The sequence below is a fragment of the Stegostoma tigrinum genome, chromosome 15 (genome assembly GCF_030684315.1).
Source record: "Stegostoma tigrinum isolate sSteTig4 chromosome 15, sSteTig4.hap1, whole genome shotgun sequence".
NCBI lineage: Eukaryota > Metazoa > Chordata > Chondrichthyes > Orectolobiformes > Stegostomatidae > Stegostoma > Stegostoma tigrinum.
Window position 1 is genome coordinate 44,714,807 of NC_081368.1, and position 133,538 is coordinate 44,848,344.

Here is a 133,538-nt window from a genome sequence, read left to right on the forward strand (position 1 = left end):
GTCATATCAGAGATAATGGGAACTGCAGATGCTGGAGAATTCCAAGATAATAAAATGTGAGCCTGGATGAACACAGCAGGCCAAGCAGCATCTCAGGAGCACAAAAGCTGACGTTTCGGGCCTAGACCCTTCATCAGAGAGGGGGATGGGGAGAGGGAACTGGAATAAATAGGGAGAGAGGGGGAGGCGGACCGAAGATGGAGAGTAAAGAAGATAGGTGGAGAGAGTGTAGGTGGGGAGGTAGGGAGGGGATAGGTCAGTCCAGGGAAGACGGACAGGTCAAGGAGGTGGGATGAGGTTAGTAGGTAGCTGGGGGTGCGGCTTGGGGTGGGAGGAAGGGATGGGTGAGAGGAAGAACCGGTTAGGGAGGCAGAGACAGGTTGGACTGGTTTTGGGATGCAGTGGGTGGGGGCGAAGAGCTGGGCTGGTTGTGTGGTGCAGTGGGGGGAGGGGACGAACTGGGCTGGTTTAGGGATGCAGTAGGGGAAGGGGAGATTTTGAAACTGGTGAAGTCCATATTGATACCATATGGCTGCAGGGTTCCCAGGCGGAATATGAGTTGCTGTTCCTGCAACCTTCGGGTGGCATCATTGTGACACTGCAGGAGGCCCATGATGGACATGTCATCAAGAGAATGGGAGGGGGAGTGGAAATGGTTTGCGACTGGGAGGTGCAGTTGTTTGTTGCGAACTGAGCGGAGGTGTTCTGCAAAGCGGTCTCCAAGCCTCCGCTTGGTTTCCCCAATGTAGAGGAAGCCGCACCGGGTACAGTGGATGCAGTATACCACATTGGCAGATGTGCAGGTGAACCTCTGCTTAATGTGGAATGTCATCTTGGGGCCTGGGATGGGGGTGAGGGAGGAGGTGTGGGGACAAGTGTAGCATTTCCTGCGGTTGCAGGGAAAGGTGCCGGGTGTGGTGGGGTTGGAGGGCAGTGTGGAGCGAACAAGGGAGTCACGGAGAGAGTGGTCTCTCCGGAAAGCAGACAGGGGCGGGGATGGAAAAATGTCTTGGGTGGTGGGGTCGGATTGTAAATGGCGGAAGTGTCGGAGGATAATGCGTTGTATCCGAAGGTTGGTAGGGTGGTGTGTGAGAACGAGGGGGATCCTCTTAGGGCGGTTGTGGCGGGGGCGGGGTGTGAGGGATGTGTCGCGGGAAATGCGGGAGACGCGGTCAAGGGCGTTCTCGATCACTGTGGGGGGAAAGTTGCGGTCCTTAAAGAACTTGGACATCTGGGATGTGCGGGAGTGGAATGTCTTATCGTGGGAGCAGATGCGGCGGAGGCGGAAGAATTGGGAATAGGGGATGGAATTTTTGCAGGAGGTTGGGTGGGAGGAGGTGTATTCTAGGTAGCTGTGGGAGTCGGTGGGCTTGAAATGGACATCAGTTACAAGCTGGTTGCCTGAGATGGAGACTGAGAGGTCCAGGAAGGTGAGGGATGTGCTGGAGATAGCCCAGGTGAACTGAAGGTTGGGGTGGAAGGTGTTGGTGAAGTGGATGAACTGTTCGAGCTCCTCTGGGGAGCAAGAGGCGGCGCCGATACAGTCATCAATGTACCGGAGGAAGAGGTGGGGTTTGGGGCCTGTGTAGGTGCGGAAGAGGGACTGTTCCACATAACCTACAAAGAGGCAGGCACCAGCCCAGTTCGTCCCCTCCCCCCACTGCACCACACAACCAGCCCAGCTCTTCCCCCCAACCCACTGCATCCCAAAACCAGTCCAACCTGTCTCTGCCTCCCTAACCGGTTCTACCTCTCACCCATCCCTTCCTCCCACCCCAAGCCGCACCCCCAGCTACCTACTAACCTCATCCCACCTCCTTGACCTGTCCGTCTTCCCTGTACTGACCTATCCCCTCCCTACCTCCCCACCTACACTCTCTCCACCTATCTTCTTTACTCTCCATCTTCGGTCCGCCTCCCCCTCTCTCCCTATTTATTCCAGTTCCCTCTCCCCATCCCCCTCTCTGATGAAGGGTCTAGGCCCGAAACGTCAGCTTTTGTGCTCCTGAGATGCTGCTTGGCCTGCTGTGTTCATCCAGCCTCACATTTTATTACCTGTTTATGTATTAGTTCTAAACTATCCTTATCACCCTCTTGGTTTTGATTAACTTTAGTTAATAAAACTTGTACGTCATAACGTGGGAAAATATGACTGATGCCTGGAACCTTCTTGTATGCACATTTTAATCAATGTAAAGTAACTGGCACTCATTCAATGACAGCCGTCACAGCACTTCTCTTAACATGACATTTCATTCATACCGCTGCTCTTCCACATTTTAGCTAAATCTGTTGCCCTGCATTGTGTTTCATGTCTTTTTCTAAGACCCAATTAGGTGAATTTGTCCCTTTATTGCAAATGTTAGTTCTCTGCACAATTTTGATTTGTCCAACAAAATAGCAAGTGTGCTTTAGGGTTACCATGAGCTATTAAGACAATAACTATATAAATACAACTTCTAACTGGCATTCTTTCTTACTAGCTCACTTTCGGGTGTTCATAGCCACAATTGCATTTACTGAGCTGATCCATGACTTTGGTGACTTTCTTTGCCTTGTACTGCCATCTGTTGTCCATTGTCTGGAACTGACACAACGCTCAGACTGAAACTACCGGACACACTCAGTGGGTCTGGCAGAATCCGTGGAAAGAGAAACAAATGAATGGCTTGAGTCTGATATGACTCTTCTGCACATATTGGACACGAGATATTAACCTTTCATCTGCCTCCACAGACGCTTCCAGACCAACTGTGTTTCTCCATCGCGTTGTTTCTTTTAAATTTCAGATCTCATGTATTGCAGTACATTGCTTTAACTTGAGTGTTCAGATGACTTATTTGTTCTACAGATAACATAAGTAAAGCATTACTAAAAGTATCAATGTTTTCAAGAGATCGTCAGAACATCTGTACAAAAAATGTTTTTTGTATGTATTTTAACTTCATTAATAACAGAAAATCTTAGTAATAAATGGAACTTTTGATACAGGAAGGAAAACTTTGCAGATGGAATAAAGATATTTGAATAATCCTAACATTAATCGGTATATTTAGAACTAAAAATGGAGCAGCAAAATGCAACTGCATCTCTTTTCACATCTGTCTCATTTATCATCTATATGTTGTTCATCATCCAAAAACACAGACTTCACATGCACATTGACAACACCCAGCTCGAGCTCACCACTACCTATGCTGAGCCCTTCACGACCTCAAAATTGTCAGATAGCTTGCCTACATAGGCAAGCAAAGATTTCATCCAATTAAACATTGAAGAGATTGAGTCTTGTCATTATTCCCCACCAATACATGGACAGTGCTCAACATGCTTCAGAATCTCTCTGTTAAGGTCGGAATTTTGGAGCATAAGACCAGGAGTCAGTCACCAACCTGTTAGGTCTGCTCCACCATTGTTGATCATAGCTGATCATCTACTTGAGTGCTGGGAAGAAGTTCCTCCTCATTTCTCTTTTATTCTAAGCATGTGCCCTCTGGTTCTAGACACCCCTTCCTCCCAACCCCACTACCACCAAACACCCCGACCAACCACCAGAAATATCCTTCTGTCCATCCCTTACAACATTTTGTAAGTTTCTGTCAGATCACTTCTGATTTATATAAATTCCAGAGAACATGTGCACAGTCTCCTCAATCTTTCCCTATAGCACAAACCAACAATCCCAGAAATCAGCCTGGTGACTCTTCACTACACTCAGACTGTGGTAAGCAGATCTTTTCTTCAGCAGAACTGTACGCAGTACATGAGGTGCTGTCTCAGCAGTGGTCCAGACATTTGAAGCAGAACTTTGCTTCTGTCGTCAAATTCATCCCATCTGCACAAGCTGTAAGATAAAGGCATGCATACCATTAGCCTTCATAAGTGCTTGATGCATCTTTGTTTCATTCATTCATGGGCTGTTGGCATTGCTGACTAGGCCAAAACTTATCCTTAATTTCCCTAGAGAATGTGGTGGTAAGCTACTTTCTTGAACCACAACAACCCATCTGATCTAGATAGGCCCATGAGTGCTGTTATGGAGGGGATTCCAATATTTTCACCCAGCAACAGTTACAGGAGTTACAGTGATCTTATTACAAGTCTGGCTGGTGTGTAGCTTGGCAGGAAACTTGGAGGTGGCAATGATCCTCAGACATCTGCTACTCTTGTCCTTTTAGATGGTGGAGCTCACATGTTTAGCTGTGCTGTTTGAAGACTCAGTGAATAACTGAAATGCATCTGTAGGTGGTACACACTGCTGCAAATCTGTGAAGAAGTGAAGGTGGAAAATGGTGAATAGAGCATCAAACAGGCAGAATGCTTTGACCTGGATAGTGTTTAACTTCTTGAATGTTATTGGAGCTCATCCATTCAGGCAATTGAAGTGTATTCCATACTCTTGACTCGCGTTTTGTAGATGATAAATGAGCACTGGGGAAGGTGAGTTACTTTCTGCACACTTCTTAGCCCTTGTCAAACTTTTGCAGCCAGAGTATTCCTTTGGCTCATCCAAATTAGCTTCTGATCAATGGTTAACCCCAAGATGAGCACTGCTACCTCACTGTACCAGGGACCCGCATACAAATCCAGCCTTGGGCTACTGCCTGTGTGGAGTTTGCACATTCTCCCCGTGTCTGCGTGGGTTTCCTCCGGGTGCTCTGGTTTCCTCCCACAATCCAAAGCTGTGCAGGTTAGGTGGATTGGCCATGCTAAATTACACTACAGTGTCAAGGGATACTCAGTTAGGTGGGTTAGCCAAGGCAAATGTAGGGTAATGAGGATAGATTAGGTGGCAGGGTCTGGATGGGGATGCTTCTTGGAGGGTCCATGTAGACCCAATAGGCCAAATGGCTTCTTTCTGCACTGTACAGATTCTATGAATATCATGTGGAGTGAATCGAGTTAGTTGAAGACTGCTGTGATGTTGGGGATCTCAGGAAGAAGATGAATTATCCATTCAGCATTTCTTGCTGAAGATAGATGGAGGCTAGTTTTTTAAGTGAGTTATGAACAAGACACTAAAGCCACTTTGGGCACGGAGGGGGGATTTTTGGCAGGCTAGATGCAGAATAATGTACAAGCTTCACTTCACCAATATCCCAAGACAAGTCAAGTCTCTTGTACACAGAATTGAGAGATCGAGAGTGATTAGCAAATCTGTTACAGAATGGTTAATGGACACTGCAGACTTCCGCAAGCTGTAGATCATGTATATTAATGGCGGTCAGTTTAGTTTGACTCAGGGGTGACTGTGGTTCAGGCATTTTCTATTTAGATTGCAGATGATCTTTGATGAGGTGAGATTGTAAGTAATACACAGACTATCATACAGCCTTGCTTCATGCCAGTTTGGAATTTGGAAGAATTCATTTCATATAAATGCGCAGGGAATAGATGGATATGGGCCATATGTCTGTCTAAATGCCCCTTAAATGTTGCTATCACATCTGCTTCTACTCCTTCCCTGGCAGTGCATTCCAGGCACCTACTACCCTCTGTGCAAAAAAAAACTAGTGTCACAAGTGTATCCATCTTACCAACTCACCATAGATTCCATCTGACCTAATCTTCTGGATCTGCCTACAGTGAGAGACTTTGTCAAATATTTTAGTAAAGTTCATGTAGGCAACATCTACTGCCCTGTCCTCAGCAATCATCTGTTTCACTTCCTCAAAATACTGAATCAAATTTGTGAGACAAGACCTCCTCCGTACCAAGCCAAGCTGACTGTCCTTAATAAGTCCATTCTTTTCTATATGCAAAGAAATCTTGCCCCTAAGAATCTCCTCCGATAATTTCCCTACCACTGATATAAGGCTCACCACCCTATAATTTCCTGGATTATCCGTCTTGTCTTCCTTAAACAAAGGAGCAACATTGGCTATTCTCCAGTCTTTTGGGACCCAGCCACAGAATAAAAAGGATACAAAGATTTCCATCAAGGTCCTAGCAATCTCTTCCCTTGACTCCCTCAATATCCTGGTATAATTTGCATCAGTCCCTGGAGACTTAGCTACCTTACTGTTTTTTCAAGATACCAACACGTCCTCCTTCTTAAAATTGACATGCCACAGAATATCGACATACCCTTCTCTAATCTTACCATCATCCATGTCCTTCTCCTTGGTGAATATCAGTGCAAAATTCTCACCTCATGTGCTTCCTCTGGCTGCATGCATAATTTCCCTCCTTTGTCCTTGAATGGACCTACCCATTCCCTGGCTACATTCTTGCACCTAATATACATATAAAATGCTTTGGGATTCTCCTTAATTCTATTGGCCAATAATGTTTCATGGCCCCTTTTAGCCTTACTAATTCCTTGCTTAATTTCTTTCCTGCTTCTTTTATGTTCTTCATGGGCCTTGTTTGTTTCTAATTTCCTAAATCTTGCACATGCTTCCTTTTCTTTCTAACTAAACTTTCAACATCTCTTGTCATCTGGGATTCCTGAATCTTGTTATCCTTATCTTTCATCTTCACAGGAACATGCTAGTCCTGAACTCTGACCAACTGCTTTTAAAAGACTCCCACATGTAGGGAGACGTAGATTTGTCCTCAAATGGCCAACCCCAATTTAACTTCTCTAGTCCCTGCCTAATATTGTTGTAATTGGTCTCCCCCAGTTTAGCGTTATTGCGTCAAGATCAGTCTTATCCTTATACACAACTACCTTAAAGCTTTCAGAATTACGAGTGTTGTTCCCAGAAATCTCTCTCACAGCAACTTCAATCACCTGGCCAGGATCATTCCCCAATATAAGGCCTAGCATGGTCCCTTCCCTTGTTGGACTGCCTATATGCTGTTTCAAGCATCCTTCCTGGATGCACCTAACACATTCTGCCCCATCTAAGGCCCTCGAACTAAGGGAATCCCGGACAATTTAACTTCCCAGTAAAAATCATCCAATTTTTGTCTTCAACAATGTTATCTTCTTTACATTTTTCAACGGTTTGCTTACATATCAATTCCTCTACCTCTATTAGGAGGCCTACAGTATAATCCCATCATGGGGACTGCACCTTTCTTACTCCTGAGTTCTACCCATATGGCCTCGCTGAGTGACCCCTCCTAGATGTCCTCTTTCAGAACAGCGATGGCATACTTCTTAATAAACAATGCAGCTCTACAACCTCTTTATACATTCCTCTCTATCACACTTGAAATATCTAATCACTGGAGCATTCAGCTGCTGGTCCCACCCTTCTCTCAACCAAGATTCTGTAAGGTTACAACATCATAGTTCCAAGCATTAATCCAGGCTCTTAGCTCATCTGCCTTACCTGTTATACTCCTTGCATTGAAATTAATACACATCAAGCTGCTTGTCCTGCCATGCTCATTAACCTGGCATTGCCTGCTCTTCCTATCATCTGACTTGACTTGATCTTCGCCTTCTCTGCAATCACACCACATGCTGACCTACCACTCTCATTCCAACACCCCTGCCACACTAGTTAAACCCTCCCAAGTGGCATTTGCAAACACCCTGCAAGGATATTGGTGTCCCTCCAGTTTTGGTGGAACCCATCTTTCTTGTACATGTCCTCCCTGGAACCCATCTTTCTTGTACATGTCCTCCCTGTAACCCATCTTTCTTGTACATATCCTCCCTGCTCTAGAAGAAATCCCTCTTACACCAGCTCTATACCCATGCATTCAACTGTATTATCATCCTATTTCTGGCCTTACTAGCGCGAGGCACAGGGAGTAATCCCAAGATTACAATGTTAAAGTACTGCTTTTAACTTTCTACCTAACTCACTAAATTCCCATTGTAGCACCTCATCTCTCTTCCTGCCTATGTCAATAGTACCAGTATGGACCACAACCTCTGGCTTCTCACCCTCTACTTTAAGAGTGTCCTGTGCCCACTCAGAGATATTCTTGACCCTGGCACCAGGGAGGCATCATACAATCCTCCAGTAGGAAGGAAAAAAATCGATCTCTTATTTGGCCCCTGCCTTTTTAAACAGTTGTGGCTGCTCCTGTTCTTCTTCCTTTACTGCTCAGCCTGCTGGTAGGAAGAACTCTCAATGCTTACCAAAGCCTGCACTTTCACCTCAACTGCAGCATTTCAAGCTCATAAAATGGCTGCCCCCACCAGAGCCTGCCTCCCTGTAATCGAAAATGGTTACATCATCATAGTTTGATTTCCAGAACTTTTACTGAATTCGAATTCCACAATCTGTCATAGTGTGATACAGGCTTAGCTCCTGAAAACATTACTTGGGTCTCTGGGTTACTTGTCTAGCAGCTTTACTATTAGACTATTACTTCCCCTGCTTGCCAGCTTTTATCAAGGTTCCCGGAGTTTAATTGAGTCAGGTTGATCCTGCTCAGGGAGAGAAAGTTAGGCATTCCATAGCAGGCAGCTTTAAAATTTGATGCTTCAATTTGGAGTGTCTTAAACGTGTTGAGTGATGTGATACTACTTTACTGCATGTAGCATGATATTCCAAATATGTAAATAGTATACACTACCACCAGAGCAAGTGATGCAAGACAGCAAGTAGTGCAGTGTAGTTCCCCTGAAAACATGAGTATTTGAAGCTCTCTTGTAATCCTGTATATAGAGTAATAGAGTTATACAGGGCCGAAAAGGCCCTTCGGCCCATCAAGTGTGCACCAATAATAACTACCACTAAAGGTGCGTTAATCCCAATTTCCTGCATTTGTCTCATATCCCTGAATGTTATGATATTTCAAGTACTTGTCCAAATATTTTATTAAGGTTATAAGATTTCCAGCCTCGATAACCTTCTCAGGCAGTGCATTCCACGTTACAATTCCCTCTCAGTAAAAAAGTTGTTTTCTCAAGTCTCCTTTGAATTTCTTGCCTTTTACCCTAAATTCATGCTGCCCCAAGGGGAACAGCTGCCCCCTACTTACCCTGTCCATATACCTCACCATCTTATAGACCTCAATCATCCCCACTCAGTCTTCTCTGATCTAAAGAAAACAATCCAAGTCTATCTAGTCTTTCCTTATAGTTCAACTATGCCATCCCAGGCAACATCCTGGTGAATCTCCACTGTACCCTCTCCAGCCTTATCACATCCCTCCTGTAGTGAGGCAACCAGAACTGTGCACTGTACTCCAGCTGTGGCTTGACCAATGCTCTCTACAATTCCAACATTACCACCTTGCTCTTATACTCTATGCCACAACTGATCAAAGCAAGTGTCCCATATGTCCCCTTAACTATCTTATTCACATGATAGCCCAACTTCAGAGATCTGTGAATAATACCCCATGATCTCTTAGTTCATCTGAGCTATCCAGTGTCCTGCCTTTTGTTATATACTCCCTCATCTTCTTTCTTCTTCCAAAGTGCATCACTTTGCACTTATCAGAGTTAAATACTGTCTGCCACTCCTCTTCCTATCTAATCAAATTATATCTTCCTGTAACCTACAACCATCTTCTTCATTATTAACCGTCCTACTAATCTTGGAGTCGTCTGCAAACTTGCTTAATTTCCCAGTATATTTTCCTCCAGGTCATTTATGTATATAACAAACAATAAGGATCCTTGTGGTACACCACTGGACATCAGCCTCTAGTGACTCAAACAATCTTCTACCATTACCTTTTGTGTCCTATTACTAAGCCAGTTTCTGATATATCTCACCAGGTTTCCCTCAAGTCCATGTGCTTTAACCTGCTCAATCAGTCTCCCATGTGTAGCTCATCAAAAGCTTTGTTAAAATCCATATAAACTATTTTAACTGAATTTCCCTCAACCACACACTTGATCATGTTTTTGAAAAATTCTAACAAATTTCTTTGGCATGACCACCCACCAACAAAGCCATGCTGATCATCCCTGATTAACCTATGCTTTTTCAAGTGGATATTAATTCATCCCATCAGTATTTCTTCTAATAGTTTCCCTACCATTAACATAAGACTCACTGGCCTGTACTTTCCTTGTTCATCTCTACCACCTTTCTTGAAAAGTGGAATTACATTAGCTACCATCCAGTCCTTTGAAACTCCCGCTGTGGCCAGAGAGGATTTAAAACCCCTGCAATTTCCTGCCTTGCCTTCCGCAGCAGCCTGCGATACAATTCATCCAGGCCAAGTGGTGTGTTTTTTTTTAAAGTCTGTCTGAGCCTTCAATAACCCCCCATTTCCTGTGTTAAACTATACAAGTTCCTCACAGTTCCTTTTTCTTCATTCATGGGATGCAGATGTTGCTGGCTAGGCAGCATTTATTGCCCACCCCTAATTGCCCAGAGTGCAGTTAAGAATCAACCATATTGCTGTGGGTCTGGAATCACATGTAGGCCAGGCCAGGTAAGGATGGCAGTTTGCTTTCCTAAAGGACATTTGTGAACCAGATGGGTTATTCCGACAATCGACAATGGATTCCTGGTCATCATTAGGTTGTTAATTCCAGATATTTATTGAATTCAAATTTTACCATCTACCATGGTGGGATTTGAACTCAGATCCCCAGAACATTATCTGGGTCTCTGGATTAACAGCCCGGTGATAACATCACTAGGCTATCGCCTCCTTATGTTCCTGAATTCTGTAGCTATGTTCTCCTCTTCCAGAGTGAAGACTGAAGAATATTCATTTAACATCCTTGAAACATCCTGCGGCTTCAGATAAATTGGCCTCTTGGTCCCTATTGGACCCTACTCTTTCCCTGGTTAACCTCTTCCCTTTAATGTATGTACCTTCAGGTTCTCCCTAATTCTATCTGCAAGTCCTTTTTCATGCCCGCCATTGCTCCTTGGATTGATTTCTTAAATTGCCTCTTGCATTTTCTACTGTCCTCTAGGGTCGCAGTTGAATTGCTCCCTTTAGATTTGCTAAGAGCCTTTCTCTTCCTCATACAGTCCTATGTTGTCCTAGACATCTCAGGTTCCCTGAATCTACTGCTCCAATATTTCCCTCTAAGGGGTATATGGTGAACACGTACTCTACCAGCTCCTTTTCGAGTGCCCCTCAGTGTTCCACCATAGACTTAGACAGAAAACAGCTGTCCCCAACCAACATTCACCAGATCCTGCTTTATTTTAATAAAATCTACCTTCCCCAATCCAAAGACATCTTTTGCAGGCCTTCTTTCTCCTTGTCCATAACAAATTTGAACCATACCATTTTGCGGCCACAATTGCTAAATTGCGAAACTGAAACATCAAACATTTGTTCAATATAGCTCCCCAGACCCAGATCCAACACTGCACCATTCCTTGCTGGGCCTTCCACATATTGCTGCAAAATGACTCCCTTGGATATATTTCAAGAAATCTGCTCCCTCTTAATCCTCAACACAATGACTATTCCAATTTACTTTGGAAAAGTTGAAACTCCGACTATAATACACAATTATTACTCTTACACACCTCTATTAACAGTCTAAACATTTGCTCCTCTACTTCCCACTGACTCAATACTCCCAGTAATGTGACTGCCCCTTAACATTCCTATGTCCTACCAACAAACCTCATTTGAAGACTTCTCCAAGATATCATCTCTCCTTATTGCAGTAATTAACTCAAAAAAACATAGAAACATAGAACATAGAACAGTTACAGCACAGTACAAGCCCTTCGGCCCATGATGTTGTGCCAATCTATTATCCTGCTAAGATCAAACTAACCTGCATACTCTACATTTTACTATCCTCCATGTGCCTATCCAAGAGTCGCTTAAAAGTCTCTAAAGCATTCCACACGCCCACCACTCTCTGTGTGAAGAATCTACCTCTGCCATCTCCCCTATATCTTCTTGCAATCACCTTAAAATTATGCCCCCTCAAAATAGTCATTTCCACCCTGGGAAAAAGTCTCTGGCTATCCATTCTATCTATGCCACTCATCATCCTGTAAACCTTTATCAAGTCACCTCTCATCCATTGCTCCAATGAAAATGCCCTGGCTCCCTCAACATTTCCTCATAAGGCCTGCCCTCCAGTCCAGGCAGCATCCTAGTAAATTTCCTCTGCACTCTCTCTAAATCGTCCACATCCTTCCTATAATGAGGCAACCAGAACTGAACACAATATTCCAAGTGTGGTCGAACGAGGATTTTATAGAATTGCAGTATAACTTCACGGCTCTTACTCAACTCCCCTGCCAATGAAAGCCACCAGACCATACGCCTTCTTTACAGCCCTATCAACTTGGGTAGCAACTTAGAGGGATCTATAAATGTGAACCCCAAGATCCCCCTGTTCCTCCACACTGCCAAGAATCCTGCTATTATCCCTGTATTCTGCATTCAAATTTGACCTTCCAAAAAATCCACTTCACACTTTCTGTGTTGAATTCTATCTGCCACTTCATTGCCCAATTCTGCATCCTGTTAATGTCCTGTTGCAACCTAAAACAGCCCTCAACACTGTTCACAACTCCACCAACCTTTGTGTCATCAGCAAGCTTACTAACCCACCCTTCCATTTCCTTATCCAAGTCATTTATAAAGATCACAAACAGCAGAGGTCCCAGAACAGATCCCTATGGAACACCACTAGTTACTGAGCTCCAGGCTGAATATTTTCCATCTTCTACTACCCTCTGTCTTCTACTGGACAGCCAGTTGTGTATCCAGGCAGCCAAATTTCCCTGAATTCCATGCCATGTACTTTCTGAATGAGCTCACCTTATGGAGCCTTATAAAATGCCTTGCTAAAATCCACATACACCACATCCACTGCTTTGCCTTCATCAATGTGTTTTATCACATCCTCAAAGAATTCAGTAAGACTTGTGAGGCATCACCTGCCCCTCACAAAGCCATGCTGACCATTTCTATTCAAACTGTGCTTTTCCAAATAATCATAAATACAATCTCTCAGAATCCTCTCCAGTAATTTGCCCACCACAGAAATAAGACTGACCAGTCTGTAATTCCCAGGATTATCCTCAATTAATAGTGCAATTCCACCACACCTTTAACACTCTCCTCTGTCTTGTATAAAGATCCTATACTCTGGAGTGTTGAGTTGTCAGTTCAGCCCTTCCTTTAACCATTTTTCTACAACGGCAACAATATCATGCTTCCATGTTTCTACTTATGATATTAACTCATCAATCTTATCTATTACACTCCTAGCGTTAAAGCAAAAACCATCCATCCTTACCTTACTCTCTTGACACTCACATAACTGTATGAAAAACACAGTATTTTATTTATTTAGCTGGTTGTAATTCAGCCAAATGATCAAGAAATGCTATTATTGGCTCTAATCTACCAGGCGCGGAGAGATTTCAGTATTTGTTACCTTTTCTACTCAGGACCTATGCCGTGTTCTATTGCAAATTCAAAGTGGCAAGGTGGTAAAACTATCACTAGCTTCTCTGGCACTAACCAAACTTCTGTTCACATTCAGCAAATTTGAATTTCATGCATTGTTCTACTAGTCTGCAATTTTTATATTCCATTTTAACCAGAGAGCTTAAAAACCGTCCAAAATATGTTTTTGGTGAGGAAGGTCAGGCCAATGAAGGTAAAGGTTGGGTCAAAGGGAAATGGGTGATGGGCCTGGCGAGTTTGGCGGCAGGGTTGGGTGTAGTTGGGGTTCCAGTCAGGGTTGATGGAGGTGAGTTAGAGGTCAGGGAATTGATTTCTTTTTGGGGGTAGGTAGCAGTTTAGTGGAGAGCTTGGGGTTTCAGTTTAATAACTATCCAGGAGTTAGAGCAGCAATTTCAATCCCCCAACTTGCCCTGCGTGACTACTAAGTTCAAGTCAAAACCGTCTGAAGTTTCCACCTTTAAAGGGCTTTTCCACAGCATTCAAGTGCAAGTGAATCGGCCATTGAGAGTTTCAATTTCCCAAGCAATTGAGCTGTGACATGGTTTCTGCATGATCCTGATGCACGATTCCAGTTTACCCTGCTTCAATGACAATTTGGCTATCTGAATATCTAAGCTTTGGTTTCCATGCAAACATATTACACAGGCAATGGTTCAGTGATTCGATGGCAAGGTAGTTTCACTTCCAGAAAATGTTTTTATTGTATTAGTAATTTTCAAAGTCAATCACAAGTGTGATGTGGAGGTGCTAGTGTTGGATGGGATGGACAAAGTCAAAAATTACATGACACTGGGTTATAGTCCAACAGGTTCATTTGAAGACACAAGCTTTTGGAGTCTCACATCTTCTTAAGGTGTCAGCAAGACTCCGAAAGCTTGTGTCTTCAAATAATCACAAGTCTGTTAATGCTCTTTTGCTCATGTTGTGTCATTGATTACTGCCAAACTAGCCACCTTTGGAGACTGGGGCTCTATACCTGAGCACCAGTGATAGCATCTGTAGATGTTACTCTCAGATGCCTTCACACCTGAATATGTAACAGCAGCCCCTTGCATAAATATATAAAATGAAATCATTCAACAGTTATCGAATACCTCTCATCTATGGTGACCAATAAGGGCTAAATGCCATAACGACATTTCATCATTGAAAAAAACACTAAAACTTGATTTATGCTGTAAGTAGTAACTTGGTAGTTAGCCATAGTTAGTGAACGACCATAACAATCTTTCTGCATGAGAGGGAGGCAACTGTTTATATAGTTTGAAGGACATCGAACTGTGTCTTGTGAGCAAAGTACTAAATTCTCCACTGTTATTCTGTCCCACCCTCTAGCCATTTGGCCAACTTCGCCAAGTGACCATCAAACATAATTGAAAGAATTATTGCTAGTTTTAAATGCAATGCAGGTTTCACACAATCACATTACTGTTCTCTTGATCCAAAATATATGATCTTAACCAAGAACAGATGAAATTATGATGCCTCAGGTGCAGACCTAGGCCTCACTTAAATTGAGAGTCTGAGACTTGGATACAGGCACAAAATGGCTTCTCGATGCAAGTTAGCACAACAAAGTGGCTTCACGGCTACAAACTGTTTATTAATTCTGCTAGAGCTACATAAATCACTAAACCTCAGACCACTGCAAAGAAAGATGGTTGACAATGTGCCTTTCAGAATACAGCAGTAACTCGATAAGATAGAGAAGTACTAACCGCTCTGACTGACCTTCAAGTGCAGGTGCAGCAGTTCTCTGTAGCGGGATAAAAAATGATCTAAGTGTAGTGACATATGTTGTTTACCAGTTAATATCATTGGCATTAGTAACTGTCAATGAAGCATTATTATATATTGATTGGTAATTGTTTGAATGTACTGTACGATCACGCCTTGTACCCTGCTTTAAGAAAAGTATAAAAATGTCTTTGTATTAAGCTGTGTATGCAGCTCCTCTGAAGAATACAGAAGTGGTTAACTTCTGTGCTTCCGGATGATCCGTACCCGGCCGTATTGAGAAATAAAGAGTTAAGCCTCAAACGGCCAGACCAATTGCGAGTGTTCATTGGCCGATTGCAGAACCGAGATGCCCCACTGGGGTCGAGATTTTCAAAATGAGTTATAGGTTTCCATTTTAACCATCAAGCTAGATTTCTCCCCTCTCCCTAACACATCCCAAAACCAGCCCAGCTCGTCCCCGCCTCCCTAATCTGTTCTTCTCTCACCTATCCCCTCCTCACACCTCAAGCCGCACCCCCATTTCCTACCTACCAACCTCATCCCGCACCCCCCGCGACCTGTCCGTCCTCCCTGGACTAACCTATCTCCTCCCTACCTCCCCAACTACACTCACCTTTACTGGCTCCATCCCTGTCTCTTTAACTTGTCCGACTCCTCTCCACCTATCTTCTCTTCTAACCATCTTCGATCCGCCTCCCCCTCTCTCCCTATTTATTTCAGAACCCTCTTCCCCTTCCCCCATTTCTGAAGAAGGGTCGAGGCCCGAAACATCAGCTCTCCTGCTCCTATGATGCTGCTTGGCCTGCTGTGTTCATCCAGCTGCACACCTTGTTATCTCAGATTCTCCAGCATCTGCAGTTCTTATTCTCTCTGATATCAAGGAAGTTACACTGCATGTCAGCCATCACTCACTGAATGGTGGAGCAGGTTTGAGAGCTGAATGGTTCACTGCTTTGTCAATATGTCTAGAATCTAGTCATCTTGTGATTATATATTCTACAGACGTTGAAAGTCAATGGTACAACCTAGAAATGCAAAACTACCAGAAATGCCACTCAATCTGTTACCAATAACATAAGAAACCATAATAAAGTCTATCTGAGTTACATTAAAACTACTTCAGAATACATAAACGTCTTGCCATAAAATATTATTGGGAAACCAATAGTAATCCAGCCTGCAAAGCATTGAACAATGGTCAATAGTTCTCATCGTCCATGACATAAAATACACCTAAATATCATTACAACAATGTTTGTCCTTCCTCTTTGTTGTTATTTTCTTAATTTTTTAACTATTCTTAAGGAAACAATTGACCAATGTTTTACTGTACCTATCCATAAATTGACCCAATTAGATTAGGAAGTTCTTAAATTCTCGATGTTATGTGCAAAGTGCAACAGTTGAGAATTACAACTGAAATCAATATATTATTAACTGGAACTTCTGCTTTTAATGCCATTTCATAACACTTTCTACTTGTGTACATTGAACTCGATAAGGAGTAAGGTCATTTGGTAGATGTATGAATTTACATATGCATAAAAGTTGTTTAGTTTAGCTTAGTTATCAAGAAGATGGTGTTTTTGGAACTGTACCCACAATTAGGAAGAAAGATGTGCATAGGTTTTGGTAAATATTAAAATATGAAACATTAATCACCAGATACATAAAATTACCTTCATCTTCTTGTTACCTGTTAGTCTGAGAAACTGAATAACTCTCATGTTGATTCATCCTATCTATCCGCTCGTTGTAAACAACCGCATGTTGACCTGAGGTAGTTTGGATGGAGGACTGCCATTCAATGTATCTAAATTCATTCATTCAGAAATATCCTAAAGTCCCTTGTTTTTATTTCTTGAGTTTCTTAAATGGATCCAGGGTTTTTGCTACCTTGAAGTCTATTTCACACAATGATCATTTCCTGTGTGAAGAAGTATTTTCTGATATCAGTTCAAACTGCGCCCCATGTTGAGTGCAATAGTGTCGCCTATAAAATTCTGTCATATAAACTGGAACTGTAGATTTGTCTTTTCACATTTGTCTTTCCAGACACTTCATTTTCACATTTGGTTCCCCAACAGTAATTCTCAGATGTCTCTGCCACAGCTGAAAAACATGTTTGATTTTCTGTTTAATCAAAGATGTGCAGAACAGAGAAGGGCACAATAATTCAGAACTTTTGAGCAAACTACTCTGAAACAAAACTCTATTCAACTCATCAACATAATTTTTGCTGTCAATGATAGCACTCAAAGATATTGTAGTGCTGCTTAGGCATCTTAGGCACTGAATAAGCTCATTGAAGTCAAATCACGAAAGGCCTCAAAGACATCCAGAAGCTTTCAAATAAGGTATCAAAAGTTCTCAAAGCTGTTAAAATGAAGCTCTCAAAAGCATTGATAAAAGTCTCAAAGGCATGAGATGATATTGAAACAATCTGCAACATGCCAATGTAAACAGTGTTAATACAGCACGGCAAAGAAATTAACAGCAAGTAAGATCTGGGAATATCAATCTTTTCATTTACAATCATAGAATCCCAAAAGTATACAAACAGGCCCTTCAGCCTAACAAGTCTACACCAACCCTCAGGCATCCCATCCAGACCCATCCCCCTTTAACCCACTTAATCTAAACATCCCTGAACACTATGGGAATTTTGTGTGACCAATCCACCTAGCCTGCACATCTTTGGACTGTGGGAGGAAACCGGGATTACCCAGAGGAAACGCATGCAGACGCAGGGAGGATGGGCAAACTCCACATAGACAGCTGCCAAAGGGTGGAATCAACCCAGTTCCTGGCACTGTGAGATAGCAGTGCTAACCACGGTGCCACCCATCAGCAATCTTTCCATTTTACATGGAATAAAACTTATAAACGCATAAAATCTTAAAAACTATAAAACTCACAACCATAAAATGTAATAAACTACAACAGCAATGAAATCTATAAAATGTGATGAGATCAATAAAACTGACAACTGAAAAAACAATGAAGGACATAAAAATGACAAGAACCATAAAAGCAATCTGAACTCAGACCTCCACAGTTTGTAATTAGCTGCTTGCCCATCATTCTTGACCTGAGCCATCCTGGATCTTGAACAACCATCTTGCATTTGAGCAGCATTGTTGACGCATTCATTATTGGCACTGTATCGATTTTGTTGCACAGTCTCATGAACTCTGTAAAGATACTGTGCATTTTTTTTTGGTCAACTCACCTCCTCAGCTTCCTCCTGCTGTTGTGCCAACTTGATCTGTTTCTGCTGCTATGCTGCCTTGCATCCTCCTACACCACCACAACCCCAAACCACTTGCTTGCCATCTCAACTACCACTTGCACCATCTTGACCTGTGTCAATTATTTCACCAACTTGACTTCCTCCTGATCCACTGCCACTTCAACCTCCTGCTCCTCTGTCAACTCAGTCTCCTGTACCTCACCTTGTTCTTCTATTATTCCTCCTCTACCTCAAGCTCCTCTGCCTCTGCTACCTACTCCTCTACCACTGTGATCCCCTTCACTTTCTTCATTGCCACAAGTTCCTCCTTGGCTGCTGCAAACTCTTCCTTAATCCTGACCTCCATCTCCCCTTCTCTCCCATGACCACCTGCACCCTATGACCTCTGCCTCCTTGGACATACCTCTTTGCCAGCTAGTGACTCTATTGCTGTAACTGCCTCTCCCAAGCCAGGATGACCATCCCAAGGAATAACATAGGGAATGCATTATTGGAGTAGTGGGTGGGGGAGTGGGAGGTGTGTTTAGATAATTTGGCTGAATTTTCCTAAAATCGTCTGTGTCAATTTTGTAAACTTTGAGGAAGGGTTTCCCTCCATGACTTGTGAGGAGTTATCTCACTACCACTCACTATGCTGAGAATCTCCAGGCTTCCCACTGCTGGCACCATATTTAAAGCTGGGCATCAGCTCAAACACTTCCAATTAGGAACAGGAGATGTACTGAGAAGGAAAAACTTCTGCAGCCACATAGGTAGTGCATTGAAAATAGAATATCATATTTGTAAATATATTGGCCCTTTAAATAAGCTGCAGCTACAAGGATGAAGCTCCAGGGCTATCCATCCTTAGCACCATTAATCTTTCATTAATGCACTTTCAGGGCATGACATCTTGAGCATTATATATTAGAGAAATTCAAACAGTTAAAAACATCAACTTTTATTAAACAACAGAAGAGTGAAGAAAGTATTAACAAAAAAAGCTGCATTTGCTTCTGAAACTAAAAGGGTCATTTTTGCCTTTTGAGCAACAACAAGTTTATGCTTAATGAATGATACCTCACTCAACTCAGATCTATTGGAAGTAGTTGTTAATTAAGTTGCATGTGGCTTGTCGTGCCTGATGCTGAATTGCTCTATCACTGTGACATTCTTCCTGCACAATGTTCTGATCTTCCTCCGCAGAGAACTGTTGCTTATCTCCCAGCTCTTCAGCCTCCATCACATTCACTCTTTGCTTGTTCCAGTTGTGCACAAAACAGAATACTAGGGTTATACAGCACACTCTGTCCTGGGTGTACTGCAAGACCCCAGGTCGATCCAAGTAATAAAATCCCAAGTTCAGGAGGCTAATCATCTGCTGTTTGATGGACCTGGTTGGAGATTGAGCTCCATCGTATCTCCACTTGACCTCAGTGGGGTATTGCATAACATAGTCATCAAGGAGTAGCCTTTGTCTGCCAACTATCTTTAATGGAGCTTTCATGGTTAACAGTTTCTAAAATAACTTGGATGAAGTAACTACAGGTAAGGTTGCTCAATTTGTCAATGATTCTTGATAAACATCGGGTTGAAAAGTTATCACAGATAGGAAGGAATGAGGAGTAATATTGAATTGTGGAGCAAAATTTGAGGGCTGTGACACAGAAATGAAAACTGCAGAACACTGCAGGTATAGTTTCAGAAAGTTGGATATAATTGTAGTAGGACTTTCTTATACTTCTACACCAATCTCCTTGTAATAAAACTCAATATACCAGTTGAGTTTCTAATTACTTGCCATACCTGCATACTAGATATCATTTATATCATTTGGAATTTCAAAATTTCTTTTGTTATAGGACACTTTGGAACACCAAGTTTAAAATTGATGAATATAACTATAGATATTGCTTATCTGTTATATTTACAGACTTACTGTATTTACTAAGGTTCATTTGCAGCAATAAATGCTGTCAAGTCTAGAATACAACCTCTGATATTTTATTTTAGCTGGCCTGCCATCAGGCATGTGCCATCAAAGCATTAGATAGGGTGGACAGTGAGAGTCTTTTTCCAAAGATGATGACCTCAGCTTGTACAAGGGGGCATAGATACAAATTGAGGAGTGATAGATTTAAGACAGATGTCAGAGGCAGGTTCTTTACTCAGAGTGGCAAGGGCGTGGAAAGCCCTGCCTGCCAATGTAGTTAACTCAGCCACATTAGGGACATTTAAACAGTCCTTGGACAAGCATATGGATGATGATGGGACAGTGTAGGGGGATGGGCTTAGGTTAGTTCACAGGTCGGGGCAACATCAAGGGCCGAAGGGTCTGTTCTGCGCTGTATTGTTCTATGTCCTATGTTCTATGTCTCAGCCCTATTTGCGTGAGAGAGAATCCCTATTTAAATAAGGCAAGGTCTAGAGACTGACTGACACCTTGGTCATTTCCTTGTAAGTGTCACCATTTTCCTCCTGTTAATGTTCTGTTTGTGTCAAAGTATGTGGCCATTAAACCTAGTGGGTGAGTAGTGGCAACAGGATGTATAGCGCGTTATCAACCCTGAACTTCGGAAGCTCAGGGTTAGCAATATTGTAACCTCGTTAAAATTCCACACCAATGTTTTATCCAGTGGTTAGATCACGTCCCTAGTTAGGGAAGTTAGACTTGCTTATCATACATGCGATTATGATAACATGAGATTTTACTCTGATAATGCTGTTTAACCATGCGTTAGAAAAAGTGTAAACTTGCAACTTTCCAAAAATACCTAGGCACATCATGAGATTGCAAGCTACTGCCTTCAGTTACCTGTCAAAATAGTTGTAGATGTGTGCATAGCCATTGCCATTTATTTGACTTTGCATCTATGTTATGCATTTACAATCTATTATTCTAATTACATATTTCAATGACTTTCTTATCAGCCATGACAACCATAACTGCATGTATGATAAGCAAGCCTGGCTTCCCTAATTAGGGATATAACCTAACCATTGGATAAGACATCGGTCTGGAATTTTAATAAGGATACAATATTGCTAACCCTGTGTTTCTTGAGTTTAAGGTTAATGCCCACCACACACTCCTCTTACCACTACTCACTCACTAGGTTTAATGGTCACACACTTTGGCACAAACAGATTATTAACAGGAGGAAAATGATGATACTTGCAAGGAGATGACCCAGGTGTCAGTAAGTCTCTAAACCTTGCCTCTTTAAATGGGAATTTTCTCATGCAAATAGGGTTGAGACATGCCTGATAGCAGGCCAGTCAAAAGTAAAAAGCAGAGGGGTATTCTAGCCTCAGCAGCAGTTACTGCTACAGATGAACCTTGGCAAGTACCATAAATCGGTATATTTGACAGATAAGATCATTTATATTTATACTGAGCAGTTATAAACTTGGTGTACCAAGTGTACTTTGTTCCATTCAATATCACGACAATAGGCTAGTATAATAAGTCACTGCCATTGTTTAGAAGACAAGAGTGTTGCAGATTGGCGCAGTCTAGAGTCCAGGATCGCCTGCTGAGGAATACACTGAAGCTTGGGGCAGCTGCCGAAAATGCTGACTGCTGAATGATGAAAGGTGACAGTTTATGAACCTCCTGGAACAGAATACCAATGGATTTGAACCAGTATAAAACCCTTGGAGTGACATATGTCAGAACATGTTTTTTTGCAATATAAGCATAAGAGAAATATGCATTGTAAACGGAGTGAAACAGTGGAGAGCAGTGTAGTGTTTTCATGAAAGCAATCTGCGAATTGACACATTTGAATTATACTGCAATGTACTGCTACAAAGGTAATGAATAAAGTACGTTTGTAAAAAATCAAAGTTGTAGATTTAATTATTTAATCTTCACAGAACACGCAAAATGCAAGCTAATGGTTAATAGAAAAGGACATTGTTTTGGGCGTTTTTTTTCTGAAAAAGGATCTCAACCCGAAACGTCAAACTTTCCTGCTCCTCTGATGCTGCTTGGCCTGCTGTGTTCATCCAGCTTCACTCCGTGTTATCTCAGATTCTCCAGCATCGGCAGTTCCTACTGTCTCTCGTTTTGGGCGTATTGTTTGAGATTTCTTTGACACTACGTCTGCATGAAGCAGAGAGAGTGAGAAATAAAAATGATGTCATTTAGAGTCCAGCATGATCATTCATTGCTGACTGCAAGGTAAATCATAAAGTTATATAATATTTCGCTGCTGACCATCTGAAGAACAATAGTTGATAATCACAGAGTGCCTTGGCTTAACGTGTAATTTTCAGGTGGGTCTACAAACGGGAAAGCAGCAAGCCGCCTAACAGGTGAGGGGCTGCCTGGATATGCAAATTTGGGAGTTCTCAAAAATACTGGGAGCTGCTGGTATCCCTGCTTGACACACTCTGGATTGGCAACTCCCTTATCTCCAAGTAACTCCCTCCTTCCCAGTACTAATCATTCCTGGAAATTCATTGAGACTGAAAAAGCCACTTTGATTTTTGGTATGTCCAGCAAAATTTAACGTGAAAATGTTAACCAGCCTTTACGTCAGCAAATCCCAGCACTTTTGTCTGTAGATTTCAAACATTGAAAAAACCCCAGATTACGTTATGATTTCAGATTATGCTGCCAAATTTAAGATGCAATCAATCCAAGGACCAGTAACTTTTTTTGTTAAAGTGTGAGATCCAGCAGACTTACTAAGCTAAGAGAATAAGACCACGAGATTCTATGATTTTAAACCAAAAACAATAAGTTTTATTATCCAATGTTAGATCAGTACTATAAATTATGATATATGCACAACTTAGTTCTAACACTCAGAATTGAAATGTGATAAATTGGGTTATCAGACTATGTTCAAACATCACAGTGAACATCAAATAGCAAATGTGTTCAAGACAGTTCTCACCGATTGTTTAGCAATTATCCCCCAGAAGTAAATTGTTTAGGGGGTCATCAAATCTCACTAAACTTTACAATGGATTACAATTCTTCACTTTTGCTGATCTGGGCTTGAAACTCCATCTCAGCATGCCTCAGCAACAGTTCCCATTCTTGTCGATCACCTTCTGTCGTTGGTTTATGCCCCGCTAGACTCTGGAAAAAACACTCCAGTAGGTACAAATCCAGCTTTCCACTGACAGCTCGAATCACATAGACAGAGCAATACCTGACTTTTTTAAACTGAGCTCTAATCTTGCTTGGTTGCATAAAACACACATTGTTTGTTAGCTTTTTAACCCCATTCTCAACTGTATAAAATAGCACACAATTTCTTCTGAGCTACCACAGTTCCAGGATCTACCAGAAACCTAACTCCAACACATAGCTCAAAACAAAAACAGGAGTTTGCTGGAAAAGCTCAGCAGGTCTGGCAGCATCTGTGAAAAGAAATCTGAATTAACATTTTGCGTCGAGTGGCCCTGCCTCATAAAATTTTCTGTGACCTGCTGAGGTTTTCCATCAATTTTTTTTTATTTCTGACTTACAGCATCCACACTTCTTTCAGTTTTGATCCAATGTTTGGTTGTTTACAAATCCCTTGAACCCCTTCCTCAGTTCTCATAGTACTGAGGTATTCAACAGTTCTTGTGACTTCCCGTTTAGTCCCCTACATAAAACTCGCACAGCTCGGTTGCCTTCCCAGCAGTATAGCTAAAAACAACAGTTTACTAACATGGAGTCTACTACTCTCTATTTTTCATTCTTTCTCTCTCACACATGCATATTCACTGATTTCCAATCTCACTGTCATGTTTGAAGTCATCTTCAGCCACCTTTGAACTGTTGTTTGTGACCAATTGAAAACTTTGTAAATTTGCCCCAATTTTGTGGAAGATTTCTATATGACTAACTTTTCAGCATGCCCTAAATGTTACATTCTATCAGAAGGCTGGCTTCTGCAAGATAAAGAAGACTTACAAGAAGATACTGCAGGAAGTTCCCATAACATGCAGAGCACCTTGCAGAGAGTGATAATGGCAACACTGTGTAACTTCAACCAGCCACCAAAATCAATCGCATCTCTAGCTTCTTAACGTTAATTGAGTAACATTAGTCCAACTTTAGTTGTTTCATTTCCCTCACAGGACTAAGAAGCACAGATAATAATCGGAAGTGAGTTTAGGATGGGAGCAATGTAAATCTCCGAGCAGTCTCACACAGCTGGAAGCAGATGAGAAAAAACAGTCTGGTTTTGTGTCGAAAGGATGATAATAACAATTTATTGCAAAAGGTTATCCCTTAATCTGGAAATCATACCCAGCACTTTCCATACTCACTGAACTCGCAAAGCCCTGATTTCCCATTGTAATCTATCCCAAGGACTTCAACCTCATGTTAATGCCAATAAATTATTTATGCATTTAATGTATGTGGATAGAACTAAAATAAGACTTGATACTGACCCTGATTTGTGAAGATAAGGGAAGTTCTAACCCCTAATAATTGACAGGTTGAAAAAGGTGGAGGTATGGTAAATATTGTTGTTTCAATTCTACCAAGCCCATACATGTGTTTACCAGGTTGGATGTTGGTGGGAAAGCTACTCATCTATTTTTTTTTTATTTAATCTAGTTTTCTAGTCAACTTGTTCAGAGATGTTTTTGCACACCTTTGGCGCAGATGGGACTTGAAGCTGTGCCTCCATTTTCAGGGGTAGGGACATTACCACTGTACTACAAGAGGGCCCCCACAACTTACCCCTTTTTTTCCTTTAACTTATGTTCTTAATCAACCTGTTCATAGTTGTTTTTCCACACCTCTGGGGCAGAAGGGACTTGAACTCAATCCTCCCAGTCGAGCAGTAGAGACACTACCCCTAAATGAAGAGGATTACCTAACTGGATGCTGGTGGGTACTTACAAATTCAATTAAAATCCCTGAGATGCATTAAGGAATAACTTGTCTCCTAATATTGCTTGAGCACAACAGTGAAACTCCACAGAGTCCAGTGTCTGTCACCAAGTCACCCTTTAATTACACACGAACAGTCCTCATTCAGAGTCAGGTAGTAGAGTATCAATATCTCTGACTCAACCTTTCTATTTGCAGGCTAGGGTTCCCAACAGAAGGAGAGGCAGGTTTCAGCAGCAATTCAGATGGTTATTTAAACCTTTCATTGAATAAAAGTTCACTCACTGCTGTTGCTGTCTCAGTTCTGTATAGGTCAGTAGTAGGTTTCTATCTTGTTACAGCATTTTTCCACAGTAGGATTTTTTAAACTGACAAGCTCAGTATAGGATGTGTATTGAATGTATTTGATTGCACCTCAGAAAGGAAGTCTATCACCATTCATGGCAGTGATGGCACCTGGAGGAATCAGCACTTTCATAGCTGAGAGGTTTAAAGGAGGAGGAGGGCAAAGGGGCCCATCACTTAAATGAAAAGAACGTAAATAAGAAGGTTGAAGGTGGAGAACCATCACCATTTTAGCCTTTTCTTCTACAATGAGTGAGAAAGGCATAGGTATGAGCAAGTGAATCTGAGTATTCACCCAATCAATGCATTGTCAGGATACCAGGCATTGGCCTGTGTGATACAGATGTGTGGTCACATACCAACTGCATGCTGAGAAATTAAAATCATTTTTAATTGTGACCCAACTCAGAATTAACATGCAGTTCCCTCAATGTAATATGCATGCAATTGATACAATTCTTCATTACAGAGAGAATAGCAATCCCTGAGAAGCAAAATTTTCAATCCATGTCCTTCTCCCTGGCCAGAAACAATTAAATGTATTCACCTCCTTTGGAATACAGAATCTCAGTGGTTTCCTGTACACAACAGTTATTGGAAAACAGGGAGACTTTCCACACAGCTCCAAGTTGAAAGAGACCAATGATTCAGATCTTAAGGCTACTATGGTAGAGTTGGAGAGCTGGGAGATTAAGCTGAAACTATATAAAACAGCTAAAGGAAAGTGTGCCGTTCTGGAATCCACATTATAGGAGGGATGTGACTGCACTGGAGACAGTGCAGAGGAGATTTACCAGGACGTTGCCTGGGCTGGAAAGTTTTAGTCATGAGCAGAGATGTCATATATTGCTGTTGGCCTTGGAACAAAGCAGACTGAGACAGAATATGATTGAGATGTATAAAATAAAGGGGCATAGACTGGTAAATGAGAAGAAATGTCCCTATCATGGAACGATCAAAGGACAAGGAACATAGATTGAAGGGAAGGAGCAGGAAGTTTAGACAGGATACAAGGAAAAGCGCTTTTACCCAGATGGGGGTGATGGGAATCTGGAACTCGTTGCCTGTAAGGGTGGTAGAGGCAGAAACCCTGATAACATAAGTATTCATATGTGCATCGGTGATGCCAAACTTTACAAGGCTATTGGAAAAGTTAGGGGGTTGTTACTGACCAGTGCAGCATGATGGGCTAAGGGGCCCTTTTCTGTTCTGTAGCTGTCTATAATTCTATCACTGTCTAACTCTATGACCATCATCACAACATTCAGCAATTCTGTCCTTACCCTAATGTAAGGTACAGTTGTGAGTGCAGAAGGAAGCAGATTTCATCAAAGTTGTCTTTACTGAAGGTTTGACGTTCCACTTACTGTTTCTTGCTGAGATTTGTGTAGGTCAGTCATTCCCTGAACAGTCTTGGTGGATTTGACCTTCTGCTGAGAACCCTTTTCTTGGTCTTCTTTCTTGCAGTATTTTGTCTAGATGTGTATTGCCGTTGCTTATTCTCCCTGCCAGACTGTTTTGCAAGAAAACACATCATTCATCCCTGGGAGGAAATGGTCTGCGTGTCATCTTTGAGGTTAGACCAAAGTCCTTTGGCATGCAATGCACCTATTTGCTACAGCCATTACTATTGTAAACAGCTCCAGGAGCCGTCGAACACTTTGCAGGAGGAACCTGTGGAATCCAACTGAACATCGCTGTAAGTGATGGTCTCTTAAAAAATGCTGGGGTAACTGTGGGTGAGATGTGGGAGCAGTTGTGTAGAGCATTTAAACTGGCAGCGTTAAAAACCAAAAGAACTGTGGATGCTGTAAATCAGGAACAAAAACAAAGTTGCTGCAAAAGCTCAGCAGGTCTGGCAGCATCTGTGGAGGAGAAAACAGAGTTAATGTTTTAGGTGACCCTTCCTCAGAACTGATGGGGGCTGGGAAAACGTCAGTTTTGTATGCAGAAAATAGGGGGAGAGAGAGAGGGGGAGTAAGAGAGAGAGGGTGGGGTAAGGAGTAAACGATAGGATGGAGCCCGAAGAGAGAGAAAGACAGTTGGACAGACAAAGGAGTTGCTAATGATCAGGCTGGGAGGGTGAGTAGTTGTTAACGGGGACTGTTAGTGACTAACAACAGGGTGTGTGTAGTGGCAGGCTATGTGGTAACAAGGCCTGGTGTGTGGGGTGGGGGGCTGGGACGTGGGAGAGTTTAGGCCCAAAAATTATTGAACTCAATACTGAGTCCGGAGCGCTGTGGGGTCCCCAACTGGACAATGAAGTGTTGTTCCTCCAGCATGCATTGGGCTTCACTTGAATACCGCAGCAAGCCAGAAACAGGGATAACACAGTGTAGAGCTGGATGAACACAATAGTCCAAGGAGCATCATAGGAGCCGGAGGGCTGACGTTTCGAGCCTAGACCCTTCTCCAGAAATGGGGGAGGGGAAGGGGGTTCTGAAATAAATAGGGAGAGAGGGGGAGGCGGATAGAAGATGGGTAGAGGAGATGATTGGTGGAGAAGAGACAGATAGGTCAAAGAGGCTGGGATGGAGCGAGTAAAGGTGAGTGTATGTCGGGAGGTAGGCAGGAGATAGGTCAGTCCAGGGAGGACGGACAGGTCGGGGGGTGCGGAATGAGGTTAGTAGGTGGGAGATGGGGGTGTGGCTTGAGGGGGGAGGGGGGATAGGTGAGAGGAAGAACAGGTTAGGGAGGCGGGGACAAGCAGAGCTGGTTTTGAGATGCGGTAGGGGGAGCGCAGGTTTTGAAGCTTGTGAAATCCACATTGAAAGCATTGGGCTGTAGGGTTCCCAAGCAGAATATGAGTTGCTGTTCCTGCAACCTTCGGGTAGCATCATTGTGGCATTGCAGGAGGCCCAGGATGGACATGTCGTCTACAGAATGGGAGAGGGAGTATTCTGCTTATTCCGCTAACGTAACTACTAATCTCATCCCGTGCCCCCTGACCTGTCCGTCCTCCCTAGACTGACCTATCTCCTCCCTACCTCCCCACCTACACTCACCTTTACTGGCTCCAACCCTGCCTCTTTGATTAGTCTGTCTCCTCTCCATCTATGTTCTCCTCTATCCATCTTCTATTGCCTCCCCCTCTCACTCTATTTATTTCAGAACCCCCTTCCCCTCCGCCATTTCTGAAGAAGGGTCAAGGCCTGAATCGTCAGCTCTCCTGCTCCTATGATGCTGCTTGGCCTGCTGTGTTCATCCAGCTCTACACCTTGTTATCTCAGATTCTGCAGCATCTGCAGTTCCTACTATCCCAGAGACAGGGATGTTGGCCAGGGAGCAAGGTGGTGCATTGAAGTGGCAGGCAACAGGTAGTTCAGGGTCTTTTTTGTAAGCAGCACGTAGATGTTCTCCGAAGTAGTCGCCAAGTCTACACTTCATTTCCCCAATGTCGAGGAGGCTACATTGTGAGCAGCAAATGCAGTAGACTAGATTCTGGGAAGTGCTGCTTCACCTGGAGGTTATGCTTGTGTCCTTGGATACTGAGGAGGGAGGAGGTAAATGGGCAGGTGTTTCACCTTCGCCGGTTACAGGCCAAGGTGCCACAGGGCTGTGGGAACGTGTTGGGGGTGAGGGAAGTGTGGACCAGTGCGTCCCAGAGGGAACAGTCCCTGCGGAAGGCGGACAAGGGAGGAGGGGGGAATATGTGACTTGAGGTGGCATCTTGTTGGAGGTGGCAGAAACAGATCTGATGATCTTCTGGATGTGGATGCGGGTGGGATGGTAAGTGAGGATAAGGGGAAACTTAAGGGGAATTAAAAATTAACTGTAAGAACTAACATGGCCAAACTTTCATTTTGAACTGTGGCATCTTGCATTATTAAAATCTGAATCTTCATTTTTTTTTGGAATCTTTGTAATGATGGATTTAACTTGTTGCTATTGCATTCCTCATTCAAATGATCTGATGCACTGTACTATATCCTTTCTGCCTCTTGTTCATTTTTAGGCCTGGCATTATGCAGTATTCCTCGCTATATATAGCAAGTAACTTTCACATTACAAAACAGGGAATTGGCTGAGCAGACAGAAACCATACATCAGATGTCACTGTTTAATCCTTACAGAACCTCCCAGCCCCCTTCTCCATGCTCCATAAACGTTTCATTGCTCCATACGTAACTTTTCTAGCACCCTCCCTGCAATCTAAAAATAGGAGCAAGAGTGGGCAATGCTTGACATTTAAAATGATCAGGGCTGATTTTCTTCTACAATTTCACCTTTCCACGTAATTTCCAAATCTCTTCGTTTCCTCTATTTGCCAACATTCTGTCATTTCTATCTTAAATATATGCAACAACTAAATATTCACAGTTCTGTGGAGTACAGAATACCAAAGAAACAAACTGTTTTGCTTAAAACAATTAACTACCAGACTTAATATTTTAAATATTGTAAGGTGAGTACAAAAGTTTAATTTTCAACCCTCTGTTTCAAGCTTAACCTTTAAAAGTTTCTTGTTTGTATCTTATTCTTTTGTCTTGTATTTAATTGAAATATAATTAGCCAGCTTTTTTGAAATTTTACTTTTAGTTCACCTTAAGTTATACATGGACAATGAAGGCATGCAATGTTGTTCTTTTCTGTTTTCTCACATGCTAACTGTAATGATTAGAGGGGGAGAAGCATGTGACAGAGGTGATCAACCTAGTAAATCATTTATTGTTACTCTATGGAAATGAATTCAGATTACAAAGAGTCACACTGGACTCAAAACATTTATTCTGTTTCTTCCTTCACATATGCTGCCAGATCTGTTTCTCCAGAACATTTGAATTTTAGTTCAGATTTCCTGAGTCCGCAGTATTTTACTTTTATTTCACAATGTAAGAGACGAATCATTACATACACAATAACTTCAGATTCTGTACTTTATATCATTTATTACGTGGAAGCATTTTCACAATGAATACATTTTTCAATAGAATACTATATTCCGGGATTTTTTTTCGCAGCTGCCCTGCACAGTGAGTGACATTTGCCCTATACATGGCAGAGAAGGGGACATTGACACCTCCCATTGTGAACAGGGGCATGGAGGTCCGGGGTGGATGAGGGGACACAGAAGAGGGCCCTTCTCCATCGTTTTCTACCAGGACGGGCCATGTTGCCAGACCATGTCATCCTGGGCCAGGTTACCATCCAGGTCAGGGTGGTTTCAACTGTCTGGAAGAATGCATAGCATTGTAGGAAGGAAGTCAATTACCTTTTCCACTTTGCCAAGTTAACAGCCACCATCTTCTCTCTCCTATTTCACACTCGTGCTATCTCTGCCAATGCAAACATTTCTGACTGACAGTCATGCCCTACCAATCTCTCTATTGCATTCAACATCTTCCCTCACTTGTTCTCACCCACCCGGTACCACTAACCCCGCTTGCCTTCTCTCATGCCTACTCAATCATTGAAATAATTCATCACGTTTGCATGTGGACACGTATTACGAGCTGTGCCAGTCACTTTTGTCTCATTGTATACATCTCTTTCATTCCAGGTGGAAAACAGCTCATTAGAAATTTTAAAAAAAGGGAGATAAAAATGCCAATAACTATAGACCAGTTAGCTTAACATCTCTTATTTGGAAAATGTTAGCATTTATTATAAATTTAGCATAAACGTTAAATGATGCTAGCTTCATGAAGGGGAAATCATGCCTAATTTATTAGAATTCTTTGAGGAATTAGCAAACAGGATCGATAAAGGCAAATAAATACCAAAAGAACTACGGATGCTGTAAATCAGGAACAAAAACAAAGTTGCTGGAAAAACACAGCAGGTTTGGCAGCATCTGTGAAGAAAACAAAATCAGAGTTAACGTTTCAGATCCTGTGACCTTTTCTCAGAGGAAGAGTCTCCAGAGCTGAAACGTTAACTCTGATTTTTTTTCGATAAAGGGGAAGCTGTGGATGTAATGTACTTGTATTTTCAGAAGGTGTTTGACAAAGTACCACACATTTGGCTACTTGATGAGATTACAGCCTTGGTGTTGGAGGTAACATATTAGCATAGATAGAGGGTTGGCCAACTGATAGAAGACAGAGAGTTAGGATAAGGGAGGGTCATTTTCAGAATGGCAACCTATAACTCATCGTGTATCACGGGGATCAATGGTGGGACTGCAGTTATTTACAATTAATGTTAATCATTTGGATAAAGAAAGTGAATATTCTATTGTCATGTTTGTGGATGACGTAAAAATAAGTTGGAAGTGATGAGGATTACACAGTTTACAGAGAGATACTGACAGGTTAAGTAAGTGGGGAAAACACTGGCATGTTGAATATGATGTATTGAAATGTGAGGTTATTCACTTTGGTATGAAGAATATAGGAACTGAATATTATTTAAGTGGAGAAAGACTGCAGAAAGCTACAGAACAGAAGGAATTGGGACACCTTGTCCATGAAACATTAAGAAAAACTGAAATCTAAGTTCAGTGTGTAATAGGGAAGGCAAATGGAATGTTGGCCTTTATGTCAAAGTGAATGGAGTATAAGCGTGGGAAGGTTTTGCTAAAACTGTATAAAACCATAGTTTGACCATTGTTGAAATACTAGGAGCAGTTTTAGGCTATTTATCAAAGGAAAGATGCATTGGTATTGCAGGCAGGCCAGGGAATGTTCACTAACTAGGCACTTACCACGTATGGAGGGATTGTCTTACGAGAAGAGATCGAGTAGATTGGACCTGTACTCATTGGAGTTTAGAAGAATGAGGCACAACCTTATTGAAACTTACAGGACTCTTTGAAGGCTTGACAGGGCAGTTGTAGAAATAAAATTGTTTCCCTAGTGGGAAAGTCTAGGACCAAAGGGTGTAATCTCATAGTGCAGTTATGTATTACCAGATCAGCTCTGATTCTCTTTAAATGGCAGAGATATTGAGGGCAACCAGGTAAGTGCTAGGAGAACACATGAGTAGCCCAAATTTGAAGCCTGTTCCATTCCATGAGCTGGGTGTCTTTCCCTCTGAACAAAGTCCTTGCAGCAGCATTTCAATGTTTATGGCTGATCCACCCGAAGTGCAGTTTTAAATGCAGAATTGTAAATAAATTGAAGAGATGTCATGAGATTTCTGAGGGGTTTCTGGCAGGTGACAGATCCCAAAATTCGTACATGGACATGTAAGTGTGGTAGGTGACCTAAAGCATGCCCTGCGATATTATTGCCGGGTGTCCAAGTTGTTGGCCCAGAGGAGCAAACAGCGAGCTGATGTCGCCAAGAATTTGGTCAGACTTTGATGTCAGGAATAGTACACATCTAATTTCCCCACGATAGGTAGTACAATAGGAAACTTTGTATTAACAAAGCAAGATTTGCAGTTAAAGAGGCCAACAACAAGCACATATTTCTGTTAATATCATGCCATTGCTTGGCAAGAATCTTGGCTTCAAAGTCCAGAAAATGCAGTGAGTTGCTCCTGACATCAGGGATCTTGGAATTCTGAGAGGTGTTTCGCAATAGCCCAGGTTGTCAGGCCGTATAAGATTCTTCCCATTGTCTTTACTCAGTCTGCTTCCAATATTCCAATAATTGTTGTAATCTGTTTTAATGGAATAATCTTGTACAAAGATTACACTTTTTCTATATCTTCTAACTTTAGATAGGTTGCTTTTATCTTCTTCAGGTTCTCTTACATGCTATGTTTCTTTATTTATCACTCTGTTATGTTCCTGCCAGCTTCCCCTTCCCTAACCTCATACTGAAATACAGCCCACAGGAGATAAAGTAATTTAATACTTTAAAACCCAGGAATTTTGTCTTGAAAACATGTCTGTGTAAATCTTCTGTAATTGATCTTATTCGTTGCATCATTTTAATGCCCAAGTGAGCAATCTCCCCCTTCATCCCTCTCTGACCTATATGAATATTAGTGCTACCAAAAATTATGACAAAATAATATAGGCAGGAAATTATGCTAACCTATTAACTGGTATTTTTAAAATGTGAACAGAGGAAAATAAATTCACAAGAATTGCATCTTTGTCAACCATCAATCTGTTCTGTATAATTTGAATGAAGCCATTCCTTTCTCAGATATTTTTACCTGGACACCTGGTACAATGGAAACATGGCCAGGACTATTCACTAGTAAAATACTTTTAAGACAATTTTTGTGTAATATTAACTCTACTTTCCTGGCACTGCCTTGACTGTGTACTTGTGAAAATAAGACACTTTATTTGTAGATGACATTTAATCAAATATAGTCAACTTAGATCACATGATTGGTAAAAGGATGCTGTCATGACAACCAAAAATTTACACTTATGAAACACTTTTAACACAAGAAGCAGATGGGCATCTGGAAGGTGCAGTGTTGTTGTAATACTTGTGACACTGATGTGATGCTTAGATGCAAGGTTGTTGCAATGTGCCACAAATGAACATTTTGAGTTGGATGCGGCAGAATGCAGACTTCCCACGTTCACTGATCTGCTTGTCTTTTTTTTATTTAACCTACTTTTCTAATCAACCTGTTAAGAAATGTTATTACACTCTGGAGCAGGTAGGAATTGAACCCAGACAACCCGGCCCCGCCATTTATTGCCCCAGATAAGTGAAATAAGAATTTTTGTAAAAAAAACATTCACAGAATGTGGATATCATTGGCTGGGCCAGCACCTATTACTCAACCCTTGCTGGGCTTGAGAAGATGAGTCTGAGCTGTGTATTGAACTCCTGCAGTCCTTTTGCTGAATACAGACTTCCATTGCCTTTTCGGAGGGAATTCCAGGATTCTGACCAAATGACAGTGAAGGAATGGTGATATATTTCCAAGTCAGGATGATGAGTAGCTTGAAGTGGAACTTGCAGGTGGTGGTGTTCCCATAGATCTGCTACGCCTGTCCTTCTAGATGGAAGTGGTTGTGTGTTTGGGAGGTGCTGTCTAAGGATCTTTGGCAAATTTCTACAGTGCGTTCACACTGCTGATAATGAGAATTTGTTGTAAAGCAATGGGTATTTGTGGATGTGTTGGCAACCAAATGGGTTGCTTTGTCCTCAATGGTGTCAAGCTTCATGAGCGTTATTGGAATTTCACCCATCCAGTTGAGTGGGGAATATTCTGTCATTTAAAGCTTTAGCAAAGATTTGTAGCTCGGATTGTGTGTGAGGTTGTTGACTTGCTTGCCGAGCCAGCTTGTTCTCATTCAGACGTTTCATCACTATGCTAGGTAACATCAACAGTGAGGCCTCCAATGAAGCAATGTTGTTCTACTCCGCTTGGGATTTATGTTGTCCATTCTGAAATAGTGAGTAGTGCCATTTCTAGTTTTGTTCTATATGGGTTTGTATATGGGGTACAATTCTATATATTTGTTGATTGCCTCACTGGTTGAGAACCATGCCTTTAGGAATTTCCGTGCGTTTCTATGTTTGGCTTGGGCTATTATGGTTATTTTGTCCCAGTCAAACTGATGGCCTTCATTGGCCGGGTGTGCTGATAAAGGAAAGTTTGTTGTGCTGTTTTGCTGCTAGCTGATGTTCATGTATTCTGATGGCTAGTTTCCTTCCTGTCTGTCCAATGTAATGTTTGTAGCAGTCATTGCATGGTATTTTCTAAACTACATTGGTTCTGCAGCAAGCATCAGCTCGCAGCAAAACGACACAACAAACTTTCCTTAATATCACTACACTGGGACAATGAAGGTCATCAGTTTAACTGGCACAACATAACCAGAGCAGACCAACCCACACATAGACACTCATGGAAGTTCCTAGAGGCATGGTTCACAACTGTAATGCAATCAACAAACATATAGAATTGGACCCCACAAACAAACCCAGACAGAAATAAAACAGAAATGACACTATTCGCCAAAACAGACTGGACAGTACAAATTCCAAGCAGAGTAGAACAATATTGCTTTGTCAGAAGCCTCACTGATGATGTTATCTAGCATGGTGACAAAACATCTCAACAAAAACAGCTCAGCGAACAAGTCAACAACTTCAATGTTCCATCATATTCTTCACTTGTGCCTTATGTAGGTTTGAGGGAAGGAGGTTAACATAAGAGAATTGTTGGCTTTAGCAATCAGCATATTCTAACTGATCACCAGAGCAGCTTCAATGGCCTCATCAAGGTCACGAAGATAAGATTAGAATTATAGAATCCCAACAGTATTGAAGCAGACTATTCAGCCCATTGAGCCCACACTGACTCTCCACAGCGCAACCCACCAAGACCCACCCTCCTCACCTATCCTTGTAAACCTGCATTTCTCATAGCTAATGCACCTACCTTGCACATGCCTGGACACCATGGGCAAGGTGAATGGCCAACACTCCTGACCTACGCGTCTTTGGACTGTGGGAGGAATCCAGAGCACCAGGAGGAAACCCACATAGGCACAGGTAGAATATGCAAACTCCACACAGACAGTCACCTGAAGGTGGAATCGAACCTGGGTCTCTGGCCATGTGAGGCAGCAGTGCTGACCACTCAGCCACCATGCCACCCCAATAGGCAATTGGATCTTGGAACTTTTTTTATTATTTACTAGGGGATTCAAAAACAGTAATCATATTGAAACTCGAATGGGAATAGTTAAATTCTTTGAGTTGGAAAGGGTCATTGACTAGCACTCATATGACACAAATATCACTTGCCACTTAACAGATAATCCTGGATGTTGTCCAGATCTTGTTGAGAATTGGAGTAGACCACATCAATATATGAGGGTTTGCAAATGGTACTGATTATTGCGCAATCATGAACAAACATTTCTATTTTTGACCATATGATGGAGGGAAGGTCATTGTTGAGACAGCTGAGATTGTTGGGTCTTGGATATTACTTTGAAGATTTCCCGCAGCACTGTCTTGGAACTAAATTAATGAATCCTTTAGCCACATCTTCTTCCCTCGTGCTCAGTATGACTCCAGTCAGAGGATTGCCTCCATCGATTTCCATTGACAGCAGTTTTGCCTGGGCTCATTGACGCACCACCTGACCAAACACAGCCTTGATGTCAGGACCACCAAATCTCTTAGCTCCTCAAATTCACTTCAACAACCCATGTTTAGATTAAGGCTGTAACAAGATTAAGATTCCAGTGGCATAGACCAAACTGAGCAGCTTCCGGTCAGTAAGTTTCACTTGATTGCTACGATCTACTGGAGATTGATGGGGATGGTTACTAGTCGGATTGGATTGTTGAAGATTTTTTTTCTGGGCAGGATGATTCTAGGCAATTTTCCACATAATCGACTATGTGCCAGAGCTATACTTGTATTGGAACAGGTTGACCAGGGATGTAGCTGACTCTGGAACACATCTTCAGTCTTACTCCTGGGTTGCAGGGCCCATAGCCTTTGCAGTATACAGTAGCTTCAGCCATTTCTGGATTTCTTCTGGAGCGAATTGAAATGCCTGAAGATTGGCATATGTATTGCTGGGCACTTCAAGAAAAGTTTGAGTTGGATTATCCAGTTAGTGGTCCTGGCTGAAGATTGTGTGAAATCCTTCAGCCTTGTCATTTGCAACGATGCATTGTGCATCGCCATGACTAAAGATGGGAATATTTGTGAAGTCACACACCCACTTGTTTGTTGTCGAATTGTTGACTACCATTTACAGTTGGATGTCGCAGAACTAGAAAAGCTGCAGAAAAAAAGCAATTAGAGTCAAGATTTTCAAAGCTTATGGAGGAAAATATAGCAAAAATTTTCTGTGGATAGGGGCAGGGCCACAGGACCAGACTTAGGGGCCTCTCCTTAGCTTCTAATGGTGGGTTAATCAAATTCCACAGCACAAAAAGATATCAAAAGGATTTCATGTTTGTCCTGTCTCTTTGAAAAGGTTATCCAACTAGGAACAGAGGACATCATTTAATAATCAATGATCATCCATTTGAAACTGAGATTATGAGGATATTTTTCATATCGGGGCAAGAGCTTGTGGAATTCTCTTCCACAAAGAGTGGTGGAGGTGTGGATATTGAATATATTTACAGCAAGGTAGATTGGCTCCTTCGTTGGTCATGAATCGGTGATGATCAGGAGTAGAAAGAAATGTGAAGCTGAAATCGCCATCAGATTAGCCTTAAGGAAAGTAAACACGTGGCTAAGGGATTGGTGTGGGAAAGAGGGATTCCATTTCATGGGGCATTGGCATCAGTTTTGGAACCGGGGGGATCTGTACCATTGGGACAGTCTCCACCTGAACCAATCTGGAACCAGTGTTCTAGCGAAAAGGATAAATAGGGTGGTCAGTAGGACTTTAAACTCCTGAGTCGGGGGGAAGGGAAAGTGAAAGAGACAGGGAGTATGGAGTTAAATGGAAAGATAAGCAACAGGATAGCATGTGTACAGGTGGATTTAAACTCGAGGCAGACTAGGAATACAGCAAAAAGGAAGGATAGCTTAAGACATCTTGAGATTTCCAACCTCTCTAATAATGATAAGAAAGTTAGCATTAAGGCACTTTATCTAAATGCTCATTGTATTCGCAACAAAGTAGATGAATTAACAGCACAAATCCTCTTGGATGATTATGATGTGGTAGGCATCACAGAGAGTTAGTTGCAGGAAGTTCAGGACTGGCAGTTAAACCTCCAAGGATTTACAACATATTGAAAAGATAGGGAGGTGGGCAGAGGGGGTGAGGTTGGCTTGTCAGTTAAGAATAAAATTAAATCTACGGCACTGAATGACACAGGGTCAGAGGATGTGGAGTCTGTGTGGGTGGAGTTGAGGAACGACAACAGCAAAAAAACTGTAATGGGAGTATGTACAGACCTCCTACCAGTGATCAGGACCAGGGGCACAAGATGCACCGAGAAATAGATAGGGCATGTCAGAAAGGCAAGGTCACAGTGATCATGGGGGACTTCAATATGCAGGTGAATTGGGTGAATAATGTTGCCGGTGGATCCAATGAAAGGGAATTCGTGGAATGTTTGCAGGATGGCATTTTGGAACAGCTTGTGATGGAGCCCACAAGGGAACAGGCTATTCTGGACTCAGTGCTATGTAATGAGCCAGACTTTATAAAAGACCTTAAAGTAAGGGAACATTTAGGAGGCAGCGATCATAATATGGTAGAGTTCAGTCTACAGTTTGAAAGAGAGAAGGCAAAATCAGATGTAATGGTGTTACAGTTAAATTAAGGTAATTACAGGGGCATGAGAGAGGAATTGACGAAAATCGACTGGAAGCAGAGCCTAGTGGGGAAGACAGTAGAGCAACAATGGCAGGAGTTTCTGGGTGTAATTGAGGACACAGTACAGACATTCATCCCAAAGAAAAGAAAGATTATCCGGGGTGGGATTAGACACCCATGGATGACAAAGGAAGTCAGGAAATATAATCAAAGAAAAAGAGACAGCCTATAAAGAGACCAAGAGCACTGGGAAATCAGAAGATTGGGAAGGCTACAAAAACAAACAGAGGATAACAAAGATAGAAATAAGGAAGGAGAGGATCAAATATGAAGGTAGGCTAGCTAGTAATATTAGTAATATTAGAAATGACAGTAAAAGCTTCTTTCAATACATAAGAAACAAACGAGAGGCAAAATGGTAGGTTTAACATATGATGAATGGCTAAGGATCCTGGGATTGTACTCATTAGAGTTTAGAAGGTTGAGGGGAGATCTAATAGAAACTTACAAGATAATGTATGGCTTAGAAGGGGTGGACGCTGGGAAGTTGTTTCCATTAGGCGGGGAGACTAGGACCCATGGGCACAGCCTTAAAATTAGAGGGGGTAAATTTAAAACTGAAATGAGACGACATTTCTTCAGCCAGAGAGTGGTGGGCTTGATTCATTGCCACGGAGTGCAGTGGAGGCCAGGACGTTGGATGCCTTCAAGGCAGGGATCGACAAATGCTTGATCTCACAAGGAATCAAGGGCTATGGGGAGAGTGCAGGGAAGTGGAATTAAAATGCCGAGCCATGATTTAAATGGCGGAGTGGACTTGATGGGCCGAATGGCCTTACTTCCACTCCTATGTCTTATGGTCTTATGGTCTTAATCTTGTTAAATGGGGAGCAGGTTGTGGAGCCAATTGGTCTTCGACCACACCTAATTTGTATATTTGCATGTTCATGTGAACTTCCATTCTACTGCATTTTCGCCATGACTGCAATGTTTTCCAAACAATTTTTTAATGATATTTATTCTTTATTTAATGAGCTTTTCTTTGCAAGCCACTTTAGGTTGGAATGTACAGTACTGCACATATATGTTACAGTATTACGTAGAAATATACACAGTTTTCTCCAGGTGAGAAATATTTGAACGGTCTTAACTCTGACTTTGGCATTAATCCATCTGGGAGCTATGATTCACTTAAAGCTACTTCATTTAGAATTGTGATTTTCAAGACGTAACTACAACTTTAATTGGGGATTAACTGTACATAGTGGAGAATTTATCTACAATGGTTAGTATTATGAAATGTGGACCCAGATGTATTTGTTTCCCATGTGACAACAATATATGCATATGAGTTTGATAAAGGTTATTAACATGTTGCTGATTGTATATTTTCTCAGTTGGCTATGCTGAACACACAGCAACACATAGCAAACTCACACGTAGACCATGAGACTTACCTGTACTCTCATCTGGACATGGCTGTTCACGCTAGAAGGTAAATAAAATTATTTTGTTTTAAAGCTTAATGTTAACATTTTTTAATCTCGACAATACTTCTCGACTTTGATTTTTTTCTTGCTATTTCAGTTTGCTTAAGTTACTAAGAATTAGGATTAGAAAATAATCAGTTAGGCTATTCTGTTAGTTTCACAATTTCCTGAATACTCTGAACTGAAGCTAACTATGCTGAACATTGTCATTCTTTAAAATTAAAAGCGCCGCAAAATTTCCTGTGACGTTTTTTTGGAGGTCTCTCATTGAAGAAAAAGAACAGGGAACAACACTTCAGGAAGTTTTTTCACTTTAATGAAACTTTTAAACTGTCTGTCAATACAGCTAGGATTTTTTTCACTCACTCATGGGATATGGGCATCACTGGCTGGCCAGCATTTATTTCCTGTTGCTAGCTGCCCTTGAACTGAATGACTTGCTAGGCCATTTCAGAGGGCAATTGTGGTTCAACCACATTGGTGTGGAGCAAAAACAGAAGTTGCTGGAAAAGCTCAGCAGGTCTGGCAGCATCTGTGAAGAAAAAAAATCACAGTCAACGTTTTGGTTCCGGTGACCCTTCCTCAGAGGGGTGTGGATTGTTGTGGATTTGGAGTCACATGTAGGCCCAGACTAGGTGAGGATGGCAAATTTCCTTCCCTGAGGCAATTAGTGTGCCAGATGACAATTGACAATGGTTAGTAGATTCTGAATTCAAGGTTGTTTTCTTTTTAATATTCAATTCAAATTCAATCCCATGGTGGGATTTGAACCTGGGCCCCCACAACATTGGCTGTGATTCTCAATTAATAGTTTAGCAATAATACCAAAAGGAGTTGCCTCCCCTTTCGTTTCAGTATGATTCAATATTGCGCATGTTTGTTATTCCACATAAATTTTAAATTTAAATGAAGGAGGCCAAGTGACCTGCTCTGAAGCCTCACTGATTACACACTGTGTGATTTAGTTGTCAGATACCACAAAGCAGCCCTTCACCACTTGATATCCAATTACCAGCTCACTTATGATCTAACTTTACTAATTAGTCTTCAATGCAGAACCTTATCAGAGAATTTACCAAAGTCCAAGGAAACAATGTCTCCTGCTGTGCCCTTATCAATCGTTGTGGTTACTTTCATCAAAAACTCAATCAAGTTTGCAAAATATGATTTCCCTCGCACAATATCATGCTGACTATTCCTAATCAGCCCTTGCATCTCCAAATGATTGAGAGAAAAGTTTAGAAGTTAACATTATTTTTGAAATTAAAAAAATTACCTGGCTTGTTATAATGAGTTATATGAACTGGACTTTTGCAACAATAGAGAACTTCAGGGAAGAATTGTGCCTTGTTAGAGCCAGTAATTAACCATGCAACTAAATACAGGCCTTTGATCCTCAATAGCTGAAGCTTCACAGTATATTGCCTGCTGATGTCCAATGGCTATAGCCAGAACTGTGGTCAACACCTGAACACCATGGTTACAAGACCAGCACAGATTTACAAGAAACCATTCACCTCTAACGGCTTAAAACATTTCCATCATGTGTATGGTTCTTATCAAGAATGTAATGAATGTAAAACCTATATTTAAAGAGCTTAAAACCACTCAAGATATGTTCCATTGTCGGTGAAAAATCCCTTTACTGTTCACAAAGCAGTACTGCAAATGAACAAGATTACTTCAACAGATCTTCTCTGTCTGATGACCTTTCTTATAAAGGGACTACAGCAGGAAGATCATGGAACATCTCCAATTTCAGGCACTCCTCCAATCCACGCACCATTTGGACTGGCACATGTGTTTTGCTAACAATGATAATCACCAACTGATTAGTGGCTGGTTCAAGGAAAGCCCCACTAACATACTCCGAGGATTGGCATGTCATAATAGGGAAAAAATGTTACACGTTGCACAAGGAGAAAATTGAACCTATCTACCTATATTTAGATTAGATTAGATTACCTACAGTGTGGAAACAGGCCCTTTTGGCCCAACAAGTCCACATTGCCCCTCGAAGCATCCCACCCAGACCCACCTCCCTATAACCCACACACCCCGAACACTACGGGCAATTTAGCATGGCTGATCCACCTAGCCAGCGCATATTTGCACTGTGGGAGGAAACCGGAGCAAACTCACGCAGACATGGGGAGAATGTGCAACTCCACAGAGAGAGTCACCTGAAGCTGGAATCAAACCCAGGTCCTAGCGCTGTGAGGCTGCAGTGCTAACCACTGAGCCACCGTGCCACCCTGAATCATATTCAACTTATAATTGCATGACCCACTATTTAAAACACTTAGCCACTCCAGATGTTTTCTCTTTTAAATCTCAACCTGTTTAGCATTTGCATTACCAAAAGTTTAGACTGACATTTTAACAAACAGGAAATTAGTTTTCTTGCTAGCAGTACTTCCTATTTTTATGCTTTATCATCATCTCATGGTCGCAATTTTCAACTCAGTTATTTTAAATCAGTTTGCCTCTTGATTCCTTGGGACAATAACTGATAATTCATTGCTCAACAGCGACTTTTACTATTCTAGGATTGCTCCAGCTGGCAAGCTGTCAGCCTTTAATATCGAATAAACGTGATGCAGGTCGTGTGAAAGATTGTGGATGTGTCCCTCCAGTAAGTAGTAATGATAATTGATACTTAGGGTAAAAAAAGTGGACATAGGAGCTTCTTAGCAATGAAATTTGAGGTGGGAGAGAGGGAAAAACTGATATGATATGAAAGTCTAACTCTAAAAAACTGAGACGCAATGATTCTTTTGCTTAGGCAGTAGGAAATATTAGCCAGGGTCTATCAGCAGTTATGTGAGGTTGGAAAAATATTAATGAAATCTATGGAATAAACCAACATGATGGACTAAGCTGCCTTTCCTAGTTCCATACTTCCCATGTTCTTTGGTCACTAAACACTGAAAAATATTGATTGAGATAATTTAATTATGAGCTAACATATCTTTAATGTTGAATGCAAATGCTTTGAAGTGAATATTCCAAAATGTCATAGAAGAATTCTTCCAGAAAAATTCCTGAGGAGTTTTCTGTTTCTGAGTCTTATTGACTTGCAGTAATGATAATGGCATCTCAGGGGAATATCCTGCTTTATTATAATGACCAAAGACGTGTAAGGGGCAAGATCATGAAATGATAACGGTATCTAGTAAGACAAACATGTTCCATAAATTTAAATGGAAACAATTTTTAAAATCCCTGGTATAAACTGAAGACATTTGAATGTAACACTTATGCATCAATGTCCACAAGATGAGAAATCTGTGGCCTCAGGTCCTGGTGACATCAATTATTCATTATTCATATTGGTAACACCAAAAGAAGTATGAAATATTTAGCAAATTATGTTTAAGCTGGAAGAATTGTGTAAATGTGAGGGAAAAATGAAAAAAAAACAAACAAAATGAAAAGAATGTTTTAATTATTGAGTTATAACTTCCCTTTAACTCTTTCACCTTAAAGCTATCCTGGAAACATACATCAAGTATTTTGCCTTCTGACTGTTTCTATGTAAGGTGATGCCTGTAGTAGCTGCTATTGTTATGTGTGCAACGCAAACCCAAAGGGTAAATCGTGAGTAGAACAGGTGAAGAAATTATCTTCAATGTCAAAATTAGAAATAATACATTAAATAGCATGTAAGATATGTAAAAGCTAATTCAATCTTCCATACTGAGGTCTATCAGGAACCTTGTCAAAAGCCTTACTAAAATCAATGTGAACATTGCCCACTGCTATGCCATCATCTTTGTCACCTCCTAGAGAATTCAAAGCCATACTGACTGTCCCTAATTAGGCCACACTTTTTCAAATGTGTGTAAATCCTAAGGCTTCTTTCCAAACAACATTAGCTACTCACCAGTCCTCTGAGACTCTCTAGCTAGCAAGGATACAAAGATCTTGTTCAAGGCCTCAGCAATCTCCTCTTGCAATCTCCTCAATAACCTGGGGTAGATAGCATTGGGCCCTGGGTATTTATCTACCTTAATGCTCTTCAAGAGATCCAATGCCTCTTCTTTCTTGATCTCAAAATGCCCTGGCATATTAGCATGCCCCACACATACCTCACTATCCTCCAATATCCTATCCCTGGGTGAATACCAATGCAAAGTGCTCATTTAGGATCTCATCCACATTCTCTGCCTCCAAGCATAAGTTCCTTCCATTAACTTTGAGTGGTTGTACCTTCTCCCTACTTATCTTCTTACTTTTAATGTTTGTAAAGAATGCCTTGGGAGTGTTTTTAACCCTACTTGCCAAGATCATTTCATGGCCCATTCTTCTTCTCCTAATTCCCTATTTGACTACTTTCCTGCTTTCCTTATATTCCTCATTGGCCTTGTCCAATTTTAGCTTCCTAAATCTTACAAATGCTTCTTTTTCCCTTTTGACTAAATTTACAACCTCCCTAATTATCCAAGAGTCCTTTACCTTGCCATTCTTATCCTTCCTCCTTACTAGAACATGCTGGTCTTGAACGCCCCCCCAGTAGGTCTTTAAACAGTTCCCACATGTCAAATGTGGACTTGCCTGATAATAGCTCCTCCCAATTAATACTCCCTAGGTCCTGTCTAATACTGATTTAATTTGCAGTCCCCCAATTTATTACCTTCCTGCAAGGTCCTGACTTTTCCTTGCTCATAACTATCTTAAACGGAAGCAGTTGCGATCACTGTTACAAAAATACTCTCCCAATGAAAGGTCAGTCACCTGACCAGGCTCATTTGCCAATATGAGGACTAGTATGGCCCCTCCTCTAGTTAGACTATCCACATACTGTTTCAAGAAACTCTCTCGGATGCACTTAACAAATTCCACCCCATCTAAGCCTCTTGCTCTAAGCAGCCCCAGTCAATACCCGGAAAGTTAAAGCCACCCACAATGACAACTTTGTTTTTATTGCACCTTTCTGTAATCTGCCTGCATGTTTGTCCTCAATCTCACAGTGGCTGTTGGGAGGCCTATAGTTTAATCCAATCAGAGTGATTGCACCCAACTTATTTTTGAGCTTTACCCATATTACCTAGTGGATAAGCCTTCCAGCATATCCTTTCTGAGTGCAGATGTAACATTCTCCCCAATTAGTAATGCAACACCTAAACATCTTTTACCTTCCTCTCTATTTCAGCTCCAACAAGAAAACCTCTCTCAATTAAGTCTCTGTTATGGCCACAACATGATAGTCTCATGTACTGATCCAGACTCTAAGCTCATCTGCTTTACCTTCAATACTCCTGGCATTGAAACAAACATAGTTCAGTACATTGGTACCATCGTGTTCATTTACCTGCTTCTACCTGTCCATTCTTCTTGATTTACTGGACCTAACATCTACCTTCCCCTCAATCCCTCCATTTGCTGACCTGCTGCTTTGGTTCCCAGCCCCCTGCCACTTTCATTTAAATCCTCCCAAGCAGCACTGGCGAGCCTCCATGCAAGGATTTTGGTTTCCCTCCAGTTTAGGTGCAACCCGTCCCTCTTGTATAGATCACCTCTGCTCCAGAAGAGGTCCCAATGATCCAAGAATCTGAAACCCTGCCCTCTGCACCAGCTCCTCAGCCACGCATTTCCTCTTTTTTTTGGTGTCACAGGCACAACCAACATTTGTTGCCCAGAATAATTTCCTTTTAACTGATTGGTTTGTTAGGCATTGTAGTTAAGAGTCAACTACATTTAAATTGTTATTGTGAATTCATATGTAGGCAAGGCCAGCAGGTAAGGATGGTAGAAAGGGTATCAATGAACCAGTTAGGTTTTCATACCAAGTGATTATAATTATCATGGTCATCTTCATATTCTAGATTAATTAATTGAATTCCACCAGTTTTCCTACTGAGCCCATATTTCCAACATATCAGCCTGGGCCTCTGGATTGCTATCACCATGTCACTATCTCCCAGTTATGCTCCAACTCACTTCTTGTGTTGAATCACCCAATCCTTTGCATATATTTGTATCATGAGGCAAATATAGTTAGCAGATTGCCTCAAGTTTGGCATTATGGGCAACGCCGGAGCCCTGTGGAGTTCCCAAGGAACAATTAAATGGAGCAATCATACTATCAGAGAAGTGTAAGATTCAAGAACAGGAAAATACTTACAGACTAAAATTTGTGACAGGTTTTGGTGTAAAATTTAAATTTAGTCCTTCAGTTATATCTAGCACTAATTCTGTTCTTGACTCTTTCATAATAATGAAGATTATTGATACGGACTATTAGATTTACTATATATTTTTGTATTTAGTGTCTGCCTCCCACAGTCACGAACACGTCACAGCGCCTAAATGCCCTCCGATCATTGATGGAGTCACTCAATGTCAGTGTCTACGTGATTCCTGCCACAGACCCCCATTTGGTGAGTATATGCACACTATTTAATTATAAATGATTCAGATGAATGGCATGTATGACTGAACACACTTACTGTCCCTCTAGCAGTATAATACCTGCACAAATTTCAGTTTCATACCTTCTATATTGCATACTGGCATCAGATATTAGAAACCAGTGTCTACCAAGCAAAAAGGAATTTTAAATAATGAAATAAATATTTTCAAATAATGCATTAAATTGAGTCTTCATCTGCTCTCTGGTGGAGGTAAAGATGCCATGACAACATTTTTAAAAACAGCAAAGCATCTGCGCTCTGTACATGACAAACGACAACACCTTCCAGTTGCGAACCATTTTAACTTTCACTCCCTGGGTGACATGTCTATCCTGGGCCACCTCCAGTGTTGCAATGACACCACCCACAAACTGGAGGAGCAGCACCTCATATTCCAACTCAGGAGCCTACAGCCCAATGGCCTAAACATGGATTTCACCAGTTTTAAAATCCCCCTCCACCCCCCGGCCTCATCCTAAATTCTCCCTCTCATACGTCTCATCCCTGCCTCCTTGACCTGGCACAATCTGTCCATATTTTCTCCCACCTAGTCGCTCCTCGCACCTCACTGACTAATCCCCACCACTCCGCACCTGCACTCACCTATCATCATCCCACCCACCTTCCGAAGCCCCGCCCCTCCTCTCTATTTATTTCTGAGCTCCCTACCCCCTCTCCATTTCTGAAGAAGGGTCCCAACCCAAAATGTCAACCTTCCACTCCTCTGATGCTGCCTGGCCTGCTGCGTTCCTCCAGCTCCACACTGTGTCATCTCCAATTTGTTGGTTGTTAACTTCATCGCTGTACTTGGATACATTTAGACAACTTTCGACTTGCCCAAACTGTGCTTTGTTGGTCACTAGGTTCTTGTTCGAGAGTCTCACTGGTCTTTGAAACCAATTTTTCTGCATATATGTGCCCAATGTCGTTTGGTCTCACATGCTCTGCAGATGTGAAGAAATCCAGGCAACTTCGGGTGCAACTTCCGCTGTGACAAATTGCATGTATGCTAGGTCTTGCTGGCCTGGTCCACTTTGTTGACTATAGCAATCGTGTTGACTGCACTTAAAGCATGTAGGTGACTACAGCTTCATGCTTGCGTCATCTTCCATAAGGCTTCAATAGCATGCCCTTTTCTTCCTGCTCAGAGGACCTTTGCTAAAGGCTTTGATTGGAGTAGAGGCTATTAACAATCAATTAGCCTTCCTGCAAGTTCATTTTCAGAGAAATCACATCATTATCTTTGAGTCATAGAGTGTCAAGAAAATGGCCCGTTGGCCCATTGAGTCTGCACTGATCAAAAGCAAGTGCCTAACTATTCTAATCCCATTTTCCAGCACTTGGCCCATAACCTTGTATTCCAATGACAGTGCAAGTGCACATCGCAAGTGCACATCTAAATACTTCTTACATCTTGAGGCTTTCGGTCTCTATCAACCTTAAAGGCAATGAGCTCCAGATCCTCCTCATTCTCTGGGTGAAAAATATTTTCCTCATCTCCCCTCTGAACTACCTGGACCTTATCTTAAATCTATGCCCCATGGTCAATGATCCCTCATCTAAGGGGAAATGTGTCTTCATGTACCGCCTATCTATGCCCCCTCCTAGCTTTATACACGTCCCCTCAGTTGCCTCTGCTCCAAAGAAAACAATCCTTGTCTTTTCAATCTCTCTGCATTATTAAAACTTTCCAGCCCAGGTGACATCCTGATAAATCTCTTCTGCAACCTCTCCAGTGCCATCACATCTCTCCTATGATGCGAATTTCAGAACTGCACAGAATATTCCAGCTGTGGCTTAACCAACATTAGTTCCAGCACAACCTCCCTCCTCTTAAACTCAATGCTTTGACTGATAAAGGCAAGTATTCCACTCACCTTCTTAACCACTTTATCTGCCTGTCCTGTTACCCTAAGGGATTGGTGAGCATGTACACCAAGGTCCCTCTGATGATTGCTGCTTCCCAGAGTCTGATCGTTTATCATGTATCTCCATGCCTTGTGTTTTTTAAACAGAGTAATGTATGAAAATCATATTATTTTTCAGCTTATTCAAATCCAATGTCACTAGCAGCAAATTTAGAATGTATTTTCATTGCAAGTTAAAAGTCTATTTCAATTTTTTATTTGCATCAGCTATTGAGTGTAGCAACACACTATTATAGGAAGGACACATGAATTTCCCCCAGAAACTGATCCGGATGTTAAGACATGCCATAACTGCTGGAAAAATTAGTTGTCCCTCTTCACAATGATCTCCTTTACTTCAAAGTTTCAATTTAATTGAGGAAATTTAGTTTGAACAAAGTAAACACTTTTGGGTCACGTTTGTTTGTGCACATTGATATAACGAGAAAAGGGTTAAACGATAGGTAGCATTTGCAATCATCTTGGATAAGTATGCAAAATAAACTGGAACAAAAGGCACATTATAAACCTTGCTTATATTGTTCTAACACTTCTGAATTTTGGATAGTTCCAGAACAGTTTAAGCCATAATAATTGAGGCAACTGTTGTACATTACAACATATCAAGTAAACAAATCAAACAGAATACACATTGTTATGATTCGGGAAGGTACTGGGAATTTTTTTTCAAACAGATGAAATTTGAAAACCTAACTATTATACTAAGGTAATAAAGTTAGATGATTCCATGGTTTCAAACAAACAGAAGGAATTTTACCAGATAAGAGACTACAAAACAGTCATTATTACTTATCTGGTACTCAAAGGTCCCGAATTAACATGAGATAAACATTAATTAACAGGCAAACTAAATGCAGCATAACTGCACATTAGATGGAAGGTACAGCCAGGACAGAGCCCACAAATTTTCTCAGAAGCCCACTCAGACATCAGATATGACTGTAAGTCTTAAAGTCTTTCCAACTCCATCTTTCTCACAAGGGATTTCAGCTCTTCTTAGTGAAGGATTTTGTCTTTGATTTCTTGTCAACAGCCCTTCAAACTTAGCTGGAAGTCCTCCTGCTACTTTGGCTTGCAATGGGTTGTCAGACTATAGGTTACCAGCTGAAAGTGCCCCAGTAACTGCTTACTTCATGTTGCTCAATCACTTTCCTTACATCCTACTAGTTTCACAAGGCTGCACCCCCAGCAGTTCAATCACTGGCATTATCTCGGCTCTCTAACTGTGCTCCAACTGCCACCTTCACAGAGCACACATCCACTTCAGCTTCACTGGCATGACAAACATGCCCTATGGCTACCCGCCAGTGTCTCAACTCCAACTTCATTGAACTGACATCCTTCACGTTCACTGAGTGACCACTGATCCTTGGCTTCGCTGAGCTCTAGCTCCCCAGCATAACTCAGTGATAGCAATGGCTCCGAGGTTTTTTTCTATACTACAGCTACATGGAGCTAACAACAACACTTCAGCTACATGGAGATGGCCCTTCCTTTCTCTCTGACTAACGATAATTTGGACTTGTTTAATTTTACCATTAGCCTACTGAGCTGGTTAATCCTTTAATTGTACCAACTTGCCCAATTTCTTAAAACAAAAACGGAAATTGTTGGAGAAACTCAGAAGGCCTGGCAGCATCTGTGGAGAGAGAAATAGTTAACGTTTTATGTCCAGTGGCCCTTCTTGTTTGCGTTTACACACCCACACAGAATGATGGCCAGGGCAGTGCAATTGGTGCCCCAGGTTTGGGAGAGGAAACATTCAACAGGCTTACTCTTCTGGGACAGAATTTAATGGAACTGGTCACTGGTTCAATGCACTGCTTGCTTCTAAAAAGACTTCCAACAGGGTTAAGTGCTTGTCAGGCACTCAATTGGCCAGCTTTAGGCTATCCTAGAGATTCAGGATCTTGAGATCTATCGGCCAAGCAGAGCCCAGCTGCTCTCCATTGCCAGGAGCTCTGCTGGGAACAATGATTCCAGCGATGATGTACCAGAAAGAGGCCTGGGATAAAAGAAGGATTTGTGGACAACTGGACTAACAGCATGAGTCTAAGCGATCACAATATATCGATGATTTAAAGTGACATGACTAGACAGAGCTACCGAGATTTGATTCTCTAATAAAGCGTAAATAAAGTAGTGGTATTATCGCTAGTCTATTATTTCCAGTGATCTAGAATGTTCTGGGGACTTGGGTTTGAATCCTGCCAGGGCAGATGGCAGAATTTGAACTCAATAAAATATCTGGAATTACAAAACTAATGATGACCGTGAATCCATTGTCAATTGTTGGAAAAACCCATCTGGTTCAATAATGCCCTTTAGGGAAGGAAACTGCCATCCTTACCTGGTCTGGCTTACATTTGAGTCCAGACCCACAGCAAAGTGGTTGACTCTTAACTGCCCTCAGGACAATTAGGGATGGCAATAAATGCTGCCTAGCCAGCAACACCGCATCCTGTTAATGAATAAATGAATAAAACGAACATAATCAAATTACTAATGTCTAAGCAAGAATGCCAAACCAGACAGAGGGTGAGCAATGGTGAAATGGACACTGGAGGACTGGCATTGTTTTCTGGACAAGATGGCAAGAGTATTGGAAGCAAGGACAAGGTTGTGTGACTATTCTCCACGTACAATGCTGCAGCACTATGTCTTGGAAAGAGAGCTCCCCCTCTAAGAGGCTGCAGGCCTAAACCTGCTGAGGTTTGGCTTGGTGTCTTTTACGAGGCATGGATTTTCCATTACATAGAGGACCTGCACCACCAGTAAATTTTGGTGCATTTAGAGTAAATGGGAGTCAATTGTCTCATTGATGGCCCGCTGTCAGCGAGTGTGTTTCCCTATCCATCTAAATTGCAGAGGGTTGTCCTGTCTCTGGGGAGACTGTAGTGTAGCATTTCCCACAATTAACAGCACAGCCGCCAATGTTTCAGCCACCATGGACAGCACTAAATCCAGCTCCTGATCACAATCCAGTGAACATGCTCAAACATGTTCACGAGCAGACCCAACATGAAGCCATGTTTCATTCTCAGCTCCTAACCTAGTGAATCTCACTTCTGGAGCATACTGATGGAGTGCGGGCATCTGGATGGGAGGCAGAGGCAACCATCAAGGGAGCATATGACATTTTTTAAGAGATGACACAACAAACAAGAGGAAAATTATGAGTGAGAACAACACTTCCTCCTCTGGAAGACCTCACCCATCACAACTAAATAAAGTGTAGCATTCAGCTTTAGCAAACAGCACCAAAAATAATGCAAGAAGCTTTTTTTCTAATGAAGGATTCTGCAGGTGATCATCTATTTCCTCCTCCCTGACAACTTTTCGAGTTTCTTAGATAACACAGTGTGGAGCTAGAGGAACACAGCAAGCCAGCAGCATCACAGAAGCAAGAAAGTTCTGAAGGATGTCAATTTTCCTGCGCCTCTGATGCTGCCTCACCTGCTGTGCTCCTCCAGCTCCACACTGTGTTATCTCTGACTCCAGCATTGGCAGTTCTTGCTATCTCTCCTCGGGGTTCTTGTTTCTTTTGATCACCAGCCTAGATATACCCATCTGTTAAAATGAATGGCAGGAATACCACAGGCTGCTTATTTGCATATGCAGAAAGCAGCAGATCTCAATCAGGCAGTGCCACATCAACATGAGAAAGAATTTCATCAACATCACACTGTAACATTGCTGCCATAAACCAGCAAAAAAGTGATGTCCAATGAATATAAAATCTGTTGGACTAAAATCACATTATTTTTATAACTTGAGTAAATAGTATTTATTCATGTCATGAATAAGAAACAAAATATTAGGCAAGATTTATTTGTCTGTACTTAATGTTGACTGAATCCTACTGGCAATGATTTCTTGGATCTGCTCAAAGCTGTTCGTTCACTGCTTCCAAATATTTTAATAGAAAACTGCATTTTCAAGCAACAAATTGCATAACAAATTTCCTGTGCAGAAATTTTCAGCTATTTTGTTGTACATGAGCACATGATACCAGAAAATTTGACCAATTCATGAGTAGCTTCATTTCCGTGAGCTATTTGGTTAACATGACTGGAAAATTTCCATCTCACATTAAGGTTTACCTCTCCATGGCCAGGATCATTGAGATGATGAAACTTCCCTTCCCAGCCCCTCAAGATGGCGAACATATTGCTGCTGATACTGACTGCTTCACAGTCTTTAAACACTCAGTATCCTATGACAAAGTCATCAATGGACTCCTAGGTTTCTGCCTATTTGACATGAATTGGAGTCTGTTCATCCAGAAGCTGGTACTTAAATATTCTCCAGATCTTCTCCGGGTCTTTTTAATCATCATCAGAAAGACCAGATATATACTTATTATGTGAAGCCTTTCCTTGCTGATAGTCAGCAATCTTTTCAGAGATCTCCTCTCCAGATCATTTAAAGTTTGATCTGTGAAGTCGAGCCAAGCATATTGATTAAATAGCTGAAATTCAATAGATATCACTCTTTGTTATCTTGTATTTGATTATGAGTTGGGCAAAGAGTGGGGCCGGATGAACACAATAGGCCAAGCAGCAACTGCTCCTAAGATAGCCCCATACTTTGTTATCTTGGATTCTCCAGCATCTGCAGTTCCCATTATCTCTGATCATAATCAAATACATGTCTTTTACTTTGTGTTGAAGGGGTTAGGTTTGTGTTTTATTGGAGTAGAGACAGTGACCTGTTTTTTTTTCCTTTCTTTTATTTGTTTTTTTATTGTTGTTATTCCTTCTTTTGCTTCTATTTTAGTTTAATTTTGTTGGTTCTGTCAATTTTAAGCTGGTTTGCTGAGTCTGAGTCTGAGTCTGTGCCTTTAAGAGACAGAGGTCTATTGTAGCAGGTTACAGCCACTAGACCAACCTCACACCAAATGAGGAGTGATGATATCACATTCTCTTTTATACTGAAGTTAAACAGTCAGAACGGCAGTTCCACCTGACCACTCCATGAGATAAGATTCTCTAGGTTATAACATCAAGCTTTAGTGCTTAAAATACAATTTTGCTTAAAATACCAGTTTCCCAAACATGGTGCCTCTATAGTTAAACCAACAATATCCTTTAACTATGAGACAACAAGGTGTAGAGCTGGATGAACACAAAGGCCAAGCAGCATCAGAGGATCAGGAAAGCTGACGTTTCGGGCCTAGACGCTTCTTCAGAATATCCTTTGCCTGCCAATTTTAGATTTGATCCTGTCAGAAGCCTTTAGCAGCTGACTTTTGCTTTTAAACCCAGAAAACTACTGCACATTAAATTTTGTGTTGAGAAGTAGGTTGAAACTTTATTTTTCTTCTACTAAAATAGAGTATAAATATCTAACTAGAGGGAACTGAATACACTATGGCCAAGTTGTGAGGACAGTACAAAGTATCTACAAAGGAGCTGATTAAATGGGTGAGCAAAGCCTTGTTAGATGGAATATAATGCGGAACATATGAGGTTACGCACTTTGGCAGGAAGAACAGAGGAGCTGAATATATTTAATTGAGGAAAGACTGCAGAAAACTACAGAACAAAGGGATTTGGGAGTCATCATCAATGAATCATAAAAAGGTAGCATCCAAGTTCAGGTGGCTAAAAGGGAATGCAAATGGAATATTGCCTTTTATTTCAGAGAGTAGAGTATAAACTCAGAGATGTTTTGCTTAAACTATGAAAGGCACTAATCAGACCACAGCTGGAATACCATGAACAAATTTTGGCTGTTTATCCTAGGAAAAATATATTGGCTTTGGAGGGAGCCCTGACCACTTTGACTAGGCTGATATCAGGTGTGGATGGACAAGCTTAGAAAAGAGACATTCAGTACATTAGGTCTTTACTTTCTGGCATATATAGAAGAGTGAGTAGATTAGGCCCATGCTTATTGGAATATAGAAGATTGAGAGACATACTTATTGCCACAGATTCTTGGAGGACTTGATTGGCTAGATATGGAAATGTTATTTCTTCTTGAAGAGAGTAGGGCCAGAAGGCACAATCTCAGATAAAGGGGTCACCCGTTTAAGACTGAGATGAGGAGGAATTTTTTTCTCTCGTAGTGAATATGTGGAATTCTTTACCACAAAGGTCAATTGAGGCTGGATCACTGATATACTCAAAGCTGAGACAGACTTTTTAAAAAATTTGTCAGGGAATAAAAAGTTATAGGGTAAAAGCAGGGAAGTAGAGTTGAAAATTCAGATCCACAATGATCTCATTGAACGATGGAGCATTGAATGATGGACTGAAAGGTCTGCTTTTGCTATGCCTTATGATCTTCTCAGATCTCGAACTTTAACCAGAAGGAAGGTAAAGTCTGGCTCCTGGGTGTGTTAAGTTCAAGATCTGTGCCCGTATATACTTACGATGGGTGGCTGTCCAAATGCTTTATGATCTAGAGCTGCAGTCTGTGAAGATTCTTTTACAAGCAGTTATTGCTGCAGTACACCCATGATGTCATGTGGCGAGATGTCTCATGAAGTATCGTAATATGATATTTCTGCTGGTGCTCATAAGTTTGAAATCTGGGTCAAACACAACTGCACCTGGCATCTACACATGTACTCTACAATCATTTGCATCTCTGGGCTTAAACTAAGCAATGGATTGTACTGTAGCAGCCTTCTTTCAGTGTGTCATTCTGCAAGAGAGCTCAGTAAGATGGAAAACGCTGAGCTCTGTACACCATTGTTTGTCATACCATAATACAATGATGATATCATCAGAGTGTCCGTTAAAGGTTTAGCATATATCTTCTGAGTGACTTAATATAAAAAGTGTGCAGGTTTATTTTTCAATGTAACTAACAACTGCAATGCTTTTTAAATTATTTCTAACAATGGTTCTGCTCCAATACTAGAATTCTGCTAATGATATTTTGTGTAGGTGTATTATATAAGACAGAGATCAGTGACATTGCATTGCAGCTAACAGCTGATGTAGGCCTGGTACAAGTGAATTGAATTATTAGCGACCTGCAGCAATGTGCCAGAATGGTTTTAACACTCAAACGGTATGTGCAGGGTTACAGTTTTCATTTTTTCAGTCATGTGCATTACAAAATTAATCATCGGTAGCTTGCGTTGACTAAGAACTTAATGACCTCATGTTTGAAACATAAGAGATTGAGGATAGTATTCAACTGGGGAAACATAGAAACTTAATGACGGGCTACCTCAGTTTCAGCATCATGTTATAGAAACATGATGTTGTTCAACATCACTCTTTTGTAATTAGTCACAACCTAAAAACTTGACCTTTTCGAAAGGATGTTAGTCTTCAGAGAAAGTGCAGCACAGAGCCAAAACTCAGTCGTCGCATTGTTTATCATGCAGGCTTTCTTCCTGATTATAACCTCAGTGGAAACAACAAATACACCGATCTCCACTGTAATGCAGAAATTGCATGCAGCTTCTTTGAACTGCACTGTGTAAACATTGACTCTCCCTTTTCTCTGCACAGATGCTAACAGACCTGAGTTTCTCCAGTAATTTTTGTTTTGTTTCAGATTTCCAGTATCCGCAGTTCTTTGTTTTATTCCACTAGAATGCTGCTGAATGGAAAGAATTATCCAGAAAATTCATTATGAGTGGAATTTAAGATTATTCTGTGATGTTTTTCAGAGTGAGTACATCGCCCCACAGGATCAGAGAAGGGCCTGGATTACAGGGTTCACAGGAACAGCAGGTAACACAGAGAAGAAAGAAAAAGAGAAAAATGATTCTGCATACTCAAATCACTGGAGACGGGTATAACTTTAATGCTTTTCCCTGGGCAGGTGCTGATCAAAATTTAGTTGAATACTTTCCGTCTGTCACAAATAACACCAAGTGCTATACAATACAACATCACAGGGAGGCAGCTTGTCCTCATGACAATGACTTAGGATACAGAATTGTTTATAATTCAATAATAGTAAATGATTATAACTATCAGTGCGGTTTCAGCACTCAAGTTGTCAACAATGATACAATTTGGGTTTCTTTAGTCATATCCAAAGCAAAAACCATCATCTGCAGACAAGCTTGCATTGAATGAGAAGAAACTCACAGGATCAAGCAAAGTATTCTACCAGAAAAACACAGAAACATTGAAATTTAGTGGCAGACTATCCTAGTTTCAGCAACAAGTTGTTGAAAGATAACTCTGTTCAACATTATTCCATTATAATTAGTCAAGGCCTAAAATTTGCTCTTTCAGAACAGACACAATCTGATCAGTTATAATTCATAGGTTACGGGAATCCCAAACCAAACAAGTAAGTTTTCATTTGCAATATACCCCTCTGTACCCACATACACTGCAGAAGCACAAAAACAACACACCTTTCTTTCAAAAACCAATAAAAGCCAGTTTAGACTGCTATTATAATGGATCCATGTGATAAGAGTTGTGCATAAACCAAAACTGGATGGGTCTTACATCTGTCTGAAAGAGGTTCATTTATTTCAATCTCTTTGAATTAATTTACCCATCTCTGGAGGAACATTCTGGCTCTGTTGCAGTAAAAAGTGGATAGAGTAAAAAGCACACAGGTTCTTGTTCTACTTCTTTCTTTTTTACTACTTTTCATAGCCAGGGCAAACTGCTCCTCTCTTTAACAGTATACTGAACTTCAATTTTCACTCTCTGCACACTGAAGTGGTATAATGCTTTTGACAATAGACCAGACTATTAAAATGGAAGCAAATAAACCATTTCAAAATCCCTTCCTCAGCTGTGGGCTTTTCATTATCCAGCATATTGTAATGATGCTGAATGTTATTGCTGGAGTTGAAAGGGCACAAAACACTTGGGACCTGAGCCAGTTGAAACTGGTTTCTTCTTAGCAATCTACATCAGACAAATATTTGAATTAAGAATTATGGCCCAATGGAATGAGATTACAAGACTGCAGGTGTACAATTTTCTACTTGTCTCGTTCACTTACTCACAGCGTACAACACACTGAAAAGAGGGACTGAGGTGATTGTTCGTATGGCCCTTGGAGGAGGCCCACAAATCTCCTGGCTGAAATGTTGAGGAATCTTAGTTAGATACTGAGACTTTTTGCACACAATTTCCTGATGTCCCTGCCTCAGGGATGTTCAGTCTTAATTATATTCCTGGCAATTCAATATCCAGCTTTTCACAGAACTTCAGAATAGATGGAAGATCATTTAAAGATTAAAGTAATATAAGGGTAGATGTTTTTGAATGCAACATTAGACTATAGTTCATCTCTCTGGTATATGAGTTACCAATTTTTTTAATCCTAATTTTATCAATGGATATCCATTGGGAATCTTCTTGTCTGAGCTGTTTGGAAAAAAAACAAGAAAAGGTGATAGCAGGCAGCTCAGGCTGCATAGGGAGTGTTCAGTTCCCAGTACCCAACTGCTGCAAGCATGGATGAGCATATTTCACTTCAGTAGGTAAATTAATGCACACACAGCCCTCTATTCCCAAAGGATGTTGGGATATCAGATTGAAAGGCACAGCTAGCCTAGTGAATGTTTCTGCAGAAGGGTCCAGACCCGAAATGTCGGCTTTCCTGCTCCTCTGATGCTGCTTGGCCTGCTCTGTTCATCCAGCTCTACACCTTATTATCTCTTATGGCTGAATGATGGCCGCCTTCATGTAATCTCTTCTTCTCTTGGTTTTAATACACAAGGGCAATCAACAACCAGCATAGATCAGTTGTCTACAAATGATCAGAATTTGATCAGAATTTTAAACGTTTCAATAAAAGTCCACTCTTATTCTTCTAAACTCTGGTCAATACAGGCCCAATCAAGCCAAGCTCTGCACATACGACAAGGCTGCTGTTCCAGATATCAACCTGGTCGATGTTTCTTGCATTCCCTCAATGACATATATATCCTTTCCTAGATACAGAGACTATAACTGATTACAATTCATCAGATGTGGCCTTACCAAAGCTCTGTAGAGCTGTAATAATATTTAATAATAATATTTGCTGCTCCTATACTCACTTTCTCTTGCAACGAAGGCCAACATACCATTTGCCTTCCTACTTGCTTACATCAGCTGTGTTCTTGCTGAATAGCCAAGCAAACTCAAATATACACTATTCCTATCTCTATTTCTCATGTTCCTTTCTTCTGATTTGTGTGGCCTTCTCTATACAAATTGACAGCTATGCTTCCTACATTATTACGAATTACTACCATTCAGGAATGCATCATAGGCTGTTAAATATTTGGCAATGCCCTGCAGGAGTAGACTACATGGCCTAACTAGCCTGCTCCATCATATAATACAATCATGGTTGATCTTTGGCTTGAATACTGAATGAACTACATAAATGCAGGTTCGTTATGTTTCTCAAAGTTTGGAGAATCTTGAATCACATTTTCTCAAACATTTAAAATTACAATAAGATGCACTCTCTTGGTCAGGTTTGTCAGCGTACCTTACAATTTTGATCAAGTCTAACAATTTTGCATGCTTTCCTTTTGTTATTTTGTTCATTTGCAAAATGTTGCTCTTCGATGAAGTAATCTAACAAAATAATTGAAAATCCTTCACTATCAATTTAGGAAAAAGCTACTTTTCACTTTTAGGTGCAATTCAAACAGAAATAAATAGTGTCCCTGGTAAGATGTGGCCAAATTGTTCCACAGGTACCGCAGTAGTCAGTAAGATGAAGGCTACACTCTGGACTGATGGACGCTACTGGCTTCAAGCTGAACGTCAAATGGATTGCAACTGGGAGCTCAACAAAGGGGAAAGTGAGTCATAGCAGCAGTGAGAGACTTAATGATCCAATATTATTTGCCTACATTTATTTTTCTAAACATGTATTGTCTCTCTTAGCAACAATTGTAAACTGGATTTTGAATGAAACAAAGGAAGGAGATATAGTCGCGGCTGACCCTTTCGTCTTTTCCATTGGTAAGGAAACGGTATTTATAAGACTTTTTTCTGGTCTATTTACTCTGAGAATCAGCTCCACAATCAAGTCAAAATTTAGTGCAATCTCAAATTCTAATTCAGTTTTATCCAAATACCTCCAGCCAGAGCAATTCCTTAACATTTTCAAACTCACCTTCACTGTTCCCGTCCTTCTGCAATCATTCGGTTTTTAGAGCCCAAGGTTTGGTACTGAATATATTTTGTTTGGTGGTGAATATATTTCCCTGCCTGCTTGTTTTATCCAATGGCAGGTAACACAAATTAAGTGTCACATTTTCACTGCTGTTGTAAGCTTCCTATCATCCTTAAGAAGTTTAAAATTAATTCAATCTATGTTTTTTATAAATGCTTGCAGTAAAATTCCAGCATGTGGCACTGTTGGTGCACGAAAAATCTTCCCAAATTTGCCTGCAGCAACATTATTCTGATACATACTGATCTATTTCACTCTGGAAATTGCATGATTCAAAAAGAGTCGAAACCCCAATTAAACTTAAAATTACTCATTTATCTTCAGGTCAGCTGGTGTTTTGGGGTCCAGGAGAAGCAGGGAGGTGGGTGTTGGGTCAGCGGAAGGGGAGTTGTGGTGGTTCTGGATTTGGATTAGTTCAGCAGCATAGCCGTCAGGGATCGTGTGAGTGTAACGCGTCAGAAGTAGTCTCGTTTGGTTGGGCGGAACGGGGAAGGTGGGAGCCCGTTTCGGTTTAATATTACTCAGACTTCACAGCAACGTTTAATCTTCTAACTAGGAAGCTTAACTGAGTCAAAATGCTTTGAATTCTCCGACTCTAATTGATTCTTTCAAAGGTTGCAGACAGAGGAGAATAGCCATCAGAAAATTCAATTTCTCTGACAATTCCCAACATCGAGGAATCTGCATGGTCCCCAACGCGCAACATTCAAAATTCCCATTATATTTGCTACCCAATAATTCTGCTGGAATATGCCATGTAAATTTTAAGGGATAGCACCAACTTTGAATGTGCAAATATATGTTGCAGGTCTTTAATTATTATTGTCTAAAAACATGACAATTAGGTTGAGGATTTTTGTTGAAGTGACTGATGTTGAAATTCAAATTAATTTTTACAATTTGCTTTCAACTGTTGGCTCAGATGGCCATTAAATATTTCATGTGTTTCTCCAAAGAATAACAGTAAGTATTCTTAGTGTCTTGGTCAATGTTCTTCCCTTAACAATTCCCACAAAAAAAGTTAATTTCCATTTCTGTTTCTTTGGGGAATGCTGCTGACACAGAATGGCTGCGATGTTTGCATATGTAAAGACAGTCACTGTGCTGTGACAGTAACCCAAAGCATAAAGAGCTTTGACCTGACAAGATGCTGTCAAGCATTTAGTGTTTCTACCATAAAAATATTGACTATTCTGCATAAATACTGCATCAAAGGGTACTCACATTCTAATTTCTGCTGTGCTTTTGTTTTTAAACAGTGGAGTGGGAAAGTTACAAAAAGCCATTGCTTCAAGGCAAACGACAATTTGTTGCTGAAGAAAAAAATTTAGTGGATATTATCTGGGGCACAGACCGCCCACCAAACCCTACCGATGATATTTTCAAAGTGCCAGATCAATTCTATGGTAAATTATTTCTCTTAAGTATATAGGAAATGATAGTGTAAATGGATGTTATAACCCACAGCATCCTGCATTGGTGATAATGGGAACTGCAGATGCTGGAGAATCCAAGATAACGAAATGTGAGGCTGGATGAACGCAGCAGGCCCAGCAGCATCTCAGAGATGCTGCTGGGCCTGCTGTGTTCATCCAGCCTCACATTTCGTTATCTAGCATCCTGCATTGACTCCAGTACAAAAAGCTGGGGGTAAAATTTCAAAATGAAATTCAACTTTTAATTTCCTTATAATAAGTAGATTTACTTTTTAGTTCACTTTCAAAGTTTAGGATTAGCAAAGCAAATGTGAGAAAATCTTTTGGAAGTACATATAAGGTAATGAATAAAAAGCAATGCTTAATTCATTGTGTAGAATAATCATGAGCACTGCTTTTTCTTCCAATTTATTTACTTGATCGAGTTTTTTGAAGTGATGAAGAGGATTGCTGAAGGCATATCAGTAGACATTATCTATGTGGACTTCAGTAAGGTGTTTGACATGGTTCCACATGGTAAATTGGTTAATAAATTAGGACACATGGAATACAGGCAGAACTAGCCATTTGGATACAAGATTGGCTGGAAGGTAGGAGACAGAGGGTGGTGGTAGAGACTGCTTTTCGGACTGGAAATCTGTGCTCAGCAGTGTGCTGCGAGGATCGGTACTGGATCCACTGCTTTTTGTCATCCACATAAATGATTTGTATGTGACCATAGGAGGTTAAATTTGCAGGTGACACCAAAATTGGTGGTGCAGTCAACAATGAAGAACATTCCTCAAAGTACAACAGGACCTTGATCAGGTGGGTTGATAGGCTGTGGAGCAGCAGATGGAATTTAACCTAGATAAATGTGAAATGCTACATTTTGGTGGGGCAAATCAGGACAGGACTTATACACATAATGGTAAGGCCCTGGAGAATATTGCCAAACAAAAAGACCTTGGAGTGCAGGTTCTTAGTTCCTTGAAAGTGGAGTTGCAGGCAGACAGGATAGTGAAGAAGGTGTTTGGTATGCTTGACTTTATTAGTCCGTGCATTGAGCAGAGGAGTTGGGAGGTCATGTTGCAGCTGTACAGGACATTGGTTAGGCCACTTTTGGAATACTGTCTGCAATTCTGGTGTCCCTATTATAGGAAGGGTTTTGCGAAACTTGAAAGGGTTCAGAAAAGATTTATAAGGATATTGCTTGGGTTGGAGAGTTTGAGCTATAGGGAGAGACTGAATACGCTGGGACTGTTTTCCCTGGGGCATTCCCTTACTAATGGCGTGACCTTATAGAGGATTATAAAATCAGCAGGGGCATGGATAGGATGAATAATCAATGATCTTTCCTGAAGGTAACAGAATCCAGAACTAGCGGACATAGGTATAAAGTGAGAGGTGAAAGATTTAAAAGGGACCTGAGGGGCAATTTTGCACACAGAGGGTGGTGCATATATGGAATGAACTGCCAAAGGAAGTGGTGGAGGCTGGTACAAATACATTTAAAAGGTATTTGGATGAGTATATGAATAGGAAGGGTTAGAGAGATATAGGATCACATAAACACTGTGGCTACAAGAGCAGGTCAACTGCTCAGAATACTGCAATGAGTAATTCACCTCCTGACTCCTCAAATCCTGTTCACCATCTGCAAGGCACAAGTCAGGAGTGTGATGGAATATTCCCCACTTGCCTGGATGAGCGCAGCCCCAACAACACTCAAGAAGCTTGACACCATCCAGAACAAAGCAGCCTGCTTGATTGGCACTACATCCACAAACATCCACTCTCTCCACTGCCAACACTCAGTAGCAACAATGTGTACTATCTACAAGATGCGCTGCAGAAATTCAGTGAAGATCCTCAGGCAGCACGTTCCAAATGCGTGACTGCTTCCATCTAGAAGGACAAGGGCAGCAGATATCTGGGAATGCTACCACCTTTAAGTACCCCTCCAAGACACGCACTATCCTGACTTGGAAATATATTGCCATTCCTTCACTGTCGCTGGGTCAAAATCCAGAAATTCCCTCACTAATGGCAGGTGGGCTGCAGCAGTTCAAGAAGGCAGCTCACCACCCCCTTCTCAAGGGCAACTAGGGATAGGCAATAAATGCTGGCCAGCCAGCAACACCTACGTGCCAGAAATGAATTTAAAAAGAGCTGTCAAATGGGACTCCATTAATTTAGGATGCCCGGTCTTCATGGACGAGTTGAACCAAAGAGTTTGATACCCTGTTCTACGTCTCTATGACAATAACTCTATGTCACTAGAATACCTAATTGTCCTCACTAAATGACATAGCAAAGAAGTAAACATAGGCACCTTTACACTGTGACTAATTTGGAAGTCTTTGAAAGTATTCCACAACCAAAATGCCTTCTCTTAATTGGATAAATCTGTAGTAGTACTGATAATAAAACAGGAGGATATAATAAGAGCAGAAAATAAAACAGGGGCAATCAAATTGGGTTTGTGTCAGGAAAATGTTTTCATAAGAAAATCAACACGTAATAACTTTTAGAAAAAATGGCTTACAACTTTTACACCCATTTGCTATGTTCTGATGGCAAAATGGCCTCCGTCATAAGTTTTTACTTTGTGATCTTGTCATTTAAAAAATAATTGAGAGGAATCCTTCTTCCCATAGAATCCCAACACTGTTGAAACAGGCCATTCCCACCAAGTCCACACTGACCCTCAGAGCATCTTGCCCATCCCCCTATAACCCCCCCTAATCTACACATCCCTGAACACTATGGGTGATGTAATATGGTCAATCCACCTAGTCTCTACATCTTTGGACTGTGGGAGGAAACCGGAGCAACCAGAGGAAACCCAAGCAGACATAGGGAGAATGTGCAAACTCCACACAGACAGTTGACCGAGGGGGAATTGAACCCAGGCCCTTGGTGCTGTGAGGCAGCAGTGCTAACCACTAAGTCACCGCGCTGCCCATAATGTTTGTTATAATTTGTGATTCTGTGAAGAACTGTCCTTTTCCATTTACAAATTCATCTTAAAATGATGCTTCAATACGTTTACTCTGTCAAAGGAGGGTAGTCTTTAATCTATATGTTGTATTACAGAAAGAACATGGCAAATGAAGGTAATAGAAATCCGTGCACAGATGAAACAAAACGCTTACCGGCCAACTGCATTGTTGATCTCTGCACTGGATGAAACTGCATGTAAGAGCTATTCCTTTTTAAAGATCATTTTTCTCTCTCTGTTTTAGTTAGTAAACCGTTAAGATAAGAAAAGGAAAAACGTGGAATTCGATATTTATTTAAAAGTAGGATTTTCTTGACAAATAGGAATAATGGTGTTTGTTTGAGGATTGTTTGTTTCCTATGAGATTGGACTGTAGCAAATGGAGTTTCAGAACTATAGGTTCCTTTCCAGTGTACATAGCTGGTTCAGCCTGCTTGATGAGAGTGTGAGTACAGAAATTAAGAAAATGCACCAGAAACATTCAGAGTATGAAGTTCATCAATATTTAACACCAATTTGAACTCAATGATTGGATAACATCATGTCTTGAATACATACTGCTAAATACACTGTAGCAAGGAATCCCAGTATCAGCACTATTTATAAAATAAAACCAACCGCTTGAAAGCTAGTTGCTAGTTAACCTCATTTGGCTCTGATTGAGTTTCTGGAAGCAGTTGAGGAGTTAATTTTTGTTAATGGTGTTGGAGTGGGGTTGTGGCTCAAATTCAGAAGGCCTAGATTGTGGCTGTAAGGTACCAGTCATGAACCAGTCAATTTGCATTCACCTTTGTGCTATGGGACATGAGGGGGATGGAGTAGAGGAAAAAAACAGCTGGAGAAGTGCCAAGTGGATGATTCAGCTCAGCCTCGTCCTGAGGTCCCTAACTCCACAGAATCTAATCTACACCCAGTTTGTTTGAATCAACTATCAAAAAGCAGCTGAAAGCTGCTGGAAAGCATTGCATCATGTTTGCTCCAGAAGGGTCGCAGGGCAAAGATAACCAGTGCCAATGGTACCCATCTGGTAGGGAAATGTACTCAATGCATTGGACAGGATATTTCTGGGCATCATTAGAACAGCCAAGGTGAGGCAAGTTCCTGCAGCATTGCTGGAATCACTTAAAATAACATAATGGTTCAATCTCCTCTTTGCGACATCCCATGTGTCATAATATCTTCCGATTTATAAGCTGCAGATAATATAAGCATCCAGTCCTTACTTTGCCCCTATTCCTTTCACTAGAACTCTACCTCTGTGCCTTTCTTCTTTCAAACGTTCCAGATCTGCCAGCTGATCCAGCAGTGAAAGGAATGGAAACAGTGATGAATAAAAGTACTATCATTCACACTCATACTCTCAGCTTAGATACTGGTATTGCATTAATTTTGAAGGGTAGCTCAGCATCCATAGTGAAAGCTCACACTGAAAGGATAAGTGGTTATCTTGCTGTTAGTCAAGTTTCAACTAATGCCATCATGGCCACAGATATCAGTAATTGAAGAGGCTTACAGGCTGTCCAGCAATCTGTCCTTCAACAGATTATTAGAGATTCTGAGTAACAGCCATGAAGTGAGGCAGTGACATTGTGACCAGGCAATGACGGTGCTCACTCTGCATTTTGTGCTCACACCTTTGGCCAACCAGCTAGACTGCTGCTACCTGTGCCAATGTGGTGGAATCCAAGGTGGACCATTCAAGGATTAAAACAGCTGGAAAGCATCTTGCAAAACAACTTTCTGTCTTCCCCTTGAAATTCACAGTTTTCCACCAGTCATGCTATGGCCAGTGTATGGCACCATGTTGGAGCACTAAGACATGTAAAAGTGTTGAGAAAATGGGCAGCACCCAAATGCACAAGGATGATGAGTTGAAGTTTGCATACGATATGACAATAATGTTTAAGTAGGGTTTGGAAAGTGTCCATTTTGTAATGATTTCCATTTTTTGCATTTTGCCCAATGGATGACAAGAAACGCAGGTCACATTTATTGTCATTGATGTCAGAAAAGGTGATTGTTGATGGTCCAACCAGAGAATAGCTGGGTTGATTGTCACCACCCATCCCCACAGCCCTTCTACCCACCAGTATCTTGCTATTTCCCTGACAGAAAGAGCTGTGCATTCATAATGGTAAGGTTGTGCAGCAGAGAACTACAAATCTGAACATACACTCAGGATTCCTCTAGAGCAGCCCGTGCGATGAATTTACCAATTAAGTACCACAAAAGTCCATTCCATGACATTCCTTATGGCTTTAATGAATGCTACTGCCTACGTGAATTATGATTTGGAAGCCAGCCACTCATTTTCCATAATTGCTCAAACTTAGGTCATATGGTTGACTGCCTCAGAGTGAAGACATGACGACTGTCATAAGGCTGCAAGGAAGTGGCTTGCATAATATGTTGTATATTGTCGTAAATAAGCAGGGCAGTGAAAGAGTGATACCTTTTCATGGGAGCATTCTTGACAGAAATCAATATGTACCAATTTTGTTTTCAATACAGTTTTAACAATTGAGCAAATCAATATTATTAAAATAAACATGTCTGAATATTTTTATCTAGGGCTGTTCAACCTGCGAGGGGATGATATTCCATACAATCCATTTTTCAAGTCTTACACGCTGTTGGCTGAAAATTTCATCAGGTTTGTTTATTCCCAAGGACAATGAGTTTAAATTGAACTAAACATATCAAGAATCTGAAATTATCTAGGAAAATTCACCTACACGCTAATGAAAGCATGTTTTCTTTTGGATTACTAATCATTTAAAATTGGAAAAATGCTAGAGATGTTTATCAAGGATGAAATTAATTATTGGATGTAGATGCACAGGTTAGAGATCAAGGAACAACTATCATGTATGTAAGGCAAATCAAATCAGGTTAAGATGATTAAGTTATTTGAAGGAAATGCAGTGAATACTTCATATCTGGATTTTCAGAAGGTATTTGATAAGGAACCACATTTCAGAGTTGCTAGAAAGTGGAAGCATGTGATAAGGTGGGTACAAAAATGGCTAAGTAGTAAGAGGCAAGAAGTAGACGCAAATGATTGTTTACTGATGGCAGAGAAGTTTGCACTGGGATTCCTTGGGGTACTCTTGAAACAATAGCTTTCTTTGCTCAATATGTGACCTGGGCTTGGCTATAGGGAATACAATTGGGAGGTTTCGTAAACGACACGTCTCCAACATCATCCACCTGGATCAATTCTTAGCTGTCTTGTTATAGCTATAATACAACTTGCAACATGTACTCTCACAGCTACAGCACCTGAATGTGGTGTCTTCCAAAGATCTATCCTTGAGTTCTCTCCTATTTCCTGTCTACATTCTGCCTCTCAGAAACATCATCCAAAATTCAGGATTAGTTTTGACATGAACACTATGACAGGTAGCTCAATGTCACCACCATCTTTCAAGATTCTTCCACTACTGAGTTTTGAGAAGATTTGTAGCTCAGGTTGAGGTTCTGGATGTGAGTTTGCTCGCTGAGCTGGAAGGTTCGTTTTCAGACGTTTCATCACAATACTAGGTAACATCATCAGTGAGCCTCCGACGAAGCGCTGGTGTTATGTCCCGCTTTCTATTTATCTGGTTAGGTTTCCTTGGGTTGGTGATGTCATTTCCTGTGTTGATGATGTCATTTCCTGTTCTTTTTCTCAGGGGATGGTAGATTGGCTCCAAATCAATGTGTTTGTTGATGGAGTTCCAGTTGGAATGCCATGCTTCTCGGAATACTCGTGCGTGTCTCTGTTTGGCTTGTCCTAGGATGAATGTGTTGTCCCAATCAAAGTAGTGTCCTTCCTCATCTGTATGTAAGGATACGAGTGATAGTGGGTCATGTCGTTTTGTGGCTAGTTGATGTTCATGTATCCTGGTGGCTAGCTTTCTGCCAGTTTGTCAAACCAATGGACAAACTGGCAGAAAGCTAGCCACCAGGATACATGAACATCAACTAGCCACAAAACGACATGACCCACTATCATTCGTATCCTTGCATACAGATGAGGAAGGACACCACTTTGATTGGGACAACACATCCATCCTAGGTCAAGCCAAACAGAGACACGCACGAGAATTCCTAGAAGCATGGCATTCCAACTGGAACTCCATCAACAAACACATTGATTTGGAGCCAATCTACCATCCCCTGAGAAAAAGAACAGGAAATGACATCACCAACACAGGAAATGACATCACCAACCCAAGGAAATATAACCAGATAAATAGAAAGCGGGACATAACACCAGCGCTTGGTCGGAGGCTCACTGATGATGTTATCTAGTATGGTGACGAAACGTCTGAAAACGAACCTTCCAGCTCAGGAAGCAAACTCACATCCAGAATTCTTCCACTACCACTAAATTATCATACTTGTTGTCCAACATTCGGTACAGGATTGGAAGAACTAAGCCTGCAATTTTTCTCTAATCTTCTCCTTAAGAACAGTCATAAACTAAACTATCAATGACACCCCAGGAGTTATATGTGATCTGAAGATGTGTTTCTAACCACATAACTGAACCATCACAAAAAATATCAATTTCTATTCCATAGCATTAGACAATTCCACACCGCCTGAGCTTATTTACTGCTGAAACATTCATCCATGCCTTTGTTATTTCTGTCACTGACACTTCCAACATGCTCTTGACTATCTTTCCACATTATACCAACCATAGCTCGAGGCTATTCACAAAAAGTCATTTTTGCTTTAAATTGTAATCACTATTTGATCTCACCCTATTTCTGTAAACTTTTCCAACCACACATGCTTCAAGTTGCTGACACTCATCTAATTCTGGTCTGAAGTATCTGATTTTAATTGCACCGTTGTGGTGGGTGTACAACCAGCTGCTGAGGCCCTAAGTTCTTCAAAATGCTCCTGAAACTTCTCTGTGTCTCCTTACTCCTCCAAGATCCTCTAACTCTGCCTTGTGTATGAGTTTTTTTTTTGCCAAATGTCACATTATAAGACTGTTGTAGTATATTTCAGGATGTTTTGTGATGTCCTAGGCTCTATGTAGATACAAGTCCAATGGGCTGAATGGCCTGCAGGATTCTGAGTGAAATAAAGATGTCAGATACTCAGTTTTCAATGAGCAGCTGAATTCTAAAGGATGGAAAGCTCTCAGCCTTATAAATCAGTGATCACAGTGGCTAACTGACCTCATTCTCAGCTGAAGCACGATAATGGGAAACCAGTAAGAGTTGTGCTCCTGCTTGCTGCTGGAAAGTATGTGTATATGAATACTGAGTGAGGATAGGATCAGGCTCTGCTGTGGTGCCAACTATGGATAAATAGTCCACCAACAATCATTAAGCTTACGTAAGGTTTCTTTGCCAAATGATTGTTCAGTGTTTTAGGTAATGTGCTTCAGCAAATCTCAATATTTTTAGAAAGGGAATGCAGATAGGTGAAGGGGGAAAGTCAAAGTTTAAACAATAAGCTTTACATTATATCTATGTGAAAATTACTCATCAAAGATTGTTTTTGAGTCCAATCCAATCTAAACTGTTTTTTAACAATATTGAATCTTCATCATTTTACCTGAGGTAGCATTTTTCAGTCAACACAGATGTAGTGACTTTATCACAGTCAGCAAATTCAATTCATTTACCCCAATCACATAACCACTGTCAGCTAATAGGCAAATGTAAGCACTACAAATAGTCTCATTGGTACCTTAGACTGACTTTATGAAGCTATGCCATCTGCTGCGAGCTGACTAACCGGCAAACTCAATGGTTAACACATCTCTTCCCATAGCTGTGAAGGTTGTAACAGAATTCTCATTTTCAACAACAAGAACTTTCCCTATAGTTATAGTGGGTATCTGGCAGATAGGCTACTCTGCAGTTCCTACTTGTAGAAAGCAAATAACTGATGTCATGATTGGAAACATCTTTATGACTTTGAGTGGAAAGGACATGCCAATCCTTTTATTTGTTCATGGGATGAGGGTGTCACTGGCTAGGCATCATTTATTTCCCATCCCTGCCTATAAGGACAGTTTAGAGTCAACCACTTTGCTGTGGATCTGGAGTCACATGTAGGCCAGTCTAAGTAAGGATGGCAGTTTCCTTCCCCAAAAGGCATTAGTGGACCAGATGGGATTTTCCCCAACAATCGGCAATGGATTCACAATCATCACGAGATTGTTAATTCCAGATATTTATTGAATTCACATTCCATCATCTGTCATGGTGGGATTCAAACCTGAGTCCCCAGAGCATTCTCTGGGTCTGTGGATTAACAGTCCAACAATGATACCACTAGGCCATCACCTCCCCCGGGAAGTTTTCACCCTGTGGAAGACCGCTGAGAGTTTGGGGTGTTAGAAATATAGAAGCCATGAGGTCAACAGGGTGTCATCTGTCAAAGGAAATACAAAGATAAGTTGAAAATAATGCCACAGTTTATGTATTCAGATAGTTTATAACCACAGGTATATGATGCTGTAAATCAATGTCCATTATTAAGCAAGTCCCATGATGTCATAAACATACATAAATTCATGATACAATGAAAGCTGCAGGAGAATGAATATGGAACTTCATCAATAGCTGTTGACTCCAAATAACATAAACCCTACATGGTAGCAGAATGCAAATCTATTTAGACCCATGCGCCACCCAAGTTGCTGTTCTTTTCAAATTGGGACACTGAAATTGTGTTCATCCCGCTTTCAAAAATAGATTAGCTAGCCATTTATCTCATTGCTGGTTGCATAATTCAGATGCCACATTTGATAGACTAACAATGACTATGTTTTGGAAGTATGTGAAATACTTTGGGATACCCTGGAGACATGAAAAGTTCTTTATAAACATAAATTTTCTCTTCATTCTACATACAGTGTGAAGCAACAAAACATTGTCCATACTGTGATGATACTAGGACTTTAAGAGATGCATTTTGTTGTGGATTTTAAATGGAGAAAGGTTAAGACAGACTGAGAGATAATAACGTAAACAGCTTATGAGGTCTACGAATTTTTTTTAAGTTGGAACAAAAGAAGCAGGCTGAATGGTCAAGCTCCCATGGAACCAGCATTTTTAGTTTTAGCTTTCTGCAGTTATTGGGATCTTGAAGCTGGATGTGGAAGTTTTTATTCTTCTCTCTGTTACAGCTAAAATCTGGAGTTCTGCTCCATCTGCTAGAGTTGCATGTGAGACAAATCTATTTTACTGAATTTGGCTTTGCCAAGGGGGTGCTTATGGGATAGTACTATTTTGGAACAATTAATTAATAGTAGCAATTACATTATTTTGTTAAGCATTTTGCATAACACCCATATCCCATGAATAAGTTTAACAAAGATCTTTAACTTGCCTATGGTGATAATATGAGTTGTGATTGCCCTCTGAATGTTCTAGCTATCTGTATGGCAGATTAAAATTGTATTGTGCAATTGTGCTGGGCTGTTTATGGCCTGAAAGCTCGGTACCAGGATTACAAGGTATGTTTTGCAGTAACAACTACTGTATCACATCCAGTAGGGCCCAATCTCTACCCACACTCCATCCTTCATCAGTTACTTGAGTGCAACACTAGAATGGCAAAACTTTGAGAGGAACCACCTGACTTGTCATTCCCCTTGAAATATCCACTGATTTAGTTAGATCATCTGTGATCCATCTGATAGCAGCTCATCTGATCGTTCGCAGAAGGGCTAGGCCTAAAATAACTGCTGCTTTCAAAATCAATTCCTAATCTGGCAGCAACAGACTCCTGGAAATGAGTTTGATGAACAATAGCCACCATGTTCGAGAGATAAATTTATTCTGTGTTTTGCTCCTCTCTGTGTAAAAAAAACACTATCCAAATAGAATGGTGTCACAGTCTATTTTTTTAAAATTTAACTGCTAGTATTCTGGAAATGGAGAAAATCAGTTTAAAGTTGGAAGCAATCAACAACTGAATTTTTCCCAATTTCTCTCTTTCTGGATCTGTCTGTGAGCTTGCCTCCACCATGCGAATGCTTCAAATGCCAATATACTTTGTCAGAAGTCACACAACACCAGGATGTAGTCCAATAGGTTGTTTGAAAACACAAGCTTCTGGGGCACTGCTCCTTCATCAGATGAAATTCCAACTTCACCTGAGAAAGTAGCAGTGCTTAATATACTTGTGATTTCTGATAATCTGTTGGACTATAACCTGGCGTCGTGTAACGTCTGACTATGTCCACCCTAGTCCAACACCAGCAGCTCCAAATCACAGATATACTTTGACAGTTCTATGCTCAAAACCAAACTGGCTCACCATCTCCACATATGGGAGGGGAAGTGGGCTCTTATTGCTCATCCGTCATATGGTCAGTACAGAAAGTATTAGATCAGCTTCAATCAGTCTCTCCCTAATGAGCCTATGTCATGTTTGTCTGTACCAAAAGAGGGCCAACGATGCAGTAAAATAAGCTAACGACTAATTTGATCTGTGAAACAGTATTTTTTTTCTATCTTTGAACAGCTGGAAGTTATCTTTTTGTAAACATTTATTGAAGAATATCAAATGTGTTTGAGATGTGTATATCCTATATATATATATCATACATGTGTTTTGTAAATGTTGAAGCTTGAAGCTCAGGTATCATAATTATCAGTTATATCTCAAATAAATAAGATATTTAGTGACTGTATAAATGCTGTAACTGTCAGGTTATAACTAATGTCTCTATGTGTACACTAATGACCAGGTTATTTGTGAATGAATCACGACTGCCTCAACACATTAGGGACTATTTGAATACATCTTGTACAACAGACATGTGTGTTCAGCTGAAGCCCTACGCCGATATCCGACAAAACCTGCAGGAATATGCTAAAGGAAATGTCAAAATCTGGATTGGTCAGGAATACACAACCTATGGTGTCTATGAAGTCATTCCTGAGGTAAATTTGGGATTTTGTAACAGTACCTTTACACACTATCTGATGCAGTCTTTCTATTTCCGGTCTCCTCAGTAAATTAAAAACCTAAAAAGCTCCTATCATTCTCCTACTCATAGCCCATTCTTTCTCAGCATTCTATTCCTTAGAGCCCTTTTCCTCCCCTTCCTCCAATAATCATCTTGATCTTTAAACCAAAATTGTTATGGTATTTTTAATTGGTCACAATTAAAATGGTGCTATTCAAACTGCCTTGGCCAATATTTCCCATGTGTGATCATTTCAGTGAGAAGTAATACGTGCAATGATGAAGTGCAGGACATTTTTTGATTTATTTTGTTAAGATAAAGTAAAGGAGAAATGCACTGCAACCGCTGTTCTGAGATATGCTTCTTCAACCTTTTTCAATTTTGGCACCATCTTGCAGAAAGGGTTCCAGAAGAAGTAGAAACAGGAGTTGGCCATTTGACCCCTAAAGCTTGTTCTGCTATTCAGTAACATCAACGCTGATCTGGTATGGCCTTAACTCCAAGATCTTGCCTGCACAACATGATATTTGGCCCTCTCATTAATCAAAAGTCTACTTAACTCAACCTTCACTCAATGATCACATTTTCACAGTTCTCTTGGGTAGTGAATTCCAAAGAATAGTAATCATCAAGGGAGAAATTTCCCCTCTATCTCTTCAGCAAGACCTGCATTTTAATACTCTGCATCCAAGACTGTGGTATCTTGTGCAGCAGTGGATAGTGTTCCCACCACAAAGCAATAAATTCCAGATTCAACTCACACTCAGGGAAGAAATTATCTGATTGCAGAAGGGGCAGATCTGGAGATAGGACCAAATTAACTAGTCATAGTGATGATGTCCCAGAATCTTGCTCCCTTCCCATTTCCACCCAAAGTATATTCTGGGTGTGAAGACCCAAGCTCCACCTTCCTAACCCACCATTAATTATGGTCCTTTAAGTGGTTTAACAATGACTGATTAAGGACCAATGAAGTCCCACCTGGACTGCAAGAGAGGATTGGGGGTTCTTTGATCAGCACTAATTCATGTGTGAATGAGGGACTGAAAGCAGGGTGCAGCTTTGAAAGTCACCCCTTGCCTTGTTACCAAACATCTTGCCACCACTTCCTACTCTCCCTGTGAGCTACACCTCCCCAAAAAAATGACCCCTTGACCCTCTCAATGCTGGTTTTTCTTGTGGCAGTAACCATGAACTTTTCAGGGGTGCTGTTGAGCACTAGAGCTGCTGGCCTTTGATTGTCAGCAGTTCTCACTGAGTAGGACTTCTGCCTGTATGGACATGATTTCAGGGGAATGCCTGCTGCTGCCCTTCAAACTATCTGATTGCAGGAAGGTATGATCAGGTTGCTCTGAAAATCAGTTTTGTAGCAAGTGAGCAAGAGATCTAATAAAATATAGGGCCTCCTTTCCGGGATTTAGTGGCTAAACAAGTTGAATACCAACCTGCAAAGTTTTCTAATGGCAAGTGATAAGAGCTGAAGGGTCAGCCAAATAACAAAAAGAGAATTGGAGCTTATCCATCACTATTCTTACATCTAGACGAAAACATATACATAAAAGGGTGTGTAATCACAGCAACCCGAACTCCTTTGGCAGTGGGGGAGTGTGGTTAGCTCAGATAATTCGATACCCATTCCAGCTGGGCAGAATTTGGGACCACCTTCTTCACATTACTTGTGGTGGAGGTTATGGGCCTGAGAGTATATCTAGCCTTCAGATAATAAACTGAAGAAGAAGAGAAAGAAGTTCTACATTCTCCTATGAGGTAAAACATCCATCATCTACTCAGTCAAGCCACTTCACAATATATGTTTTCATGGGCAGTATCTTTCCAGCCCCTGGATAAGGTGGCAGTGATGAGAAAATTGAGAGAATCATGTGAGATGGCGAGCAAGAAGTTTCTCAACATCAAGACCACAAAGTCTCAGTTTCCAACCAAAACAGTGTGAGCATTGAGAAGCCTAATTGTATTCATTAATATGCAGTAATTATGTGATCTCGTAGTTTCCCATTCTCCCACACACCAGATTGAAACTGAAAGCTCACATGAAAGTCAGAGATGTAAACTGACAACTCCAGCTCACCACTTGGTCCTCTGGACCTCCATCAATCACCAACATCTCAGGCACACTCCATTACCAGCAGCCACATGTATCCTCCATCCAACCGAATCCCAGAGCCAGCTGGCAACACAGAATTAACAAGGTGTAGAGCTGGATGAACGCAGCAGGCCAAACAGCATCACAGGAGCAGGAAAACACGTTTTGGGCCTAGACCCTTCTTCAGAAATGGGGGAGGGTAAGGGGTTTCTGAAATAAATAGGGAAAGAGGGGGAGGCAGATAGAAGATGGATAGAGGAGAAGATAAGTGGAGAGGAGACTGGTCAAAGAGGCAGGGATGGAGCCAGTAAAGGTGAGTGTAGGTGCGGAGGTAGGGAGGTGATAGGTCACTCCAGGGAGGACAGACAGATCAAGGAGGTGGGATGAGGCCAGTAGGTAGGAGATGGGCGTGGGGCTTGAGGGGGGAGGAGGGGATAGGTGGGAGGAAGGACAGGTTAGGGGGGCAGGGTTGAGCTGGGCTGGTTTTGAAATGTGGTAGGGGGGGGGAAGATTTTGAAGCTTGTGAAGTCCGCATTGATACTATTCGGATGCAGGGTTCCCAAGCGGAATATGAGTTGCTGTTCCTGCAACATCAGGGTAGCATTGTTGTGGTACTACAGGAGGCCCAGGATGGACATGTCATCTGCGGAATGGGAGGGGGAGTTGAAATGGTTCGCGACTGGGAGGTGCAGTTGTTTAGTGTGAATTGAGCATAGGTGTTCTGCACAGCGGACCTCAAGCCTCAGCTTGGTTTTCTCGATGTCAAGGAGGCCACAATGGGAACAGCAGATGCAATATACCACATTGGTGGATGTGCAGGTGAACATCTGCATGATGTGGAAAGTCTTCTTGGGGCCTGGGATGGGGGTGAGGGAGGAGGTGTGGGGGCAGGTGTAGCAATTCCTGCGGTTGCAGGGGAAAGGGCCGGGTGTGGTGGGGTTGGAGGGGAGTGTGGAGCGGATAAGGGAGTCTCAGAGAGAGTGGTCCCTCCGGAAGGCAGATAAGGATGGGTAGGGAAAAAGTCTTTGGTGGTGGGGTCAGATTGCAGATGGCGGATGTGTCAGAGGATGGTGCGTTGTATCCGGAGCTTGGTGGGGTGGTATGTGAGGATGAGGGGGATTCTGTTTTGGCTGTAATTGCAGGATCGGGTTGTGAGGGATGAGTTGCGGGAAATGCAGGAGACATGCTCGAGGGCGTTCTCGACTACTGAGGGGTGGAAGTTGCAGTCCTTGAAAAACAAGGACATCTGAGATGTACGGGAGTGGAATGCCTCATCCTGGGAGCAGATGTCGCAGAGGCGAAGGCATTGGGAATAGATGATGGAATTTTTGCAGGAAGGTGGGTGGGAGGAGGTGTATTCTAGGAGCTGTGGGAGTTGGTGGGCTTGAAATGGATATTGGTTTCTAGTGGTTGCGGGAGATGGAAACAGGGAGGTCCAAGAAGGAGAGAGAGGTATCAGAGATGGCCCGGGCAACTTAAGATTGGGGAGGAAGGTGCTGGTGAAGTGGACAAACTGTTCGAGCTCTGTGGGAGCACGAGGTGGCGCCGATACAATCATCAATGTAATGGAGGAAGAGGTGGGGTTTAGGGCCAGTGTAGGTATGCAAGAGGGATTGTTCCACGTAACCTACAAAGAGGCAGGCATAGCTAGGGCCCATGCAGGTACCCATGGCCACCCCGCTTTGTAGGACATGGGAGGAGTTGAAAGAGAAGTTGTTGAGGGTGAGGACGAGTTTGGCTAAACGGATGAGGGTGTCTGTGGAGAGGGAACTGGTCAGGCCTGCGGAACAGAAAGAAGCAGAGGGCCTTTAGGCCATTTGTATGGGGAATGCAGGTGTATAGGGACTGGACATCCATGGTAAAGATGAGGTTTTGGGGACTGAGGAATTGCAAGTTCTGGAGGAGGTGGAGGGTGTGAGTGGTGTCACGGACGTAGGTAGGGAGTTCCTGGACCAAGAGGGAGAAAATGGAGTCCCGATAGGTGGAGATACGTTCGATGGGACAGGAGAAGGCGGAGACAATGGGTCCACCAGGGCAGTCAGGTTTGTGGATTTTGGGAAGGAGATAGAAGCAGGTGGTGCAGGGTTGGAGAACAATGAGGTTGGAGGCTGTGGACGGGAGGTCACCAGAGGTGATGAGGCGTGGATGGTTTGGGAGATGATAGTTTGGGTTTCGGGATGGGGTCATGATCAAGGGGGTGATAGGAGGAAGTGTCAGAGAGTTTGCATCTGGCCTCAGCGATGTAGAGGTCAGTGCGCCATGCTACAACTGCGCCTCCCTTGTCCGCATGTTTTGTAGTGAGGTTAGGGTTAGAGCAGAGGGAGCAGAGAGCTGCACGTTCTGAGGTGGAGAGGTTGGAGTGGGTGAGAGGGGTGGAGAGGTTGAGGCGATTGATGTCTCGATGGCAGTTGGAGATAGAACATAGAACAGTACAGCACAGAACAGGCCCTTCAGCCCACGATGTTGTGCCGACCATTGATCCTCATGTACGCACCCTCAAATTTCTGTGACCATATGCATGTCCAGCAGTCTCTTAAATGTCCCCAATGACCTTGCTTCCACAACTGCTGCTGGCAACGCATTCCATGCTCTCACAACTCTCTGTGTAAAGAACCCGCCTCTGACATCCCCTCTATACTTTCCTCCAACCAGCTTAAAACTATGACCCCTCATGTTAGCCTTTTCTGCCCTGGGAAATAGTCTCTGGCTATCAACTCTATCTATGCCTCTCATTATCTTGTATACCTCAATTAGGTCCCCTCTCCTCCTCCTTTTCTCCAATGAAAAAAGTCCGAGCTCAGTCAACCTCTCTTCATAAGATAAGTCCTCCAGTCCAGGCAGCATCCTGGTAGACCTCCTCTGAACCCTCTCCAAAGCATCCACATCTTTCCTATAATAGGGCGACCATAACTGGATGCAGTATTCCAAGTGCGGTCTAACCAAAGTTTTATAGAGCTGCAACAAGATCTCACGACTCTTAAACTCAATCCCCCTGTTAATGAAAGCCAAAACATCATATGCTTTCTTAACAACGCTGTCCACTTGGGTGGCCATTTTAAGGGATCTATTTATCTGCACACCAAGATCCCTCTGTTCCTCCACACTGCCAAGAATCCTATCCTTAATCCTGTACTCAGCTTTCAAATTCGACCTTCCAAAATGCATCACCTCGCATTTATCCAGGTTGTACTCCATCTGCCACCTCTCAGCCCATCTCTGCATCCTGTCAATGTCCCGCTGCAGCCTACAACAGCCCTCTATACTGTCAACGACACCTCCAACCTTCGTGTCGTCTGCAAACTTGCTGACCCATCCTTCAATCCCCTCATCCAGTCATTAATAAAAATTGCAAACAGTAGAGGCCCAAGGACAGAGCCCTGTGGAACACCACTCACCACTGACTTCCAGGCAGAATATTTTCCTTCTACTACCACTCGCTGTCTTCTGTTGGCCAGCCAATTCTGTATCCAGACAGCTAAGTTCCCCTGTGTCCCATTCCTCCTGACCTTCTGAATAAGCCTACCATGGGGAACCTTATCAAATGCCTTGCTGAAGTCCATGTACACCACATTCACAGCTCGATCCACATCAACTTTTCTAGTCACATCCTCAAAGAACTCGATAAGGTTTGTGAGGTATGACCTGCCCCTCACAAAGCCGTGTTGACTGCATTTAATCAAGCCATGCTCTCCCAGATGGTCATAAATCCTATCACTCAGAATCCTGAGATGAAGAGGCCGAGGGAGGGTAGGAGGCCTTCGGATGGTGTTCAGGAGGAGGCGCATTGGAGGTGAGAGAAGGGGTCAGTAGAGGGAGGGTTAGGCTCACGGTTAAAGAAGTAAGCGCATAGGGGGAGGTGGCGGTAAAACTGCTCAACGTCCAAGCGTGATCGATATTCGTTGATGTGTCGATTTGCATCTGCTCGACAACTGACAGGAACCGTGCAGGAAAGCTGTATGAGAGCGCGTATGTGCACTTTTCAATAACAGCTTTGCACAGTAAAGGGGCTGCAAGCATATAGTAGGGTAACTGAATTACACAGAATATACTTGAAATACATGACAAACAATTGTCATTATCCTTTTGACTCGGAATAAAGTGACAGTTACCTTCAGATTTTGCCTGACAGCAAGGACTCGAGGCTCCGAAAGCTTGTGTTTACAAGTAAACCTGTTCGACTATAACCTGATGCCGTGTGACTTTTCTACCCAATCCTCCACATCCTGCCTATCATGGGAAGCAGTTGTATCATAGACCTTGCCAGCCAACCATTTTGATTAGCAACACACGAGACCTAGCAGTGCCAACTAGGAAAAGGCAGCCCAGGCCCACCAGATCTCATTTGAATTGACTTGATTTATTATTGTCACGTACCAAGATCCAGTGAAAAGTACTGTTTTGCATGCTACCCAGGCAAATCATACCTTATGTCAGTACATCAGGGTGATAAAACAGAATGCAAAATATAGTGTTACAGCTACAGAGAAGAGGCAGAGAGAGGTCAATTCTAATATATGACAGGTCGGTCCATAAGTCTGATAACAGCAAGGAAGAAGCTGTTCTTAAATCTTAGCATTGAGAGGTTGGGTAGGATGCTGTTCGGAGGTTTGGTGTGGACTTGATGGGTCGAATGACCTGCTTCCACTCTGTAGGGATTCTATGATTCCATCACTATATAATACATCACAACCCATCACAGTCCCACCACAGCAAGGAACTAAGTTAAGTCTCTAGTCAGCGATCCCTGGGGGAGAAGGGGAGCTGTGAGATGATGGGTTTGGTTCAGAGTTTCAGGAGGTGAGTGAAATTGTGATGATGAATGTTTTGGGTCAGTGCAGCGAGCCCACATAAGTGGTCAAATGCCATAAAACACTGGTAGGATGTAAAGAGGCTACTAACTGACCATTATTTGGTCATTTAAGGGCACAAATAGATAGCAGGCTGAACTGGCCACCCACAGCGTTCCCTGTTCCCTGAGAAATTTTCACCAAGTAGGCAGTGGGAAGATCACTTATTGGATTTAACGTTCAGACTTCCCTTCAAACAGCCAGTCAAGGAGAGTAAAGCCCCTCTTAGATCTCATTTACTTTCTTCATCTTTTGAATGAGTTTTGCAGTGAATGAACTTTCCCAAATTCCTATATATTTGAAGCATTCCATAATTAACATTAATGTGAGTAGAAAAGCTAAAACAGGCAATTATGGTTGGTCTTTTTGATAGATGATTGAGAGGGAACAAATAGTCATGTGTTAACGTAATTCAAAATTAAATTGTACCTGATGAAATCTCCAACACTTTTGTTTTCAGTACATGCTCTATCATCTGCAGTAATTTGTTCCTCATAGTTAATGACACTGGTTAGATGGGATATTGCACTTCAAAACAGAAAAATGTAGTTCATGGAAAGTGCAACCTTCTACAACTATATCAATTTGGAAAGTGGACTGAGGTGTGAACTATAGAGGGCTCATCTGAAACAGCTTTTCTTGTTTCTTGAATGATCTCAAGTTTAATTCTCTCCTGAGCTACTTTTCAATTTTCATCCTTCGCAACATAAACCTGGGTCAGAATGTTACAGCAAGTTCTCTGAAGCCATTCTGCATTTCCATCACCCATTCCTTTTCCAAGTTCACTGACTTCAAGTGCCCTAGTAAAATGACTTCAGAATTATTGTTTTACCTTTGAATTCTAATTGTTCCTTGAGTGCCATACCTTTCTGATTGCTTCCAGCTACACATGCAAGTTCACTCACCTACTCTTTCTTCTTATTCATCACTTAGTGCACTGCACTATTGATTTTTCAGTTTTCATGCCATGCTCTGTCAAATACCTGACTTTACTTTCAAACGCTTCTTCAAAGCCTGTGTTTTTAATCGTCATCTATGGAAATAGAGTTTCCAGCAAATTTACAGCTGTACAATCTCCAAGGAAATTGTTCTGCACTCTTTAATTTTTCTTTTGATCAGTATCCATAATTTTTTTTGTCCTCAATGTTAAATGTCTTGAATTATCATCTCATATGAGAATAATTTGTATTCGGTTTTCTACAAAAATGTATGTAACAGTTTGGTCAAGAATGTTCAATCTTCCTACTAGTAATCAAACATACGATGAAATGGGTAATGGATTGTTCACTGAACCTTAATTTCTGCTTGTTTACTGGCAGTGTCTGAGCCCACCTCTTTTTCTAGTTTCTCTCTGAGCATCCTTGATGCCCTCTGCAAGCTCAGTTTATCCTCATCTTCTGCTCTTGTTACCCCATTTTTACTAAACTGCTAACATGTAACTGTCCTATTGAGAAGATATAATATTTAATTACATTCATTGCAAGCATTGTACACCCTGTACTTTTCAGGACTTGGGTTCCTCGTACACACGTATCAAGAACAAGTACCACAGTCTCCCAGGAGACTGAAACAAACAACTTTGCAACCAGTGCAAGCTGACATCTGCAAGAGAATTATCATTTATTGTTCAGTGCTCAGAGCGGGGCTATCAAGTATCAGAGAAAAAATGGTCTCTGTTCTTTCCAATTCTTTGTCAAAATAGAGATTAAAATGTTGTACACAAGAAAGAAAAGTATTGGGATTTCAAATTGCAGTTAATATCTGTTACAATTTACAAGGTTTTGAAAAAATGACATAAATATCACAGTGATATTTGAATTCAGACAATATTGAGGAAATGAATTTCTTGTGCAAGAACTATGTGAATTTCCTTGTAAAAAGTAAGCCTTGAATATTAATTATTGATTTATTTTTCAATTCTTGCAGTCAAAATTGCTTATTCATAGATACTCCCCAGTGCAACTCACCAAGGCTGTTAAAGACACCACAGAACAGAAAGGACTGAAAGCAGCACATGTAAGTATAATGAAATTATAGATGGAGACATAAGCACTCCTACAGGAAACATATCCAACCAAAGTCATAGGCCATATAAACAACAGGAAAATTGGTAGCATCAAAAACAGAAATTGCTGGAAAAGCTCAGCAGGTCTGGCAGCACCACTGAAGAAAAATCAGATTTAACATTCCAGTTCAGTAAACCTTTCTCAGAGCTCCTCCTGTTCTGAGGAAGGGCCACTGGACCCGAAATGCTAACTCTAATTTTTCTTCGCAGATGCTGCCGGACCTGCTGAGCTTTTCCAGCAACTTCTATTTTTGTTTCAGATTTACAGCGTCCACAGTTCTTTTGGTTTTTAGACTGGTAGCAAATTTGCTTGCTGAACTTCCTGCACCTCAGTGATTTTCTTTCAAAAAGAGCAGGATAAATCAACCTCACTGTTTTTGAAAAAAAAAACTAATGAATGTACTTGTGCAAAAATGTCCATTGACAATGCAATATTTTAGTAAGCTCTTTCAAACTGCCTTAAAACCTCTTAAAAATACAACCGTAAATTACTTGGCAGAAAGGAAGTACTTAAAGCATTAAGGAAAAACTACGTGAAATACTAACTGTTCCCATCTTGGACTCAGACTTGCAATAGCGATTACCTTGCTGGTAAGGGAGATGAGGTAGAGATGTTCATGGGAATGCTCATGCAGGGAACAGTTATGGGGTTATTGGGATCTGGGTATAATAATGCAATATTTACTTTCAAAACGGTTGTTTTCTCAGGTGCGTGATGCAATTGCTGTCATACGCTATTTTGTATGGCTGGAAAAAAATGTGCCAAAAGGAACTGTGACGGAACTGTCAGGTGCAGACAATGTCAACAAGTTACGCAGGTACAAAATTTGCCGAAAATTTAAATGAAGTCATGTCATGTATACACTGGTCGATGTTCAATTAAAAAATTCTGCTAAAGAACAATTTACCAACATTCTATACCACATGGACAATATTTTCAAAACTGAAACATATTGAAGCAATTACTCATCGACACTCTCCAGACATATTAAATGTTTCATCAGTATGTTATGGAATGCAGTATTATACCCACAGGAGAAATTGAAATGTATGGTTGTAAATGCTGAAAACATTCACATGAAATTAAGACATTCTAAAATAAACATATTGCTCTTTAGAAATTAAAATTATACTCTATTTTAAGAAATTTGATATGCACAAATTAAGTAGTCATATATCTATGTGATTTTGTGCAATAATTTCAAATTTTTTTTTCTTTTTTTCAAATTGTCATTGAATTTTTGATCATTTTCAAATGCTTCAGTTGATGCCATTCAAACTTTATCATTTGTGGCAAAATTCCAGCAGTGAGTTAAACAGAGATCCCATTTTTTTCGAAAGGGAATTGTGCGTAGCCACATTGCCATCTAATCCTAAACCTTGTAAAAGGATGTTGCTTTAAAATTACCATGACTTGCTGTCTTCTTTGTAGGTTTTAAAATTTCTTAGTGGCAGCTGTACAATGCACATTAACCTTTGGTGTAGAAATACCTACAGAAAGAATCATGCATTATGTCAACTGTATTAAGGTTTAGGTCCGCTGTATTAGACGTCAGGCCTACTCAGTACCAGTAGCTTAATACTTAAAGGGCTTCAACAATAAAGAATGTTGTTCTTCAGCCACAGAGCTTTATCCTAGCGGCTATTGCCTATTTTACCACTGTTTAATGTCTGATCTTGAACTGTATGCATAGTTTCAACAAGGCATCTCTAATATCGAACTTAAAGAGTCGATTGTCTCATCTTGACAGCCATCATGAAAATAATGCATGATCCAAGACTGCCTTAAATTAGAAGATGACTATGCTGTTGCATTGTGGTGAACTGTGGTGTACAGAGAACAATTCAAATAAATGCCCAGACACCAATGGTTTTATTGTGTTATTATAATAAATAAGGCTGATGTAGGATCATTCCTCTTAGAGTTTGCAATGGATCATGTGTGGCTATGAAAATACATCTAAAGACTGGTGTGATTCTTCTATTCGTTAGGGAATGTGAACATCATTGGCTGGGCCAGCACTTATATAACCCTCAGACTGTTACTTTACTATGACATTTCTATTCTCAGACTGAGTCTGTTATGCACAAAGGTAGATTTTTTTGAATTGTTTACAATGTTACAATCATTGTTGCTTTCATTACCAATGTAAAGCCAGAAATTAACGTTGGCAACATTAATGGACAAATGCTCCTCTGCCTGCAACCTGAGTGCCAATATTAATTAATTTATTTTGAATCAAGGAGCAGCCAGATAAAACAGCAGACATAGAAAGTTCATCAACAGATCCAGTTCATCAAATATCATCCAGCCACTGTTGTTACCAACAATTTCCAAGCCATTGATATATGAGTTATTAAATTGTATGAGCTACCAATCACCAAAATAATGGACCAGTCGAGGAATCATTTGTCATATATTTTTACAGGGAGCAAAAGCATTCCAAGGGCATCAGCTTTGAGACGATTTCTGCCAGTGGTTTGAATGCGGCCCTTGCTCACTACAGGTCAGTGTAGAGAAATGTAGATCCCATGAGGTAAAGATCAAATAGTTGATTCTGTTAAATCTGTCACCAAATGTAACATAAGTCTACCGTATAGGTGTGTGTGATAATACCAAAGTATTGTCTACAAGAATAGTGCCAGATGACTGGAGGATAGCAAATGTGGTTCCCCTGTTCAAGAAGGGGAGTAGAGACAACCCTGGTAATTATAGACCAGTGAGCCTTACCTCAGTTGTTGGTAAAGTGTTGGAAAAGGCTATAAGGGATAGGATTTATAATCATCTAGAAAAGAATAAATTGATTAGGGATAGTCAGCACGGTTTTGTGAAGGGAAGGTCGTGCTTCACAAACCTTATTGAGTTCTTTGAGAAGGTGACCAAACAGGTAGATGAGAGTAAACCGGCTGATGTGGTGTATATGGATTTCAGCAAGACGTTTGGTAAGGTTCCCCATAATAGGCTATTGTAAAAAATGCGGAAGAATGGGATTGTGGGAGATATAGCAGTTTGGATCAGAAGTTGGCTTGCTGAAAGAAGACAGAGGGTGGTAGTTGATCAGAAATGTTCATCCTGGAGACCAGTTACTAGTGGTGTACCGTAAGGGTTGGTGTTGGGTCCACTGCTGTTTGTCATTTTTATAAATGCCCTGGATGAGGGCGTAGAAGGATGGGTTAGTAAATTTGCAGACGACACTAAGGTCGGTGGAGTTGTGGATAGTGACGAAGGATGCTGTAGGTTGCAGAGAGACATAGATAAGCTGCAGAGCTGGGCTGAGAGGTGGCAAATGGAGTTTAATGCAGACAAGTGTGAGGTGATGCACTTTGGTAGGAGTAACCAGAAGGCAAAGTACAGGGCTAATGGTAAGATTCTTAGTAGTGTAGATGAGCAGAGAGATCTCGGTGTCCATGTACACAGATCCTTGAAAGTTGCCACCCAGGTTGACAGGGCTGTTAAGAAGGCAATACAGTGTTTTAGCTTTTATTAATAGAGGGATCGAGTTCCAGAACCAAGAGGTTATGGTGAAGCTGTACAAAACTCTGGTGCGGCCGCACTTGGAGTATTGTGTACAGTTCTGGTCACTGCATTATAAGAAGGATGTGGAAGCTTTGGAAAGGGTGCAGAGGAGATTTACTAGGATGTTGCCTGGTTTGGAGAGAAGGTCTTACGAGGAAAGGCTGAGGGACTTGAGGCTGTTTTCATTAGAGAGAAGAAGGTTGAGAGGTGACTTAATTGAAACATATAAAATAATTAGAGGGTTAGATAGGGTGGATAGGGAGAGCCTTTTTCCTAGGATGGTGACGGCAAGCACGAAGGGGCATAGCTTTAAATTGAGGGGTGAAAGATATAGGACAGATGTCAGAGGTAGTTTCTTTACTCAGAGAGTAGTAAGGAAATGGAATGCTTTGCCTGCAACGGTAGTAGATTCGCCAACTTTAGGTACATTTAAGTTGTCATTGGATAAGCATATGGATGTACATGGAATAGTGTACGTTAGATGGGCTTCAGATCGGTATGACAGGTCGGCACAACATCGAGGGCCGAAGGGCCTGTACTGTGCTGTAATGTTCTATGTTCTATGTTCTATGTATTATGTTTTTGCCCTACTAAAACAAAGATCAGAATTTATGATTTGGATTTTGCTGTGAAAGAAACAGTGACACATTATTATTAGGCCACAGCAAATAAGAGCCCATCCCTTGTGAGCCATAAAGATAAACTTTTTTAGTATGACCTTAAATCTCCTCATCGACTTGTCATTACATAACTTTTCCATAGGTCAATAGCTGAGTTCTAATCTTTACCTTGAGAGCAGCTGATTAGTTTTGTTTAGTGATGATGAGGTGGGTGAGTGCCACTGCGTGGACATGAATGTAAGCAAGAGTAGAGCTTACACCAATTAGCCTTGATGATACTGTGCACTGGGAGTGTTAGAGTGTGAGAAAGTGACAGAATAGACAAGATTAATCGTCTTCGAGCACTGCAAGGCATTTCTCCTTGTGCATTAAGCAACACTGATCTGGGCTGCTATCTGGGCTCAGACTGGCTGTATCTGGTTCTGAAGCCATTGACAGTCTAATGGTAGAAAGGACGTCCCTCCACTTGACTTCACTGCTCGTCAGCAAATTCCCTTTTCATACATGGGGTACCATCTTCCTTTTATGAGACATCTTGTTGGCCAAAACATTGGTGCAGCAGGTTCATGCCTTGCAGCTCTTGTAGTGGTAAGCAACTGGGTTTTAAATACTGTGGCTGTGGTGTGAACAGCACAAGGCCCTGGCAGTGGTGAGCACTTTTGTCTTTGCTGCTGCATGATTGAATGTGAAGGATGCCGTAGAGCTTAGATCCATTAGTGGGGACAGCAGCAAAAGACTGCATGTGAAAAATCTCCATGGGCCATGGTGGGAAACCTTGCTTGAAACTACCTGATAATAACAATTAGCCAAAAGAAGGGAAAATTCAGCTCCTTGTTGCAGTTGAATTTGCAGTTTAACAAAAAAATCAGGGCAAATATTTCAAAGCAGTAACCTAAAAGTGCACTAAAAACATAGAGACAAAAATAGGCAGCAAATTGTTGTGCGCAGTGCTCCCCAATGATGCATTCCCCAATATTTCACGTAAACTAATCCCTATTTCAGGAAGTAGATAGTCGATTATCAGAAACTTAAGTTATGAAATGCTGGTTACTGACAGAAAGAAGAATTAAGGAATTTGAGATCATGGTAAATAAAAAGGGATGTAGAGTAAAGGGATGGTTCAGTAAGTCTTGATTGTGAGGATGCGTAAAAGATGAAATATTATTTCTATGATCTTAGAAATTCAAAACCTTCAAGTAACTATGCCATTAAAACTTAAAAATTGATAGAAATCAAAACTATCAGGCTGAATTATTGATTCAAACTTAAGGCTATTTTACTGGATCTAAATTGCCAGTGCTTTTCACTTTTTTTTCACTTTTTGATTTAGTCCCAACAATGAAACCAACAGGAAGCTAAGTATAGATGAGATGTACCTGATAGATTCTGGAGGACAATACTTGTAAGTATGCTGACACACACACACACACACACACACACACACACACACACACACGCACAATTTATTACGGAAACAAGCCTTGCTGGTAAAGGCTTGCTCCATCTACGGCACAGGGTAGATGTAGTAACAGTGAGCCCGCTGTGGGAATACGACATGTTGAGCTAATCCTCCAATTACCTCAGTATGATTCTCCCATTTTGTTGACAGTTTCTTTAGATTCCAATTGTGACATCACTGTCAAGTATTAATGCTAATATTTGGTTTTAGACATCCACAAAAATGGAGGAGAATAACCTGAAGGAGATAAGATCCCAGTTTTGAGTTAAGAATGAAAGCAGTGGAATAATTCCCGATTTCAGCACAGTTTTAATGCAAGCAAAGAATAAACTGAGTGTGTTGGCAAGCAAATGAACAACAATCAGTTCACTTATTACTTCCCCCTTGCTTCTGAGAATTCTTCAATATAATTGGGTACTTAGCCTCTTCCATCTACTGATGGATACATGGCAGCCCCTTGGCCACCAGATACAGGAAAGAGAAAATCCATGTCAGAGAAATTGCATTATCTTTGCTGGGTTGAAAAACAGCTTCTCTACCTTTTTCAGAAGTCATCTAACAATTCATAGATCTGGAGTAATGCATTTTTAATAGATAGTTTCCTCTAGTTGTAATATTTTAGATACATCATAAATATTGCAGCAAGGTTTTCTATGTTCAGTATTTCTGAATCACAAGACATTATCAAAATGGAATATAAAGTTCTTCTGGTGTGCTTACAAAGATCTTTCGCTCTCACAACTCTGCCTAAAAATCTGGTGACTCATAATTCACTTCATTGCTGGATGTGCTGAATGCCTCAGACAAAATATAAATGCAACAAACATTTGCTGACATAACATCACAAAGTTATTACACGTCAAAGAACTTTGTAATGTGTAAAATGCTTTCAGGTGTTCCTGAAAGATGTGAAATTGTGTGAAGTGATCACAGTGAACATTTTGCTAAAAGTTGTGATTGAAGGACATTAAATTGTCTTTACCAGGTTGCCTTGAGGAAGCAAAAGATGTAGTCAGCAATATTTTGCCCTGAACAAATGATGTGGAGGTGCTATTTTGGACTGGGGTAAACAAGGTCAGAAATCACATGACAACGGATTATATTTCAATAAGTTTATTTGAAAATACAAGCCTTTGGAGCCTCACTCTTTCTTCAGGTGTTAGTGAGAGAGGTGTCATCTGACAAAGAATTTACAAGTAAAAGATCAAAGGGTCACACAACTGATGAGGATGTACTAAACAAATCTACGATCTTTAATCAGTTAGAAGGTTTTACAGATATGTGAATCCCCAAATTTCTTTCAACTCACCATCCTGAGAGAACCAAAGGTTTTATCAGCGTAAAGAAGAGGTGACATTTTAGGTTAGGTATTATTGTGTCCAGCTCTGATTGCCCTATTATAGGAAAGATGTGGAGGCTTTGGAGAGGTTGCAAAGGAGGTTTACCAGGATGCTGCTTGGACTGGAGGGCTTGTCTTATGAGGAGAGGTTGACTGAGCTCAGACGTTTCTCCCTGGAGAGAAGGAGGAAGAGAGGTGACCTGATCGAGGTGTACAAGGTAATGAGAGGCATGGATAGAGTCGATAGCCAGAGGCTTTTCCCCAGGGCAGGATTGACTGCCACGAGGGGTCATAGTTTTAAGGTGTTAGGAGGAAGGTATAGAGGAGACGTCAGAGGGAGGTTCTTCACCCAGAGAGTTGTGAGCGCATGGAATAGTTTGCCAGTGGTAGTCGTGGAAGCGGAGTCATTAGTGACATTTAAGCGACTGCTGGACATGCACACGGACAGCAGTGAATTGAGGGGAATGTAGGTTAGGTTATTTTATTTTTGGATTAGGATTATTCCACAGCACAACATCGTGGGCCGAAGGGCCTGTACTGTGCTGTACTTTTCTATGTTCTATGTATTAGATGTGAGGCCTTGTTTAGAATCTTTTTGTGTTTTGGTTTGGAGTCAGACTGGTTTTATTTCTAAAGTAGGAATCATAAAATGCCACATTGACTGACTATCTATAAGTTGTGTACTTTTTGAACAAAATAGAATGGATCTGCAAATACAAACTCAAAATAGATTTATACATGTGTATGTGTGTAAGAAGGGGCGTGGTGGGAGGGAGAGATAGAAAAAGCACGTGTGTGTGTTTTTGTGTGTGTGTGTGTGTGTGTGTGTGTGTGTGTGTATGTGAGATGTAGTGGGAGGGAGAGATAGAGAAAATGTGTGTGGGGTGGGGTCTCAGGAGGAGGGGTGTGTGGGTTAGGGGAGCTGGAGTGGTGGGAGGGAGAGAGAGAAATTGTGTGTGAGAGCGAAAGTGTGTGTGTGTGTGTGTGTGTGTGTGTGTGTGTGTGTGTTTGGGGGTGGGGTTGGGGGGACAAGTGTGTGTGAGAGAGCATCTCCAAGAAGATCGCGCATATGACACAGACATCAGGATTCTGCAGAAATGCAGGAACTCACAAAAGATCCCAAAAAGACTACAGACCACGAACCCACTCAAATCGACCTACAACACAGATTATGCTGAGAGATTTTGCTGTCGCACCTCTCGCAAACTCCTCAACCATCTCGTACACCAACTCTACAGCAGGTCGCATAACCTTGAAATCTAATTGGAGTCCATATTCTCAGCTTGCGCTCAAGATACAGCAGCACAGTTACAAGACACTACCAAGCAGATGAGGCAGTGGAACTACTCCACCTACATGCACACCAAGAATAAGAAACTGGAGAATCTTGGCGTCACCACCAGTAATAACCAAGCCTCCCCTCATACCACAGTTGAAAGCAGCACCACAGCAGGAAGATCCATTTTCGACTTATCTGACCACACCCTTCAACGAGACAAGATCAAAGTTTTCTGCCCCACCACCAAAATGGACCCCATTGGTCTCACGGCAGACACAGAGGAACTCATCAGACAAATGAGACACGAGGAGTTGTTTCAAAATGTCAGCAGTGAGCCCAAAGAGACAACCAACGAACCGGATCAGTTAACAGAGAGATCCTTGGGGGATCTGGCAAAGAAGAAATTGAATTGTACCCCTCCAGAGTGCCGTTGCCCGGGTGTTGACAGGTATGCTCAAGTCATCAGAGAATCCGTGAATGCCAGATTCATCAGCTGCATTGACAAGGTAGTGCAAAACATCACTCAGACACAACGCACCGACATTCGTGCTCTCAAGACCAATTGCAACATCAAACCAGCAGACAAAGGAGGAGCCACCATCATATAGAATAGAACGGACTACTACAAAGAAGTATACCGACAACTGAACAACCAGGAACACTACAGACAACCACCTGCCCATCCGACCAAAGAACACACCAATCAATTGAACAGACTGGTCAAGATTTTTAGTCCAGCCCTTCAGAGTACCCTACGCACTCTCATCCTGCGTGGGGGATTTCTACTGCCTTCCAAAGATACAAAAAACCAACACACCTGGACGTTCCACCATATCAGGCAATGGGACCCTGTGTGAGAACCTCTCTGGCTATGTCAAGGGCATCTTGAAACCCATTGTACAGGGAACCCCCAGCTTCTGTTTCAACACTGCAGCTTTCTTACAGAAACTCAGCACCAACGGACCAGTCGAGCTAGAAACATCCATCATGTTTCAACTCTCTACACCAGCATCCCCCACGGTGACAGCATTGCTGCAACAGCCTCAGTATTCAACACCATCAACTGCCAATTTCCAGACACCATCCTTCAACTCATCCACTTCATCCACAAACACAACGTCTTCACCTATGACAACTGGTTCTTCATCCAGCACATGGAATAACCATGGGGACCAGATTTGCACCCCAACATACCAACATTTTCATGTACAAGTTTGAGCAAAACTTCTTTGCTGCACAAGACCTCCAACAGATAGATTGACGATGTCATTTTCCTTTGGACTCATAGCGAGGAATCCCTGAAACAACTACACAATGATATCAATAAGTTTCATTCCACCATCAGACTTACCATGGACTACTGTTCAGAATCAGTCTCATTCTTGGGCACATGCATCTCAACAAAGGACAGACACCTCAGTACATCACTCTACCGCAAGTCCATGGATAACTTCACGATGCTGCATTTCTCTAGCTTCCACCCTAAGCATTTTAAAACAGCCATCCCCTACGGACAAGCCAACGCACACACAAGATCTGCGATGAACACCTGAAGGTGTTGAAGGACGCCCTGATAGGAACAGGAAATGATGCTCAAATCATCGATCAACAGTTCCAACATGCCAAAGCGAAAAACTGTGATGACCTCCTCAGAAGACAGACGCAAGATATGCCTGTTAGGTTACCTTGCATCATCCAGTACTTCCCAAGAGCGGAGAAACTACGCCATGCCCTTCGCAGCCTTCAACACATAATTAAGGACGATAACCACCAACTACCTGGCCTTCAGGACAACATCGATCACAACATCACACAACCCTGCCAGGCAACCTCTGCAAGACATGTCAGATCTTCGACACGAACACTACCATCATACATGGGAATACCACCCACCGCATGCATGGCAGATACTCATGTGACTTGGCCAACATTGTCTATCTCATATGCTGCAGGCAAGGATGCCCCGAGACATGGCATATTTGCGAAACCATGCAGACACTATGACAACAGATGAATGAACACCGCACAATGAGAGCCAAGTTTGGTTCCCATGAGGATCTTGGGTTCATGTCACACTACAGGTGACCCTACCCTACACACACACACACACACACACACACACACACACACACACACACGCAAATCTATTGGTGAATTTGTTTTTGCAGGTACTTTCTATTTTGTTTAAAAAGCACGTAATTTATAGACAGTCAGTGAATATGGCATTTTATAAATTCCTACTTTAGAAATAAAACCAGTCTGGCTCCAAACCAAAACACAAATTGTTTCTAAGCAAGGCCTCACGCCCAACAGGCATCATCTGATCTAAAATATCACCTCTTATTTACTTTTAGTTCTCTCAGGACAGTGACTTGATAGAAACTTGAGATTTACATATACATATAAATCAATTAAAACCTTCTCAATGATTAAAGATTTAACAGCATCTTATATATGTTTAATACATCCTCATCAGTTGTGTGACTCTTTGATCTTTTACCTACAAATTCTGTGTCTGATACCACCTCTCTCACTAACACCTGAAGACGGAGCTGGGCGCAGAAAGTTTGTGTTTTCAAATAAACCCATTGGGCTATAACCTGGCGTTTTATGATTTCTGACCTTGAACAAATGAACCTTCCTTTTAAAAACTGCTTGACTTTGTATTAAAATCTTAGGGATGGGACAACTGATATTACCCGCACATTACACTGGGGAACCCCAACCGATTTTCAGAAGGTACGTAAAGTTTACGAGTCTGTTTCAGTAAGCATTTCATTGTGCAGATTTATGTTGATCTTGCAGGCTGGATCCGGAAATTAAACTATTTACTCCTGAGCTTTCCAGTGGCTCAGTTTTTAAATACACTACAAAACGTAAAGCTAATCATACAGAGTAAGAATGTTCCGACTGCATTTCTCAAACTGTAATTGAGGAAGTTAACCCCGACAATCGAAATGCAGGAGCTGGTTACAATAGTTCTGGTCTACAGATAGGAAATTGGACAATCTTCTGCCAGCTCTGGTCACCACCTAACTAGATTCCCATTATGTAACCCTGAAAATATGACAAACGACCAGTGTAGGATTTTATGTTGCTCTCCCAGTGAAAGGCTGGACCTGTTTTAAAACAAATGTTACTCTTACTGAATGAGACTACTGGGAGCACTGCATAAGAGGAATGGCTTACCCAATGACTTAACCTGACCCTAGTCATTTATGTTGGTCTTCCCAGTCTCTTTACGCGTGGAATAGCTCAAATACAGTTTTACCTCACCATTGCCATCTAAAGCGCAGGACTTCTAGCAGAATACTTAAAATTTGGCAGAATCAGTTGTAGAAAAGTCAGGGATGGATATATTGACATTTATATCCTGGTGAATCACCTCTCAGGATTCACTTATTCCCCAATAAACTCTTCCACAATTTTAAAAACAGCTATTTTTAATGCTCCTGTTCACTGGTGAATACATGCTTAGGTATTTTAAATTTATAATTCAAATAATAGAACAGATTTTACAAAGTTCTGCTCCTGGTTAACAGTTTTGCACATCTATGGCACACACCAGGAGTCGGTGGCATCTCCCTCACATTCTTTATTCCTGATATCACCCAGTAATTTCCATAGCTCTAACACCTCTCCGATAATAGGATGCTCAAAACCAGCTCCGGCCCTCCTACTGCATCTTAGCTAAAGTCAGGCATTAATCTGTTGTCATCTTTTGTGATTTTGTATTGTGTTTTGTATATAAGCTAGAATCTCATTTTCTCCATAATTGATTTTTTATTGCCTTTCATTCCTTTAACCCTTCCTTTAAAAAAATCATGCAGCAGTAGCTTTCTGTTCCTCCATTTATTTAAAGCCGTTTTGTTTGTATCATCTCTTAAATTTTGATTATTACAAAAATCATAATGTTACTGTGAATTGTGATAATCTTTCGCAATTTGCAAAAAGTTCTAAAGTTTTATTCAAATATTCTCATAGGGAGAACAATTCAAAATTACTTTTTGGTCTGTTCTGAAATTGTGCCAAATATCTCGATCAGCTGCATTTAATTAAAACACAGATTTCCTCAAGTGACATAGTTAAGAGCTGACTCTCACACAAAATGATTCTATTCCTCATCAAGTGGTTTCCTTTTGCCTACTTGTCAGGAAGCTTACACTCGAGTGCTGATGGGAAACATTGACCTGGCTCGATCAGTCTTCCCCACAAACACAATTGGTAAGTCAGCAAAAGAATAAATAAGGCCAATTTTCTGAATGTATGCAATCATCTGGGAGTCTTGCCTGCTGTATATTTGAGGCAGTTAAGCGCACTGCCCAAAACATTTCAATCACATTTATGCTGCAAGCCTGCTGTACAAGATTGGGCCTGTAAATTGGCCACAAATAGTGCCACCATTTTTCCTGGTAAGAATTGAAAATATTTACAGCACAAGAAGAAACTATAAGTCACGGTGTGCACACAGTTAACAACTGGCCATTTGATTTAATCCCATTTTCCATCATTTCATCCATAATTCTGTATAGCACTAATGGGCGTTTTGTTGTCTGTTAGACCTTCATAACTGCTCATCATGTTGGACTTTTGGTCATCACCTTCTTTCTAGATCAGGGTCCACACGGCTGATTTATGCAGCCCAGAGCAGAAAACTACTAGATGGTCAAATGGGAAAAGGCACTTAAACAAGTTGTAGTTTATTGCATGAAAACAATCAGATACAAGATACATCAGTATGACAGACATTGTTTCGCAGAGTGTAGATCTTGTAGATATTTTACACTGCTGCCACTGACTGTGAGGAATCCCAGAAGGCAGGTCTGCCTTCAAAATTAGCAGTTCTAACCATGCAAGTTCTGTGACATCGTCATATTGGATAAATTTTAAAGTACTCCTCACCATCAAGCTTTTCAGAATCAAAAACACTATACAAGAGGCTTCTGTCTGTTGCCTCACAATGCCATAGACTAATTCGCCTGTTTTAAATATTTAGAAGGGGGAAGAGTTAAGGAAAGGCGATACATAGGCTTATGAAGCAGAAGGATACAGAGGCATTGCAGGGCACCTATTCTGGTAATGATACCCAAAGTGCAACAGGAAGGGACAATGCGCAAAAAGACAAAATTAATGGCTCTTTACTTTAATGCACTTCGTATCTGGAGAAAAAATGAGTTAACAGCGCAAATAACAGGTATGATCTTACAGCTATTACAGAGACATGTTTACAAGGAGATCAAAGCTGATGTACAGTCTTTATGGCTAGAGGGAAGAAGACATTGGTGGGAGTAGTCTGTGGGCCCCTGAACTGTAGTTTTCTGTAGGACAGAGAATAAATCAGGAGATAATAACGACACATAAAAAATGATAGTATCTAAATCATGGGTGAGGTTATTTTTAATACAGCTTGGGAAAATCAAATTGATATCGGTAGCCACAGGAAGAATTCATTAACTTAATTTGGGACAGTTTCTTAGAACAGTAAGTTGTAGATCCTACCAGTGATCAAGGTATATTGATTTTAGTAATATGTAATAAGGTAGGTTTAATAAATAATATCAGGGTGAGGGGTCACCCATTTAAAACAGATGAGGTGAAATTTCTTTTCTCTGAGAATAATGAATCTGTCAAATTCTTTACCACAGAGGGCCATCAAGGCTGGGTCATTAAGTACATTGGGTTAGTTTAAAAGCAATTTCAGGCTATTTTCTTTTAATATTACTTTAGGACCTATTGCACTACTTGTGGAAGAGTTACTAAACAGAAGGACTCCTGTGTACTGGTCATTGGCACACGGGATTTTTTGTTGAGGATCTCATTAATGATTAATTAATGATTATTAGCTTCCTTGAAGTGTCTTGTCTCAAACTCATTATTAAGCAACACCATATTTCCTATTTCTTCTTTAACATTTAGTTTTGGGGGACATTTTCTGACTTTCAAGCGAGCCTCTGCTTGTCTGTTGTGTCATTTCCACTTCACCACATAGGTTTTATTTCATTGGTGTACTAATCCATGGAACAAAATAGTTTACAAACAGGCCGTTGAGTTTGGGGTCTTTTTCTCTTTACTCAATTTTTTTATTTAACCAGTAAATCTGGTTAAATATGCTCTATTCTGCAGAAAGTGTCAGCCCTTTTTGCATATCACTCAAGTGGTCATTATGTTTTGGATGACTCACACTGATGACTGATTCCAGCTGATTTTATCATCAGACAATGAAACGATCTCCAGGCAGCACCTGCAGGTACGCAGCAGAAATTGTTTGGCAATAATTGAGAGATAAAGTTCACAACTGATATTATCCTCATCAACCAAAGGACACTAAGGTTAACCGTAACAACTTTCATCATCTGACTGAAATCACATAGCTGATTCATAATCAAATCTGGTAGTTTATTGCTCTCTCTGCTCCTTTTAACACAGTGTATATAGTCACCTCTTGGCTAAGCTTTAGCTCACCTAATTTCCTGACTCCTTATGTTACTAAATGCCAAGCTTAATTTGATTATGCTCCTATGGAACAAATGGGAATGGGTATTTCATTTTAAAATTCTTGAATGAGTTTTCCATAGTTCACTTAGTCATTTTCTGAGCCACTGAGGAACTAAAGTTTCCCCAGTGCCTATTTTGCTCTTAATAATGGACAGTAAATGCCAACCTCCCACTGCACCTGAGATCCTGCTAATTAATATAAAATAAAATGTGGAGCATTTTATACATTGTTTTTGATTATCTTGTGAGCCATTTTTGGAAGATGTTTGGACTTTTTAGAAATCCTAAAGCCACTTCTGATTTCAGATATGTAGGCAGGATCTTCCAGCCCTGAACAACATGGGCTATGGCAAGAAACGTGAGAGAATTGAATGAGGTCTTTCTCAATGTCAGGACTAACAAGTCGCACTTTCCAGTTAAGTACTGGATGTCCTATTAGTGAGCAACAAGAGGCCTTTAACTGGAATTATCTCTCATTATCACCCTCATCCTATCCAATCTCACTTTAGTAATATGTTGGTTCCCATTTTACTACCCACCCAACAAAGATGGATGCTAGGAATTCCCAACATGAAAGTCAGCAGGTACCATCCGACTCCAGCAATGCACTTGCTCCTCAAATCTCCATCTTGGACACCCAGCACTGACATCTCAAGGTACACTCCATGGGCAGTGGCTGTGTGCACTCCATGCCCATGGTCTTTAGCATTCAACATATGCCAGTGCCTCTGCACTTTCATGATATTCTAAGTGTATCTACTTATAATACACTTCTGCACTTTATTCCTGCACTTAGAATGCACCAGCAACTGTCATTGGAATGCTACAGTACTGCTACTGTGTGTGGGCACCCAGCTCCTGGTTTGGACCATTATACATCTCAAAGCTGCTCACTTGTTTTCTTACCACTCACTCCCTCAGTGTCAATATAATCACTCACAGCCTATGTGCATTGCCTTGCCTTTTAGTAGTTTGCTCCCTCAGCTATACTGCAGAAGCACACAGTGTTTCAGTCTTAATTTAGCTTGTAGTGCAGACATAAAGGCACGAAGCTTATCATAGTTATCAACACAGTAAGTCAATGGCAGTTTTCATGCCTATCCAGGGGCTTGGGTACAGACATTTGGCCACTCAGCAGTCAGGTTCAGGATCCTAGGCTCTAGACTGCTAGTATTTGATTTATACAATGGCCTTTTGAAGATGGTGCCAGCACCAGGAATCCTGGGGTACCCTCATTGTCACAAGTACTTCTGGCTGTGGCACGTGGGAGAATCATTCTAGAATCAAACAAGGAATGCCATGTGGACATATTTAGTGAGGAAAATGTGACAATAATGTAAAAAAAATACCCACTAGGCTGCATGAAGAGAAATCCTCCATGAACTTGTCAAAATGACACTTTGTAAATAAGATAAGATTCAGCCCATAAAATTTGTCGGTCCTACATTAATAATGTTTTTGCCATTAGGAGATGAGCTTGACGTATGGGCTCGACATGCTTTGTGGGAGGCAGGACTAAACTACATGCATGGAACTGGACATGGAATCGGCACCTTCCTCAGTGTTCATGAATGTGAGCATGTTCGAACTGTTAATCATTGCATTTCATAGAACATAGAACATTACAGCACAGTACAGGCCCTTTGGCTCTCGATGTTGTGCCGACCTGTCATACTGATCTCAAGCCCAACTAACCTACACTATCCCATGTACCGTCCATATTCTTATCCAATGACAACGTAAATGTACCTAAAGTTGGCGAATCTACTACCGTTGCAGGCAAAGCATTCCATTCCCTTACTACTCTCTGAGTAAAGAAACTACCTCTGACATCAGTCCTATATCTTTCACCGCTCAATTTAAAGCTATGCCCCCTCGTGCTTGCCATCACCATCCTAGGAAAAAGGCTGTCCCTATCCACCCTATCTAACCCTCTGATTATTTTATATGTTTCAATTAAGTCACCTCTCAACTTTCTTCTCTCTAACGAAAACAGCCTCAAGTCCCTCAGCCTTTCCTCGTATTATTTTTTCTTTTTGCCCAGTTCTGCAGCTTATCTATGTCTCTCTGCAACCTACAGCATCCTTCGTCACTATCCACAACTCCACCGACCTTAGTGTCGCCTGCAAATTTACTAACCCATCCTTCTATGACCTCATCCACGTCAATTATAAAAATGATAAACAGCAGTGGACCCAACACCGACCCTTACGGTACACCACTAGTAACTGGTCTCCCGGATGAACATTTCCCATCAACTACCACCCTCTGTCTTCTTTCAGCAAGCCAATTTCCGATCCAAACTGCTATATCTCCCACAATTCCATTCCTCCGTATTTTGTACAGTAGCCTACTGTGGGGAACCTTATCGAACGCCTTGCTGAAATCCATATACACCACATCAACCGGTTTACTCTCAACTACCCATTTGGTCACCTTCTCAAAGAACTCAATAAGGTTTGTGAAGCACGACCTTCCCTTCACAAAACTGTGCTGACTATCCCTAATCAATTTATTCTTTTCTAGATGATTATAAATCCTATCCCTTATAACCTTTTCCAACACTTTACCAACAACTGAGGTAAGGCTCACTGGTCTATAATTATCAGGGTTGTCTCTACTCCCCTTCTTGAACAGGGGAACCACATTTGCTATCCTCCAGTCATCTGGCACTATTCCTATAGACAATGACGAGTTAAAGATCAATGCCAAAGGCTCGGCAATCTCCTCCCTGGCTTCCCAGAGGATCCGGGGATAAATCCCATCCGGCCCAGGGGACTTATCTATCTTCACCCTCTGAAGGATTTCTAATACCTCTTCCTTGTGAACCTTAATCCCACCTAGTCTAGTAGCCTGTATCTCAGTATTCTCCTCGACAGCATTGTCGTTTTCTAGAGTGAATACTGTTGAAAAATATTCATTTAGCGCTTCCCCTATCTCATCTGACTCCACACACAACTTACCACTACTATCCTTGATTGGCCCTAATCTTACTTTCATCATTCTTTTATTCCTTAAATACCTATAGAAAGCCTTGGGGTTTACCCTAATCCTATCCGGCAACAACTTCTCATGTCTCCTCCTGGCTCTTCTGAGCTCTCTCTTTAGGTCTTTCCTGGCTACCTTGTAGCCCTCAAGTACCCTAACTGAGCCTTCACATCTCATCCTAACATAAGCCTTCTTCTTCCTCTTGACCAGAGATCCCACCTCCTTCGTAAACCACGGCTCCCGCACTCTACAGCTTCCTCCCTGCCTGACAGGTACATACTTATCTAGGACACACAGGAGCTATTCCTTGAATAAGCTCCACATTTCTAATGTGCCCATCCCCTGCAGTTTTCTTCCCCATCCTATGCTCCCTAAATCTTGCCTTTCAACTTAGTTAACTATGCAGGTACAAAAATACATCGACATTACAACAGTGGCAACACTTCAAAAAAGTGTACTTAATTGTAAAGCACTTTGCAACATTCTGCAATCATGAAAAGTGCTATATAAATGCAGGCATTTTCCTGCATTCCAAGGTAGTAAAAATTTAATATTTCTTTATTAGAGTATTTGGCCATCAGAAGTTTTCAGTATTGTGAAAGGAATGAGCAAACTAATCCAGGAAATCCTTCACTTTGGTGGAGGTTTGTAAAAAGCAAGCCACACAAGTTAAAACTAATGTGTAAGGAATAAGAGAGGAGTTCAGGTTTGTGTGTTTGTTACCTGTGAGCATATCTGCATGCATCAGTACCCTGATCTATTTGTAACCAACACCCAATCTAGCAACTACATCACAAAATAATAGTCAGACTTCAGCCAGTTTCAGATTAATTTTAATTAAAAACATTGGTGTGTAGATGTATTGTATTGGAGTCAGTTCATAGGCATATGATTGGCAGGCATAAACAAATACTCTTGCATTGGTCAAAGGCCTTATCTCTTTTCTTTTGGTTAAACAAACTTCTGTACAAAGATCTAATCTGTAATATTCATAAATTGACCAATGAGAGAGTTTCTTTTTTTCAAATGCTAATTTCTAGTTTTGTTGAAAGTAAGTTATAGTCTTATAGTTATACAGTGTGGAAACAGACCCTTCGTCCAACTCGCCCAGACCAAACATATATCCCAAACTGATCTAACCCCATTTCCTGTGATAACAAAGTGTAGAGCTGGATGAACACAGCAGGCCAAGCAGCATCTCAGGAGCACAAAAGCTGACGTTTCGGGCCTAGACCCTTCATCAGAGAGGGGGATGGGGTGAGGGAAATGGAATAAATAGGGAGAGAGGGGGAGGCAGACCGAAGATGGAGAGAAAAGAAGATAGGAAGAGAGGAGAGTATAGGTGAGGCGGTAGGGAGGGGATAAGTCAGTCCAGGGAAGAAGGACAGGTCAAGGAGGCGGGATGAGGTGGTAGGTAGGAAATGGAGGTGCAGCTTGAGGTGGGAGGAAGGGATGGGTGAGAGGAAGAACAGGTTAGGGAGGCAGAGCCAGGTTGGGCTGGTTTTGGGATGCAGTGGGGCGAGCGGATGAGCTGGGCTGGTTTTGTGATGCAGTGGCGGGAGGGGAAGAACTGGGCAGGTTTTGGGATGCAGTGGGGGGAGGGGAGATTTTGAAGCTTGTGAAGTCCACATTGATACCCTTGGGCTGCAGGGTTCCCAAGCAGAATATGAGTTGCTGTTCTTGCAACCTTCGGGTGGCATCATTGTGGCACTGCAGGAGGCCCATGATGGATGTGTCGTCTGAGGAATGGGAGGAGTAGTTGAAATGGTTCGCGACTGGGAGGTGCAGTTGTTTGTTGCGAACCGAGCGGAGATGTTCTTCAAAGCGGTCCCCAAGCCTTCGCTTGGTTTCCCCAATGTAGAAGAAGCCACATCAGGTACAATGGATACAATATACCACATTGGCAGATGTGCAGGTGAACATCTGCTTGATATGGAAGGTCATCTTGGGGCCTGGGACAGGGGTGAGGGAGGAGGTGTGGGGGCAAGTGTAGCACTTCCTGCAGTTGCAGGGGAAGGTGCCGGGTGTGGTGGGGTTGGAGGGGAATGTGGAGCGGACAAGAAAGTCGTGGAGAGAGTGGTCTCTCCGGAAGGCAAACAGGGGTGGGGATGGAAAAATGGCTTGGGTGGTGGGGTCGGATTGTAGATGGCGGAAGTGTCGGAGGATGATGCGTTGTATCTGGAGGTTGGTGGGGTGGTATGTGAGAACGAGGGGGATCCTCTGGGGGCTGTTGTGGCGGGGGTGGGGTGTGAGGGATGTGTTGCAGGAAATGCGGGAGACACAGTCAAGGGCGTTCTCGACCACTGCGGGGGGAAGGTTGCGGTCCTTGAAGAACGTGGACATCTGGGATGTGCGGGAGTGGAATGCCTCATCCTAGGAGCAGATGCGGCGGAGGCGGAGGAGTTGGGAATAGGGGATGGAATTTTTGCAGGAGGGTGGGTGGGAGGAGGTGTATTCTACGTAGCTGTGGGAGTCAGTGGGCTTGAAATGGACATCAGTTTCTAGCTGGTTCCCTGAGATGGAGATTGAGAGGTCCAGGAAGGTGAGGGATGTGTTTGAGATGGCCCAGGTGAACTTGAGGTTGGGGTGGAAGGTGTTGGTGAAGTGGATGAACTGTTCAAGCTCCTCTGGGGAGCAAGAGGCAGCGCCGATACAGTCATCAATGTGACGGAGGAAGAGGTGGGGTTTGGGGCCTGTGTAGGTGCGGAAGAGGGACGGTTCCACGTAACCTACAAAGAGGCAGGCATAGCATAACCCCATTTCTTAGCATTTTGTTCATATCACTCTAAAGCCTTCCTCTTCATGTGCACATCCATATCCTTTTTAAATATTGTAATTCATCCCACTTTCAACTCCTCCGGAAGCTTGTTCCATAGACGCAGCACACTCTCTGTGAAAAAGTTGCCCCTCAGTTCCCTTTTAATTCTTTTCCCTCTTACCTTAAACCTATGCCCTCTAGTTTTGGACTTCCCTAACCCAGGAAAAAGACGGCTATTCAAACTATCCATGCCCCTCATAATTTTATATTCCTCTATAAGGTCACCAGTCAGCCTCTGATGCACCAGGGAAAATAGCCCCAGGCTATTCAGCCTCTCCCTGTAGCTCAAACCATCCAATCCTGGCAACGTCCTTGTAAATCTTTTCTGGACCCTTTCAAGTTTCACAACATCTTTCCTACAGCAGGGCAACCAGAATTGAATGCCGTATTGTAAACGAGGCCCCACCAATGTCGTGTACAGCCACAGCTCCTATGACATCCCAATTCCTATACTCAAACGCACTGACTAATGAAAGCAAATTGCCAAATGCCACCTTCACTATCCTGTCTACCTGTGACTCCACTTTGAAGAAAGTTGTTCCACATATTGCTCATTCAGAACCTTCAGAGTAAACAGGCTAGTAGCAATAAAACAAGCTAATTATTTGAAAACGTAAGTGGAGTTTTGTTCATGTTTTCGGTTGATGCACAGGGCCAGTCGGCATTGGAAGCCCTCATACTTGCCAACTTCAGGAGGGGATGTTTACATCTATTGGTAAGTTTACCTAAAAATAAATTATTTAAACATGAAATTGTGCCAGAAGAGTTTATAAAGAAAAGCCTGGAGCTCAGATATTTCATATTTCATCGTGAATTCCTTCAATTTGAAAACATGGAAGTGCTCAGATGGGGGAGGATGGAGGTCATGGCTGTTTTTGGAGGATGGCAGTGGTGATTCTAGCACAGAGGGATGCATTGTCAATGGCAACAATTGAGCGGGTGCAGCATGTGATGTGAAAGGGATCAAAGAAGTTGTAAACTAGGAGAAAAGCCCGGAAAGACATAAAAACAGAAGTTGCTGGAAAAGCTCAGAAGTCTGGCAGCATGTGTGGAGAAAAAATCAGAGTTAACATTTTGGGCCTGGAGAGCCTTCCTCAGAACCAGAATCTTTTACGATTAAATTAAAAACTTTCAAATTACATCACAGTGAATTAGAGAACATGCACAGAATTGGCACCTTGTCTCATTGTCAATAACCTGCTAATTGCTTCTAAAAGTGCACTCACTGTTCTTACCCAGAGAAATTTTACAGCCAGTTTGTGCACTGAAAAGGCCAATAAACAACAAGTGAATGATCTGTTTTTATTGAAGTTGTTTGTGTGACCAAAATTGGGCGGTATATTCCTGACAGCAGATGGGCACACCCACTAAATGCCCATAGCCTGGCAGGAACATGGTGGATTCCTCCCAACGGTGGACGGGAGACATATCAGCTTCTCTTTTACTCACCCCATCATGGAGCCCCTGCGACAATACAGTCACAGCCAAAACCACTAGCCATTTTGTGAAAGGATTTTCCCTCCATACTGATGATCCCTGATACGCGTGGCCCTGAATAATCCATGCATTTTCAGTATGCTGCAGAGTGCTCTTCATTTTGAAGGGCCTTGTTGTCCTCTACCTGTCTCTTTAGCATCTGCTTGTCCTGGTAGGCTACCAGCTATTCAGAACTGTGTGCCCTCACACTGGACACTCTGCCTTGTGAACCTACTAGACATCATTAACTGGATAGCAAGTATAGAGGCTCTCTCTTCGTTCCTGACTGCTGCAAAACTGACACTGTGCTATCAGACACACTCTTGTGGTCAAATGCCAAATTTGACAGCAAGATTCTGATTGATACTTCTAAGCAGGAATGTATTTCTCAGTAACCAGTTGTTATTTGGAAGACACATGGATGACCTTAGTCATTTTCATGAAAAGGATCATTTAACCTCCTTTTCTGATGAGTGCACAGTAAGGCCAAAGAACTACTAGCCCTTCCCATCATGAATTTAAAACCTCCTGACAAATATGTCAAAACACAGCAGGTCACCAATCATGTCCCAAAATTCTTCCACTGCCTGTACAGATAAAGAGAAGTTAATACAAACAGAGAGCAAGGGTTTCCAGCTTAATTTTCTTTGATCACAGGTCATTTTCTATTTATGGCCCTTTAACCTTCGCATTAAAGTGTTTTCCCACACAACTTCTATGCGTGTACAGAGGTTATACCCTTTGCTACCTTTGGAGAGTCTAGAACCAGAGGGCATAGTCTCTGAATAAAGGGACACCATTTAGAACTGAGATGAGAAGGAATTTTTTCACTCAGAGAGTTGAGAGTCTTTGGGTCACTTTGCCATGGACACCTGTGGGGCAATGTCCTTGTGTATCTTAAAATCTCAGATGGGTAGATTCTTGATCAGTTAGGGAATCAAGAGTTACAGGAAAAAAAAACAGGAAAATGAACTTAAGGACTATTGGATCAGTCATGAACGTTTTGAGTCGTGGAGCTGCCTTTAGGGGTGGAACAGGCTACTCCTGTTATTCATTCTTATGGTCTTGCGGCCACAGACACTGATGCAAAGTGCAAACTGTATGTACCTTGAAACTCTCTAAATGTTTTAGTATTGTTAAATAAATTAAAGTCCACACAGTCCAACAATGAATGCAGGTAGGGAAGATCTATGTTCCCCTATCTGGAATAAAAACTTTGCAACCCACCATCACAGTATTCAGCTGTTTAACAAACTGCAAACTTTTCTCAGAAACCACCCTACTGCACATTCTTGTCATCCTTCATGTGAAAAAAATTACCATTCGGCCTACAACTGCACCCTTTGCTTCTTCTGTCATCTATATTGCATCTGATACGTTAACTTTTACCTTCCAGAGCCTGGTTTTTATCAAGATAATGAATTTGGAATTCGCATCGAAGATGTTTCTGTGGTAGTAAAGGCAAAAACTAAGGTAACATTTGTGCATTTGTCTGCATTGCATCTCAAGTACACGAGACAGATATGGTTAGCAGCAATTGTTTATAAAAATAATAACCTTGTTATTTAAATCTAAAATTCAAATTCTACCCTACATGACAATGTTATCCTTTACGTTCGCAATCACAGGCAGAATCTTCTTCCCTCTTAACAGCATGCTTGGAGGCAGAAAGAGCATTTAATTAGTCAGGATGGTGATGTATCTGGATGTCACCATCATCCCTGTCATATTTAATCCAGCAGCAGGAAGACCCGTGGTCTGATTTCTCACCATGCCACCAGTTGAGGTCCTTAATATTGTGTTATTCTGTAGATCTCAGAGAGACACTATGCCTTTAAGACAGCTAGACGAAATCAAGACATCTGATGCTCTCATATAAAAGGTCTCCATTTCACTTGATATATACCTGTTTTGTTAGTATGTAGCCTGTCAGTATGCTAGTCAGCCAGTTATCTTTGTAAATAATATAATATAAATAATATAATAGTAATCCAGTATATGTATATATATGACTGCAATGTCATATTAGAGCACAAAGTTGGTTGAATAGAATGGACTCCTCGATATCTGACCCAATACAAACTCAACTCTCTCTGGTGTATGTCGCATAGGCTCTCATATTGAAGGCTACAAAACCCATCACTTAAGAGGCTGATTAAGAACTATCTAAGGGCCTCATCCCACCATCACTGCAATTAATCCAACTCCAAGCAAGCCTGCCGCTACGTGACATACATGGCAGATAAAACTATATAGCCTACTCCTTGTCTGTTTATGAGGAGGGCTGACTGTGGGACTTGCCATCGAGAACCACCCACATGCCCTTGCCCTTACTACCAACTCCCTTATACTCCCTCACAGCAACCCCATCTTCTGAATGCCTTCCCAACATTACCTACCTGGATCATTCATCAGTCCTGGAACTCCAGTGTCAGTCCTTGCTGCAGCAACAGAAGCCTTCCCAGTGCTACTGCTGAGCAATCGGCTGCTGGCCTCTGAATTGCCAGCAACTTTTAGTCGGCGAATACCCACACCTGGGGTACTGATTCTGATGGAAGACTGACTGTTTGACCAACTACTACCTGACTGGCTCATGGTTTGATGGCCTTCTTGAAATGAGGCAACATGGTAAGACCTTGATTCCTCACCATGGTGCAAAATCTCAGCCTAACTACACATCGGCACATGATCACCGACGAATTCCCTAATGAACGGTATCATTGTGTATGGACTGCTGATTCCCACCTTGACACCACCGATCTAGCTAGAGGTGAAATTAAAACAGACTCAAACCTACTCCTGTTAACTGAATGACCCTATGACAAGACTTAGTCAATTTTTATGAACACATTAGGTTTCACTTTATCTTACTTGCATCACTTAATGTCATTAAAAGATTGTCAGAAATACAGTACTTTGTTGTAATCTGTAAAGAAATAAATCGAACAACATTGTGGTTTCAGACATAACATTGCGTTCAAATTAAATTTGAATTTGTAATCGTAAACAGGTATTGCAATTTCTTGGAAAAGTTATGTTACATATTTTAAAATAATTTATATGTTGTGTGAACAGCAACTTTTATTTAGCTGCATGCCAACAAATTCGGTGCCTGCTATATTAGATGACTTCATTAATTACAAATGGTACAACCAGATCTGAAGCAGGAAACAAGTTATTTTATGAGCAAGAGTCACCAGACCCAAAACGCTAACTCTGATTTTTTCTTGACAGATGTTGTCAGATCTGCTGAACTTTTCCAGCAACTTCTGCTCTTGTTCCTGATTTACAGCATCCACAGTTCTTTCAGTTTTTGACAAGTCAATTTGGCTCTTTGTAAATCAACCCTTTTTAGAAAATGCTGCAGTACACACTGCCAATTGTTTTCGTATTCCTTCTACAACTGCTGAACAAGCTGATGTGGTCCACAATGAGTTTTTTGTTTACTTGACAAAAAACACTTTTCTTCATCTTCACATTCCATGTAAACTGTGACTCAGCGCTCTTTCTTGACTCAGAAGATTCTGGGTTCAGATCCTGCTTCATGACTTGAGGAAAAAGTACAGGCTAAAAAAAGTATTGACAAACCAGTACAGCACTGTGAGAGTGCTGCAGTGTTGATGTTACCACCTTCGGGTTGAGATGCTAAAACGTGGCCCACTGCACTCAGAAGAATGCCACAGATCCATGGCAATATTTGAAAAACAGGGATATTGCGCACTTGCCATTACTTACCCCTCAATCGTTATCTCAGAAACAGACTAAAAGCATAAGCTTTAGGAGCAGAGTAGGCAATTCAGCCCATCACATCGCTATTCAATGAGATCGTGGCTGATCTCATAACCCTCAACTCCGTTTTCCTACCTCTCCCATAACCTTTGATTATTTTACTGGTTAAAAACCTGCCTATATCAGACTTGAATATACTTAATGACTTAGCCTCAACATCCTCTATGAGAAAGAGTTCCGCAGATTCACTACCCTCTGAAAAAAGAAATTCCTCCTCATCTCCACCTTAAACCCTAATTCTGAGATTACAACCTCTGGTCACTGGCCAGAGGTAAACAACCTTTCCGCGTTTACTCTGTCAAGTCCCTGAGAATGTTGTCGCAGTAAGGTTTCTTCTCATTTTCTCAATTCCAAAGCATATAGGCCTATCCTACTCAACCTCTCCCCATAAGACAGTCCCTACATAATCTGTATCAATCTAGTGAGCCTTCTCTGGTCTGCCTCCAATGTCAGTATATCCATTGCTACATAAGGGGCCCAAAACTGTTCATAGCATTCCAGCTGTGATCAGACTAACACCTCACAGAGTTTTAACAAACCCCTTCCTATTTTAATACCCCATTTTCTTTTAAATAAAGGGCAACATTCTATTTCCCATTAAACCTGGATGCTGGTTTTTTGTGCTATATGCATAAAGACTTCCAAATCCATCTGTGGTAGCTTTCTGCTGTCTTGCTCTGCATAAATAATATTTAGCTCCTCTGCTCTTCCTGCCAAAGTACATAACCTCACATTTTCTGAAGCCATGTTTTGCCAAACTTAACCTATCTATATCTATATCCCTTTGCAGACTCTTTGTGCCATTCTCACCACTTGCTTTCCTACCTGTTTTTCTTTTGTCATCCATAAACTTGGCTATACGTTCACTTTCCTCATCCAAGTCATTCATATATTTTGTAAATAATTGTCATAAACAATTAGATGGTCATTACTGTATTGTGGTATGTGGGAACTTACTATATACAAATTGGCTGCCACAATTTCCACATTACAACAGTGACTACACTTCAAAAATACCGTAAAACAATTTGAAATAGCCAATGGTTGTGCAAAGATCTAGATAAATGCAAGTCTTTTTATTTACTTTGTTATAGCTCTTATTAAGTGGATAATTGTCTTTGGTATCAGATTCAAGTCAATTTGTATTTTAAAACATTTGGACTTTTTGACTGTGGCAATGGTATTTTATTGAAGACTTGTGTTACACCTAGTTAAATAGATAGGTTGATGGTGAAATACATTATGCCAGATAAGAGAGTCATGAACAGTCATAACAAAAGGTGCAAGTGATTTTTGTGTAATTTAAAATTGTATGAAACAACAGTTGCTTTACATTTTTCCTTATGTAGCACACATTTGGAGGTGTTCCCTACCTGACTTTTGAACATATTTCTCTTGTCCCATATGAACGAAAACTGATCAATGTATCCATCATGAACAAGGAACAGGTATGTGTTTTTTTTTGTGTAACCAATCTGTAAAATTTCAGTGTTGAAGTTGCCTTGATCCAAGAATTCTAGAATTTCTTCTGTAAACTATTCTAACTCTCTCTCCCCTAAAAATCCACTCCTTTGGCCAAGTTTTTCTCCCCCTGTGTTGATATATCCTTATGTGGCTTGGAATCAAATGTTAATTTGGTAATATTACAGTGGAGAGTCATTAGCTATTTTAGCACAGTAATAGCATGATATAAATAAAAGTTGTTCAAAGTTTGTAACTATGCAGCTTAGGAAGCTTCTTGATCAGAACACAATGCATCTGCTATAAATGGATAAAACAACATCAATTTATAGTTCTGAAGAAGTCTTTTCTGAAGAAGGTTCACTGGACCCAAAATTTTACCTCAGCTTTCTCTCCACACATGCTGAGATTTTCCAACAATTCCACTCTATTCCATTCTCGCGATTCCTCCATCTCTGTTGCATCTGTTCTGACGACGCCCACTTTCACAAGGGAGCCTCCAAAATGCCCAACTTCATCCTCAACTGAGAATTCCCCAGCTGTGTTGTTGATAAGGCCCTCACCTGGGTCCAACCCATTTCCCGCACTTTGGCTCTCATCCCCTCTCTCCCGTCCCACAGCAGCGAAAAGGGCCCCCTTGTCCTTACCTACCAGCACATCAGCAAACACCAGTAAAGGATCATTAGCCATTATTTCCACCACCTCCAGTGAGATGCCACCAACAGATACATATTCCACTTCCCTCTCTTGTTAGCCTTCCGCAGGTACTGTTTCCTTTGGGGCACCCTGGCCTATTCATCTTTCACTCATAACACCTCTCCCAGCCTCACAACACCCTCTGCTGCAAGTGTAGAAGGTGTAACACCTGTCCATTTATTTCCTCCCTCCTTAGTATCCAAGGGCCCAAACATACCTTCCAGGTGAAACAGCACTTTACCTGCACTTCACACAGTCTAGTCTATGCATTCACTGCTCACGATGTGCTCTCCTCTACATTGGGAAAACGAAGGGTAGACTGGGTGACCACTTCACAGAACACATGCATTCTGTCTGCAGAAAAGACCCTAAACTTCCAGTCGCTTGCCACTTCAACTCACTGCCCTGTTCCTTGGCCAACATCTCTGTCTCAGGCTTGCTGCAGTGCTCCAGCAAAGCTCAACACATGCTGCAAGAACAAGACCTCATTTTCTGCTTGGAAACCCTGCAAACTTCTGGATCCCATATCAAGTTCAAGAACTTTAGTACATGAGCTCTCCCATCTCCTTACCCCAACCCCCACATACCTGGCCTTGCTATCACATTGTTTGTAATTACCCACAACCCATTATTAGCCACTAACAGTGTCCATTAATAGCTATTCAAGCTCCTAGCCAGATTGTTACCTACTCCTTTGTCTGTCCAACTGTTCTTCTGTCTCTTTGGGCTGTGTCCACATCAATCTTTTACTCCTCACTCCCTATCCCCACCATATCTTCTGCGCATAAACCAACATTTTCTTCGTTACCATCAGTTCTCAGAAAGGGTCACTGAACCTGAAACCTTAATTCTGATTTTTCTCCACAGATGCTGCCAGACCTGCTGTGGCTTTTCCAGCAGTTTCTGGTTTTGTCACTTTTATATGTTTTACGATGATTTACCATCACCGTCCTTTTGCACACTAAAGCCTAGATTTTTCAATCTACCCACTTTTTGCCCATCCAAAAAGGCACTAGCCCGTTTTTACACCCACTCATCTCATGTAAAAATATTTTACTGCTTGACCTTGCTACGTATACAAGTCCTCTGTAATTCTTCAATAAAAATACCACAAAACTCACACAAAGAGAGGTACAACCTAACATAATTTTTTTTTCATTTCCTCAACCTCTGCTTTGTGACTGGGAACTGAAAATTTCCTGGGTGTGTTGCAAAAAGAAATCAAGATTGTGTAAAGAAAATGTTTATGACATTATTACACATACACTGTGGTGAAATTTACCTTTCCTTTATTAATAATGCTGTTTGGTGTCACTGATATCTTCTTAGTTCCAATTTTGATTTAAATGCTGTTACTATCAGATCCACCACCAAGATTTTGTTTCAGCAATCATGTATTCAAGGTGAACATTTTAATGCTGGTGAGTGAAAAAAAATCTATTTGAGGTCCCTTATGGCAATTACTGATCAATTGCAAGGTAGGAACAGCATATTTTGCTGCAGAGTAAAGTTTTCTGTAGACAACCCTATGTTTAGAGAATTGTCCTCTTCTTCAGTTTCCTCACTGCAGCCATCCTGTAGGATTATGGGAATGTGATTGCCAATTTAATGGCAAATAAGTTGCAGTTTCACATTATGGCTCCAGGAGCTTTTATGCCTCAGCAGTAGAATCATAGAATCCCTACAGTGTGTGGACAGGACCTTTGGCCTGACAAGTGCACGCTGAACCTCAGAGCATCCCACCCAGACCCACCCTACTGAACACTACAGGCAATTTAGCACAGCCGATCAACTTTACCTGCACATTTTTGGACTGTAGGAGGAAGCCCACACAGACGTGGGGAGAATGTGCAAACTCCACACAGACAGTTGCCCGAGGGTGGGATTGAACCTGGGTTCCTGGCGCTGTGAGGCAGCAGTGCTAACCACTGAGCCACCGTGCCACCTGTCCCCTCGTAGTATCCCTACATCTGGTCCAGGTAGCCTTGGTTCAAGCCCCACCAGCTCCAGAAGTGTTTTGTAACATCTCTGAACAGGTTGATTTTTAAAAAATAGAGTACCTCCATTCAGACTCTTATGGTGCAGTGGTGCACCTTACTACTGGACTAAAGGTCAGGGTTGAATCCCACCTACCTCAGATATGTTGCAGTGTTGATTAAAAATATCCATCATAGATGCATGCACATCAAGAATGGAAGTGTGCAACTATGATGACAAACATTATCGTAAAAGAGGCTACATTGAAGCAGGCAAACAGTTTTAAATCACCTTAAATTTTATAGTGCCCTTTTTTTTGCCTGCTTTGTCCTTAAAAAGCCACTTATAAGTCTCTAATTTGAGGTTAGTCTGGAGAGCAAATACTGCTCCTTCCATTACATGAAATGAAAGTGTAAATATATTCAAAACAAAGAAAGTTTATAAATATCACTGAGTCAAATTGTTGCCAATAACACTCATTCAATTAAATTAAATATCATTACAACTCACCAAAGCAAAAGGCCTTGACTGAGGTGAAAATTGCTGTCGGGTTTTCTATTTTCAGCAGCAAAAGTCCAACAAAGAATCAGGAAGCAGTTGTTACTGAACTTAATGGGCAGGTGTTTGTGGCACGCAGAAAAGACATACTTCTCTAGTACGATAATTCATCCAAAGGGTTTTTTTTTATCCTTATGATAAAACATTTCAAATGTACTCTAGACTTCATCTTAATAAGATAGTCAAAAATCACCACAATACCATGTTTTAGGATTTGTAGTCAAGAGTTTTATAGACTAAGTAGACATGGCATGTCACATTGGCACAGGACCTCCCGCCAATGATGCATAAGAATTTGTGAAAAATTGTAATTGTGATATTATTCTACTATTTGTATGATGTTATTCTGCATAGTATTTAGAACCCATTTTGTCTTCTCAATGCTGTTTTCTAGATTGACTGGCTTAACAAATATTATGAGAGGATTTGGAACACTGTGTCACCTGAACTGCAAGCACAAAATTTGCTAGAAGAGTATGATTGGCTTCGGAAACACACGCAGCTGTTTTCACACAGTGTCATCGTAAAATACTCACTTATCAGTCTGGCTGGGGCCCTGCTGGGAAGCTTTCTGTCACAAGCATGGATTCTGTAAAAATATCCAAAATGCTTGGACCTGATCTTTTTCACAATTTACTTACAAGATGCTTCCTTTAAAGAAAATAGAACATAGATCGGTACAGCACAGGGACAGACCTTTCAGCTCACTGTTCAAGTGTCTGTCTAAATGCCTCTTAAACATTGTTATCATTTCTGCTTCTACCATCTCCTCTGGCAGCACATTCCAGTGCATCTGTCAACCTCTGTGTAAATACATTGCCTTGCACATCTCCTTTAAACTTTCCCCCTCTCACCTTAAACATGTGGCCCCTGATATTTGACATTTCTACCCCAGGAAAAAGACTCCAACTATCCACCTTATACAAAAGCAACCTAAATCTATCCAATCTCTCCGTATAGATAATGAACCCCAATCCAGGCATCATCCCAGTAAACCTCTTCTGCACCTTCTCCAAAGGTTCCTCATCTTTCCTACAGTGTGGCAATCAGAACTGCACACAATACTCTGAATGTGGCCCAACCAAAGTTTTATACAGCTGCAAAATGTCTTGCCAAGCAATGAAGGCAAGTTTGCCATATGTCTCTATACCACCTTATCAAATTGTGTTGGTAATTTCAGGGAATAATGGACTTGAACTCCAAGACCCTTCTGTATATCCATGCTCCTAAGTGTCCTGCCATTTACTATATACTTTGCTCTTGCACTTGACTCCCAAAATGCATCATCTCACACTTGTCCAGATTAAATTCCCCGTCCCATTTCTCAGCCCACTTGCCAACTGGTCTATACCCTGCTGTATCCTTTAACAATCTTCTTCACTGTCCACAACTCCATTAATTTTTTGAGTCATCTGCAAACTTACTGATCAGACCATCCACATTTTCATCCTAAGAATTTATATAAATCACAATCAACAGAAATTCTAGCACTGATCCTTGCAGAACACAGCTGGTCATAGATCTCCAGTCAGAAAAATAATCCTGCAAAACTCCGCCAACCCAATTTTGAATCCAATTTACCAACTCACCGTGGATCCCATGTAACGCAAACATCTAGACCAGCGTACCATGAGAGACCTTATCAAATGCTTTAGTAAAGTCTGTGCAGACAACATTCACTGCCCTAACTTTATCAAACATCTTTGCCACTTACTTAAAAAGTTTGATAAAATTTGTGAGACAAGACTTTCCCTGCAAAAAGCCATGGTGACTGTCCCTAACGAGTCCATTCTTTTCGAAATGCGAATAAAAACCCAGGCAAAGTCAAGTGGAAGAAAAGTTTGAGTCACTTTTAATATAAATTACAATCCCACGTGTCCAATAAGAATGCATAATGTGTCTATTACCTACGTTATAGCAAATGGCATCATTTGCCTCCAAGTAAATCTGACATGTTTAATTCTCCCAACCCCTGCTCCAGCTATGTAAGTTACCAGTTTCTTGGAACAATTCCCTCGTTTCAGAATGACCTGAATACCTTTTCTGTATATGGACAAGCAGGAAATGTTGCTGCATCTGAGGATACAGCCTTTCTCTGCTATAACATGAGTGGAACATTTCCCATAGATGAAATTTTGCTGTGAATGTCTCTGAATAAATATGATTAATATTTGACTTAAAATGATGCTGGCAGAAATGTGATTTTAAGGGATCAAACCAAAATAGCACTTGTGGGAAAATGTCTTTTCTGTGCTTATTTGGCACAAATATCTCCATTTCTGAGCCAAAGAGCTTTGACTTTGAGGTTATGATTGAACTGGCAACATCTAAAGTTTATTGCTGCCATTATGTTTTATGTGCGTCCCACACATGATTTACATCATCACAGAACTCAAAGTATGAGGACACTCGAGATTGTGGTTCTCCATGGAGAGGGATAATTAGGAATGAAGTAATCAATGTCTTTAGCCAGCTAAAGAATAGATGCATGCAGAAGTATTTGAAAGAAATATTTTTGTTACCCTGCTTTCTCCTTGGTACTCAATCTTGTAGTATTTTTCACAGGTGACTCAAGAAAGAAAGGAAGAAATATACAGCAAACAAAGCACATTTGATCTTATACAGTTCAGTTTCCTCAGATTAGCTTGCCTTGCTATTAACGTTCTCACACCAATCAATATCCCAAATTCAAATTTACGTACAAGCTCTTTATTTATTTAGCTTACACAGTCAACCATGGTACACAATGACAGGAGCTGGAGTTAATTTCTGTGTTCCCTATCCCGGGTGCGACCTTTTGAGGGGACTAATTAGGCTTAAAATCTGCAATGAACATTTTCAATCAGTTTAATCCCGTGAATTTAGCAAAATTCATTCTGAAGTTATGGAGGATAATGAACTTCTGCCATAACCCACTTCTGAGGAAACCTTGCCACAATGGAAACTCAAGGTCGTTGTCTTCTTGATACGTGCCCACGTTATTTGGAAAGGAACAAGGAAACTACAATTAACCAAAACAACAAGGATGTTTCTGCCCTGCGCACTCTACTCCCGCCAGAAAGTATGTTTTCAGGATAGGAGTTCAGCTGGAGAATGCCATATATACTTAATGTTTAGCCAGTCTCCATCCCACTCACCTCTAACCTGTTCCCCATTTTGTTGCTGCAGGCTTATTTGTTTGCAAGGTGACATGCATTTAGACCTATTGAAACCCTTAACTACTTACATAAGTGCCTCAATCTGCCTCCACTGCTCATAAGAAATAGTAGACTGCCAGAGTGTGAAAGTCATGTTTCTACAAAGATCTTCTATGCAAAGGTGGCAAGGAAAGGGGAGCACGATAGTCAGGGTTGACCTGTGTACTCCAGGGGCACTCTCCTCAAGATGTAACCTCCTTTTGCTCCTCCCCAACCTTTGTCCCCTGCTCTAAGCTTTCTGATTTCTTGCCACTCTAAAAGCCTAGGACTTTCCTGTCTCTGTTTGCCATAGTCCTGCTCCTGGGCCATTTTCAGTGCTGCTAGTACTATTAGAAATGTCAACCGATCAGGGTGGAACCTCCTGTCCATTATGGTGTGGAATTCTTCCCTGGGCCCTGTGTAAGCTGATCCAGTTTGTTACTATTGTGGGCCAGGCTTTCTAAATGCTATCTTCTTCTAGATGTGAGCACCTTCTCCCCCTCTATAAAATGCAGTTGCAAATTTTCCATTGTTGCTCCAGAAAATCTCACTTTTACTCCTAACTCACCAACTTGCTATTCAGAGTCTTCTTTATTTTGAAAGATGAGCATGGGAAATAGTAAAGGATATCTTTCAGCTGTTCACTTCTCACTCTTTATATTTTTAAATGTTAAAGTGTACATTAAAATAAACTGAAATCATTGGATTGCCAGGAATATTAACCAGAACTGTGTCTAGGTTTTTGTTCACATACTGTGCTCAAACCAAGCACCATCAACACCATGCTTTGTGGTCTACTTATGTGCATTGGTAGACAATTCCTTGATTTTAAAATTCTGATTTTCGGTGTCTGCTTATTTTTGTCAGTGTAAAATTTTGTTTCATTTCTCTCTTGTGAAGTTCCTTGGGATGTTTTACTCTGTTAAGTGCTTTATTTATAAGAAATGTAAATATATCTATATACACACAAAAGCTGTTGTTCCTCAAAGATTGAAGAGCTAAGGTTTCATTTTGTTTTAATCTCTGTGAGAACAGGACTTAGACTTGTATCACTGTGAGAAAGAGGGCAATGTCAGTGTTATAAAAATATGCAATGGTTTTGTGGTTTCAAATTTCCCTGTGATACATTTAGCTGCAAAGTCACTTCTCTGTATCATAATGCATGAAGAACATTTAAATTTTCTCACACTATCTGATTCATTTTCTTTCATCAGTAAATTCTCTTCGGCATTAGCTTCATTCTAGCAATTTTCCTTATGAATTAGAAGGTCACGTGTTGAACTTTGGTCAGAGATTTGAGTGCTTAATGTTAGCATTTAATACAGCACTGGAGTACTGCGTAGAAACAGAAACTATGAGCAGGAGTAAGCTGTGCTTTCCTTCAAGTATGCTCTACCATTCAATACGATCATGGCTAATCAACTCAGTATCCTGTTCCTGCTTTCTCCCTATAACCTTTGATCCCTTTCACTCAAAGAACCATATCTAACTCCTTGAAAATTCAATGTTTTGGCTTCAACCCATTCCTGTAGCAGAGATTTGGACAGGCTCACCGCTCTGTAGCTGAAGAAATTTCTCCTCATCACAGTTCTAAAAAGCCTAGCCTGCAGTTTCACATTATGACAATTACAGGTCCAATCTTTCATCTGAAAACATCCCATGCTACAATTTGAAGTTCTCCCATTTCTGGCCAGTATTGATACTTTAACATCACCACAAAACAAATTATATAACCATCAGTCACATGTGGTATATGGTACCACTGATGCAGTTAGCAAGAAAAAGACAGCTGTTCAATTTAGCCACAAAATCATCTTAGAAATGAATATTAAACAAGCAAGCAATATAATTCAGAATTAACTCTAAACTTCAGTAATCTTTTTAGTAGACCCGCTATACTGATCTATACAAAATCCACAGCCTGGTTAGCCCAGCTGCTCAGTATTTATGGGTTTGATATATCTCATTGTTGTACTTACTTAAATGCCAGTAAATAGTATTGAACAAATAATAGCATAATTCCCACTGCATTTTTTACAGTTAAGGTCCCTAACTCCATTTCCTGTTGCCAAAATGAAAGTATGGTGGAAACAGGGATTAAATCCAATTTAAGAATACAGCATACAATTTTCCAACTTAATTCCACCAAGCTATATGTGTTTGTCAGATGAACATCATTTGAAAATCTGCCTAGTGATAACATGTTTATTTACTCAGGCTCAGTTCGCTAGAAACATAGGAACAGGAATAGGTCAGTCAGTCCATTGAGCCTGTCCTACCATTCAATGATGGCTGATCTTCTATTTCCGTATGGTATGACATTAATCGTGTCCAGCAGTCCATCAATTTAAGTATTCATCCTGCTCAATGATTGAGCTTTTATGGCTGTCTGAGGTAAAGAATTCCAAAGATTCACCACCCTCTGAGTGAAGGAATTCCTCCTCATCACAGTCTCAAATTATTACTTTTTGAACTGAGATTATAACCGTGGTTCTAGTCAGGGGAAATAACCAAACTACATCTAAACTGTCATGAGCTGAATGAATCTTACAAGTTTCAATGAGATCACCTCATTCTTCAAAACTATAGACAGTAGAAACCCAATTTCCTCACTCTCATACAACAAGACTGCCACACCTCGGGTTACTCTTATACACCTTTGTTGAATTCTCTCCATGCTAAAAATATCATTCCTTAGATAAGGATACTAAAGCTTTACATAATATTCCAGGTGAGGTCTCACCAGGCTTTATACAAGTGCAACAATCCATCTTCATTAGTCAAATTCCCTTGAAACAAATGCTAACATAACTAATCTGACCAAAGGTCATTGAACAGAAACAATATGGTTGCCTAGAATTTAATGGTCCTCAGGGACAGCCTTGTCACCTGCCAGATTCCACCTCCCTTCCAAGAAGCAGGAATACTGAAGGATGGCCAATCCATACTGTAAACCAAGTATTTTCCTACATCTCATCAACGCTGGTATTGAACCCTGGTAAGTATGCCTGCAGTTTAATGAGAGTTTCCTCCTTTTCAAACATCCTTCTCCCAAAGCAGGGAATAACCAATGACAAGAGAGAAATGAAAGGCAGCCCTCTCCACCCTGCTTTTCATGACTTCCGCCTCACGACAGTCTCCCTGGCTGACCTTAGTAATCTAATGCACCTCGCCTTTGCCCAGATGCTCCTTTACTGATCTTCAGCAAGGGGCCTCCTGCAACACCAATAATTGCCTTAGATCCCAATGACACTGTTGATACAAGAGAGAAAGAGCCACAGCCTCTGATTATCTAGCAACTGACAAAGGTGGGACATCTGCTTTACATGTGAAATTATGGGAGATGGGGAATATTTGCTCTTGGTGGAGTTAGGAACTTTAAAGGCAATCAGTGTGCTACCTCATTAGAGACTCCAAGAAGTGGCCATTGTGAAGTTGTCACAACCACCTCAGTTAGTGGAAGGGCTGATGGCCTGACTATTAAATTCTAGCCCCTGTTTCTCTGTCCACAGATGATATGCTGCCTTGCTTCAAGCCAGGCATATGGCTTTAGTTATCATTCCTCTTTTCACATGTTAAAAGAAGTTTTAAACATGATAATGATCAGTTGAAAGCCACTAAACACAGTTAGATATTGCTGTCTCATTCGTGCCCCACTTGACTAACCTTTAGCGTATTCTCTAACTGGTAAAAGTGAAGTAACCTTTATAACACCATTTTGGCTTTGCATCATACACTTTTATAGGACTGCGCATGAGACAATATAGTCACAATACAATAGGAGGAATCAGACAGATACAAATCTGGACACAATGACTCACAAGTACAGCTGAACTATTAGAATCCTTGGTTAATTGCAATCATTTGATGTGAGTGTGAACCAGATTGGAACAGGATTTATTAGTGTTCATTGGGTTTTGCAGATCTATTGTCATTGGGTTGTGGTGCTGAAAAATAGTGCAGCTGTAACCTACAGCAATGCACGAGATAATCAGCATTAGCACATGCAACTTTAATGGTTAAAGAACTTCACAAGTACCAGGTAAACATTGCACCTTGTTGTGGTTTATTTGCACTGCTAAATCCTGTGCTAAGAGCTATACCATTGAAACAGTTGTTTCTGATTTTTATCTGTTATGAGTAAAGAATTTCCCGGCATAAAGACGAGAGAGTAGAAAATATTGTTGCTAAGGCTAACACATAAACCCAATGTGCTTTTGTACCAAAATAATCCCCGATATTTAATCAAAATTGTTTGTTCTATTGTCCTAAAAATATTTTCACATTTACATCAGCACAACTTTAAATCAAAAATATATTTCATACTAAATAAACATTATTGAAAAATGATTATTTACATAATGGTACACCAGAAAAAATGCAACTTACCAATGTTTCAGTTGGCTGAACAGCTAATATGGATCATATTAATGCCAACAGCAGAGTCCAATCTTCATTTCATCTGGGGTGATTTGGGATCTACATCTTTGCTCCACCCATGGTGGAGGTTATAGATGTGAGGGTTGGACTTGCCTTCAGGGAGAAAGCGTCAGAAGATCATTGTGATTTGGGGCCATGTCTTTAAATTCAGTGTAAAATGAAAGGGGTAATTAGACCAGTGCTGAAATCTGCCTAACAGCAAGTCTAGTGATAGGACTACTGAAGGTAAAAGGAACGCTTCAATCATTTTTCTTGCAAGTAAGTGCAAGACATTCATGTTTGACAAAATGGCTAAAGCTAACTGCTGCAGACAGACTGTGGAGAGTCTGGATTTTTGCTCCAAAGTTAGATAATACACAGTTGAGAAATTTTCCAACTAGACACATCTACTTCAGGAGTAATGTACCGCTGAATGACAGGATCTTCATTCTGGGTGGGTGGGGGGACCTTGTATTCTGGAGTCAGGCCCTCCACACCTGGATGCTGACCAGAAGGGACTACAAGACTGGTGAATGCTGAGGCCAGGTTAACATACCCACCCTTCTGCTCGAGGACATTATCCAAGTTGTGTTAAGTATTAAGTTCTCTTTCTTCATTTCTTGCACCTCTCATCACCACTTCACCAACTCTCCATTGCCAAATTCATGTCAACTCACGAGAAACAATGCCCCTCACTCAAACCGAATATCCCTCATACCCAAGCCATTCAAAGCCCCTCATGGATCTTTATATCAATCTGGGTCCCCCTAGTCATCTCCATGGGCTCCCAAAGCCCTGTACCAACTTAACAAGCTCACGCCAGTTAATGACCCACTCCCACTCGTCCCCTTGGCCCCTTATAACTGCTATGCCAATTTAGTGTTAAATCATGCCAGCCTGTTAGCCTAACCCACTTTTACCTTACACTTAGTGTGCCAATACTACCAGTAGCCACCATGAGCGGACTTCAGGAGCTATACCAAAAGTGAAATAAAATAAAGCTTCATGTATATATTATGGACTTCACTCCGTAAAACAATGGTTAAAAACCTATTTGATGCATTCATATCTCAAGTACTCGAATGCCTTATAAAAGCAAGTACTTGTATTCATATCACCACATCAAAAACAATTAATCCTTTAATAACCTATTAGAGCACTGAATCAAACTGTGAACTCATAACTTCCTCGTGATAAAGATAGGTTGCTAAAGCTGACAAACTTTAATAACATTGTAATGATAGCATTTCGAGTTATATTAAAAAGCATATATTGAAACTGCAGGCACTGATATTTTTCAAATCATAGGCATGACAAGCTTTGTTTCTTTTCAATGAAAAGGCAACCTATTTAAATCACTTGACAGCTTAACTGTTCCATACCAATTCCATATTGCTCTGATCATTTACGTCCATTCTAAAAATGTATAATTCACACATTGCACAAGATGGCCATATTCCAGCAAAAATGGTGCTTGTTTAAACTCAACGCTCCTAAGATGTTGCTTGGCCTGCTGTGTTCATCCAGCTCTACACCTTGTTATGATGAGGTTAAATGGTCCTTTTGGTTTAGGATTGCCCCATGTGACTCATGTTTTCCTCTAACTGCACAAACAAGGTCTGTCGGTATTGAGGACGGGACTTCTGAATCTGGATTCCCAGCATCACTTTGGACACATCCCGAAAATCTAAGTGAATCTCCAAATTTTCAAAAAAATGTTGAGAATATGGAGTTGTAAGCAATGTGCTTTACACTGTCCATTTAATTCCAAGAGATTTGGTTTCTCAAGTTTTCCTTTTCACAGTACAGTAAGCTATGTTCTAATCTTGTGATATTTCATTGATCATTACTGTCATTGTGGTGTCTCATTTATAGTTATAAAAAATTTTGAAGCAGCAAAGAAAGATATATGTCAAAAAACTGCAGACTAAGGAATGGTAATTGCTGTCACTGATCAAATTAAAAGCCCAATAAATTATGTTGTTCTAATATCGAGCAACAAAATTTATTTATACAGCTTGTTTACATCTTTGAAGTCAGAGTAATAGAGGCCTACAGCACAGTAAAAGATCCTTCAGCCCATCCAGACCATGCCAGTCAAAAACAAGCACCTAACTACTGTAATCCCATTTTCCAGCACTCAGCTCATAGCCTTGTATGTTTTGGCACTACAAATGCACATCCAAATACTTCTCATATGTTATGAGGGTTTCTGCCTCTACCAAGTGGGCAGTGAGCTCCAGATTCCCATCAGCCTTTTGGTGAAATAAAAATTCCTCATGTACCCTCTGAACCGCCCGGACTACACCTTAAATCTCAGACCCGATAATCGATCCCTCCACCAAAGAGAAAAGTCTCTTCCTACCCAGCCTATCTACCCTCCTCATAAATTTATACATGTCCCCCTCAGTCACTTGTGCCCCAAGGAAAAGAAATCCCAGTCTTTCCAACAAAAACAGGAATTACTGGTGAAACTTGAGTAGTTCTGGAAGCATCTGTGGGAATAAAAGAGAACAAACGTTTTGGGTCCCGTAACTCTTCATCAGTCCACATGACAGCACGGCCTGGTGTGTGGGGTTTAGTTTAAGGATATGGGAAAAGATGCTCAGGTGCTAAAATTATTGAACTTGACACTGATCCCTGAAGGCTGCAGGAAAATGAGAAGCTGTTCTTCTAGCTGGTGCTGAGCTTCACTGGAGAACTGTAGCAAGCTAGAAACGGAGAAGTTGACCAGGAACACGATGGTGTGCTGAAGCATCAGGCAACTGGAAACTCAGTGTCATTTTTGTGGGCAAATTGTAGGTATTCTGCAAGGCAGTCGCCCAGTCTGCTCTCCCTCTGCCCAGAGTAGAGGAAATATTGCTGGCGTGGACTAGTTGAACCAACGAGTCTGTTTCTGTGTTATATGATTCTACGACTCTTTACCAAACTAAACTATTCCCACTAGCTTGTGATTGGCCCATAACTGGCTAAACCTTTCCTATTCATGTACCTGTCAAAATATCGTTTAAAGGTTATACTCGTGCCTGCATCAATCACTTCCTCTGGCAGCTCATTCCACATACAACCCAACCTCTTCATGAAAAGGTTATCTTTCAGGTCCCTTTTAAATCTTTCTCCTCTAACCTCAAAAAATATGCCCAAGTTTTGAACTCTCCTACCTTGTGGAAAAGAACTTTGCTATCCATGCCCCTCATTATTTTATAAACCTCTATAATGTCACACCTCAACCTCATATACTCCAGTGAAAAAAGTCCCAGCCTGTCCAGCCTCTTCATGTAACTCAAACCCTTAAGTCCGTACAAAATCTTGGTAACTCTTTTCTAAACCTAACTCTTTTCCAAACCATCTCCAGTTTAATAATAGGAGATAATGGGAACTGCAGATGCTGGAGAATCTGAGATAACGAAGTGTGGAGCTGGATGAACACTGCAGGCCAAGCTCCCAAGATGTTGCTGGGCCTGCGCTGTTCATCCAGCTCCACACTTTGTTATCCAGTTTAATAATATCCTTCTTATAGCAGGGTGTCCAGAACTATACACAGTACTCCAAAAATTGCCTCACCAATATTCCATACAACCTCAACATGACATCCCTAATCCTATTATCAATGATCTGAGCAATGAAAGCAAGTGTGCTAAATGCCTTCTTCACCACTTTGTCCACCTGTGACGCAACTTTCAAAGAACAATGTACCTGAACCCCTCGGTCTCTATGTTCAATTACACTATCCAGGACCCTACCATTAACTGTGTAAATACTGCCTTTATTCATTTTAGCAAAATGCAATGCCTTGCATTTATCCAAATTAGACAGACAAGTTAAAGGGGTGGGGGGGAGCCAATAGAGGTGGGTGTCGGTGGGGAAGTAGGGAGGGAATAGGTCAGTCCGGGGAGGATGGACAACTCAAGCCGGTGGGATGAGGTTAGTAGGTAGAAAATGGAGGTGCGGCTTGAGATGGGAGGAGGGGATAGGTGAAAGGACGACAGGTTAGGGACGCGGGGACGAGCTGGGCTGGTTATGGGATGCATTGGGGGGCTCAACAACCTCTCTTTTGATTCCTCCCACTTCCTACAGACAAAGGGGCGTGGCCATGGGTACCTGCATGGGCCCAATCTATGCCTGCCTCTTTGCAGGTTACAGGGAACAATCCCTCTTCCATACCTACACTGGCCCTAAACCCCACTTCTTCCTCCATTACATTGATGACTGTATCGGCACCACCTCATGCTCCCACAAGGAGCTTGAACAGTTCATCCACTTCACCAACACCTTCCACCCCAACCTCAAGTTCACCTGGACCATCTCCAACACATCCCTCACCTTCCTGGACCTCTGTCTCCATCTCAGGCAACCACCCAGAAACCGATATCCATTTCAAGCCCACTGACTCGCACAGCTACCTAGAATACACCTCCTCCCACCCACCCTCCTGCAAAAATTCCATCCCCAATTCCCAATTCCTTCGCCTCCACCGCATCTGCTCCCAGGATGAGGCATTCCACTCCCATACATCTCAGATGTCCTCATTTTTCAAGGACCGCAACATCCCCCCAGGATGCCCATGCCCTCGACCGTGTTTCCCGCATTTTCCGCAGCTCATCCCTCACACCCCATCCATGCAATAACCGCCAAAAGAGAATTCGCCTCATCCTCACATACCACCCCACCAAACTCCAGATACAACACATCATCCTCCGACACTTCCGCCATCTGCAATCCGACCCCACCACCAAAGACACTTTTCCATCCCCACCCTTGTCTGCCTTCTGGAGAGGCCACTCTCTCCGCGACTCCCTTGTCCGCTCCACACTCCCCTCCAACCCCGCCACACCCGGCGCTTTCACCTGCAACCGCAAGAAGTGCTATACTTGCCCCCACACCTCCTCCCTCACCCCTATCCCAGGCCCCAAGATGACTTTCCACATCAAGCAGACATTCACCTGCCCATCTGCCAATGTGGTATACTGCATCAGCTGCACCCATTGTGGCCTCCTCTACATTGGGGAAACCAAATAGAGGCTTGGGGACTGCTTGGCAGAACACCTACGCTCGGTTCGCAACAAACAACTGCACCGCCCAGTTGCGAACCATTTCAACTCCCCCTCCCATTCCTTAGACGGCGTGTCCATCCTGGGCCTCCTGCAGTGCCATAATGATGCCACCCAAAGGTTGCAGGAACAGCAACTCATATTCTGCTTGGGAACCCTGCAGCCCAATGTATCAATGTGGATTTCACAAGCTTCAAAATCTCCCCTCCCTCCACTGCGTCCCAAAACCATCCCAGCCCGTCCCTGCCTGCCTAACCTGTACTTCCTCCTCTCACCTCAAGCCGCACCTCCATTTCCTACCTACTAACCTCATCCTGCCCCCTTGACCTGTCCGTCCTCCCTGGACAGACCTATCCCCTCCCTACCTCCCACTTACACTCACCTCTAATGGCTGTATCCCAGCCCCTTTAATTTGTCTGTCTCCTCTCCACCTATTTTCTCCTCTATCCATCTTTGATTCGCCTCTCCTTCTCTCCCTATTTATTTCATAACCCTCTCCCGCTCCCCCTTTTCTGATGGAGGGTCTAAGCCCGAAACGTTAGCTTTTGTGCTCCTAAGATGCTGCTTGGCCTGCTGTGTTCATCCAGCTCCACACTTTGTTATCTCTAATATGAGAAGGGATTTCCTCAATACCACACTGTAACATTGCTGCCATAAGCCAGCAATAAAGTGATGTTCATTGAACATAAAATCTGTTGGACTAAAATCACATTATTTTTATATCTTCAGTAAATAATATTTATTTATGTTACGAATGAGAAACAAAATAATAGGCAAGATTTATTTTTCTGTTCCTGATGTTGACTGAGTGCTGTTGGTAATGATTTCTTGGAGCTGCTCACAAGCTGTTGGTAAACTGATTCCAAATATTTTAAAAGAAAAGTGTATCTTCAAGCGACAAATTGCATGATAAATCTCCTCTGCAGAAATGATCAGTTGTTGTTATACATTCGCACATGGTATCAAAAGATTTGACCTATTCATGAGTAGGTTCATTACCATGAAGTGTCTGGTTAATGTGGCTAGAAAATTTCCACCTCACGTTGAGTTTACCTCTTTTTGGCCAGGGCCTTTAAGATGATGAAATTTCGCTTCCCAGCCCCTAAAGAGGGTGAATATATTGCTGCTGATACCAGCTGATCCACAGCCACTAAACATCCAAGGCACTTAATTGGCTGGAGATGGGGCTTCTGCCCCTCATGCAAGAGGAAGACCCAGCTCAGACAGCTTACAGCCAGTGAGATTGCAGACCTCTTGTCCTAAAATTGTAACAGAGTCAGCAGTGGGTAGGACTGGGACCAAAAGCCATTCACAGAGTCTAAATCCAGCACCAAGAAAATGTAGGAACCTCAGAGGCGCGGAGCCATGGGAAAGCTTGGAGAAAGGGATCAGATTGAAGTTGCTGGGGGCATTTGGTGTAGTCGCTGCGGTGGGGTGGTGGGGCATTTGTTGAAAGAGGATGCTGTGAAAACTCCTTTCCCATTCCTGCCCAAGGCCTGAATAAGCTCACTTTCCAGCCTTTACCCCTACCCTTGTACTCCTGCCAGCCTGAAAATTGGCACCAAATTGGAAGCAACCTCTTCAGTACTCATTAATTGGCCACTTAAGGGCCTCACTTGGGGCGTGACTGGGCAGTTCAGATTTTGGACAGCTTAAGGCAATGGAGGTGGGAAGACGATCTGAGGAATTTTACAGGCTATCTCCACCTGTCATGAACATGACGGTGAGAGAACATGCCATTGTTTCTCATTAAAGAAGCAACTTGGCATTGTACCAGCACAATTAAAATCGTGCCTCTGAGACTATTCTGTGGCAGTGATGGAGACAGCATTCCCTCCCATTGTCTTGATGCATCACTTAACATGCCCTGCAGCCTCCCAGCCAGCCTGCACAGAGTAAATTTCCAGCCCTGTGCTCTGAGATCCTGTACAACAGGATATTAATAACATACATTGTAATGATTTCAGTACCATGAGGAAGTGTGCTGTTTACCTCTCTCACTTTTCTCTTCCTCCTGCAGACATTTAAAACCACTACATCTCAGTTTATTTCACCTCTTTTACTTGAGTAAACTATAAACATTTACAATTATATTTCACAATAAAAGAACATCCCCCAATGTTCATAAATGGGAAAAATGCTTTGCAAACCAATTGAATTATTTAGCTAATAATAACAAAAAGTCTTAAGTGACATCGCTGTTTAAATGAAGGGTTTAATCCCAATGAATTTTAATAGAAAGTACACAACAGCTGTTCCTCATGTCAAGAATAATCTCAACGTCATTTTTCACACCCTGAAGTAATTTTTTTAACACTATGAAAGGAAATTAAAATAGTTCCTGTCTAAGATACGTTGATTTCTATAATGGGGATTGTCACTTTATGAGGCCTGTATTTTCACAATTGGCACAGTTCAATGTGTCAGAACACTGCACCTTCTTGTGGAACCTGAAACTAAGCATATCACACAGGGTGCCATTCCTTCCGAGGAATAACAAGGCTTTATGTCGTATGATCAGTCCCTCTTAGACAGAGACACATTCAGTGGCAGCTGTGTGGGGCTGTGAATTACAATGGAGTGGTTTCCTTCATATCATGCTCATGAGTGGAGTAATGTGACACATGTTCAACATTGGTGGTATTTCAATACAGTCTTTTGCAAATACATAATCTTTTTAATCTGATTACAATTATAACCCAATGATCCCTCACTCCAGTTTCTGAAAAAAGATTGAGCAGACTGCTAACATCACAGAACCACAACAATTGTTACAATGCATTCAGCTCGTCATGTCTGCATTGGCTTTCGGAGCGCTGTGATTTATTGCTATTGTCCTGCTTTTTACCCACATCCTTTCATAACATTTCTATTTAAATAATCATCCAATGCCGTCTTGAATGCCTCAATTAACTCTTCCTCCCCCACACTTCTTGGCAGTGCATTCCAAATCTGGGCAACTCGATTAATGATAAAATATATTCCTCACAACACATTTGCAATGTTTGCAAATCACTTCAAATCTGTGGCCTCTTGTCTCTATCTTTTTATAAGCAGTGCTCTCGCTGTCATATCCAGAACTCTACTCATTTTATATGCAATTATCAGATTTCCTCTTGGCCTGGTTCCCTTCAAGGAAAATAGTCTCCACCTCTCTATTCTCATGCTCGGAACCACTTTTGTAAATCTCTTCAATACTCTCTGCAATGTGTTATAATATTTCCTATAATTTGTTGCCCAGAATTGTGCACAATGCACCAACTGAGATCTAATGAGTGGCTTGCGTAGGTTTTGTATCACCTTCTTACTCATGTACTCTATTTCCCTATTAGTAAAGCCCACGAGACTATGAGCTGTATTAATCATCCTCTCAACCTGTCCTGTCATCTATAAACATATACGCTCAGGACACTCTGCTCCTGCATCACCTTAAGAATGGTACCCATTATTTTATGTTATCTTCCCATGTTCTGCCAAAATGTGTCATCTTGCAAAATAAAAACTGAAAGAACTGCAAGGGGTGCTGAAAATCAGGAACAAAAACGGAATTTGCTGGAAAAGTTCAACAGGTCTGGCAATATCTGTGAAGAAAAATTCAGAATTAACATTTTGGGTCCAGTGACTCTTCTTCAGAACTGATAGGTAGCTAGGCAAACATTCGTTTATATGCAGAAGATAGGGAGGAGGATGGGGTAGGGAGTCAATGATAAGTGGACATCGAGCCCAAAGAGAGAGAACAGTTAGATAGACAAAGGAGTTGATAGCTATCTGGCTGGGAGGGTGAATAGATGTTAAAGGGAATTGTAAATGACTAACACTAGGTGGTGTGTGATGGCAGGCTATGTGATAACAAGACCTGGTGTGTGTGTGTGTGGGGGGTGGGGGGGGTGCGCGAGGACATGGGAGAGTTTAGGCCCTGAAATTAGTGAACTCGGTATTGAGTCCAGGAGGTTGCAGGGTCCCCAAACGGAATATGAGATGTTGTTCTTTCCAGCACTGAGCTTCATTGGAACACTATAGCAAGTTTGTGACAGAGATGTTGGCCAAGGAACAGGATGGTGTGTGAAAGTGGCAGGAAACAGGTAGCTCAGGGTTTTTTTTTTGCGAGCAGAACATACACCAAGTCTACGCTTCATTTCCCTGATATAGAAGAGACCACATCGTGAGCAGCGAATGCAATAGATTAGATTCTGGGAAGTGCACGTGCTTTACCTGGTATGTTTGGGCCCTTGGATATGGGGAGGGAGGATGTAACTGGGCAGGTGTTACGTCTTCACTAGTTACAGGGGAAGATGCAATGGGCTGTGGGGGGGATGCTGGGGGTGAAGGAAGTGTGGGCTAAGGTGTCCCAGAGGGAATGGTCCCTGCGGAAAACGGACAAGGCAGGGGAGGAGAATATGTGTCTGGTGGTGTTATCTCGTTGGAGATGGCTGAAATGGTGTCTGATGATCTTCTGGATGTGGATGCTGGTGAGATGGCAGATAAGGACAAGGGGAACCATATTGCTGTTGAGGGAGGGAAGAGAGGGGGTGTGGGTGTAAGTGCAGGAGATGGGTCAGACCTGTTTGAGGGCCCTGTCAACAACGGTGCTGGGGAATCCTTGGTGGAGGAAGACGGTGCACATTTCAGAGGCTTCCTTGTCGAAGTTGGCCTCATCTGAACATATGCGAAGGTGATGGAGGAACTGGCTAAATGGGATAGAGTCTTTACAGGAAGCAGGGAGGGAGGATGTATAGTCCAGATAGCTGTGGGAATCAGTGGGTTTATAGTAGATACTCATGGTCAGTCCATCCCCCGAAATGGAAACAGAGATGTTGAGGAAGGGAAGGGAGGATTCAGAGATAGATCAGGTGAAAGTGAAGTTAGGGTGGAAATCGGAAACAAAATCGATGAAGTTTTCCAATTCTTGACAGGAAACAGCACCAATGATATAATCAATATGTTGGAGAAAGAGTTGTGGGTGGGGGCCGGAATAGGACTAGAAGAAAGAATGTTCTACATACCCCATGAAGAGATAGGAATAACTGAGGTCCATGTGGGTACCCATGCCTACCCCTCTGACCTGAAAGAAATAAGAGGAGTTAAAAGAGAAGTTGTTGAGGGTGATGACAACCTCGGCCAAGGCGGAGGAGTGTGGTGGTGGGTGGGGACAGTTCAAGTCTTTGCTCCAGGAAGAAGCAGAGAGCCCAAAGGCTATCCTGGTGGGGAACAGACGTGGAAAGGGATTGCACGTCTGTGGTAAAGAGGAGGTGGCTAGAGCCTGCAAACTGGAAATTTTGAAACTAGCATAAAGCATCAGAGGAATTATTGATGTACGTGGGCAGGGATTGGATCGGGGAGAGAAGACTGAGTCAAGGTAGGAAGGGATGTTTCATCTGGCACTTCTCTGAATTGAACTTCATCTGCCACCTACCTATACTTTTTTTTTGCCTTTATTCATTCACAGGATGAGGGTGTCACATTTATTGCCCTATTACCCAGCAGCAGTTCAGACTCAACCTGCAATGGGCCTAGAGTCACGTATAGACCAGACCAGGAAAGGATGGCAGTTTCCTTCCCTAAAGGGCATTAGTGAACCAGATGTGTTTTCCCAACAATTGGCAATGGATTCACAGTCATCATTAAATACTTAATTCCGGATATTTATGATGTGATGGTGAGATTCGAACCCAGATCTCCAGAATGTTGTCTGATCTCTGGATTAACAGTCCAGTGATAATACCACTAGGCCAGCGCCTCCTCTTGTCTCCGCCAATCTACGTCCTTTTTTGGACTCTATGTCATCTTCCATACAGTTTACAAAATGCTTCCAAATGTCATATCATCCACAAACTTTGAAATTGTCCATTGCACACCAAGATCCATATCATTAACATATATCAGGAAAACCAAGGGTCTCAATCCTGATCCTTGGGGAGCTCCAATATAAATTGTGCTCCAGTCCAAAATTGACAATTGCTCTCTGTTTTCTATTTCTCAGCCAATTTCTTGTCCACAGGACTGCTGTCCATTTTATTCCATGAGCTATAACCTTTCTCCCAAGTCTGTTGTGGCATTGCATTCAATACTTTTTGAAAGTTTATGCCCACCCCATCAACAGCACTACCCTCATTGGCCCTTTCTGTTATCTCTTTAAATAAACTCCAGTAAATTAGTCAAACACAATTTTCCTTTAGAAATCCATGCTGACTCTTCCTCATTAACCCACTTTTTTTCCATATGATTATTAACTCAATCCCAAATAATTGTTTTTTGAGGTTTCCCTAAGTTAAATTGACTTCTCTGTAGTTGCTGGTCTTATCCGTACAATCTATATTGAACAAGGACGTAATAACTGCAATGCTTCATTCTTCTGGCACTGGACCCAAGTCCAGGGAAGACTGAAAAATAATGACAATTGTCCCTGAGATTTCTACTCACTTCCTTCAGAACCTATATCACATCCAGTCCCAGTGCCTTGTCGACTTTTAAGTATTGAAACCCTAACCAACACGAGTGGTTGAGTTATGGGGAGAGTTTGGACAAGTTAGGATTTTTTCTTAAGGGCATAGGAGACTTGGGGGCAACATATGGAAGTGTGTAACATCATGAGAGGCATGGATAGGACAAATAAACTCAGTCTTTTTCCCAGGGTTGGGGAATCAAGGACTAGAGGGCATCAATTTAAAGTAAGGGGGAAAGAATACATAGGAGCGTGAGGAGCAACTTTTTTATACAGAGGGTGGTACACATATGAAATGAGCTGCCAGCGGAAATGGTTGAGGCAGGTACATTAACAACATTCAATAGCCAGTTGGATGAACACATGTAAAGGCAAAGTTTTGAAGGATATGTGCCAAGAGCAGGGAAATGGGGTTAGCGTGAATGGACATTTTGGTTAGCTTGGACCCGTTTGGGCCGAAGGGCCTGTCTACGTGCTGTAGGACTCTATGACTTCATGAATTCCTTCTTATTAATTTTATGCCCTTCTGGTGACAGTTTCCTCCTTTACTTCCTCTGTAAACACATGCAAAGTCTTCATTTAATACCTCCGCAATGCCTCTTGCCATCATGTATAATTCCTCATTTTGCTCCCTCTATTCCTTTCTATTCCTTTTCCCACTCTTTTACTTTTGATATGCCTATAGAAGACTTTGGGCTCCCCCTTTAAAATTTCTCTAAAATGGTGGAGGAGTAGGACTCCTGAGCTGGCACTCATCCGCTCCATCTGTTGCTTTTCGTTTTTTCTGTGTCTTCTCGCATTCCTTTTCTCTTTTTCTTTTTACCTCCGATGGCATCGGCGATGTCTGGGATGAACACCAGCATTGACTTCCAGCCTCAGTGTGGTCTCCAACTTGCAGCCTCAGCTCAGCCTTGAACACCTGCCTCAGCATGGACTTGTCTCCCATTTCAAGTTGAAGCTTTGCGCAGTCTGGGTCAGAAGGGCTCTTATTCTAAGCTCTTATTTCTCTATTTCTGTAATTTATTGCTGGGCTTTTCATTTCTTTATTTTTCCTTTCTTTTTCCCTCAGAATTTGAACTTAAGAATTTGTGTCTTGTGCCTATGATGACGCTGTAGGCGGTGACTTGTAAACTCTTCACTGTACTCAAGCGAATACGTGTGACAATAAAGCTAATTCTTAATGTTGACCACCAGTCTTTTCTCATAATTCCTCATTGCTTCTCTAATTCCTCATTGCTTCTCTAACTCCACGCTGTGTTTGCCTTTTTGTTCTCAATTGTACTTTGTACTGACATCATTCTTTATCAAGCTTATTTTAGTTTTTTTTTAATCATCCAGGGAATCCCAGACTCATTTGCCTTACCTTTCTCTTTCAAAAAAACATACCTTGAGTGTACCTGATCCATCTTCTCTTTGAAGGTGTTTCATTGTTCAGGTGCATATTTTCCTGTCAACCTTTTGTTCCAGACTATCTAACTTAGCTCTGTTCTTGTGAGATTGAATTCAGCTCACCCCCAGGTAAATATTCTTACTCTCAGTTGCCTATTGACTTTTCTGTCATGATCCTAAACCTTAAGATACAGTGATCACTCTATCCTAGAAGATCCCCCACTGACACTTGATCTACTTGGCCAACCTCATTCCTAAGAGCCAGGTCCAACAATGCATCTTTTCTCATTGCACTGGACACATGCTGCTAGGAAATGTTCTTGAAAACAATGTAGGAGTGTTTACCTCTCTCCATCGTTCACACTGCCACTGTACAATATTACTTTTAGGTAGTTAAAGTCCCCAGTTATAACCACTATAATATTAGCACCTCTCTGCCATTTCCCAGCAGATTTGTTCCTCTAAATCCATCCCATTTGTTGGTGGTCTATTCTGACATTGTAGATGCATGTTTTTTCACTCTTTAGCTCTTCCGACATTACTCAAAGAAGAATAAGAATGTTGTTTCCAATGTTGTGACGAACAACGAGTAGCTTTATTAGACATTTTGATCATTTATTTCACTTCTGTTTGTGGTATACTGCCCTCACATTTCCTATGTTGCAACAGTGACTACACTGCAAAAGTATTTATTGGGGAGGTGCTT

General features: G+C 41.5%; 1 protein-coding gene across 4 annotated transcripts; it reads left to right on the plus strand.

Annotated features, from left to right (window-relative positions):
- The first annotated feature begins 27,053 nt into the window (after window positions 1-27,053).
- On the plus strand, window positions 27,054-116,627 carry xpnpep2 (X-prolyl aminopeptidase (aminopeptidase P) 2, membrane-bound). 4 transcript variants are annotated; one of them, XM_048544565.2, is made up of 22 exons: window positions 27,054-27,144; window positions 39,956-40,053; window positions 42,580-42,683; window positions 46,321-46,431; window positions 56,029-56,092; window positions 59,032-59,139; window positions 59,225-59,302; window positions 60,776-60,922; window positions 64,031-64,132; window positions 66,507-66,588; window positions 72,649-72,844; window positions 81,745-81,834; window positions 82,592-82,701; window positions 84,313-84,390; window positions 87,351-87,422; window positions 92,776-92,836; window positions 94,252-94,321; window positions 98,061-98,165; window positions 103,051-103,113; window positions 105,271-105,347; window positions 109,013-109,111; window positions 112,750-116,627. In XM_048544565.2, exons 2-22 carry the CDS (start codon window positions 40,005-40,007, stop codon window positions 112,948-112,950), a joined length of 2,067 nt encoding a protein of 688 aa, XP_048400522.1. In that variant the 5' UTR covers window positions 27,054-27,144; window positions 39,956-40,004; the 3' UTR covers window positions 112,951-116,627. The 4 variants fall into 4 exon arrangements, with proteins under 4 accessions (XP_048400522.1, XP_048400524.1, XP_048400523.1 ...); XM_048544567.2 differs by having other exon boundaries at window positions 42,598-42,683; window positions 112,750-116,626; XM_048544566.2 differs by lacking the exon at window positions 27,054-27,144 and adding an exon at window positions 29,595-29,850.
- Window positions 116,628-133,538: the final 16,911 nt, after the last annotated feature.

Coding starts and splice junctions, on each gene's coding strand:
- xpnpep2 (XM_048544565.2), top strand. CDS start 40,005: ATGAGACTTACCTGTACTCTCATCTGGACATGGCTGTTCACGCTAGAA. Junction 40,054..42,579: donor ATGGCTGTTCACGCTAGAAG/GTAAATAAAATT, acceptor ATTGCTCAACAG/CGACTTTTACTATTCTAGGA. Junction 64,133..66,506: donor TGCACTGGATGAAACTGCAT/GTAAGAGCTATT, acceptor ATTTTTATCTAG/GGCTGTTCAACCTGCGAGGG.